This window comes from Neoarius graeffei, chromosome 20, assembly GCF_027579695.1.
Source record: "Neoarius graeffei isolate fNeoGra1 chromosome 20, fNeoGra1.pri, whole genome shotgun sequence".
Taxonomy (NCBI): domain Eukaryota; kingdom Metazoa; phylum Chordata; class Actinopteri; order Siluriformes; family Ariidae; genus Neoarius; species Neoarius graeffei.
The window spans coordinates 2,343,951-2,488,129 of NC_083588.1; the positions used below are offsets into that span (position 1 = coordinate 2,343,951).

General features: G+C 42.6%; 4 protein-coding genes across 6 annotated transcripts in view; 1 reads left to right on the forward strand and 3 right to left on the reverse strand.

Moving 5' to 3' along the window:
• The window catches only part of ciita (class II, major histocompatibility complex, transactivator), a 42,250-nt gene extending 11,758 nt beyond the window's left edge, over window positions 1-30,492 (reverse strand). The window contains exons 1-14 of one of the 2 annotated variants that reach the window (XM_060901089.1): window positions 30,110-30,492; window positions 15,947-15,988; window positions 15,783-15,845; window positions 15,643-15,681; window positions 15,360-15,440; window positions 15,172-15,225; window positions 14,924-15,055; window positions 14,732-14,824; window positions 14,584-14,640; window positions 4,811-4,930; window positions 4,620-4,685; window positions 2,843-4,523; window positions 2,040-2,219; window positions 1,517-1,582 (exon numbers count right to left, since the gene is read on the reverse strand). In XM_060901089.1, the coding sequence (XP_060757072.1) occupies window positions 1,517-1,582; window positions 2,040-2,219; window positions 2,843-4,523; window positions 4,620-4,685; window positions 4,811-4,930; window positions 14,584-14,640; window positions 14,732-14,824; window positions 14,924-15,055; window positions 15,172-15,225; window positions 15,360-15,440; window positions 15,643-15,681; window positions 15,783-15,845; window positions 15,947-15,988; window positions 30,110-30,374 (2,939 nt within the window). In that variant the 5' untranslated portion in view covers window positions 30,375-30,492. Of the gene's footprint in view, window positions 1-1,516; window positions 1,583-2,039; window positions 2,220-2,842; window positions 4,524-4,619; window positions 4,686-4,810; window positions 4,931-14,583; window positions 14,641-14,731; window positions 14,825-14,923; window positions 15,056-15,171; window positions 15,226-15,359; window positions 15,441-15,642; window positions 15,682-15,782; window positions 15,846-15,946; window positions 15,989-28,390; window positions 29,009-30,109 lie in introns of those variants that run through there. The other variant, XM_060901090.1, reaches the window with a different exon arrangement.
• Window positions 30,493-38,123: 7,631 nt separating this feature from the next.
• On the reverse strand, window positions 38,124-105,610 carry nubp1 (nucleotide binding protein 1 (MinD homolog, E. coli)). Its single transcript, XM_060901092.1, has 11 exons — window positions 105,562-105,610; window positions 104,891-104,995; window positions 104,578-104,711; window positions 91,317-91,385; window positions 84,430-84,462; window positions 84,179-84,269; window positions 76,627-76,781; window positions 76,370-76,480; window positions 62,134-62,236; window positions 59,351-59,434; window positions 38,124-38,293 (listed from the first exon to the last, which is right to left on the reverse strand). Exons 1-11 carry the CDS (start codon window positions 105,590-105,592, stop codon window positions 38,229-38,231), a joined length of 981 nt encoding a protein of 326 aa, XP_060757075.1. The 5' UTR covers window positions 105,593-105,610; the 3' UTR covers window positions 38,124-38,228.
• LOC132868256 (uncharacterized) lies at window positions 78,756-82,159 on the reverse strand. Its single transcript, XM_060901091.1, has 2 exons — window positions 80,165-82,159; window positions 78,756-78,814 (listed from the first exon to the last, which is right to left on the reverse strand). The coding sequence occupies exon 1, from the start codon at window positions 81,844-81,846 to the stop codon at window positions 80,782-80,784; it is 1,065 nt and encodes a 354-aa protein (XP_060757074.1). The 5' UTR covers window positions 81,847-82,159; the 3' UTR covers window positions 78,756-78,814; window positions 80,165-80,781.
• Window positions 105,611-108,344: 2,734 nt separating the features above from the next.
• On the forward strand, window positions 108,345-115,381 carry LOC132868258 (uncharacterized). 2 transcript variants are annotated; one of them, XR_009650814.1, is made up of 3 exons: window positions 108,345-108,583; window positions 109,007-114,831; window positions 115,253-115,381. XR_009650814.1 is itself a non-coding variant. In XM_060901093.1 (2 exons), the coding sequence occupies exon 2, from the start codon at window positions 109,533-109,535 to the stop codon at window positions 113,940-113,942; it is 4,410 nt and encodes a 1,469-aa protein (XP_060757076.1). In that variant the 5' UTR covers window positions 108,345-108,583; window positions 109,007-109,532; the 3' UTR covers window positions 113,943-115,138. The 2 variants fall into 2 exon arrangements, 1 of the variants encoding a protein (XP_060757076.1); XM_060901093.1 differs by lacking the exon at window positions 115,253-115,381 and having other exon boundaries at window positions 109,007-115,138.
• The last annotated feature ends 28,798 nt before the right edge of the window (window positions 115,382-144,179 follow it).

Below are 144,179 nucleotides of genomic sequence, written 5' to 3' on the forward strand. Positions count from 1 at the left end.
CAGACACCTATTTATTTTAATGTCGAATAACGTGATATGATCAAAGTGTCAATCCTAATAGACGATAAAAGACATCCTAAGAGATTTCACATCAATCCTGAAGAATCTCAAAGATGGAAAAGTCGGATGGAGGATTCAGGAAGAGTCCGACTCAAAACTCTCATCACACACTTTCACATCATCGTGTCAATGTCAAATGAAGTTCTCAACTCATTATCTCTAGCCGCTTTATCCTGTTCTACAGGGTCACAGGCGAGCTGGAGCCTATCCCAGCTGACTACGGGCAAAAGGCGGGGTACACCCTGGACAAGTCGCCAGGTCATCACAGGGCTGACACATAGACAACCATTCACACCTATGGTCAATTTAGAGTCGCCAGTTAACCTAACCTGCATGTCTTTGGACTGTGGGGGAAACCGGAGCACCCCCACGTGGACAACATGCAAACTCTGCACAGAAAGGCCCTCGCCGGCCACAGGGCTCGAACCCGGCCCTTCTTGCTGTGAGGCGACAGCACTAACCACTACACCACCATGCTGCCTGTCAAATGAAGTTAAATTTGAATAATACAAGTTTTTACGAGTAAAAATCTAAATGAATTTAAACAATTATTATTCTGACATTTTATTGTGGCCGCATCAGTAAAGAGATTGAATAACAAGCTGACTGCAGTAATTCCTCACGGGTCACATGACATGATGCGAGTTGTTTGTATGTGACAGTTTACTGGCCAGTGACAGTGTTAGCAAATACTCCACAATGCATATATCGTGGCGAAAATCATCATCTTTACAACTGCTTAGAATCGTTTTAAAGTGATGCATTCTGTACATTGTTGGTGAAAGAAAATCACAAGATGAGGACGAAGAACTTCCAAGCACAAATCAAGACAGGAAAAGTGGGAAATGTTCTGCAAGCACAGCGAGGAGGATTTCAAATGTTCATGTGTGTGCACAGGCAGTGTGTATCTGGAGCAGGTTTGTTAAAACAAGGCCGAGAAGCAAAACATGAAAACCTGAGCACATAAACCAAAAGAAACATTTGAAGGAAATGCGTTTTCATGATGCAAGTTAAGACTGCTGTAAATTCAGGAGGTACTTGTGCTGCCTTCAAGCGCAGTCAGAAATCTCATAATTGGCGAACACATATGAACGCTATCACAATGTCATCAATTTGCATTTTTCTACAGTTGCATTTTTCTGAGTTGGGGCGTTGGGGTACGTTCATCAGTCTGAAAGGAAAATAGGTTGACTTTATGGCCACACTTTAGCCAACTGGTGATTTCATTGTCTAAGTAAACATCAGATTCTACATCATAAGTTTTGGGGGCCTTTTTTAAAAAAGAATAAATATTCTTTACATTTCCAATCATCTGAAGAGATGGCGGAGGTTAATGGAGGATCTGCTGCCAAGTCTAATCCGAAACACAACAATCTTGTCCAAGATGGCAGACAAATATGATTTGAACAGGTTTTGGTTTGTAGAATGAAGTAAATTTTGTAGGTGTAGGACTCACTCGTACTCCAGCTTGTGAAGATGCCTCACCGCTGGGATGCCGTCCTCCAGAGCCGGCTCAGCCTCGCTGAAAACACAACAATGACAGTCACTACAACAGGCGACACAAATGTTTTATTCTCTGCTCACTGGATAATTGAGCATCGTGTGCCATTACTGTAAACGCAAATCTCAAGCAAAGAGCACAAAACCCATTTACTCCAATGGAAGATCAGAGGAAGTTGATGAATCAATCAATCAAATGTTTCGTGAGAAGTGTCAGTCAACAGGGTTTGTAACAGTAGCCTGGGACTAATTTTTCAAAGGGAAGAACTTGTAGTAAGGATGGTATATAGATATCACAGAATCTTCAAGAAAGTGGAAAGTAAGCAGAACTACATTTTACGTTTTTGAAGTTGGTTAAAAGTGGATGAGAGCTGCTTTGGTAAGACAGAGTATTCCTTTAAACAGTCCATCACTGTTCTTAGTGAGACTATCTACACATCTACGCAACACTCATCATTAAAGTGTTGTTGATGTCTCACCATAAGGGCAGCTTCTTCTCATTGTGGATTTGGACAAGAATGACCAGGTTCTCCACATGAGACACCCGAGACACCTTCAGTGGGTTTATAGTAAACTTTTCAATGGCAGTTTTCAAACTCAGTTTATCGTTGCTGTGATGCAGGTCCTCCCACAGGTGAATGGTGTCCATCGTAGGTGCCCTGTTGGGGCGGAAAAGGCAATAAAGAACACTTAAAAACCAAGCTATAGCTTTATGAACATGAATATTTCAAATATTTACAGAATATCTCAAATCATATAGACAGGATTTTGACAACAAGAATTAATATACGAATAAATTTCAGTGTCAAAATTTTATCCATCTTAATACATCTAGACTTGTCAGTATATCTTGCCGACCTTTACTTTAAACGATTTGCCAAATTAAGAATGCTGCTGGTGATTTAAAAAAAAAAATTGCAACTCGAAAATTAATACCTTGGTCATGAGTTAAAATGGGTGGTCTTAGATTGCTTAATATGCTCACTGGCGGTCGATTCACCGCCTTTGGGACCAAAGATGGCCGACAAACAAGTTCTGGAAGTGTCTGAAATTGTGGGAAAAAAATCTCGGAATCTTGTGATTGCTGACGAATCACCAATAGGAGCAATCCTGCATGATTGGACTTCTGCGAGAGAATGTACTGTATGAACTAAAGTACAGGATACGTGAACGTGCACAGAATTTGACCGAGATTTTATTGGCAACATCTTGTTCATCATAATGTGGAACAAACTTCTAATACTCTCAGAATGAAGTGAACTTAAAAACATGGATTTCTCACCGGAATGATGCCACACAGTCCAGCGCGACCAGGTCTTTGAGACCACTGAGTGGAACGCAGGTGTCCCTCAGGTCAATAGAAAAAGTCTGTTTGTGTCCTTTGGTATGGAAGAAAAGATGCCAAACAACATAGACGTCCACTGGAGAGAGCTGAGCTCCACAAAACGACAGATTGTCAGGAAGGTTTTTGACCAGAAGTTTGGCGAGTTTGACATTTCTGGTTTCGTACACACAGTGAAATAGTTCCAGTAACCTGCTGGGAATCAGCTTGTCTGGTTTCAGATTCTCCAGATGAGTTTCCACCGCTTTTCTTTTGGCCTGTAGGTCAGTACTGGTTTGGAAATACCTACAACAGTAGGATGTGTTTTTCTGAAACAGTAATCCCATTATGAACCGTTGTAGCATATCCTGCCATTCTCCTTGAGATTTCCTTTTCCGTTGGTGGAATGTGGTCTGAGCCAGCAGAGTTTTATCATTCAGCTCACTGGAATGTACCAAATGCAGGGCACTTAGAAGGTTCTGCACAAAAAGATTAACAAAATAAGTGACCTGGTTGTTGCCATGTTCTTCGCATTGTGTCTGTGTCATCAGAATCCCAGAGCTGAGTCCATAATCTACCAGCTTTTTGTTTTGATTTTGGTTTAAAAGGGAGTTTTGAGTCTTAAATCCATCCCATGCTACATTACACAACTGTACAATGTTCTGTTTGGATCCCTGAAGGTTATCATTCAGCTCTCGATGCTGGTTGAGCACTATTTGATATAAATCCGTAAGAGTAGATGGCAAAGGATCATCTTTTCTTTTTTGATGCTCTGACAAAAAGCACGTAAGGCGACACAGCAAAGGGTTCGAGCATAAGCTGAAAATGTATTTTTGGTTCTTGATTCTTCTTAGTGCATCAACTTTCTCTGAAACATCCCTGAAATAGTTTGAAACATACATTTCTATGTCCTTTGGAGAAAAGCAACTTAACTCCAAGATACTGTCTACTTTACGCAGCAGCTGATTCAAGACATCTTTGGGTCGGGTGGCGATCAAAAGAGTGCACCCTGACAGAATCTTTTTCTGGAACAAACCAGAAAATAGCTGCCTGATACTGTAGTTGCCATCTGTGGCTGAGGTAGCGGGGGATTGAAGAAGACCTTCAAGGTCTTTCATGTCATCGAAACTGTCAAAAACAATGAGAACGTTCTCTGGAAAGGAGAGAACGTGTTTGAAGACAGCCTCAGAATCTTCACACCGAGGAGACATGGATGAGTCAAATAGCAAACTCTTCAAACTGAAGCTAGCCTGAGTCAAATTGAGAACCTTGCAATTCAGCAAAAAGATGAACTGGAACTGCTGAAGGCCACCAGTGGACCAGTCCAAGGCCAAACGCTGGACAAATGTGCTTTTTCCCATGCCAGCTTTCCCAAGGATGGTAATCAGGTGCTTGTTATTAGATCCACAGTTTTGGAAAACATGGCTCCTGTGCATCATGGCTTTCTTTCGCTCTGAGTCACTGAGCACCACAAGTTCCTTCTCTAAACATTTGTTTGCATTCTTTCCAGTCCTGATTATAAGCTTCCTTTGCACCAGTGGTGTGTCTATGTAGTGAGACTCCATGATCATTCCTCCTTGCATCATGCTGCACATTTCTCCTAGGTGTGACTTCAAGTGCTCGATGAAGTCTTGAACATTCTCTGTGCAAGAAATACATTTTAGAGATAATTTATATGAGCTTGAAATGATCATTTGGACAAAGAAATAACCTAGTAACTTTCTTTATTTTGTCTTACTTGGTATTACTGGCATCTTCTTGATTTCCTGGGTTGCAGGAAGATACTCTTTGGAGGGCGATGTGTCTGTGATGCAACAAAATCAGGCAAAATAAAACAAAGGGTTCGAGAAAAACGGCCAATTAATGATCAGCCACTGAAATACTGATTACAGTATACCATATAAGCAAAGACAAGAAGAGTAAATCTACCTTTTGAGGGGGAGACAGGAGCAAGTTGGGATGGAGACTGACCCCTACTCATGCTGTCCGATAATGAGCTTACGGGATTAATGGACACACTGAGCTCCGAAGGAGCCACTGTACCATCGACTGAAAAAACAAAGGACACTTGATAGTTAATGCACATACAATAAGTACCATCATTGTTCTGAACATGTACTTTCTTTTGTCACTTCAATTGAACCAATCCCAAAGTCGCACAATATTTGCTCTGACCTTAATTACTGCATATTTCTTTTTTTTTGTCATATGTTTATTGAGCATCAACAATACAGATCTACAGATTGAAAACAGGGAAATAATTCCCTACATGAAACACAGAATGCTCATATTTTCAGTTTTGCATTTTTCAGAATCCCCCCCCCAAAAAAAAAGAAGAAGAAAAAACAAACAAAAAAAACACAGGACAAGAACACACCTCATCTCATCTCATCATCTCTAGCCGCTTTATCCTGTTCTACAGGGTCACAGGCAAGCTGGAGCCTATCCCAGCTGACTACAGGTGAAAGGCAGGGTACACCCTGGACAAGTCGCCAGGTCATCACAGGGCTGACACATAGACACAGACAACCATTCACACCTGCGGTCAATTTAGAGTCACCAGTTAACCTAACCTGCATGTCTTTGGACTGTGGGGGAAACCGGATGGAGCACCTGGAGGAAACCCACGTGGACACCATGCAAACTCTGCACAGAAAGGCCCTCGCCGGCCACAGGGCTCGAACCCGGACCTTTTTGCTGTGAGGTAACAGCGCTAACCATTACACCACCGTGCTCCCATGTCTCAACATGGTGTGATGAAATGATGGTATACAGTGGTGCTTGAAAGTTTGTGAACCCTTTCGAATTTTCTATATTTCTGCATAAATATGACCTAAAACATCATCAGATTTTCACACAAGTCCTAAAAGTAGATAAAGAGAACCCAGTTAAACAAATGAGACAAAAATATTATACTTGTTCATTTATTTACTGAGGAAAATGATCCAATATTACATATCTGTGAGTGGCAAAAGTATGTGAACCTTTGCTTTCAGTATCTGATGTGATCCCCCTGTGCAGCAATAACTGCAACTAAACATTTGCGGTAACTGTTGATCAGTCCTGCACACCGGCTTGGAGGAATTTTAGCCCATTCCTCCGTACAGAACAGCTTCAACTCTGGGATGTTGGTGGGTTTCCTCACATGAACTGCTCGCTTCAGGTCCTTCCACAACATTTCCATTGGATTAAGGGCAGGACTTTGACTTGGCCATTCCAAAACATGAACTTTATTCTTCTTTAACCATTCTTTGGTACAACGACTTGTGTGCTTAGGGTCGTTGTCTTGCTGCATGACCCACCTTCTCTTGAGATTTAGTTCACAGACAGGTGTCCTGACATTTTCCTTTAGAATTCGCTGGTATCATTCAGAATTCATTGTTCCATCAATGATGGCAAGCCGTCCTGGCCCAGATGCAGCAAAACAGGCCCAAACCATGATACTACCACCATCATGTTTCACAGATGGGATAAGGTTCTTATGCTGGAATGCAGTGTTTTCCTTTCTCCAAACATAATGCTTCTCATTTAAATCAAAAAGTTCTATTTTGGTCTCTTCCATCCACAAAACATTTTTCCAATAGCCTTCTGGCTTGTCCACATGATCATTAGCAAACTGCAGAGGAGCAGCAATGTTCTTTTTGGAGAGCAGTGGCTTTCTCCTTGCAACCCTGCCATGCACACCATTGTTGTTCAGTGTTCTTCTGATGGTGGACTCACGAACATTAGCATTAGCCAATGGGAGAAAGGCCTTCAGTTGCTTAGAAGTTACCCTGGGGTCCTTTGTGACCTCACTGACTATTACATGCCTTGCTCTTGGAGTGATCTTTGCTGGTCAATCACTCCTGGGGAGGGTAACAATGGTCTTGAATTTCCTCCATTTGTACACAATCTGTCTGACTGTGGATTGGTGGAGTCCAAACTCTTTAGAGATGGTTTTGTAAGCTTTTCCAGCCTAATGAGCATCAACAATAATTTTTCTGAGGTCCTCAGAAATCTCCTTTGTTCGTGCTATGATGCACTTCCACAAACATGTGTTGTGAAGATCAGACTTTGATAGATCCCTGTTCTTTAAATAAAACAGGGTGCCCACTCACACCTGATTGTCATCCCATTGATTGAAAACACCTGACTCTAATTTCACCTTCAAATTAATGGCTAATCCTAGAGGTTCACATACTTTTGCCACTCACAGATATGTAATATTGGATCATTTTCCTCAATAAATAAATGAACAAGTATAATATTTTTGTCTCATTTGTTTAACTGGGTTCTCTTTATCTACTTTTAGGACTCGTGTGAAAATCTGATGATGTTTTAGGTCATATTTATGCAGAAATATAGAAAATTCTAAAGGGTTCACAAACTTTCAAGCACCACTGTAATTCAATCATGAAACCAGCCATGACAGTTCATATGATGTCAGGTGAATGGTCAGAGATAGAAATATGCAGTAATTGGACTTCCGGTTGGTGAGCGGAATAGAGTAGTGGTGTTTTTCTAGGCTCCTGCCACACATTTTCTATTTTAACCACTGTTCACTCAAGAATTATCGCAACTAGTGACTGCGACATCCTGACTCTCTTTCTGTCAGATTTGAAAATAAGCTTGAATGGGGCTTGAACCCGGACCTTCTTGCTGTGAGGCGACAGCGCTAACCACTACACCACCATGCCACCCGCAAGAACACACAAACAAGGGAAATTAAAAAAAAAAAGTTGCAATGCTCAAGGACTCAGATATCCCGCTCCTCAGGTGTAATATTTAGTGAGTCTATAATGGACAGCAAGGGGTTCCAGGTTCTATCAAAGTTCCTCAGAGAGCCTCTGAGAGAAAGCCTTAGCCTCTCCAACTTGAAGCTGAACGGGACTTCCGTAACCCATCGGCTATACGATGGGGATAAGGTGTGTTTCCAGTTAAGCAAAAGTAAATGTCTGGCTAGTAGAGTACAGAAAGCCATACTGTGTTGTGCTTCAGCTGATAAAGTATTGGTGTGGAATACCAAAAAGGGCAGGGAGGGGATGGGGGTCAGCCGCAACATTGTCTTAAAGAGTTCTGCCAGCCAGCATGACATCCAAGCCAGGTAAACCGGGTAAGAAAAGACAAGAACAAGCTGCTGCTGCTAACCCCGCTATTGATAATGCTACCTTGGCTAGCATGCTAGCCGACCTAAGAGCGGACCTGTTGACTAAACCTGACTCTCTTTCTGTCAGATTTGAAAATAAGCTTGAACAGGGCTCAAACCCGGACCTTCTTGCTGTGAGGCGACAGCGCTAACCACTACACCACTGTGCCACCCACAAGAACACACAAACAAGGGAAATTTAAAAAAAAGTTGCAATGCTCAAGGACTCAGATATCTCGCTCCTCAGGTGTAATATTTAGTGAGTCTATAATGGACAGCAAGGGGTTCCAGGTTCTATCAAAGTTCCTCAGAGAGCCTCTGAGAGAAAGCCTTAGCCTCTCCAACTTGAAGCTGAACAGGACTTCCGTAACCCATCAGCTATACGATGGGGGTAAGGTGTGTTTCCAGTTAAGCAAAAGTAAATGTCTGGCCAGTAGAGTACAGAAAGCCATACTGTGTTGTGCTTCAGCTGATAAAGTATTGGTGTGTGGAATACCAAAAAGGGCAGGGAGGGGATGGGGGTCAGCCGCAACATTGTAGGCCATGTGAAGGGTATCAAATATTTTAGACCAAAAGTCTATCAGTTTTGGACATGACCAAAACATGTGCATGAGATCGGCCATGAGAAAAAACATGTGCATGAGATTCGTGTAGTACAGTAGATCCTTTGTATGAGTTTGCATTGGATTAGCCCATGTCAGGCACAGATAGAGGAATTCACTAACTCAAGAATGTTATCCCATTGGTCTGGTTCAAGATTTAGCCCTAGGTCTTGTTCCCAAAGTTTTTTTATTTGTTGTGGGAAGACTGAAGTAATGGAGTCCAAGGCACTAAAAATATGTGAAATATTCCCTCTCTGATTGGGGTTTATCATAAGAAGAGTATCTAACAAAGTCTGTGTGGGGAGATTTGGGAAGTCAGGATAATTTTTCTGGATAAAGTGTCTAATTTGAAAAAAAAACAGAAAAAGTGTGTGTGGGGGGGGGGGGGTAGCTTAAATCTGGTCGACAGGTCAGTAAAGGACATGAAAGTACCATTGTCATAAAGATCATTAATAGATGTTATGCCACTCTCAGACCAAAATTGAAAGGCAGAATCCATAGTTGATGGTTTAAAATTGTGGTTGTGCAACACTGGAGCATAAGTAGAGCAGTCTCGCAGGCCAAAATGCTTCCTGAATTGCAACCAGATTTTGAGCGACTGGTTGACTACTGGATTAATGCTTGCATCAGTGGTTGACACGGAGAGTCATTAGCTAGTAGATGTGAGTTGAATCTCCATGGTTTTAGAGGACGCCTGTAAGTAGGAAAATGTATGTCTAATGATGTGGGAGCATGGTCTGAAATTACAATGCTATGGTAATCGCATGCATGTATATTAGAGAGTAATCTGTTATATATAAAAAAAGTCTATTCTAGAGTAGGAATGATGGACATGTGGAAAAAAAAGAAAAGGTTTTTTTTATCTGGGAATTTAGACCTCCATGGGTCTAACAAACCCAGCTCTGTTGCAGTGGAAGTTAATAGTTTGGCTGAGTTTGTAAGGGAATATGGTCTAGAAGAGGATCTGTCTAAATCAGCATCTTGAACAAAATTGACCCCCCCCATAATTATGTGGTATGTTTCAATATTGGGAATGGAGTGAAAAACCTGGATATGAACTGTTCATCATCACAATTTGGTGCATAAACACTAACTAAGATAACTGGGGTATTGCACAGCCTCCGGGAGCGCTGGTGGCCAAGTGGTTAGAGGACTTGACCGCTAAGCGAATGGTCCCTGGTTCGAGCCTCAGCTCGACGGGGATCTGGGGCTCGCTCCCTGTCCACCCAGCAGTGAATGGGGACCTGGTGGAAACACTGGGGAAGTTAAAGGCGGCGAGGAAAGGAACTGGCCACCCTACCTCACTATGCCGATGGCCCAGGACAAGTGCACTCTCTAACAGGCACTCCCCCAGTGTACGAAAACATATATGGGACTCCCCTTTGCTTTGCACAGCCTCCCTGACACTATAACAAACCTACCAGATGAGTCAGCTACAACTTTTTCTGGCTCAAATGGAATGTGGCTTTGAATCAAAATTGCAGCTCCCCTAGCTCTAGCACTGAACTTCGAATTAGGGCTGCACGATTATGGAAAAAATGATAATCACGATTATCTTGATCAAAATTGTAATCGCGATTATTAATCACGATTATTCTTGATGTTAGGGAAATCACTTAAATTTTATTTCACTATATTCAAACAAACGATATGAACAGCTTTCAGTGCAGAATGAAATTTAAAAGAGAAATTCTGATTTCCAAATGACAAATAAATGAAATTTATCCAAGAAATTACCAAAGGATGAAGGAACTGAAAACTCAATTGTAATAATTACATAGCATTATACTGAGGCCTACAAGTTTTTAGCTCGAAAGACCAGCCTATCAACATGCTCTGGCTTTCAACATGAGTGAAGGCAGGTCACAACATTGCCTCCACTGCTAAATAGTCTGTTGTTCTGACATAGTTAGCTTTTCTCTCTCACCTCAATCTGTTACCTACTCTCACGCTATCCCCCCCTTGAAGAAGATACCGCTGCACTGAACCTCTGCGCACTTGACCAGTGTTGCCAGATACTGCTGACGTTTTCCAGCCCAAAATATGTTCAAAACCCGCCAAAATGCACTTAAAACTGCCCAATTAGGCAGGAAACTGCCCAATCTGGCAACACTGCACTTGGCTTGCTTGCTTATTTAGGCGGAGTAATGAAACCTTACATGCGTCGGTTCACCCCCTAATGGTTTGGCGGAGTACTGGTCAAAAAATGCTTGATCAGATATGCAGCAGAGCTCGCATTTTAAATGGAAATAAATCGCGATTTTCATTTAATTTAATCGTGGCAGCCAAAATCACAATTTTCGATTAAATTCGATTAATTGTGCATCCCTACTTCGAATGATACAAATGACTAAACCTGCCCCTTTTAATGCTCAAAATCTCATCACTACGCAGGTGTGTCTCCTGCATAAACACCACGTCTCCTCTCAGCCCCTGAATGTGAGATAAAATCTTATTTATTTTAGTAGCTTGGTTTGCCCCTTTTACGTTCCATGACATGAAACGGGGGCGTAGTGTTTAGCGCTGTCTCCTCACAGCAAGAAGGTCGAGGTTCAAGCCCCGTGGCCGGCGAGGGCCTTTCTGTGCAGAGTTTGCATGTTCTCCCTGTGTCCGCGTGGGTTTCCTCCGGGTGCTCCGGTTTCCCCCACAGTCCAAAGACATGCAGGTTAGGTTAACTGGTGACTCTAAATTGAGCGTAGGTGTGAATGTGAGTGTGAATGGTTGTCTGTGTCTATGTGTCAGCCCTGTGATGACCTGGCGACTTGTCCAGGGTGAACCCCGCCTTTCGCCCGTAGTCAGCTGGGATAGGCTCCAGCTTGCCTGTGACCCTGTAGAACAGGATAAAGTGGCTACAGATAATGAGATGAGATGAGATATGAAATGGATATTATTCACTGTTTTTTTACTTTCCATACAAGTGATGGATTATCTATGTAGTATAATATGCATAGTATGATGTATGAGTATGTAAGTATGATGTCATAGTATGATATAGCACAATATCTGAGAATTGAAAAACAAAGGAAAAAACCCCAAAACAAAACAAAAAACAACAACAAACACACACACAAAAAAAAACCCCCACAGGTAAGAACATATCCCCACTCCTCCCCACATGGTCCTACCATCCCCTGCCACCCCTGCACCCACAACCCTTGCACAAATGTGCCATATTCCCTTAACAAAATTCTCCTGGGGCTCCTATCCTCTCGTCTTCTGCCCTGCCACATATTGTCTAAGTATTAATAAAATAACCACAATCTGTATCAATACACTGCTGAACAGTAATACCCATCATTTCTATGCATGACGAACCTAGAGGGGCTCAACAGGCAAAACTTAAAATGACAACTAAACTGAATAGAGCAGTCTCGCAGAAAGAGAAGAAAAAAAAAACATCAGTGAGCCCATCTTTCCACGCCACAGAGGCTAACTTTAAGTATCCTATAGCACCAATGAACAATTAACAAGCTCAGTTAACAAAACAGCCTCATTTTTAGCAGCTGTGCCATTCAATGGCATGTGAGTAAAGTAAAGCAAAAAGAAATAGATAATAACATGCAATGATGTAATATACCGATGTAGGCTACAGCTCACAGTCCTTCCAGGACATAGGCAAGATTAGCAATAACTCTGTTTGTTACCCTGCATTCATTTTTGTCCATATCAATACCAAAGAAAAAGAAAAAAATAGTAACACGCAAGAAAAGATGAACCTATGACAGCCGGCCTTAACTTGAGTCAGTCATCCATCGGTGAGGTAGGTTTCTGGTACATGGCCAAAAACTGCTGAGCTGCTTTCACTGATGACAGTCGCTGTCTACCCCCATCGTCAGCCTTAATAAACAGCCGCGCCGGGTATAGCAGTGAGGGCTTGAGTTAGAGAGTGTAGAGCCGGTGCATTACCTCTTTGTACTCAGCACACTGGTCCAGCACTTCGGGGCAGTAATCTTCGTAAATGTAGATCAGCTACATCCTACTTTAACTCGCCTCATTTCTGACAGGCAGCACAAATTACAGTGTCCTTAGTTTGAAACTTATGAAAACAGATGATCACTGCTCTGGGCCTTTCTCCCTCAGCTGGTTTGGGTTTGAGTGCACGATGGGCTCTCTCTAGTTCCGGAGGAGAAGGTAGCATGTCTTTTCCCAGTACATCAACCAAGATTTTAGAAAAAAACATCATTGGCCCTGCACCCTCTATTGCTTCAGGCACTCCTATGAGACGCACATTGCACCGTCTACTTCTCCACTCTAGGTCTGTGAGCCTAGCTCTCAGCTTTGCATTATCTTCAGCCACAGAGATTACCTGTGTTTCTAGTAGCTGCAATTGGCTCAGCCCAGATTCCACATCACAAATACGTTGCTCATGGTTGTTCACCATGGACTGTATCACGTCTAACTTTGTATCAATGGCAGCAAGCTTATTTTCAAATCTGACAGAAAGAGAGTCAGGTTTAGTCAACAAGTCCGCTCTTAGGTTGGCTAGCATGCTAGCCAAGGTAGCATTATCGATAGCAGGGTTAGCAGCAGCAGCTTGCTCTTGTCTTTTCTTACCCGGTTTACCTGGCTTGGATGTCATGCTGGCTGGCAAAACTCTTTAAGACACTGTTTAGTATGTCGCAGTCACTAGCTGCGATAATTTTTGAGTGAACAGTGGTCAAAATAGAAAGTGTGTGGCAGGAGCCTAGAAAAACACCACTACTCTATTCCGCTCACCAACCGGAAGTCCAATTACTGCATATTTCTATCCCTGACCATTCACCTGACATCATATGAACTGTCATGGCTGGTTTCATGATTGAATTATACCATAATTTCATCACATCACACCATGTTGAGACATGGCAGCACGGTGGTGTAGTGGTTAGCGCTGTCGCCTCACAGCAAGAAGGTCCAGGTTCGAGCCCCGTGGTCGGCAAGGGCCTTTCTGTGTGGAGTTTGCATGTTCTCCGCGTGGGTTTCCTCCGGGTGCTCCGTCTGGTTTCCCCCACAGTCCAAAGACATGCAGGTTAGGTTAACTGGTGACTCTAAATTGACCGTAGGTGTGAATGGTTGTCTGTGTCTATGTGTCAGCCCTGTGATGACCTAGCGACTTGTCCAGGGTGTACCCCGCCTTTCGCCCGTAGTCAGCTGGGATAGGCTCCAGCTTGCCTGCGACCCTGTAGAACAGGATAAAGCGGCTACAGATAATGAGATGAGATGTTGAGACACTCATTTGAAGTGCGAGCACAAATCTTGAATCAAAGATAAGAAATATTGACAAAAGTCAGCAACCAGCACTAAAAGCCTTGGTTCACATCTAATTACAGTGATTGCAAAAGTTCTGGCTCCTGCTGCTCTAGCTCCCTTAGAAACTGTAATCTGGTCAAAAACCTTCCTGACAAAGTGGGAAGCCAACATTGATGGTCCTTGGAATACCAAGCTGAAGATATATTTTCTGTTACAGCTGAGGAACTTTGACCAGCTGCAAGAGCTGTTGGTCCAGTTCAATGAGATTCTGTCCTTAGCATCTTTCTGACAGTTTGGTTTGGCTCTGCCACTAATCATGAGTTCAACAGACTGCAACATGCTGTGGAGGAGAAAACTGCCCACGCACCAGGATTTGTTCCCTCTAGAGCCATGAAATGAATGGCAAATATTATAACTGACCCCTTGCTCCCTGGCCACCACATAAACTCCTTCTCTCTCGAATGCACTTCAGACTAGAGGGGCACCCGGAGAGCATAGACCTCCACCAAGGACAAGAGTCGATTCTTCTATGATAAGCACTGATGCATTTTCAATATTGATCATTTTTGCTTTAATGTACAAGGAATTAAAACACTGATAAACGTGAAATCTGATAATGTCTGATTCCTGTACAATGACTGATTATGACCCAAGAACACAAGCAGCCATTATTTAGACTGCCTACTGTGATATGAATTTTGTACTTCAAGATATCTGATTCTGGAAACATCACCTATTTTACTTACCAGGTGACAGAGGGGCAAACTGTGGTGCTGGCACTGGAGCGAGAGACTGTGGCGAAACTATGAGAACAAATGATAAAACGAGGGTTACTGCTTTGGCAAATAACAGTCTAAACTCACAGATGGTGAGATAATTAGACTTATGACTCACCCAACAAATAGGTGTGCCCAACGGGCAGAATGCTTTTTATCACTGGAGAAGAGATAGGATTGCATGTTTGTATGATCTGCATTGCTGGCACACCTAAAAGGGTTGGGTTAAAACACACACACACACAGTTAGGACATGGCTGACATCTCATCTGGAAAACATGACCAAAACAAGAGAGCTTGTTGCATTCACCAGATGGCATCAGAGAGGCGTTGGGGGCGATTGTTAAGGGGATGCGTACGACCGAGGACATGCTAGTGACATGGAAATCCCCTTCTTGCACAGACATGTTGACTTCAGGGGAGCTTTCAGAGCTCTTTGGGGCTAATGGAGGGATGAGACCCAAGGGAGTGAAGGGGATTACCAATTAACAAACAAAAGGTTTCGCTTTTGAAATGAGCGTGCATTCAGAAAATGTCTTTCTTTTATCCTGAGCTTACCGGTTTTATTGCGTTTTGGGCGAGGTGTTTTCCTTGATGCTCTTTCACTCACTCCTGAGGATCACACACACACACACACACACACACACCTCATGTGTTGGTAGTTTGCAAGAATAAAAAGAGTCACAAGAGTGAAAAAAGAGCAAATGAAGAGGAAGAGGAAATCAATTAATTTAAATAATGATCACCTTGACGCTTCCTGGTTCGCCTGGCAGAGAAATTCTTGTTCCAAACTTCACATCCCATTGTGCATTTATCTTCTGGTCCATCTGATTAAAGGCAGGAGGAAGCAGCAAAACCAAAAATAAACTCTTAGTGGTTTACATAAAAACAAACCAATTTATCATCATATACATCACCAGTGGATGAAAATTACATAGACATACATGGAAATTTAACTCATTTTTCGGCTTCTGGTGCATTTTAGCAGTCGGTTCAAATATTAGTGCCATAAAAACAGCCTGCACTCACCTTGGATATTGTCGAAGACCTCGTCTGAGTAATTGGAATCTGATGTGTTTAAAAAAAAGCATAAGTGCAATTTAAAAATTATTTCAACGAACTGAATTGTAGATGTTTGTCATTTGTGTGTATGGTGGAGTGGAACTGACCGAGAAATTCTTCAAATGCAAAATTTTCAAGCGGAGTGGAGACGATGAGGTCTAATAGCCGATCTGTTATTTATAAAGACAAACAAAAAATGTTTCATATACTGCACCTTTAATTATCTGCAAAAAATTCAGAAAACATATTTGAAACGATCACACATCCTTACCAGGGGTGGTTTCCCCAAGATCTACATTGATGTCTTCAGGTTCTGTGGGAGCACAAACTGGACTCAGTGACAGCAATGTGAGAGGAACAGCTTTAATTTCAGTTATGCTAAATTATATCGACTTATTTTTTTGTCATAAACTGAACAAATGTTGGCGAGTTAACAAAGGACCATACCAGCCGTTGTCATGTGCTTTCATTTAATCTTGCTGATAGGTTTGTTTATGGTAACTAATGCAGGAAATAATGTTAATGCAACAATTCACCATAAATATTAGCACAGCAGTGACATCATGGAAATATGATTAACCCTTTAAATGCTCAGGAGCCATTCATCAGGTCCTTTCAGGAAGCAATATACCCCCTAACCATCCAAAGTACCCCTTAATGAAGCAATGTACCCCCGAGTACGAATATTATTGCAACAGTGTTCCTGAATGTCCTCTTGCTTCCTCAAATAAGTCAGAGCACTGCAACAAATGTATTTAAACATGCATGAATGTCATGAATACATGCATTTATTCTCATCATTTATAATGCAGTAAATTATGATACAGGTTTTTTATTTAAAAAAGAACCCCTTGAAGATGCAATATACCCCCTAACTATTCAAGAAATCCATTTAACGCAGCAATGTGCCCTTTAACTATCCAAAGAACCCTTTACGCATACAGTGTGCTCCTTAACTCTCCAAAGTACCCCTGAAAGATTCCATATACCTCCTAACGATTCAAAATATCCCTTAAAGGCAGCAATGTGCCCTTTAACTATCCAAAATACCCCTTAAAGACACAATATACCCACTAACTATTCAAGGAAGCTCAATGCCCCTTAACAATCCAAAATACCCCTTTTTTTGCTCCGCCTACTCAAGCGAGTAGGACTCTTCTTTGCTTTGCTCCTGCTTTGCTCCTGCTTGATCTTTATTTTATTTTACTTTTTCACTTAATTTCCACTATTTCTTCATTTTATTTTTCACCTTTACAAGATAAGTTAGCTTTTAAAACAAAATGCCAGGGGGCAAAAAATTCAGGAGATCCTGCAGAAAATGCACAGAACTAGAACAGAGGATTTCTATCCTGGAATCAAAGATTGATGCCCTGCCAAAGATGGACGAACTAAGAGCGATACAGGCATGTGAGAAAATTAGGACACCCCATTAAATAATCAGCTTTTTATTTAGAAATGGTACACATACCAATATCCAGGCATGTTTTTATGTATTTTTCAAAAAGAAAGTGATTTGATTGCAATTTAACAACAAAAATGAACATTGTTTGACAAATCCAAAAAAAGAAAAAAAATAAAGTATGTATTTCAATGGAGGAAAAAGTTAGGACACCCTACCCCCTAGTAGCTAGTGTTGCCCCCTTTGGCTGATATAACTTCAACGAGACGCATTTTGTAGCCTTTTACCAGTCTCTGACATCGATCAGGAGAAAGTTTGGCCCACTCCTCAATGCAGAATTCTTTTAGCTGTGAGATGTTTGAGGGGTGTCTTGCATGTACAGCCCGTTTCAAGTCACCCCACAGCATTTCGATGGGATTAAGATCAGGGCTTTGACTTGGCCATTCCAGGACTCTCCACTTCTTCTTTTTTAGCCAGTCCTTGGTGGATTTGCTGGTATGCTTTGGGTCATTGTCTTGTTGCAGTATCCAGTTACGCTTCAGCTTTAATTTTTTGACAGATGGTTTCACATTTTCTTCAAGCACCCTCTGATACACAGTAGAATTCATGGTGGATTCTATGATGGTGAGTTGGCCAGGTCCTGCTGCAGCAAAGCATCCCCAAACCATGACACTGCCCCCTCCATGCTTTACAGTTGGTATGAGGTTCTTTTCTTGGAAGGCTGTATTTGGTTTACGCCAAACATGTCTTCTGTTCTGGTGTCCAAATAATTCAATTTTAGACTCATCTGTCCAAAGAACCTTATTCCAGAAGTCGTGGTCTTTGTCTATGTTCTCTCTGGCAAACTTCAGTCTGGCCTTGATGTTTTTTTTAGAGAGCAAAGGTTTCTTCCTTGCACACCTCCCATGCAAGTCACACTTGTGCAGTCTCTTTCTGATGGTAGAGTCGTGCACTTTCACATTGACAGTTGCCAGAACCTGCTGTAATTCCCTTGATGACACTTTAGGATTTTTCAGGACCTCTTTGACCATCTTGCGTTCTGCTCTTGGGGTAAACTTGCTCGGACGGCCAGATCTTGGCATGGTGGCAGTTGTTTTAAATGTCCTCCACTTGTAAATAATTTTGCGAATGGTGGAATGGCTAATGTTAAATGCTTTTGAAATCTTTTTGAATCCTTTACCAGAGTCGTAAGCGGCCACAATCTTCTTTCTGAGGGCATCAGGAAGCTCTTTAGACCTCACCATGGCGCTCACCTCAACATCCCAACTGTCAGGGCCACACCAAACTAAATTTGAGGTTTAAATAGGGCAAGGCTCCATTCAAATGCTGGGTAACGATGTACTAATCATGTGCACCTGACGTGATGCACCTGTTTGGGATTTTCAACATTTTAAGAGGGATAATATAGGGGGGTGTCCTAATTTATTCCTCACCAGAAATTGCATTATTTTTTAATTAAATTTTACAGAAAGTTTTAAAAAGGCTTTTCTTATTTTTTTATTGTTTAGTTATATTACTTGGATCCCTCATTTTAATTAAAATTTACATTAAATACCCATATGTCCAAATATATTTTAAAATACACAGGATTTCATGAGGTGTCCTAATTTTTTCACATGCCTGTATCTCATGAAAGGAGTACAGAAACAGTGGGTGAGAATGCAGAGATTGCACCCCGACAGGCCGATGGCATTGCAGATCGAGTGGATGAATTCATCGATCTAACAGAGCAAAATGTGAGTACAGAAAACTGGCACACGATGAGTGGCAGGCCCAAAAATAAAAACAGAAGAGTAATTACCTCAACACCAGTTCGTTCTGATACTATGCAACCCATGCTCCACAGCCATGCTATTAGAAATAGAGCCAGGTCTACAAACTACAATAGGATTTACAGTCCTATGGAAAATCCACAGCCCATAAGGCTTCAGAACAAATTTGAATGCCTCAGGGATGTGGAAGCAGAATTTTCAGGCGGACAAGCACATCATAGAAAGAGATCGCACCACAACCGAAGAGCTGTGGGAAGAGGCAAAAAACAGCTCGTAACATCACCTGATCCCACAACCCTTGTTCTTGGTGATTCCACTGTAAGGCATTTAAAGGACATGGGATGATTATTTGCTGCCTTCCAAATGCATCCATCTCTGACACCAAAGACAGCATTTTGAAACTCATGTCCGAGCATAAAACTATCAAACATATTGTTGTGCATGTGGGAGCAAATGATGTTTTCAGAGAACAGCTGTTTGTCCAAGATGATTTCAGAAAACTTTTTTCTGACCTCTATAAGACTGGAATACAATCTTTTATCAGTGGCCCACTCCCTGCAAGGGGAAGTTTTGCATTTACTAGACTCTTCAGTCTTAACACCTGGCTTGGAAAAACTTGTTTTTTATTTGGTATGAACTTCATAGACAATTTTAACCTTTTCTGGAATCGCAGAGACTTCTTCAAGCCAAATAGCACTGAACTCAGCCGGATTGGGACCAAAGTTTTAGCTGATCACTACAGCCTCTCTCTCCAGCATGCATTCTTTTCTCAGGCAACATTGAGCAGAACTGCTGATAAGTGCTCACAGACTGACCCAGTTACAGATATCAACAATACCTCTGCAAAGCCAAAACAACTACCCATGCAAGCACAGCAGTGATGCTTCAACAAGGACACACAGCCATCTGGGGCAGACTGCCAAGAACCATCTGGGGCAGACTGCCAAGGACATCAACAATCACATGGAGAATGTGAGCATGTTGTTAACAATGGGCAGCCACAGATATCTGCATCGCCCATCCAGATTGAGGATCTGACCAAAGACAATCATGCCAAGGCTGCATCATCCACATCTCGACCCCATGCAAGTATCACAGAGACTGTCAGGGAGACAGTCACCACAGAGACAGTCATGGAGACACTCACAAAGACCTCACCAAAGTCTCAATCTCAGTCTCGCTCTTCTGACTTTGTTGTACCATCTCCGTCTCTCCCCTGCATGGATTTCCCTAAAAGTATGCAGAGATTGCTGCCAATGGCTGCACTCTCTTTTTCCAGCCCAAATCATTCATGACAAGCAGTGTACCCAGTTCATCGAAAATCAACCAACAGACTGAATTGTGTTCGCCCAGGACTTTCAGCTGGCTACCAATCTTTTTCACCATCTAAAAAATACGACATCTCCAATCCTTCCCCCTCCCAACCTCAGGGAATATACAGAGAGTCTTGTATGATGTGCTGTGGGTCCCTGCATTGGGTGTAGTTTTGAAAACAAGCTGGGACCCAGTATGCCTATGCCATTCTCTTTTCTTGTGTTGATAAGAAATAGAAAACATAGAGCATATTTAACCCAGGGGATAAACCAGTCTCGTCTCCTTCCTATTACAAAACAACATCAGAGTGCCCAAGCGGATATTACTTCTAGACTTTCTGTAAAGCTAGCTCTTCTGAACGTTAGATCACTTTCAAACAAGTCATTTTTAATTAATGATCTTATTTGCAAACACAATCTTGATTTTTTGCTTCTAACTGAAACATGGCTGGATCAAGCAAAGAGTGCTACCACCCTTATTGAAGCAGCCCCCCCAAATTTTAATTTCATGAGTGCTACCCGACATGGGAAAGGTGGAGGGATCGCAAATATATTCAAAGCCTCTTTTCAGTGTAAACAGTCCTCACTTGGTGATTTTACATCCTTTGAATACTTATGTGCACTTGTTACATGCTCTCCTAACATATTGTTATTAACTATTTACAGGCCTCCGAGACATTCAGCCAAAGTTTTTCTGGAAGAGTTTGGTGACCTGGGGGGCACGGTGGTGTAGTGGTTAGCGCTGTCGCCTCACAGCAAGAAGGTCCGGGTTCGAGCCCCATGGCCGGCGAGGGCCTTTCTGTGTGGAGTTTGCATGTTCTCCCCGTGTCCGCGTGGGTTTCCTCCGGGTGCTCCGGTTTCCCCCACAGTCCAAAGACATGCAGGTTAGGTTGACTGGTGACTCTAAATTGACTGTAGGTGTGAATGGTTGTTTGTGTCTATGTGTCAGCCCTGTGATGACCTGGCGACTTGTCCAGGGTGAACCCCGCCTTTCGCCCGTAGTCAGCTGGGATAGGCTCCAGCTTGCCTGCGACCCTGTAGAAGGATAAAGCAGCTAGAGATAATGAGATGAGTTTGGTGAACTGTTGTCAGTCATTTGCTTAGAGTTTGACTGTCTTATTATATCTGGGGATTTTAACTTGCATGTAGATAATCCTGAAAACACTTATGCCAGAGAACTACTTGCACTTATTGACAACTTCAACCTAGTACAATATGTACAGGGGCCGACCCACTCTCGTGGTCATACCCTTGACCTCGTTATCACAAAGGGTCTTACTGTTTCTACTACTGTTGTTGACCTGGCCTTATCTGATCATTTCTGTGTTTTCTCTGATGTTTCTATGACCCCTCACATTCAGAACAGCTCAACGACTATGGGTAGGAGAGTCATAAACGACAACACATGTGTTCTCTTTGAGCAAGCTCTCTCACGGATCTCAACTAAAATGTCAGACTCTGTAGACGACTTACTGGAAATTTTTAATTTAAATATGACCCAAATTATGGATGATATTGCTCCATTCAAAATCAAAAGAGTCAATGACAAGCAGAAAGCACCATGGAAGCAATACCCAGCTGTTAAATTGCGAAAGAGAGAATGTAGGAAGACTGAAAGAAAATGGCGCAAATCTAAACTTCACATCCATTATCAAATCCATAAAGAGATGCTTTGTAAATATAATTATGAAATTGGTAAAGCAAGACAGTCTTTCTTCTCCAACATCATCAACAGGAATATGAACAATGCCCGTGTGCTATTTTCAACAGTAGAGAAGCTAACTAATCCCCCACCACAATTAGCACCTGAACTTCTCTCAGTTAATAAATGCAATGAGTTTGCATTCTTCTTCAAAGGTAAAATTGATAAAATACGGCACAATATTGCTCATAATATATCTCAGTTGCAAATAACTGAAAAGCTGCAATCACCAGTGACACAGACAGACAATTTCAACACAATGTCAGAATTTTGTTTGATTGATTACGAGACTCTTGAAAAAACTGTACAAAATCTCAGTTCCTCAACATCTGAATTGGACATTCTGCCCACCAACTTTTTTAAGTCTGTTCTTCACCTCATAATTACAGATGTGCTTCAGATCATACCGGTAAATACATCCCTAGAGACTGGCATTTTTCCTGTGTCCCTGAAAAAAGCCGTTGTAAAGCCCCTACTTAAAAAGAATAATCTGGATGCTTCAGTATTGAACAACTACAGGCCATTATCAAATCTACCATTCATCGGGAAAATCCTTGAAAAAATTGTCTTCAATCAATTAACTGCCTTCTTGATATCAAACAGCTGTTTTGATAACTTTCAGTCAGGATTTCGTGCCAATCATAGCACTGAAACAGCGCTGATTAAAGTTATAAATGACATACGCCTTAATACTGATGCAGGCAAAACATCGGTCCCGGTGTTACTGGACCTCAGTGCAGCTTTTGATACAGTTGATCACAATATACTGCTATATCGACTTGAACACCATGGGAAATTGTACCTCAACATCAATGTCCTTGACCTATGGTGTCACCCAGGGGTCGATCATTGGACCATTACTATTCAACCTTTATATGCTCCCACTTGGATAAATTATCAAGAACAACTCAATTTTGTATCACTGCTATGCAGATGACACCCAAATTTATTTTGCTCTATCACCTAATGATTATGCCCCCCTTGAATGTCTCTACCAGTGTATCGACCAAATCAACAACTGGATGTCACAAAGTTTTCTTCAGCTGAACACAGATAAAACAGAAGTAATTCTATTTGGGAAAAAAGATGAAAGACTCAGGATTACCACTATTCTTGACACAAAGGGGATTAAAACAAAAGATATGGTTAAAAATCTTGGTGTTTTCATTGACAGCGAGCTAAACTTTGACAGTCACATGAAAGCAATCACTAAATCAGCATTTTATCACCTAAAAAACATTTCCAAACTAGGAGGACTTATGTCAAAAAATGATCTGGAAAAACTTATACATGCCTTCATCTCTAGTAGGGTTGATTACTGCAATGGCCTTTTCACAGGCCTGCCAAAAAAGACCATCAAACGACTTCAGCTGGTTCAAAATGCAGCGGCTAGGGTTCTCACACAAACAAAAAGAACAGAGCACATTACTCCAATTCTAAGGTCCCTTCACTGGCTTCCAGTAAGCTACAGAATTGACTTTAAAGCATTGCTGCTGGTGTACAAATCTCTAAATGGTACAGGGCCCAATTACCTCTCTGATATGTTGCAGCGGCCTAACCCAATCAGATCTACCAGATCGCAGCAGCAAAATTTACTGTTAAAACCTGTTGTTAAAACAAAGTGTGGTGAAGCAGCTTTTAGCTACTATGCAGTGCAGCTATGGAACCAACTGCCACAGGACATCAAAAATGCTCCTGCTGTTGGCAGCTTCAAATCTAGATTAAAGACCAAGCTGTTTTCAGATGCTTTCTGCTAACTGATAAATATCATCTTTACATGTTTTAAACTCTTACAGTCTCTGCATGTTTTAAACTTTACTTAACTTTTATTCTAAATTTTATTCTGCTGTTTTTTACTGAAATTTTACTTCATTTTATTATTTTATTTTTACTATTGTTCAATTCTTCTTATTATTTTTTCTCTCTTCTTCCCCCTTTATTTTATGTAATTTTATTTTCTATTGTTTACAGTTTTGCTTTGACCTCTGTAAAGCACATTGAACTGCCACTGTGTATGAAATGCGCTATATAAATAAACTTGCCTTGCCTTAAAGACACAACATACCCATTAACTATCCAAGGAAGCACTTTAAGGAAGCTCGATGCCCCTTAACTATCCAAAATACCCCTTAAAAACATAACATACCCACTAACTATTCAAGGAAGCACTTTAAGGAAGCTCGATACCCCTTAACTATCCAAAATACCCCTTTAAAGGTATAATATACCCACTAACTCTTCAAAATATCCCGTAAAGGCAGCAATGCGCTCCTTAACTATCCAAAGAACCTCTAAAAGATTCAGCATACCCCCAACTATTCAAGTAACCCCTTTAAGAAAGTAATATAACCCTTAACTATCCAAAGTACCCCTTAAAAATGCAATATACACACTAACTATTCAAGATATCCATTAAAGGCAGCAATGCGACCCTTAACTATCCAAAATACCACTTAAAAGGTACAATATACCCACTAACTATTCAAGGAAGCTCAATGCCCCTTAACTATCCAAAATACCCCTTAAAGACACAATATACCCACTAACTATTCTAGGAAGCACTTTAAGGAAGCTCGATGCTCCTTAACTATCCAAAATACCCCTTAAAGACACAATATACCCACTAACTATTCAAGGAAGCACTTTAAGGAAGCTCGATGCCCCTTAACTATCCAAAATACCCCTTAAAGACACAATATACCCACTAACTATTCTAGGAAGCACTTTAAGGAAGCTCGATGCTCCTTAACTATCCAAAATACCCCTTAAAGACACAATATACCCACTAACTATTCAAGGAAGCACTTTAAGGAAGCTCGATGCCCCTTAACTATCTAAAACACCCCTTAAAGACACAATATACCCACTAACTATTCTCGGAAGCACTTTAAGGAAGCTCAATGCTCCTTAACTATCCAAAATACCCCTTAAAGACACAACATACCCACTAACTATTCAAGGAAGCTCGATGCTCCTTAACTATCCAAAATACCCCTTAAAGACACAATATACCCACTAACTATTCAAGGAAGCACTTTAAGGAAGCTCGATGCTCCTTAACTATCCAAAATACCCCTTAAAGACACAACATACCCACTAACTATTCAAGGAAGCACTTTAAGGAAGCTCGATGCCCCTTAACTATCTAAAACACCCCTTAAAGACGCAATATACCCACTAACTATTCAAGGAAGCTCGATGCCCCTTAACTATCCAAAATACCCCTTAAAGACACAATATACCCACTAACTATTCTAGGAAGCACTTTAAGGAAGCTCAATGCTCCTTAACTATCCAAAATACCCCTTAAAGACACAACATACCCACTAACTATTCAAGGAAGCACTTTAAGGAAGCTCGATGCCCCTTAACTATCTAAAACACCCCTTAAAGATGCAATATACCCACTAACTATTCAAGGAAGCTCGATGCCCCTTAACTATCCAAAATACCCCTTAAAGACACAATATACCCACTAACTATTCTAGGAAGCACTTTAAGGAAGCTCGATGCTCCTTAACTATCCAAAATACCCCTTAAAGACACAACATACCCACTAACTATTCTAGGAAGCACTTTAAGGAAGCTCGATGCTCCTTAACTATCCAAAATACCCCTTAAAGACACAACATACCCACTAATTATTCAAGGAAGCACTTTAAGGAAGCTCGATGCTCCTTAACTATCCAAAATACCCCTTAAAGACACAATATACCCACTAACTATTCTAGGAAGCACTTTAAGGAAGCTCGATGCTCCTTAACTATCCAAAATACCCCTTAAAGACACAACATACCCACTAACTATTCAAGGAAGCACTTTAAGGAAGCTCGATGCCCCTTAACTATCTAAAACACCCCTTAAAGATGCAATATACCCACTAACTATTCAAGGAAGCTCGATGCCCCTTAACTATCCAAAATACCCCTTAAAGACACAATATACCCACTAACTATTCTAGGAAGCACTTTAAGGAAGCTCGATGCTCCTTAACTATCCAAAATACCCCTTAAAGACACAATATACCCACTAACTATTCAAGGAAGCACTTTAAGGAAGCTCGATGCTCCTTAACTATCCAAAATACCCCTTAAAGACACAACATACCCACTAACTATTCAAGGAAGCACTTTAAGGAAGCTCGATGCCCCTTAACTATCTAAAACACCCCTTAAAGACGCAATATACCCACTAACTATTCAAGGAAGCTCGATGCCCCTTAACTATCCAAAATACCCCTTAAAGACACAATATACCCACTAACTATTCTAGGAAGCACTTTAAGGAAGCTCAATGCTCCTTAACTATCCAAAATACCCCTTAAAGACACAATATACCCACTAACTATTCAAGGAAGCACTTTAAGGAAGCTCGATGCCCCTTAACTATCTAAAACACCCCTTAAAGATGCAATATACCCACTAACTATTCAAGGAAGCTCGATGCCCCTTAACTATCCAAAATACCCCTTAAAGACACAATATACCCACTAACTATTCTAGGAAGCACTTTAAGGAAGCTCGATGCTCCTTAACTATCCAAAATACCCCTTAAAGACACAACATACCCACTAACTATTCTAGGAAGCACTTTAAGGAAGCTCGATGCTCCTTAACTATCCAAAATACCCCTTAAAGACACAACATACCCACTAATTATTCAAGGAAGCACTTTAAGGAAGCTCGATGCTCCTTAACTATCCAAAATACCCCTTAAAGACACAATATACCCACTAACTATTCTAGGAAGCACTTTAAGGAAGCTCGATGCTCCTTAACTATCCAAAATACCCCTTAAAGACACAACATACCCACTAACTATTCAAGGAAGCACTTTAAGGAAGCTCGATGCCCCTTAACTATCTAAAACACCCCTTAAAGATGCAATATACCCACTAACTATTCAAGGAAGCTCGATGCCCCTTAACTATCCAAAATACCCCTTAAAGACACAATATACCCACTAACTATTCTAGGAAGCACTTTAAGGAAGCTCGATGCTCCTTAACTATCCAAAATACCCCTTAAAGACACAATATACCCACTAACTATTCAAGGAAGCACTTTAAGGAAGCTCGATGCTCCTTAACTATCCAAAATACCCCTTAAAGACACAATATACCCACTAACTATTCTAGGAAGCACTTTAAGGAAGCTCGATGCTCCTTAACTATCCAAAATACCCCTTAAAGACACAATATGCCCACTAACTATTCAAGGAAGCACTTTAAGGAAGCTCGATGCCCCTTAACTATCTAAAACACCCCTTAAAGATGCAATATACCCACTAACTCTTCAAAATATCCCTTAAAGGCAGCAATGTGACCCTTACCTATCCAAAGTACCCCTGAAAGATGCAATATACACACTAACTATTCAAGATATCCATTAAAGGCAGCAATGCGACCCTTAACTAACCAAAGTACCCCTGAAAGATGCAATATACACACTAACTATTCAAGTTATCCATTAAAGGCAGCAATGCGACCCTTAACTATCCAAAATACCCCTTTAAAGACACAACATACACACTAACTATTCAAGGAAGTACTTTAAGGAAGCTCCATGCCCCTTAACTATCTAAAACGTTCCTTCAAGACACAATATGCCCACTAACTATTCAAGGAAGCACTTTAAGGAAGTGCCATGTACCTGTCCAAAACAAACCCTTCAGGAAACTACAAACCCAGCAATATGCCCCTTAACTATCCAAAGACCTCCTTCAAGCAGCAAAGTGCTTCATCATTATCCAAAGCAGCCCTAAAGTAAAAGCTTTTACAGTAAAAATCAGATGTACAATGGCAGTTCATAGTTTTACTGACTGAAGGAAATCTTTTTGTATTTTTGTAAAATTAAAGTCTTTGTAACACGACGCCACCACCATCATCATCGTCACAATCGCACCACTTTATTATCCTATCCTCCAGCTCTTCATCATGAATAGCACCACTGTGTTGTGATTGATGACCAGTACATTAAAGTGTCACTTCCTCTCCAGCGCAGTTTAACCCCGAATATATAATATACTATACTATAATATCATAAATAATAATGGGACAATTAAAATGACTTTCAAGCTGTGGGCATGTCGCTGACTGCGATCCAAGTCGCACCTGCGCAACGGACCAGAAAACGCATCAGAGTCACTGCACTGAGTGTTAAACACAATAAATGGCTGAGTTTATTTATTTATTTAAATTGTTTTGCAGTTCGGAAACCCAGGGACAAAGCGCACTGAACAGGTGCACAATCCGACAGAAAACACCCGACAGGAGATAAAATACCTCTTTATCCAAAACATGTGCAAAAAAGTATTCATTAAAGTCATTTTAATTGTCACATCACAGCAAAAGTGATTAAATGTCTGTCCAAATAAATGATAACATTGAAATAAATGCGCGTAAACATCTCCAAAGTTGCTGTATTTATTTATTTATTTATTTATTTATTTTTTAAATCCAGGTCTTTAACGCACAGAGGGTTAAATTATATCCTTCAGCTCTCTATTGCAGCTAAAAAGGACAGATTACCTGTGTCACAGCGCGGCTCCATTTTATACTGCAAAACCATCTTTTGAATTCATGATCATGTCAGGAGGTTTGGAGAGGGGAGCTGTTTCTCTGCCTGCGTCCTCAGATTGCACTGCAGTGTGGCGCTGTGTGGTGCGCAATTTGGACTCGCTTTGGTTTTACTTTCACATTTAGGCGTGTGGTGTGGTGCGGCGCATTGGCGCTCAGCATGGCTGCTTCTCAAGCCTTCATCACTTCATCACAGCAGAAAGAATGCGCACATGGATATCAGTCTCTCTCTATCTGTTCTGTCTGTCAGGATGTGCACCCCTGACCATCACACCCGTCCGTCCGAGCTGAACATCCCGTTCCAGATTTATTCCCTTTTCCTGCAACAATAAGTTCCACATTTCTCTTTTCTTCTGCCAAGTCTTTCCACGAGATTTTGGGGCGTGGCTGTGGGGATTTGTGTTCATTCAGTTGCAAGAACATCACTGAAATCATGTTGGGATGTTGAGGATGAGGAGGCTCCAGGTCCAGTTCATCCCAAAGGTGTGGAGTGGGTTTGAGTTCAGTCAGGGCTCTGTGCAGGACACTTTATGCACAGAGGCATCGTTCCAGTGAAGGGAAATTGCCTCTTCTTCTTCTTCTTCTTCTTCTTCTTCTTCCTCCTCCTTGTCCAGCAAGTCACCCTGCTGATCCACATGTCATATCAATAGTTTTACGCGGATGCCCTTCTTGCCACAACCTTGGGGAACAACTATTCACACCTATGGGCAATTTAGAGTAGCCAGTTAACCTCACTGCATGTCTTTGGACTGTGGGAGACAGCAGAGCACCCAGAGGAAACCCATGCAAACTCCACACAGAAAGGCCCCCATCGGCCACTGGGCTCGAACCCAGAACCTTCTTGTTGTGAGGCGACAGTGCTAACTACGACACCACCATGCTGCCATTCTCTGCAACTTGGTAGCAACAGTTTGGCTAAGAAACACTTACGGATATGATGGCCAAGTGTCCACATACTTTTGGCCATAGTGTTTATCTGTCCATCCACCCACACACATGTACACACACTTCTGCACTCTTCCTGAATACCATAACCATGATTTTCCAAAAATATTTTCCCAAGCCATTTTCGATTTTCGTGGCAGTGCCAGCTGAACCAGGCATTCAGCACAGCCTGACAAGCTCACAACACAAGTACATAAACACTGGAGCTGAAATTACACTTCCTGTTTGCTCACTTGGTCCTGTGCCCCAGGACATAATGATCAACTGTCCACCAGAGTCTGTTTTTTTTCCTCCCCATGGATACGTGCATTCCTGAGAGCCATACAATGAATCACAATGATCAAACGAACCAACAGAGTGTCACCAGAAATCATGAATTGAAAGCATCACTGATAATCAATGTTTACTTGAGTGCTGCAATTAAAACCTGCCAAGCAGGAATAGCCATGATCTTTGCCAGGGTTGGGTTTGCACCACCATAACACAGCCATGAATGGCAAATATTATGCAGTTTACTGGCAAAAGGAGAAAAAGAAACCCTGCCTCTTCTTGGCTGCAGTGCCACATTTCTCCCATCACTTTTTCCAGGAGTTATTTTGGTCCTTCAGCATTTCTCAGAAAGAAACAGGTTTCCCGCAGACATGTTCATTCTGAAGGCTTGAATAAATGCACAACACTATCAATTGAAAAAATAATTACAACAAAAGGTTTAGAGTAGGATCATACCATGGACATTTGACTCGTTCTCCATGAGCACTGAGGAGAGGATTACTTTGCCGGCTTCCCATTTCGCCCAAATTGGAAGAGCGAGTCTCCTGGCCAAGTCATCCACGTCCACATTGCTCAGGTTCTCCACAAAAAAGCTCTGGTAGTACTGAGCTGAGAAGATCTGAGCCTCCACAAGCTGGGTGAGAAGTGACGGAAGGAGGTTCGGGTTCACCTCCTGCAGAACCCTCCTCACCTTTGATAGAACCTCTTGGAAAGGCACCATGATTCCATGAGAACACCGGCCCTCTTCATAGGATTCCCATGAGGCATCCAGGACCTTCTCCAAAGAACCAGAGTGTTTGGTTGGACAAAGAGCTCAACAGCAACTCGCACCAAAGCATCGATGATCGCCACCCTGCAAAGCTCGGACAGTTTCACATGTGCTTTTCCCAAATCACAGAAACACGTAGATATGCTGAAGAGGACGGCTTGATCTCACTTCACTTTTTTTTCAGACTAGAAATCAGATGTAAGGGAGAAGAAGGAAGTTTGATTCCATCACAATGATGCAGTGTATAAAATTCATCAGAATGGTGAAGTGCTAATCCAGAACCAGTGAGTCAGACGCATTCGATCCACAAATCTGATCCGAGATCAGCACCGCATGGAGCTCAACTGAAGAAACAGAACTTTTCATAGAAATCGCAATCAAGGAAATGTTCCTGAGCAAAAATGCACTCATGAAGACTTCAGGTCAAGTTTGAAGACAAATTGAAAACAGTTTATTAATTATTCTTCACATTTTTACCCATGAATTGTAAAAATATAAAACTATGAAAAATAAAAACAATTACATGATATAAAGCTATTACAGACAGCAGTCTGATTCTTAGAGACTCTCACACTGACTTTTACTTTTATAAGAAATTTGTAAACTCATTTCAGACAGCTTTGGGTTTGTGGAAATCCCCAACCGACTTTTAATAAATGTGTCGTTTTCAGAAATGAATCAGCTCTATTCAGGAATCTGGCATTTATTTACAACTGTACACTCTTAGTGGATCCTTACAACTCAGTGTTTACCTTCCAATCCATGTTCTGGAAACGTTAAAAAAATCCAGTGAACCCTTAAAGAACCCTTGGAGAACCTTTTCCCCCCATGAGTGTGTGTATTAACTGGGTACACGTGTGGAAGAACAAAAAAAGTGCTTTAATCTCAGAAAGAGTTCTCATCCCAGCTGTTTGGAAGCAATAAGGAGTCGAAGTAGAATCTTTTGTACTTTCCACACACATGTCCAGTTAAAATACACATTCCTAAAAAAAAAGGTTCTCTGAGGGTTTCTTAAAGGTTTCCCAGATAAATAATGCTCCGTTGCTTCCAAGGGTTCTCAGGTTTATACTTGGTTTGGAACAGACAGAAAAACACCTTGTAGAACCTTTAAAGAACCTCTGAAGAACATATATTCACTCTGAAGAATGTAGAACCCTTCAAGTGAAGGTTTATCAGAAAAAGGTTACAAGTCAAAGCATTTCCTCCCCAAGGAGAAAACTGCCGAACACGACAAAGTGCTTTCCAATCCATGTACAAGCTGCTTCTTTTTTTTTTGAAGCTTGGAACCCTAAATTATCCAAGAAACCATGAAAGAACTTCTAGCAAGAAGCTTCAAAGAATGTTGAATCCTTCAACTGAGTTTTTATCAAAGAGGTTTGCAAATCAGAGCTTTTTGTGGAGCAAAAAAACTTTATTCATTCAATAAACACTTCAAGAACCCTTGGAGAACCTTTTGACTAAGTCTGTATGGACTGGATTAACTGGGAATGTGCGTCAGGGAACTCTTAAAGGTTCTATCTAGAATGCTATAATAATTTTTTTCCTTTCTGAAAATGTTCTGGAAACTAAGGATCGTGATTATCCAGTGAACATCTTAGAGAACATCTGAAGAATCTCTAATTATTACAAAGAGGCCTTGAAGAATGTAGATCCCAAGAACTATCCAAAAGGGCTTCAAGCAGAACCTTTTTTTGGATGCTAATATCCCTTAGATATACAATGAACCCTTAAAGAACCCTTGTTTCTAAGAGTGTATGTATTAACTGGGGAAGGGTGCAGTACAAATGCCACTCATTACTTTCTCCTTCGCACCTTGAATCTGTCAGGAGTTGAACACTGAGCTCTTGGTGGCTCCTGAACCCTGCTTAAGAGTTCGTATCTTTCGGAAAGGGTTCTAACTGGACCCTTTCTGAGAAACAAACATTCTTCCCATGTCAGAGCAACCAAAGGAACTTGAAGGGAGCGATATTTTCTCAGAGTGGAGCTTTTGAAGCTCTGTGTAGATGGCATGGCGACGTTCCTGCTTTTTAAATTCTTTATGGCAGTTCTCCTAAAAATTTTGAAAATGTCATGCATTCAAGCAATGAAGTAAAACTATACATGATTCTAAATTTTACAAAAGAAAAAAAGGTCAAATATGATCACAAAACAGCATCGTCCACAAAAAAACCAAACAAACAACAAAAAAAAACAAACCCAAAACCCAATCCAATGTTTTCCTTTGGGTCTCATCTCATCTCATCTCATTATCTCTAGCTGCTTTATCCTTCTACAGGGTCGCAGGCAAGCTGGAGCCTATCCCAGCTGACTACGGGCGAAAGGCGGGGTTCACCCTGGACAAGTCGCCAGGTCATCACAGGGCCGACACATAGACACAGACAACCATTCACACTCACATTCACACCTACGGTCAATTTAGAGTCACCAGTTAACCTAACCTGCATGTCTTTGGACTGTGGGGGAAACCGGAGCACCCGGAGGAAACCCACGCGGACACGGGGAGAACATGCAAACTCCACACAGAAAGGCCCTCGCCGGCCCCGGGGCTCGAACCCAGGACCTTCTTGCTGTGAGGCGACAGCGCTAACCACTACACCACCGTGCCGCCTCCTTTGGGTCTCAATTATTTAAATAATTTATGTTCTACTTTATAGAACAAATTGCATTAAAAAATACACACATTTCAACGATTCGACCATCATCACCGTGTTTACTTTGCGTTTCATAAGAACGTGTGCAATTCCACAATAATCCTGTTTTATTCAAGGGAAAACTGGGATATATTTTGTCCACCTGGGCTCCATTTTCCATCTTTTGGGTCCAAATTTTTACTCGAGACAAAATCATTTGAATCGGTTCAGTATTCTGATGTTTACAAAAGAAGTCATGCAGAATTTGAGAGTCTAATTCCAGAGTAAAGCCTGAATATTTCACCAATTATGACAATGTGAGCTGAGTGTCTGAAAACATGGAAAAGATCCTTTTGTAAACATGAGCAATTATCAGTGCCTGTGAGAATCGACTCCAGGCTGAGAACGTGGTGCTGCGTCAGAGACCAGAGGAAGAGAAACATCAAACAATGAGTGTATAAAGGTCATTTTCTCCACTTTCTTTCCATTTATGAAGATAAACACAGAGCAGTGGATCTCTGTCAGGATCCTCTCCATGTGATCAGACACTGATAGAAACAAACTCTTTTTGTTTTGTGGAGAAAACAAACTCTGAACTTTGATGTGAATGAATGCCCTGTCAGATTACATCATACAGCTGTTTTATGGTTGCCAAGTCAAGTCAAGTCAGGTTTATTTGTACAGGGAGTGCAGAATTATTAGGCAAATGAGTATGTTGACCACATTACCCTCTCTATGCATGTTGGCCTACTCCAAGCTGCATAGGCTTGAAAGCCTCCTACCAATTAAGCATACCAGGTGATGTGCATCTCTGTAATGAAAAGGGGTGTGGTCTAATGACATCAACACCCTCAGGTGTGCAAAATTATTAGGCAACTTCCTTTCCTTTGGCAAAATGGGTCAGAAGAGGGATTTGACGGACTCAGAAAAGTAAAAAATAGTGACATATATTGCAAAGGGATGGAGCACTCTTAAAATTGCCCAGCTTTTGAAGCGTGACCATCGAACAATCAAGCGCTTCATTCAAAATAGTCAACAGGGTCGCAAGAAGCGCGTTGAAAAAAAAAGGCGCAAACTAACTGCCCGTGAACTGAGGAAAGTCAAGCGTGAAGCTGCCAAGATGCCACTCGCCACCAGTTTTGCCATATTTCAGAGCTGCAACATCACTGGAGTGTCAAAAAGCACAAGGTGTGCAATACTCAGGGACACGGCCAAGGTAACAAAGGCTGAAAAACGACCACCACTGAACAAGACACACAAGATGAAACGTCAAGACTGGGCCAAGAAGTATCACAAGACTGATTTTTCTAAGGTCTTATGGACAGATGAAATGAGAGTGAGTCTTGATGGGCCAGATGGATGGGCACGTGGCTGGATCAGCAAAGGGCAGAGAGCTCCAGTCCGACTCAGACGCCAGCAAGGTGGAGGTGGGGTACTGGTATGGGCTGGTATCATCAAAGATGAGCTTGTGGGACCTTTTCGGGTTGAGGATGGTGTCAAGCTCAACTCCCAGTACTATTGTCAGTTTTTGGAAGACACCTTCTTCAAGCAGTGGTACAGGAAGAAGTCAGCATCCTTCAAGAAAAACATGATTTTCATGCAGGACAATGCTCCATCACACGCATCCAAGTACTCCACAGCATGGCTGGCCAGAAAGGGTCTAAAGGAAGAAAGATTAATGACGTGGCCTCCTTGTTCACCTGATCTGAACCCCATAGAAAACCTGTGGTCCCTCATCAAATGTGAGATCTACAAGGAGGGGAAACAGTACACATCTCTGAACAGTGTCTGGGAGGCTGTGGTTGCTGCTGCACGCAATGTTGATTGCAAACAGATCAAAACACTGACCGAATCCATGGATGGCAGGCTTTTGAGTGTCCTTGTAAAGAAAGGCGGCTATATTAGTCACGGATTTGGTTTTTTTTGTTGTTTTTGAATGCCAGCAATGTATATTAGTGAATGTTGAGTTGTTATATTGGTTTCCCTGGTGAAAATAAATGAGTGAAATGGGTATATGTTTGTTTTTTGTTAAGTTGCCTAATAATTATGCACAGTTATAGTCACCTGCACACACAGATATCCTCCTAAGATAGCTAAAACTAAGAAAGCCCTACTCCAACTTCCAAAAATACTCAGCTTTGATATTTATGAGTCTTTTGGGTTCATCAAGAACATAGTTGTTTTTCAATAATAAAACTAATCCTCAAAAATACAACTTGCCTAATAATTCTGCACTCCCTGTATAGCGCTTTTAACAATAAACATTGTTGCAAAGCAGCTTTACAGAATTTGAACGACTTAAAACATGAGCTACGGTAATTTTATCCCTAATCTATCCCCAATGATGCTTATGGCGACGGTGGCAAGGAAAAACTCCCTCAGACGACATGAGGAAGAAACTTCGAGAGGAACCAGACTCAAAAGGGAACCCATCCTCATTTGGGCAACAACAGACAGCATGACTATAACATTAACAGTTTTAACATGAAGTCAGTTTCGTTGATGTTATAAACTCTTCATTGATGGAAACTTGAGTGCAAAACTGTTCATGACAACTGCAGTCCTAAAGTTAGCAAGACAACTGTAGTCCTCAGCCATAAAAGCATTACTGTAAGAGTCCAGAGCGTCCTCCAGGTGTGACTTTCACCTGTCCACATGGGGCCGTCCTCCACAGGAGCGATGCGATGAGACTCCAACCAGACACAGGGCACCAGGACTGGTTGTGAGTTATCGTGTTCTAACTCGATACTGGACTGATTTCAATAGTTTTTCTCCTGAGTAAATATCCAAAAAGATGGGAAAATACAGCCCAGGTTAAAAAAATCCCAAAGTTTCCCTTTAAAAAAAATTCCAACAGGAAAAATTCCCCTTCATTCAATCCTCAGTTCATTTTAAATTCAGACAATAAAACAGTTTTGAAGTTTCTTCCTCACACTTCTTGCGTTTTCCTTGTTAGAAATTTCTGACGTTTTCTGACTTTTCTTTTTGTTTAAACTCCCCTGATGTTCCTGCGTTCAGCTTCATCGCTCTGTTTTAAAGGTCGTCCAGGAAAAGAGAATAAATTCGAATGTGATGTGGAGAAAAATGAGAGAAAGACAAAAATTAAAAACAAGTGCTTTTCAGAAACACTTATTAAAAACATCCAAGTCTGCAAATCAGTGACTTCAAATTCAAGTAAAATTATTCTCTAAATACTCGACCAACAAAAAGAGCGACATCTTATCTGTATGTGTCTAAAACTTCCATGATGACATTGTTAGAAAACAATATAAAGATTATTAAGCTTATTTCTAGACTTTGACCTTGAAACTCTCTCATTCTGTTGGTTCTGTTCGTTAAGTCAAAGTGTTTATTTTGAGAAAGAAGCTACATTAAGTCCTGGTGTCGAGAAACAGACTGAGCATGAGATGATAATGAAAGAAATCTGATGATATTCATGTTCACTTCTGCAGGAGGTGTTTTCACGGTTCATGGTGGCAGCTTTACAGAACTGCTGATCAGAGAAGAGAAAAAAATCAGGACAGAACGATGTTGGTTGAAATGTAGATGAGGTGTCAATCAGCTGTGTGTTTCAGTCCTGGATTAAACATACCGTCGTCGAGTTCCTCTTCTGATGCAGAAGTGCATGTCACCTGTTTTCCACCGGTGACCATGTCAACAAAAACACATCTTAGTGATAAACTGTACGCTTTGATTATTTTATTTACTTTCATTATTTACAGAGAGGGCGGCACGGTGGTGTAGTGGTTAGCGCTGTCGCCTCACAGCAAGAAGGTCCGGGTTCGAGCCCCGTGGCCGGCGAGGGCCTTTCTGTGCGGAGTTTGCATGTTCTCCCCGTGTCCGCGTGGGTTTCCTCCGGGTGCTCCGGTTTCCCCCACAGTCCAAAGACATGCAGGTTAGGTTAACTGGTGACTCTAAATTGAGCGTAGGTGTGAATGTGAGTGTGAATGGTTGTCTGTGTCTATGTGTCAGCCCTGTGATGACCTGGCGACTTGTCCAGGGTGAACCCCGCCTTTCGCCCGTAGTCAGCTGGGATAGGCTCCAGCTCGCCTGCGACCCTGTAGAACAGGATAAGCGGCTACAGATGATGGATCAATGGATGGATATTTACAGAGAGATACATGACCTCGGACAGCGATTCCAATTTTTTATTTATTCATGAACACGTCATACGTTTAATCCATTTAATATCCGTTGAACTGATCTCACTTGCTATAAATGTCTTGTGTTACCGAGAAACTGGAAGCGTAAACTCCTCTGGCTTGAAGATAGCAGAAAACTTGTTGGAAAAATGCTGACACTGGAGACTCCTTCCATAAAATAAATAAAGAAATAAAAAAAGCTCCCAGATCAATGATGATGCATTTTAACTGGTTTCTTATGTCTTAAACTATCTGTTCCTATAGAAACTGTAACGTATCAGAACGAACAAACAATCGACTCCTTCTGGCCAATCAGAATGGAGAACTCAAAAATGTTGGAATCTGAACCGGAATGTTTCACTGCACGCTTCCTGGAAGTTTGGAAAGAAGTTTGATTTCATTTAATTGCTCCGGAATTCCTTCTGGGAAAATTCTGAACCTCCACTGACTGAAATTTTGTCCTTCAAATGTTCATCGACCTTTGGAACTTCACTCGTGGTCATATCACGAAGAGTTCGATTTAAACCATTACTACAGCTTCATGTTTTGCGAAGCATTCAAGGGAACTGTGAATTGTTAATTTAACCCCTTGAAACTTGCATGGAGATGGATTTGGAAAAATTTCCCCCTGCATTAAAAAGAGAATCTGAATAAAAAAAATATTTCATTGAGTGTTTCGGGATCGCGATGCGGGTTCGAAACTCCACTGAGAAAGCGGGTACGGAACTCCACTCACCGCGACTTATAGAATGGAGACGCTGGGGCTGGAATTCCTCGAGAAAACGAACAGGAATTCTAAAAGGATTACTGAGAGGTGATCACGACTGGAAATCACTCGGGCGCTCCTGGAGATGTTCAGTTAAACCCAAACACTTGTTCAGCGTATTTGCAGAAAGAAGGTGGAAAGAAAAACCCTATGAAGGATGGAACACAGAAGAGAAGCATTTATTTAAAAAAAAAAAGAAGTGAATTTAATCCGATTCAGGAACTCTTCATCGTGACTGTGATTCTGGTTCTGCCACAGACGCTGATGTTCACTTGTTATCTGGATCTGGGGTTCCGTCTGACGAGAACCGGGAAGCACAATAACCTTTGATACCTGGAGAAACAAACAAACAAACCCACACAGAAATTTTAATTTGCATACAGAGCTGATTTAGTTTCTGTAATGAAGGAGTTAATTAATAAGCTCCAGCTCGATACACTTCCTCACAGCCGTCACTTCTGTTTTTTTTTCTGTTGGTCTTTTGTCTGATGAGACTCTAGCGTTAGAGAAAAACATCACTCCAAACATCTGTGTTTCCTTTTCACTGAGCTATGACACCACTTTGACATTTTTAACCAAAAATATATCATTAACAACCTGAAGCAATGAAAACCTTTTGGTACTCGTCGGCAGTCTTTTACAAAATGAAAAACTGCCAGTGTGTTGCTTTGAAATAAAACTAAAGTCACCATTTTAACCATTTAGTTTGAACATTTAGTATTTTCTCTGAAGCGTCCATGATATCGTGTGTTATTCTGTCCCAGGCATGACAACAGCAAATTCTTATTTCAGCTGAAAGTGAAGCATCCAGCCGGTTCCAAGGCGGTGCTTTGGTGGGGGGACAAGGTTTTAGCAAATTTTAAGGGCTTTCAAAACCTCTATTTTGAATAAAAATTTCAAATTTCATGCAATCAGATTTTAATAAAAGATTCTCACATACAGTACAAAAAAGTGACTCAGTTTTAGGCCGAATCCCATTTCACCCCTTGGACCAACCCCTTGGCCCTTCCCCTCCATTTTGCGCGTTCACGTGAAGGGGTAGGGGTATCCCAATCCCAGTTAACGCGGAGGGGTAGGGGAAGGGGTAGGGCTTCTGTACCCCTCCAAACGGAGATTTTCCTGGAGCAGACTCCAAACGAAGGGGTTTGAGTGATTTCCCACAATGCCATGCGGATTTCAGCGAGATTTCAGAGTGTTATTCCCAAAATGATTGAAATATTTCCATATTCAATCATTTTCCTCAAAATGTTTCTGAAAACACATTATCAAATGCATTTTTAAGTTTGTTTCAGATCGGTCAGATTCAAGCGATGCCCTTAACAGCAATAACTGAAGTCAAAGGACTGAAAAATTTGATTAAAATGCATCTTGGTTGAGAAAACTTCAGGTTGACATCCGACATCCAGCTGTGTTCATATCAGCAGTTCTAATTACAAGCCACTTGCCACAAACACAACACAAAAATGTAAAATATGAATTTCTATTTGCTCCGAGAGCAAGCTGGACACACCCACTTTTGTCTTTGTTATTGAAGTTTCTTTCTCGGTGCTGCCAGTACCGTTCGTCTTTCAATTACTTTCCTTTTCTGTTGCTGTCAGTGGGCTGTTTGAGCTCTCTTTTCTCCATTTAGTATGAGATCCATGTATCGAGGCCACTGATTGGTTCAGAGCTCGAAAGATAGTTTGGGTCAGCCAATCGCTGCACGTTTTGCAAAATTTATGTCTTTCAAGAGGTTTTCTGGTTACAGAAAGAAGCGATTTGCTCCGGATGTCCATCGGTTCACTTCTACGTTGAGAGGTACTTGGCAAAAATCAAACCTCACCCTAAAATTTTCTCCTCGGATTTGGACGATTTGGCTAACAAAACCACGGAAATCCGCAGATCCATGGAAAACTGTCACCCCTGCTATCCACATTCACTGGATATGAGCAACGGCGTGCTCTGATTGGCTACTCTAATCAGATACTAGGATATGAGCTCATATACCATGAGTTGAGAAAAATAAAATGGTGGCGCACGTTACTGAACCAACCGAGGACGAAATAAAAACTCTACTTGAAAACAAAACCCCCAAAATACAAAGCAACAAAATATGGAATAAAAGTATATGATAGTAAGAATGTATCTTTTGTATTTTTCAAGAATTATCATTATTATAGCATTTTTCACAAATTGCTCTTTTATATTCTAAGTGGAAATGATTTTGTTGAATGTTTTGCATCAAGTTTTTATTTATTGAATTTGCAAAAAATAAAAATGCCCTGTTTCTCAAAATCCAGTGAATGTGAACAAAAAAGTTATTCCACTCAATCTCGTCGTACACAGCTTATAGACAACTCAGTGCTACGCGGTTTGTCGGCTATCAGCTCATGTACAACTTGATTTTGGGGAATAAAATCATTAACACACTGAACTCAGGGACCGCACATCTCACTTTACCTCGCTCATTTGCACTATTCCGCACTACCTCATCTTAACAGCTGCTAGTTTGTTTATACTGCTTATTTCATGTTTACCTGCTATACCTCAGTGCCCTTGACTGGTTATTTGAACCAATTTGTGTGTGTGTATGTATATATGTGAGTGTTTAGTTTAGTCTATGTCTAGTTCATATCTCGAGTGTTTATACTGTTTATATTGTCTGTCTGAGTGTTTAGTCTGTGTGTAGTTCTTATCTAGTGTTTATACTGTTTATTTATACTGTTTATATTGTTTGAGTGTTTCATCTATGTCTAGTTCCTATCTAGAGTGTTGATACTGTTTATATTGTTTGTTTTTCAATTATTCTATTTTTATTTATTGCATTGCCTGTTTGCACCGTGGGTCAGAGAGGACTGATATTTCATCTGTGCTGTATGTTGAGCATGTATAGCATATTTGACAATAAAGTTGACTTGACTTGAATAACCGTTTATCAGCTTCTTAAAACGTTTGTCTTGGAAGGGAAAGGTTTCCACTCCACGCTCTCTTCTGAACCTTACAGATGAACCAAACACACCCCAGAAGAACTCTTTTAGTTTTGAGAGCGTTTCTTTGTTTTGTCCCAATTCTCTAGGAATCCCAACCATTATTCGAAACACAACAGGGGGTTTCCTTCTCACAAAAAGTTCCAAAAATAATCCGTAGCAACCACTTGAGGTGGACTGAGCATGTGCTTCCCTGAGAATATGAGAATAAAGTATAACTAGACCGGACAATTCCCCGGGGGAAATTGTGAGAGGATGCAGTGCGCGAAGCAATTCGGTCACGCATGTTTGCTGGCCATGAATGTGTGACCTGCAATGATGTTTCAATGCAATGATTGTGTGTGTGCTTGAGACAGCAGCCGTCATGAAGAAGAGCTATTCAAGACTATAACCAAAGTGACTACAGGCGGAAATTAGCATGTACTGCTATAACCTGGGACAGACATCTGTCCTTACCACAAGGATAATGTTTAATTTGTGCACTGTCCCTTTTAAAAATAAAATAAACTCTAAACTCTAAGAAGAGTGTTTGTAGTTTGTATGTACGAACAGAAGTGTTCCTAATAAAGTGGGCGGCTAAGGTGAAGTGTCATGCCGACCGAGGCTGTTTTTCTGTCACATTTATAATGGGTGTCAATGAGCAAAGACACACAAGGTCTTGAATTTTGTGCTGTGTTTTACTACGGAACAGGCCTCGAACAATGACAAATAACTCGACAACGGAAGCAGCTATTCACAAAATTCTTTCACAGTGAGCGCTAGAAGGGTCTCCTGAATAAAATGATGTATTTTTTTGTCTGTAGTCTTAAAAATAATGACACTAGAGCGATTTAAAAACGAGTGACTTTTCTCTCACGTTTATAATGGGTGTCAATGAGCTAAGACACACAAGGGCTGGAGTTTTCTACTGTTTTTTATGAAGGAGCAGGCCTCGAACAATGACAAATAACTCGACAACAGAAGCAGCTATTCACAAAATTCTTTCACAGTGAGCGCTAGAAGGGTCTCCTGAATAAAATGATGTATTTTTTTGTCTGTAGTCTTAAAAATAACGACACTAGAGCGATTTAAAAACGAGTGACTTTTCTCTCACGTTTATAATGGGTGTCAATGAGCTAAGACACACAAGGGCTGGAGTTTTCTACTGTTTTTTATGAAGGAGCAGGCCTCGAACAATGACAAATAACTCGACAACGGAAGCAGCTATTCACAAAATTCTTTCACAGTGAGCGCTAGAAGGGTCTCCTGAATAAAATGATGTATTTTTTTGTCTGTAGTCTTAAAAATAACGACACTAGAGCGATTTAAAAACGAGTGACTTTTCTCTCACGTTTATAATGGGTGTCAATGAGGGCTGTCAGCTGCCCTGTCCTCAGTTTGAGGCTTGTCATTCAAAAACCGTAAATCCTATCGTTTAGGTAGACACATTGTGTGAATCAGGACAAGTTTTCCTACTACTTTTGAGAAAATCATGTCTGTAGAGTGAAATTTGTGGCTGAAAACACAGTTTAAGCGAGAAAGTTTGAGCTTTATTTTCAACCTCTCTCCACTCTAAGTTAACGAGCTTCACTGGTGTGTAACGCAATAGACACCCATTCAAAAGCCGGATTTTCTCCCAGAACCCACATGGCGTTTGAGCCGGGACTGAACCGAAAGTGTAGAACCTAGCAGAAAAGTTGAATGCCAGATCCACAGAGGAGAAGTTTTCCTACGTTTTAGAGTTTGAATCACGTCTCTAGGTTAAAGCATGCCAGAGCAGCGGACGTTTGAAAAACGTTGAAAAAGAGCTTTTTTTTCAATTAATTCCATAGAAATGAATGGGGTTTTTTGGGGCGATTTTTTCGCGACTACGTCGCGAAAAAATCGTATTCTGTAGAGAAAAGTAATAGCATAGCGAGTCCGATCGAGCCGCACGTTTTGATATATTGTTTGTGTGCGACGTACGGTTATTGAGTTATTCGAAATCAAAATTTGCGTAGGAGGAAGAAGAAGAAGAAATACGTAGAAGAACAATAGTTGCAGTGCTTTGCACTGCAACCTATGGGCTCCCCTAGGGGAGCCCATAGGTTGCTGTGCTGCAGCACTGCATCCTAATTAGCTCTCGAGCACACAGGATTCGCCAATCTGACGTTTTGCAAACACTTTTCAAAAAGTCGAAAAACACTTTTCAATGTCATGGAGTGACTTGGTGTGAAAGACTGTTGTGAGAAAGCAGTGAATTTTATTACCCAGTACACTCCTCAAGCACGACCTTTATCCATGAAGTAATGATCGCTGCATTCGGGCAGGATTCTGTGTCTCTGATTAAAATGTCTCGGCTGAGCAGCTTGGACCGGGAGTCAGAGTTCAAGCTTCCCAAATTCCTGAGTAATAAACTGTTTAATGTTTGCCATTTTGTTCCTCACCTGAACACATCACACTGAGCACTTCAATGAAGAAGAAACTCGGCTGCTGACTGAATAAAAAAAAAAAAAAAAAACTCCATTCAAAAGAAGACTCTCGAGTTCTGGATTCTGATTGGTCAGAAAGTGTTGATTTATACAGGGGGCTGCAGAAGTAGGTATACAGGAAGGATTATTCCAGTATAATAATAGTGGTGCTCAGTTTCATTTAATACTAGAATTCATTTAGTTCATTAAAGACATTATTACTATTTTTACCTTGACAAAGAATTTCCCAACAGGTGGATTGGACGTCGGGGAGCCGTTGACTGGCCACCATGTTCACTGTATCTCGCCCCTATGGACTTCTTTTTCTGGGGATGTGTAAAAGACAGGGTTTTCGCACGCAAGCCACGTTCTGTTGATGCCATGATTCAAGTCATATGGGAGGCTTGCCAGGAAACTGATGCTGATAAAGATCTTTGTGCCAGAGTGTGCATGGGCGTCTACACTCGACAAGTGGAATGCGTGAATGCTGGGAGCAAACAGTTTGAACATTTGAGGGATTAATACGTGATTATTGATACGTTTGCATAATCAATAAAATAACGTTTTGTGTGAATGTTTTGTTTTTCATTACTGTATACCTACTTTTGCAGCCCCCTGTATAAATGCGCTTGTCGTTTCTATAGTAACGGCTCATTCACACTGACTTGTACAGCATCTCAGATATGAGCAGATTTGTAATCGTAGGCAAATTGCTGTGGTGGAAGAGGAATAAAACATTTCAGGAAAGTAATCAGCTTCAGGGTCGTAGATTATTTTACTAAAACAGCAGCTTTGACAGTTGTGCCGGCACAGATCAGGGAGAAGAGGAGTATTTGGAGCAGAGGTGGAATGTAACGAAGTATTTTTACTTCGTTACTGTACTTAAGTAGTTTTTCTCGTATTTGTACTTTACTTAAGTAAAAATAATAATGCATACTTTTACTCAATTACATTTTTGTGTCAATTATCTGTACTTTCTACTCCTTACATTTTGGAAACGGACGTCGTTACTCGTTACATTTGCATTAACCTTTTTGTCGAAAGGACTCTTTTGTCAAAATCGTGCATGAAAAAATGCTTTCCTGTTTTGTTGCGGCGATATTTGCGATTTCCAACCAATCAGGTAGGTACCTGATGATTCGGGATCCGCCCACTCAAAGCAGGCAAGCAGGTGGAAATCGTTCAATGATTCAGAATTATTCAACAATGGACGCGGAGACTGACGCTGAACGTGAGCGCGAACTTGAGCCTGAGCCTGGGCCCTCCTGCAGCAGTCCTTGGCCATATTTAGACAATTTGTTTGAATTTAAACACGCAAGGAATGATTCCTTCGTTTTCAAATGTATCCCATGACGGCCAAGGAACCACGAACTGATGGCTTTCCGAAATTCCCCATCAAATCTTAAGAAGCATCTGGAGGTAAGGGTATGCATTACGCTATGCTAGGTTAATGTTATGTACATGTCATGACATATAATATTGATATTTGTCGAAATACATGTCAACATACAGTAAGTAAGCATCAAAATCACAGCAGTGTAGATTCATCTTTAACGTAAGGGGATATGTTTTTTAGCTATACTAATGTAACGGGGGCCTAATATACAACAGGTTCAGAGGGTGCGGTCTAGTAGCCTAATATCCTAAAATTGCATTGTGATTTGAAAATGAATAATCTGTTTCAACTACAGTAAGTCATACAAACTTCTAGCTGAACCCCAAGCTCCATTTACATTTCCTCAGTGGTCTTTTTTTGTCAAACTGAAGGATTCCATTCACGTGAAGCCATTTGGAATCACCCGGCATGTCACGCTCGCTGTTTAAACACAGTTGCGTGCAAATGTATGTTATCTATCTCGTCTCCTTCACCTATCAACTAGACATACCTAAGGAGTGTGAAGAAATAATCCTACCGAGCCGACATGTGCTGCTAACCAAAGTATATGCATAACATTGCCTGGATTTGCTCCAGAATTAGCGTGCTAACTGACTGGCGTCAGCACTCCCAGTCTTCCCCTGGTATTCACGAATTCGCTTAATACTCTGCCATACAAATTCACTCGTACATGCCGCCGAAACCGTTTAATGCCTGTGGTGGTTATAAACATTTTCTGAGGGGCAGCTTGCATTTCCTCTCAAATAATCCTTTTACCAGGGGCGGCACGGTGGTGTAGTGGTTAGCGCTGTCGCCTCACAGCAAGAAGGTCTGGGTTCGAGCCCCGTGGCCGGCGAGGGCCTTTCTGTGTGGAGTTTGCATGTTCTCCCCGTGTCCGCGTGGGTTTCCTCCGGGTGCTCTGGTTTCCCCCACAGTCTAAAGACATGCAGGTTAGGTTAACTGGTGACTCTAAATTGAGCGTAGGTGTGAATGTGAGTGTGAATGGTTGTCTGTGTCTATGTGTCAGCCCTGTGATGACCTGGCGACTTGTCCAGGGTGAACCCCGCCTTTCGCCCGTAGTCAGCTGGGATAGGCTCCAGCTCGCCTGCGACCCTGTAGAACAGGATAAAGCGGCTACAGATAATGAGATGAGATGAGATAATGAGATAATCCTTTTACTGCATTAACACTTAAAAATGGCACAACAATACCATTGAGGATTTTGTGTCATGATCTAGCCAATTCGAGTGTAAAGCATAGACAAAAGAAACACGCTTGTGTTGGCAGTGTGTATAAGCAACGGGAGTGACACACAGGATTGGCGCCCTTATTCGAACTTGATAAATAATTGATGAAAACAATGTTGATATTAGTCTTGAATGTTACATTCATTTGTAATGTTAATTCTACACACGTCTTAGATCTCCAAACGACAGCCAAAAAGTTAGGCTACTTGAAATGTTGAACTACATATTGACATACAATGGTTAAGCGTCCAAATTGTTGGCCTGGTTTACACGTTGTAGAGAACTTTAGACCAACAAAATTTACACACCATCTGGACTTTGATCAGACATGTAGGCCTACTGTAGTGGGTGATTATAGATATAGATATAGTTTTGACCCTGCATCCTTGCAAATGTGTTAAATTTATATTCTTATATTACTATTAATGCTATGTTTTAGTAGTATCATATTACTGATCAGGGCCGGCTCTAGGTCTTTGGCTGCCCTAGGCGAGATTGAGTTTTGGCCCCCCCCAAGAAAAAAAAAAAAAACCCTCTTATAACATCTAAATAACACTTTAATCTAATCACTCTATTCTATTACTATTAAACAATGTACGGTGCATGGAGAATAAACAAGAAGTCATTTTTATCTTTTTCATTATTGTTTTTTTTTTTATCATTATTAACATAAAGTGTCACAAAGTAAAATGACCACACAAATTCAATACATATCTCCATATAATGGGCAAAAACTCTTCCGCACCCTGTTCAAAGTGTAGTGCATGGACAATAAACAGGAAATTATTTTTAGTTTCTTTTTTGCTATTAAAAGTTAAGTCATCTCTGAAGAATTAACAAATTAAATGAATAAAAAATTCTACATTTCTAAACTGTGCAAACTTAAGCACCCTGTTAGGACATCAATGGGCTGTATTTTCAAACAAAAGTGCTATTATGGGGACTTTGTTATTGAAGTCTATTGCTGTTTGCATCTAGTTAGCTAGGCAGACATTGATTCAGGCGTCTAAAATATTAATTTGCCACTATAATGGTTGATATGAGAGATTAGATCAGACTTACGACTTCGCTCTATTTGTTTCTTCCTGTAGCCTTCGTTTGCGCCCTTGCGCACCCGAGAGTTTGGATTTCTTCATTTAAGCACTTGTAGTCTGGGCTACTTTTTGCAGTGGATAGCCACTCTCATTCCCCGATGAACACTGCTCCCCCCGCCCCCCTTATAACCTATCATTGTGCATTTTTAGTAGGCATAAGGAAATCACCAACCACTACTGCGTAGGCTACACTTGTTTTTCAACCTTTTTGAACCAGGGCGCACCTTTTTCAATGAAAAAATCTCAAGGCACATCACCAATAGAAAATGTTGACTGAAACTAAAACGCTGTTGCCAATATTTACAATATACGGTCATTCTATAATTTTCCACGGCACACTAGTGTTCCGCGGTACTAGAGTTCGGCAGCACAGTGGTTGAAAACACTGTACGCCACTGATGCACTTGGTAACATCTCCATTCAATAACTCCATCCCTCCTTTTTGGTGGGGTTTTGGTCGCCCTTGGCGCCCCTGGGCACACTTTGCACTTAGGCTATTACATGGCCAAAACAGAGAATAGCCGCGGATGCGCACTTCTGCGCCCGAAGACACACTATAGACAGGGCGAACTACTGTTGAGCGCTTATTGTTTCATGATGAACAACCACCACCACACCCCACCCCGCTTTTTTTTGACAAATCGCACCCTGACTACATGCTTTGCTGTACAATTAAATTAGGCCAAGACATTATAATGCTGACTCGTTTTCAGAATAGTGGAAGTCATAATTTTTCTCCCCCCGTTTCTGCGCCCCTGGATGGACGCAGCGCCCTTAGCATTTGCCTATATTGCCTATGCCATGGGCCGACTCTGTTACTGATAATGTTACTGTCTTTTATAGAGAAAACACAGATCCCTTCTGAAAGACTACATGGAAGCAACTACAGCAAAAAGAAAGGGAACATCCTCTGGGATTGAAGGTACCATAAAACAGGAAACTGGAAGACACCAAAGCCTCACAGAAGTCCCTGGACCTTGCAGTTGTGAGCTTCGTGGTTCAGGGATTGCACTCATTTGGAATAGTGGAACAACCTGCTTTTATAAAATTACTGCAGAACACCCACTCCAACGTCATGTCACGTACAACAGTAGGTTCCCAAATAGAGAAACACACAAAAACAATGAAAGAGAACGTGAAGAACACCATGCAACATGTGGCATATATAGCCACAACAACCGACTGCTGGACAGCACACAGACAGAGTTTTCTCGGCATCACTGCCCACTGGATAGATCCAGAGAGTTTACAGAGACAGTCTGCTGCTCTGGCGTGCAGAAGGCTTAAAGGGTCTCACACATACGACACATTGGCCAGTGCTCTCAATGAGATACACACAGAATACAACATCAGAGAGAAAATTGTGAGGACCACTAAAGATAACGCCTCAAATTTTGTAAAGGCCTTCAGAGTTTTTGCATGTCAAAATGAAAATTCTGAGAGAGAGGGATGTGAATGATAGTGAGGAGGAGGATGACCCAGAAGAGGAGACCGAAACTGTTGAAGTTGAGGCTTTGTTGGAGGACGACGATGAATACTCTGAATATCAACTTCCAAAGCATCACCGCTGTGCCTGTCATCTTCTTAATTTGATTGCAACTGTCGATGCAAAAAAAGCGGAAACAAATGTTGCATACAAGAACGTATCTCGCTCAGCTTTTGCCAAGTCCTCTGGTCTGTGGAATAAGAGTGCCCGCTCAGTTACTGCTGCAGAGGTCATTGAAAAAGAGTGCAAACTGCAACTTGTCCGTCCAGTTGAGACCAGGCGGAACTCCCACTTCCTTGCTGTTGAGCGGCTACTGAGAATAGTGAGAGAAAGTTGGGAAGGAGCCATCAGAGCGGTAACCATTGCACTTAAAGTCCATGTAAGTATGACTCTAATCAGATACAGTTACACATATTGTTGGCTATGGATTGTATATACTGGCCTAGAATTGTAGTTCACTAATAATTTTAGCCTTTAGCAGCTGTATGTAGAATTAGAAACGCAAAATAGATGAATGTTTAATGACTTGTGTAACAACACTGCATACCTAGGTGTGTGACATTACACATTTTGCTTTCTAATATGCTTCGTCTAACGCTGTGTATTACAGGTTCAGCCCTGCAGAACTTGCTCCCTTGACAGAATATGCATCAGTCATGAACCCAGTCTCCAAGGCACTCAACATACTGCAGGGAGAGGTGGATATCCACATGGGATACATCGTACCAACTATAACCATCCTGACTGAGAAACTCGGCCGCCTCCAAGCATCTTGCAAGATCTGCCAGCCACTGATCTTTGCCCTTCAAGAAGGAATACAGCGGCAGTTTGGTGATATGCTCGCTGACCCTGAGCTCACTGCTGCTGCGATTTTACTTCCAAAGTTTCACAAATCATGGACAAGCAATGAGGACTTGCTGAAGTTGGGTAAGTAATTTAAATCATCAATTATCAGATATTTAACTTGTAAGGAGACCATGCTACGTACCTACCCTGAGCCTGCCATTTTATCAAAAAAAAAAGTTCCATTAAAATCTGCTTGTAATCTAGTACTCTCCATACGCAAGTGCTCAATGGTTCTTCTATTCTGTGTGTCGGTTCTTCTTGTGTAGGCATGGACTACATAAAGACTCACATGGAGAGCGACACAGCTTCAACCACAGCAAACCATTCGGGGTCAGAGGAGGACGACTACTTCTGCTTCGTGAAGGGAAACGTCCAAGAGACGACGCATCAACTGGATGCCTATCTGGCCAGCTCTGTTACGTCAACGGACATTCCCAAGTCAGTGCCCGCACTTTTGAAATTGTCCCTTAAACTGAACACACCCTTGCCCGCATCTGCAGCTTGCGAACGACTTTTCAGTACAGCAGGGCACATTCTCTGCGAAAAGAGGCAGGCTTGGTTCGAAGAATTTCGAAAACCAACTGTTGTTAAAATTAAACGAAGCATACTGGTAATTCACTGAGTAGAGAGCCAGCCTCTGGTCAGCTGGCACATTTTCCTTTCATGTCCAACACTTAAACATAGAAGCATGTTTTTTCTAGGTTTTTTTCTGAAAGTAGACACGAGCGTGACTGGTTAAGCCCAGAAATGTTGTTGTGAATGGCCTTCCTTTCTAATACAGTTCTTGATAATTGTATAAATGGTAAATGGTCTTACAGTTTTGATAAATGGTCAGGTTTTGATAACCCAGACTGTATATAGTCTTTACTTACTGAGTAGAGAACCAGCCCCTGGTCAGCAGTCATATGTTCATTTCATGTCCAACACTGCATTGAAGGATGTTTTTCTAGGTTGCTTTATTATTATTATTTTTAGTAACTACACGTCCAGGAATGTTGGTTTTGTGAATGGCCTTCCTTTCCAATACAGTTTTTGATGACTCAGCCTGTGTGTATGGTCTTTACTTTTCATACCATTGCACCTTACATAGACACAGACAGTTTCTCTACTTCAACATACATTAGGCTATTTATTATACCGTACATGCTGGATGTGGTAAATTTGTTGAACAGAGTGTTGTTGTGTTGAAAAATTAAAAGGCAAAGCACTCGTGATAAGTTGTGATTGGTTAGTGAGAAGTTGCTGTTTACTGCTCTTAACAGAGCAGTGTTGTGAATATGCTGGCAAGTGAATTATTTAAATTTAAAATGTAAAAAGTATGCATTGTATTGCCAATCGCACACAATATTGACACCAATCTTTTCAGTATAAACACTGTACATTGCTTGTGAGAAGTGATACTGGCAGGTGCATGCAATGGCGCAGCCCAGACACTGAGACAGACAACCCATTGCGCGAGTACTTGTACTTTAAAGTACATTTAAAAGGTAGTACTTAGTACTTTTACTTAAGTAAGATTTTTGATGTGCTACTTCTACTTTTACTCAAGTAGATATTTGGCTGGGTATTGGTACTTTTACTTAAGTACTAAGCATCAGTACTTCCTCCACCTCTGATTTGGAGATAATTGTCACCACAAAGAGAGAAAAAAAAAATTACACACAGATTTTAAATTTCACTGAAATACAAGGGGAAGTCAAAAAGTTCTAAGACAAACTGAAAAAAAAATCTTTATTTATGAAAATAACAAAGCTATTTCTCTACATGTCCTCCATTTAAGTCTAAACACTTCTGCAAGCGGTGTTTCCAGCGGAGAATTCCTTCTTTGTAGAATTCTGAGGGATGTCTTTCACACCTTTTGAAATTATAACATCTGTCTTAGAACTTTTTGACTTACCCTCGTACGGTCCTGTGCAAAAGCCCGAGGCACATGTAAAGAAATGCTGTCAACTAAAAATGGCTTGAAAAAATAATGAAATGAAATGTTTCAATATTTAAAAAATACTATAAACAGTAATCAGTGAGCCATAATAAATGAAACAAAGTCAGTATTTGGTGTGAGACGACCCTTTGTTTAAAAAAATAAAAAATTAAAAAAACTAGATAGAACTCGATGCCAACGGTGTTGATGGGGACGCCTCCGCCCGGTAGACTACACGCCTTATTAAGTTGTGATTTGGGGACGGACATTTGACCTCACAGTAATCTTGACCTGGTGAAACTACTTGTATCAGCCTTGGAGATATTGTGTTCAGAAGGTTTTCGGACAGACAATTGACCTCACAGTGACCTTGACCTTAGACCTTTTGATCTCATAATCTAATCAGTTTATCTTTGTCCCCAAATGCACAAATGGCGAAAGTTTTGAGATATCGCGTTCACAAGGTTGCGGGATGGACGGACGCATGCACGGACAGACGGACAACTCGAAAACATAATGCCTCCTGCACCTTACGGTGGTGGAGGCATAAATATCCGTCTCAGGTCCAGTGAGTGCAGTTTTATGCGGAAATGATCTGTAGGTTTTCCTGAGCATCTTACAGAACCAGCCACAGTTCTTCTAGACACTTTGTCACACTCGCTTCTTCGTTTTACACCAAAACTTTTGCACCAGTAGCCTTCATTATGTTTTCTTTTTTCGTCTGAAAAGTGCTCTCTTATGGAATACGCTGCTCAGATACAAACTTTTTTTTCTGTAACATTTAATTTTGTGCTGGAAAACAAACGTTTGGATTCTCAAATGTTTTGACTCGATAATGCAGAAGTCATAAAACAGAACTCTATAACAAAGTTTGTATTAAAACACAACAACTACAACAAAAAAGCCCCAAAACAAACCACAGTACTGAAGACTTTTGCACAGGACTGTGTATTTCATTTTCTGAACTGTACTGTAATAATAATAATAATAATAATAATAAGTAGTTCAATTTATATAGCGCCTTTCACAAACCCAAGGACGCTTTACACAAGAGTTTCCACCAAAAAAAAAAAACTAGGAAGAATAGTGTGAGGTTAAGAGAAAAGTTTTCAAGTTAGCGTTGAAGGAAGAGAGAGTGGAACAGTCACGAAGTGATTGTGGTAACGAGTTCCAAAGTTTAGGAGCAGCAACACTAAATGATCTGCCACCCATAGATGCCAGTTTAAAACTGTACAGATGAGCAGATTGTTTAATTCAGTATCAATGTGCCGAAACAATAAAGCTTGGCATTTTATTACTTGTTTATGGTCACCAAAACCTTCCAAGATAAAATGCCCGACAATAAAACACACTGTGTGTTATCAGTAAAATCATAATAAAATGGTTTTATTGATGAAATGAAATTCTTGGTAATGACTTTGCAGATGTGGGTTGAACAGACTGAATGTATGGTGAAGGACCGCTGACAATAAACACTCACAGAGAAGCACTGTGACGCTTCAAAGCGGATTCTTCATCACTTCTGCTGCTTTAGATTTAAAAAAAATAATAATAATAAACTTGTGTGAAAAAAATGGATGTAAACTCCAAAATCGAACAAAGATAATATCAAGTCACTTTTGTTTCACGTTCAAATAATTTCCTACCAGTCACATGATTTGCCAACAAGGACATCAAGTATAAAGCTCGCAGATCAGGTTACCGAAGCAGGAAAGGATGGTGCTTTCCAGCTTTCTGGCTCTCCAGCCAAATCATTTAATCAGCTCTGCTCCGAGACAGACTCCGAGACCAGAAAAGGGGCTTTTAAAACCACACTGACTCTTCTCCAGAACACCTACATGTGTGTGAAGCGTGACGGTCTGGAGTCTACCGGCCTATAAAAAGCTCCTGCAGATGCAAAGCCAGACAATTCAGAACTAGTATTAAAATTAGTAAGATATATTATTACTCAGCAGTTTGTTGTAGAAATAGCTGCCACAAAATAAAAGGAAGTCCCACAATGATCACATGGCTGGTAATTTCCCCAGATCAACGCCATGAAAACATTCTCCATCCACCACAAGCTTTATATCGCTGATAAGGACCAAGCCGACCCTCAGAGGTGGAGGGCTTTTTATTTCTGCTCATTTTTAATACCCAGGTTTAACAGACAACGAGTGTTTGAGAGAGAAACTTTTACGACGCACAAATCCGCTGCTGAAGGACGACAGTTTGGTGAAAAAGGTCTGGATGTGGTGTACAATCCGAAGAAATTAACACAACATTATGAAGTTATGAGACAGAGATATTTTGATTGTTAGAATAAATAAATTCACATCAAGGTAGTGTTTCGAGAAAATCTCAAATCTCAGTTTGGTCGAATCATAATAATTTTGATCATTGATAATCTTTGTAAATCTGCCATTTTTAAGATATTTTTCAATTATTAAATCAGCTCAGTTGAAAGCATGTCCTTCCGGATCAGTAAAATTCTTCTTTAAATGTTTCCACAGTGGCAGAAAAGGATCAAAAGCATCCCAAAATGTCTGATCCTGATTTAACGCTGAAAGTTTAATGCCACCATGTGACTTCAGCTGTTCTTGAGAGACGAGAAACTTCAGGAACCAAAGTTTAACGTTCACCAAAAAAGGAGAAAATCGCAAGACCATTCTGAGAGCTCGAACCCTGACGATCCAAACTCAGATCTCATCTGTGGCTGAAAAACAAAAGAGCAAAATTGGTGGGAAGGGCAATCTCATTCTCCTCAGTCAATCACAGAGATGCGAGCCAATCATAGGCGTCTGTGAGATCACGGATGCGGAAGAGGGCAGAGTGCATAAAGTTTCCTTCGAGCGTGTTACGCCGTGACCAAATTATGGAGAAAGGACTGGACTGGAAATCTTGGAAATGGAATTTTTCCCAGTAAATAATGTTAGTCTACAATGAGTTCATCTTCAGAAACCGAGTACGACTTGGACAATCAAATATTTATTCATTAAAAAAAAAAGTCCAGCCAAGGCAAAGTCTTGAGTACAGTTCAGAAGTGAAGGCGGACCAAGGGCTTGTTTAAGGCGGATGTGGGAAATAAGTGAGGGGGTTTATTCTCAGACAGAAATAATTCTTCCTGTGCCACTCAGAGCACAGGAAGAACAGACCTGCCCTCAACCACATGGTTTACAGTGGGGCTTGAAAGTTTGTGAACCCTTTAGAATTTTCTATATTTCTGCATCAATCTAACCTAAAACATCATCAGATTTTCACACAAGTCCTAAAAGAAGATAAAGAGAACCCAGTTAAACAAATGAGACAAAAATATTATACTTGGTCATTTATTTATTGAGGAAAATGATCCAATATTACATATCTGTGAGTGGCAAAAGTATGTGAACCTTTGCTTTCAGTATCTGGTGTGACCCCCTTGTGCAGAAATAACCGCAAATAAACGTTTGCGGTAACTGTTGATCAGTCCTGCACACCGGCTTGGAGGAATTTTAGCCCGTTCCTCCGTACAGAACAGCTTCAACTCTGGGATGTTGGTGGGTTTCCTCACATGAACTGCTCACTTCAGGTCCTTCCACAACATTTCCATTGGATTAAGGTCAGGACTTTGACTTGGCCATTCCAAAACATTCACTTTATTCTTCTTTAACCATTCTTTGGTAGAACGGCTTGTGTGCTTAGGGTCGTTGTCTTGCTGCATGACCCACCTTCTCTTGAGATTCAGTTCATGGACAGATGTCCTGACATTTTCCTTTAGAATTCGCTGGTATAATTCAGAATTCATTGTTCCATCAATGATGGCAAGCCGTCCTGGCTCAGATGCAGCAAAAGAGGCCCAAACCATGATACTACCACCACCATGTTTCACAGATGGGATAAGGTTCTTGTGCTGGAATGCAGTGTTTTCCTTTCTTCAAACATAACGCTTCTCATTTAAACCAAAAAGTTCTATTTTGGTCTCTTTCGTCCACAAAACATTTTTCCAATAGCCTTCTGGCTTGTCCACATGATCTTTAGCAAACTGCAGACGAGCAGCAATGTTCTTTTTGGAGAGCAGTGGCTTTCTCCTTGCAACCCTGCCATGCACACCATTGTTGTTCAGTGTTCTCCTGATGGTGGACTCATGAACGTTAACATTAGCCAATGTGAGAGAGGCCTTCAGTTGCTTAGAAGTTACCCTGGGGTCCTTTGTGACCTCGCTGACTGTTACACGCCTTGCTCTTGGAGTGATCTCTGTTGGTCGACCACTCCTGGGGAGGGTAACAATGGTCTTGAATTTCCTCCATTTGTACACAATCTGTCTGACTGTGGATTGGTGGAGTCCAAACTCTTTAGAGATGGTTTTGTAACCTTTTCCAGCCTGATGAGCACCAGCAACGCTTTTTTTTTTTTTGAAAACAACTTTATTGGGCAACTTACAAAAAATTACATCAATAAGAAATTAACATTTCCAAAAATATAAGCAATAATAAAGAAAAAAAAACAAAAACTAAAATTAAAATTAGCCCAAAAGGGTAAGCACGAACGGGAACAAGTCCCATGTTGGGTGCAACCCTTAGCCTTACAAAAGCAGTAAAATTATATAAAAATTCAATTAATATGTCTAAAACTAGTTACAACCTGTGGCAGGAACAAGTTGGCGCAAGCGTCCATGTACATGGCCAGTCCGGGTCAAAGAAAGTATCCAGGTGCTTAAACATTAATTTCTTGACACTTAAAGTGAAAGAGGCAGAGCTAGAAAAGGCAATGGAAGTATCCACTGCGCTGCAGACACGGTTCCATAATTTAACAATACAGTTAAAAAAAGATGCCTGGTAGGTACTTGTCTTACATAGTAGCGGCTTTAGATTAAAGGAATTACTGGCTCGTGTCCTCCCGTGAGATACAAAGGTGACAAAGTTACTTACGTCTAGATCAATCTCTTTGTACAAGCATTTAAAGAAAAATACAAGATCTTTAAGTTCACGGTCTAGTGCTAGTGGCAAGATGTTTAAAGCCACCAGCCTGTCCTTGTATGACATCTCACCTATCTTAACTTGGAGAATCCACCTAGTGGCGCGCCGCTGGACGCGCTCCACTTGTCCTTTCAAGGTGACTTTATCTGGTGACCATACTTGAGTTGCATAGCTCAGTTGAGATTTAACAAGGGACAAGTAGAGTGTGCGCCTGATCGCCCTATCTGTCAGCAGCGGGCAGGTCCGTATCAATAGGCCCAGCAGCTTATTTGCCTTTGCACAAATGGAATAAATATGAGAATTCCATGTTAGATCACTAGAGATGGTGACTCCGAGATCCTTTTCTTTGCGCACCTGTTCTAGCTGAGAGATACCCAGACGGTATTCATGTACCAGGTGGGATTTCTTGCGCGTAATACTAAGTGATTTGCATTTGGATGCATTAAAGCTGATGTTATTGCGTTTAGACCAATCCTGCATGTTCGTTAGAGTCGACTGTAAAGATAGACAGTCATCGGTGGATTTCACTAGCTTGTAAACTTTAGTGTCATCCGCGTAGAGAGCCACCTTAACTCCGTCAAGGACCTCCTCGGGGAGGTCGTTGATGAAGATCGTGAACAATAAAGGGCCAAGAAGGCTTCCTTGTGGCACACCGGAAGTGACAGGTGCCCACTCCGATGCTGCCCCATCAATGACGACTCTTTGTACCCTACCCTGCAGGTAGTCAGTAAGCCAAGCAAACAAATGACCAGAAACGCCGTATACCCTCAGCTTGGTGAGAAGGACAGAATGATCGACAGCGTCGAACGCTTTCGCAAAATCCAAATATATGACGTCCGTTTGAATGTTTTTATCCAGAGTCTACCCGATAGAATGCAGCACAGCCAGCAACTGCGTTACACATGAGCGTTTTTTCAAGAAACCGTGTTGGAGTGCCGTTATTAAAAGCTTCACGTGATCGTATAACCGTGAGCCAACACAGCGTTCCGAGATTTTGCCAATAATTGAAAGAAGTGAAATTGGCCGATAATTTTCAACATGTTCCTTTGAGTCCTTTTTGTGAACAGGTGTTATGTCGGCCGATTTCCATTCACGAGGAATCTTGCCCTTTGCCAGCGAATAGTTAAAAAGTGTGCATAAACTGGGCACAATTTGCTCGCTACACTCCTTTAACAGGCGCGCTGGAATGCCATCTGGACCTTGGGCTTTAGAGATGTCGAGTGCATTCAAGCATTCCTTGACTTCATCGATCGACACTTCAACTTCTGAAATTTCCATATCCATATTTTTTCTGAGGTCCTCAGAAATCTCCTTTGTTCGTGCCATGATACACTTCCACAAACATGTGTTGTGAAGATCAGACTTTGATAGATCCCTGTTCTTTAAATAAAACAGGGTGCCCACTCACACCTGATTGTCGTCCCATTGATTGAAAACACCTGACTCTAATTTCACCTTCAAATTAACTGCTAATCCTAGAGGTTCACATACTTTTGCCACTCACAGATATGTAATATTGGATCATTTTCCTCAATAAATAAATGACCAAGTATAATATTTTTGTCTCATTTGTTTAACTGGGTTCTCTTTATCTACTTTTAGGACTTGTGTGAAAATCTGATGATGTTTTAGGTCATATTTATGCAGAAATATAGAAAATTCTAAAGGGTTCACAAACTTTCAAGCACCACTGTACATGCACATCGGCTTCAGCAGGTGCTTCATCGCTTGGATGAAAAACATGAGCAAATCCTGAGACGTGACTGACAGGGAAGTGAAACAAGCGTGCTGTGTTTTGAGCTTGATCTCACTCTGATAACGACCTCTACGTTCTGACAGCTGATTTATCCAGATAACAAAAACACGCTGCTTTCAGACGTGGTGAGAAACGAAGACACCCATCCGGATTCCGGTTCTGTCTGGTGGATAATTCATTCAAAATACAAAACTAACATCCACATAAATTCAAATTCATTTCAAAATGGAAACCGAACTTGATATTTTCAAAGTTTTAAAAGACTCTTAGAGGGTGAACACAATTCATAATTAAAAATGTTGTGAATGTTTTTAAGTGCTGAGCTGAAACATGGAAAAAATATGTGGAATGAACTCATTCCGAAGACGACAGTAAAGTCACATGATCATATAAAAACACCGTCCACGCGGAAACAGCCAGCTTTTCACATTTAGAGCGTTTTTTTTGTTTTTTTCCCCTGAGCATTTCAGACACCGATACAAGATTATATCTAGAATCAAAAAAAATTTTGGCAAAAAAAAAGTCGTTTTACTTTTTCACTTCTGGGGAAAACGATTTGAATTCTCTCATGAGTCTTCCTGTATTCACCCAATGACATGCTCTCCAGAGGGTAGAACAGATATGCCCCACCTCCGGGGGTGTGTCTCGTTCTACTCGAGCAGCTCATTAATATTAAACATGGTTGGTCTGTGCGTTTCTGGCGTGTCATCCTGCACACTCTTCCCCTTTTCGAGCCAATCAAGCTGCGTCTCTCCACTTGACTTCAACTCAGAAAACGCACCACATCTGGACATCAAGGATATCATCCTGGTTCAAGTGGACGGGATGTTTTTGTCCCGACTCTTTTCTGGAGCATTATTCGGATCAACCAGTCCCAAAAATAAATCACGCCTCCTCACAGTCACAACACTGTCATAAATCTTCTGAGAAGGAGTTTTTCAGCCATGTTTTGTATTTTATTGATTTTTTTTCCGCCAACATTGTGCAGATGTGCAAGTAGAATTTGGTGCATAAAATATCCACCACTTACACAAGGTGTGATCTTTTGTGCTCACATTTTGTGCATGAAGTCTATTTAATTATTTCTTTTTTTTTTAAATAAATTAAAAAATAAATAAATAAATCGATTAGAATTCTCTCAACAGGACGAGATGACCAAACACTAAACCCTAATCCCGCTCTCCTCGCAAGGCACATAGGTGTTTTTGGCAACATTTTTAAACCCCACCCTCTTTTTCAGAATGTGTGTCCTGGAATGAACCCATGCAAAAAAAAAAAAAAACAACCACCCAAGAATCAGGAAGAAAGTGCGTGTGTGTGTGCTTTTCAATCTTACTCTGCACGATCGTCTGATAGACTTTGGCTGCTGGAGAATCTGGCACTTCATTCAGGAAAGACTTTCCCTCGTCACAGCTTCTCCCTGAGAATAAAAAAAAAAAAAAGGAGAATTACAATTAACAAAAGCGGAACCCGGTGTAAAAAGAGAGAACTAGAAACTGCTGGTGACAGGAGTTCTCCTCTAAATTCTGAGTAACATGAAAACTCAAAGTGATAACATTTCTATCCACTGTTTCCAAGAGTGTTCTGCTGAAGGATTTTATATATGTATAAAAAAATATATACGATGAGAGATGGATATTAACCCCTTCAATGCCCTTGGATGAGTCACGTATATCATGAAATCTTTTACTTTAGGACATACGCTACTCGTCATAAACACCTCCTTTTATGTTCCTGACATGGCACATTACTCTTACTTCACAGTGGCACATATGAATTACAGTCAATGCCTAAAACATTCTTCCGTCATAACGCACAGCGGTAAAAGATTTCATGACGTATGTGACTCGTCCAAGGGCACTGAAGGGGTTAATGGAAAAGTCCTGTTGGATTCTGTTAAACTGGTTTAGTCAAAGACTGAGACCAATATTCTCTTGTGTCATCACTGTAAGGAATAAAACATCTCCCGCAGTGCTATTATAGAAAAATAATCAACAAGGGAGTTGCGTCTTGAAGTGGAGTTGATTCTTTTCCACTCACAGCACGTCCTGGAGCATTTTATTGCTCTTACTCTCCAGCAATCTTCCAGTTGTTTCCATCATTATTTATTAAACAATGTCAAAGTGGACTTTTTAATCTATTTATACAGTGGTGCTTGAAAGTTTGTGAACCCTTTAGAATTTTCTATATTTCTGGATCAATATGACCTAAAACATCATCAGATTTTCACACAAGTCCTAAAAGTAGAAAAAGAGAATCCAGTTAAACAAATGAGACAGAAATATTACACTTGGTCATTTATTTATTGAGGAAAATGATCCAATATTACATATCTGTGAGTGGCAAAAGTATGTGAACCTTTGCTTTCAGTATCTGGTGTGACCCCCTTGTGCAGCAATAACTGCAACTAAACATTTGCGGTAACTGTTGATCAGTCCTGCACACCGGCTTGGAGGAATTTTAGCCCGTTCCTCCATACAGAACAGCTTCAACTCTGGGATGTTGGTGGGTTTCCTCACATGAACTGCTCACTTCAGGTCCTTCCACAACATTTCCATTGGATTAAGGGCAGGACTTTGACTTGGCCATTCCAAAACATTAACTTTATTCTTCTTTAACCATTCTTTGGTAGAACGACTTGTGTGCTTAGGGTCGTTGTCTTGCTGCATGACCCACCTTCTCTTGAGATTCAGTTCATGGACAGATGTCCTGACATTTTCCTTTAGAATTCGCTGGTATAATTCAGAATTCATTGTTCCATCAATGATGGCAAGCCGTCCTGGCCCAGATGCAGCAAAACAGGCCCAAACCATGATGCTACCACCACCATGTTTCACAGATGGGATAAGGTTCTTGTGCTGGAATGCAGCATTTTCCTTTCTCCAAACATAACGCTTCTCATTTAAACCAAAAAGTTCTATTTTGGTCTTATCCGTCCACAAAACATTTTTCCAATAGCCTTCTGGCTTGTCCATGTGATCTTTAGCAAACTGCAGACAAGCAGCAATGTTCTTTTTGGAGAGCAGTGGCTTTCTCCTTGCAACCCTGCCATGCACACCATTGTTGTTCAGTGTTCTCCTGATGGTGGACTCATGAACATTAACATTAGCCAATGTGAGAGAGGCCTTCAGTTGCTTAGAAGTTACCCTGGTGTCCTTTGTGACCTCGCCGACTATTACACGCCTTGCTCTTGGAGTGATCTTTGTTGTTCGACCACTCCTGGGGAGGGTAACAATGGTCTTGAATTTCCTCCATTTGTACCCAATCTGTCTGACTGTGGATTGATGGAGTCCAAACTCTTTAGAGATGGTTTTATAACCTTTTCCAGCCTGATGAGCATCAACAACGCTTTTTCTGAGGTCCTCAGAAATCTCCTTTGTTCATGCCATGATACACTTCCACGAACATGTGTTGTGAAGATCAGACTTTGATAGATCCCTGTTCTTTAAATAAAACAGGGTGCCCACTCACACCTGATTGTCATCCCATTGATTGAAAACACCTGACTCTAATTTCACCTTCACATTAACTGCTAATCCTAGAGGTTCACATACTTTTGCCACTCACAGATATGTAATATTGGATCATTTTCCTCAATAAATAAATGACCAAGTATAATATTTTTGTCTCATTTGTTTAACTGGGTTCTCTTTATCTACTTTTAGGACTTGTGTGAAAATCTGATGTTGTTTTAGGTCATATTTATACAGAAATATAGAAAATTCTAAAGGGTTCACAAACTTTCAAGCACCACTGTAGCTATGTTTAAAGTTTCAGAACGTCAAGTGAAAAAGCTCCTGCTCTCACCAGCCTTTTATAAAGTTAAATAAAAAATGCAGCTTCTTGTGTTTCAAGAAAAAAAAAAGATAACTCCTTCGATAAATGTTAACTCTAATGATAAATCCTGAAACAAAACCGTGACACGTGTGTGTTCATCTGGAGCGTCTTCTAAACAAGTCCCTGTGAAGGAGCTGCGATTATTTTAGAAACCATAACAAACACATTCACAGAAAGCTGTGACCTGTGGTTGCATTCCTGTCGGAAAGTTAATAAGTAATAAAATCAACCCCTTCTGACTAATCAGAATCCAAAATTGAGCAGCGCCGCGGCGTCGCGTACCTATCCGAGGGTCCAGAGGAACTCGGCCCAGCAGAGGCAGACTGAGCTCCTCGCACATCTGCTGAGCTCCTCCTGTGGTCGGAGGGAAAATCTGAGATGTGTTCTGTGGGAAGGAAATCAAAGAAGTTGTAATGAAATTATGGAAAGCATTTCAGATATGCAGGGGAAAGTCTGTTTAGGCCAAAGTTATTTCAACCTTAAAAAAAAAAAAAGAGGAAAGCGATTCAAGCGCAGAGGAAACAAGGAAGTGTTTGTAATGGGAAAACACCGCAAATGCCAAGATAAGTATTTCTCCACAGTGGTGTTTTTAAGTGGTGGACACGATGCAAATATTAACAAAGCAAACACCGACACCACAGTCCTCATGCAGGGAAAGTCCCACAGAAGCCACTGGTTTCTGACCTTGGGTAAAAAGCAAAAACAAGGTGAAATTTAACTGGATTAAACGCAATCTCTGTGGCGCGTCGTTCTCCTTCCTTGCGTTCGTCCCGCATGAGTGCAGGGTCAGCAGCTCGGCTCAGCTGTCTCCACATACTCCAATCAAAGACATCCTCTGGTTTTGCTTTAATGGATTTAGGTCCTCCTTTATTGTGTCAGCTCATCTCTTTTTGATGATATTTTCAGACAAGCGGAAAAGAAAAAAAAAAAAAAAAAACTTTCCTGCTTTTCCGTGACAGTGTTTGTTTATCGTTTGCATTTGAATAAAGCAGCCTGTTCTGTGTTACTCGGCGTTTACTGTGACGTGAGAAAATGAGATTTGTGAGAAAACGTGATGCAAAGCAGGCAGATTTTTTGAGAAGTTCATCAGAGGGAAAATAATCCGACTTCTTGTGCTGTGTCAATAGATTGTGTGTGTGTTTGTCGGTGAAGTTATTTGTCGCGTTTTTTTTTCTACAGAGACTCCAGAGTTAGTTGAGTTAGATTTGAAGAACACATTTTTATTCCATGGAAAAAGTGTCCTGTATGTGTAATAATGTACAGCCCTGAGAATATACGTGACTTCACCGTAGACGGAAGTAACACAGCTCTAATGCTGCAAAAACAGATGTAAAGTGTGATAGAGCTGCTGTGTGATTGTGTACAAAGAGATTTCACAAGAAATCATCTCTCTCTTTTTATAGACTGCTAAAAGATAAAGAAAAGAGACACACAGACAAACAAAGTACAAATGTTTAAAAAAAGTTTATTCAAAAAAGGAATATTTGTTATTAACTTTTTCTTTTTTTAAATAAAAGGATTATTTATTACTCTGTCCACACTAGGGATTTTGTACTGATACGATACTACTTTCGTACCACAACACCTGTCCACACTAGCAACTATACCGGTACTGTAGCGGTATAACTGTATCGGTACGAAACCCACAAATGTATGGGTTTCGTACCGGTACAGTATCGGTACTGTAGCGCTTCGCTGTAGTGTGGACAGATGAAGCGGCTCTGTATCGATACAAATATAATGCGCAAAGTCACACACCTCAATCGATGTCTTTGCTGAATAAAATAGTGAAGAACGGAGATTCGTTTTCTTTGTTTCTTTCTCAACTGCCTCGCACGTTTTATACGATTCAACTGAATAAATGACCACCAGAAATACAGACTGTACATTGGCAACAAAAAAAACACGCACGTTGTTTCATCCAGCATATTCTCGGAAGGAAGTTACTCAGTAACCACGGAAACATTTCGCGCACGCGCATTTCAACTACCGTGAAAGAAAATCGCAAACATTTCTCGCTAGTGTGGACAGATGCACTAAACTGTACCGGTATACTTTGTATCGATACACTTATACCACTTTCGTACCGGTATAAGTGTGAACACAGTGTTCGTTAACGGGCAGGTTTTTTTGTCTTCCCCTCCCCCATAGAGACTCCAGAGAGATTTAGTCAAAAGACAAATACTACATGTCTCTGGAGTCTCCATGGGGAACCCCCCCCAAAAAAACCAGGACGAATAACTTCACTGACACACACACACACACACACACACACACACACACACACACACACACACAGAATAATCCCTTTCCACAGGACAAGAAGTTGGAATATTTTCCCTCTGATGAACTTCTCAAAAAAATCTGCCTGCTTTGCATCATGTTTTCTCACAAATCTACGTTCAAGTAAACACCGAGTAACACAGAACAAGCCGTTTTATTCAAATGCAAGAGAAACAAACGCTGTCCATCACAAAACAAAAGCAGGAAAACTGATTTTTTTTTTCTGCTTGTCTGAAAATGATGTCACACCGATATCCAGATCGATCTCATCATAAACATGAACACAGATCAGAGTACCCTCAATCGCTGGATCAGATACAACAAAATATGTTCGATTTATTAATTCATCTGACTGAGGATCAAAACATCACATGCAACAAGCGGCCGTGCTCTTCGGGTCCTGTCGGAGTTGTTTTATTCCTGATTACGTTTACGTGCAAATATCCTGAGGATTTTCACTTGAAAAAGTTGTTGAAGGTAGGCATGCGACGATATATTGTGTGCAATGATAAATAAACCGTGATACAAATTTATGATTCAAATTGATGACGTAATAAATAAATGAACGGTGATTATTAACAGGCTGCGTAATATCCTAGTTTTTTCTGAGTGGTAACTGAATTGTTTCAGAATCAGAGGGTGTAATATTTAAATAACATTGTCTGGCTGTTTTTCGTGGTCTATCAGATATATTCCATTCAGCTCGCATGATACTGAACGAGTCAAAGACGAGTAGCTGAATGGAAAATATCTGATAGACCATGAAAAAAGCCAGCCAATATTATTATTATTATTATTATAATACATACACATTCCTTCCGGGTGCTCAACATGTCTCTATTTTTCAAAATTCTCTCAAAATCTTCTATATTTAACGAAGCAAACCTGGCGGCCATGTTTGTTTACAAATTGTCACAGTCACTCACCCACTAGTGTGGAAGTTTTACGTCTCCGACGTGTAACGTCATGCTGTCTTGACAACCATGCAATATCGTAAATCATGTTCAATGCTCATTCTCCATTGGGTGGAGTGACTTAATACATGTAGGATAAGCAATATGCTAACAATATTGCATGCTATCAAACCAAATGAATGAAACCCCCTAGAAGGGAATAGAACACGTTTTTATTCCATGGAAAAAGTGTCCTGTATGTGTAATAACGTACAGTTGTGAGAATATATGTGACTTCACCGCAGATGGAAGTAACACAGCTCTAATGCTGCAAAAACACATGCAAAAAAAAAAAACAGATGTGTGAAAGAAGTGCTGTGTGATTGTGTATAAATAGATTTCACAAGAAATCAGAACTCTCTCCCTCCCTTTTTACAGACTGCTGAAAGATAAAGAAAAAAAGAGATGCAGAGACACAAAGTACAAATGTTCAAAAAAGTTTATTCAAAAAAGGAAAATTTGTGATTAATTTTTTCTTTTTTTGAAATAAAAGGAATAATTTTAGTTAACAGGCGATTATATTTTACACCCAGCTTTACAAACGTGGGTAAATAATGATTGTTGGGTCTGAAGGAAATTAAATAATTTTTTTTTTATTTAATAAAATGAATATTTAATTTGATAAAGCAGAGGAAAACAAATGTTTCATTTTTGGGAATAACATTTTCTTCACTATTTTTAAAAAAAATAATCACAGGAATATACAATATCATGAATTGAACTGAATGGCGAATTTGGCAAATCATGATAAACCAAGGTGATGGATTAACGCTTGTCCAATTTTGGAAATTTATTCACTCAAATCAAGTCACAAACAATTCTAAGACTGCAAGATGTCCGGATAAACATCAACATGAAAATAAATGAAAAGTCGACTTGTAAATGAATATACTGTTCATGTGTTTTCCTGTGATTAAAGGTTTAAAAACGCAGACTGCGAGAATTTAATTGGAGCTCAAACATCATGATTTCACTTTAATTTTTAGATTTCAAAAAGTTCTTCTGATTCTCGAGTTAAAGCTTCTCGAAACTCGAGTCAGATTTGAAGAACAAAGTCTTGCTTACAAACTTTTAGTGCTGCTGAAGACAACTTTTTCTTGTGAATATGACCTTCAACGCTTTCTTAAGTATGACAAAAAAAGGAACAGATTCAAAGATTAGCATTATATGTGTGCGTGTGTAAGAGCTTGCCATTTAGAGAAGAGTTTAGTGTGTAGGCCGTGTAAAAATAAAAAGTAGTCAGACGCAGGATATGATCTCAGATATTCTGTAAAAACTCACACTGTGAACGCAAAGGCATTTTCACACTCACGCTCATAAAACATGATCTGTAAACAGGCCTCCGCTGGGGGCGGGGCTTATTATCAGCAGGTATTAATTTCACTTGGAACGCTTTCTTCCGATTGTGCAGGTTTGAAAAACAGGTGACAATCCATTTATTTGTATTTATCTTCCTTTGGTATCAACTAACACACACACACACACAAAACATGCTACACACACACACACACACACACACACACACACACACACACACCACGCTACACACGCACAACACGCTACACAAACGCGCACAACACTCTACACACACACACACACACACACACACACAACACGCTACACACGCACAACACACTACACAAACACGCGCACAACACTCTGCACACACACACACACACAACACGCTACACACACACACACACGCTATACACACACACACACACACACACACAACACGCTACACACGCACAACACGCTACACAAACACGCGCACAACACTCTACACACACACACACCACGCTACTCACACACACACACACACGCTACACACACCACACTACACACGCACACCACGCTACATACGCACAACACGCTACACACGCACAACACGCTACACACACCACGCTACACACGCACAACACGCTACACACACACCACGCTACACACGCACAACACGCTACACAAACACGCGCACAACACGCTACACACACACCACGCTACACACACACCACGCTACACACGCACAACACGCTACACACACACCACGCTACACACACACCACGCTACACACGCACAACACGCTACACAAACACGCGCACAACACTCTACACACACACAAAACACGCTACACACGCACAACACGCTACACAAACACGCGCACAACACTCTACACACACACAAAACACGCTACACACGCACAACACGCTACACAAACACGCGCACAACACTCTACACACACACAAAACACGCTACACACGCACAACACGCTACACAAACACGCGCACAACACTACACACACACAAAACACGCTACACACGCACAACACGCTACACAAACACGCGCACAACACTCTACACACACAAAACACGCTACACACGCACAACACGCTACACAAACACGCACACAACACTCTATACACACACAAACACACACAACACGCTATACACACACACACACACACACAAAACGCTACACACACACAACACGCTACACACACACACAAAACACGCTACACACACACACACCACGCTACACACACACACACACACACCACGCTACACACACACACACACACACCACGCTACACACACACACCACGCTACACACACACACCACGCTACACACACATGCTACACACACACACACAAAACACGCTACACACACACACACACACACACCACGCTACACACACATGCTACACACACACACAACACGCTACACACACACACACACACACACACACACACACAACACACGCACAACACTCTATACACACACACACACACACAAAACACGCTACACACACACAAAACACGCTACACACAAAACACACAAAACACGCTACACACACACACAAAACACGCTACACACACAAAAAACACGCTACACACACAAAAAAACACGCTACACACAAAAAACACGCTACACACACACAAAACACGCAACACACACACAAAACACGCTACACACACAAAACACGCTACACACACAAAAAAACACGCTACACACACACAAAACACGCTACACACACACAAAACACGCTACACACACACACAAAACACGCTACACACACACACACACACACACACAACACGCTACACACACACGCTACACACACACACACACGCTACACACACACACACGCTACACACACACACACACACACAACACGCTACACACACAAAACACGCTACACACACACACACACACACAACATGCTACACACACACACACACACACAACATGCTACACACACACACACACACACAACATGCTACACACACACACAACATGCTACACACACACACACAACATGCTACACACACACACAACATGCTACACACACACAACATGCTACACACACACACACAACACGCTACACACACACACACACACACAACACGCTACACACACACACACACACACACAACACGCCACACTCACACACACACAAAACACGCTACACACACACAAAACACGCTACACACACACAAAACACGCTACACACACACAAAACACGCTACACACACACAAAACACGCTACACACACACAAAACACGCTACACACACACAAAACACGCTACACACACACACACACACACACGCTACACACACACAAAACACGCTACACACACACAAAACACGCTACACACACACAAAACACGCTACACACACACACACACACACAACACGCTACACACATTTTAATTCTTTTATTTGGATCTTAACACAGGGCAAAAAAAATAAATAAATAAAAAGATCCAAACATTAGCTCGAAGTACGTCATAGAAATGAACAGGTCAGATCAAACATGAGAGCCAGGTGCAACTCATCATTAACAATTTATGGATAAACATGACACCTTCGTCTCTAGATGGACAAACTACCAACAATAGCAGAGATGGAGCAGAACTTTGCCAATCTTTTTGCATTTGGCTTACTTAGTCCACACAACTGTCGTCCTCTCACAACAGGTTTATGCCCATGTCCAAGACTCCCAAACACACGTACAATTACTTTGCATTGAAAACCCAAGTTTGTTATCCTGTCAACAAGTGGCTGATACTTCAGCCATTTAGAGTTAAAACAAATATCCATATATCAATCAAAACAACATCCTATTTCAATAACAGTTACAGTTTTAAAATTCACATCTATGACGGTGATATCTGGAGTATTTGGAATATTGTGAAAAATGTTATTGTTTGCAATGTTGTTATTTAACCAGTTCATTTGAACCACAGAGTGTTTGTATATTCGTGTTGTCCTTTCTAACAGATCTGTAATACATTGCGACACCAGGTCCACTAGTCTGTCATGCCTTGAAATGTAAAGGCCTTTGTAAAAGCAACATCCATTCAAGACATGTGCAGTGGTCTCATTTTCAAGAGTGGCAGGGTGAAGAATGCATTGCAGATTGTAGCTGGATGAGTACCAAGTAGCCAGATTGGATCTTGTAGGCAGGACCTGAATACGGGCCTTCACTGTAAATGTGAGGATGTCTTCGCCAAGAGAGTTGTTTGAAAATATGGAATGGGACAGGGAATGGTCAGCAAATGAGAAAGATGCCAATTTTCCCTGCAACCTTAGATTTTTCCAACACTGTGCACTTTGAGAGCGCTTCATTTTCATGATCGCCGCTCTCGCACCTTTCGTCGGCAGGTCATATTGCATATACCATTCACCTCATACATTACGCGGGGGTAGATGAGCAGGTCATTAATGATGATGTCTTTAAGTGCGACTGTTTCGCTGCCTGGTCTTGCCCACTTCATGTTAATCCCAGTCCGAAGGCAAAGATCATTTAAATCGAGCCAGTCAGACCGCACACCAAACCCCACCGCTTTGATATTAAATTTTCCATTATCTTTCAATTGAAAGCCGAGAAACTGCGATTCGCCTTCTTGCGCAAATGGGACTTTCCGCTTTTGGAGATGATTTATTAGTGAGGCACAAGCCAGCTCTCGGACTGTCGGGTCACTGTTGTTAAGCATGTTAAGTAAGTGTCCAATTCTGGTGGCGGTGTATACCCACTCAATATTAGGGACCCCAAACCACCCTCCTTTCGAGATTGAAATATGACTTCTCGGGTTGAGTGCGTGTTCAACCCTAACCACTTCCTCACCAGTTGTACAGTCTTATTATTTTAGTTCTATGAGTGATTTTTGTGGAATGTGGATCTTTGCAAATAAATGGTGAATTTTGGCCAAGGCCATTTCACCTATAGCCTGAATCTTCATTTCGGTAGGTAATGGACTACGGTCAATTAGATCCAGTCTGTTTATGTACTCATTAATGAGCTCCGAAAGTTGCGCATCCCAATTTCCTGCTATATTAAATTTATGGCCAAGATACACTACCGTTCAAAAGTTTGGGGTCACTTTGAAATATCCTTATTTTTGAAAGAAAAGCACTGTTCTTTTCAATGAAGATCACTTTAAACTAATCAGAAATCCACTCTATACATTGCTAATGTGGTAAATGACTATTCTAGCTGCAAATGTCTGGTTTTTGGTGCAATATCTCCATAGGTGTATAGAGGCCCATTTCCAGCAACTCTCACTCCAGTGTTCTAATGGTACAATGTGTTTGCTCATTGCCTCAGAAGGCTAATGGATGATTAGAAAACCCTTGTACAATCATGTTAGCACAGCTGAAAACAGTTGAGCTCTTTAGAGAAGCTATAAAACTGACCTTCCTTTGAGCAGATTGAGTTTCTGGAGCATCACATTTGTGGGGTCGATTAAATGCTCAAAATGGCCAGAAAAATGTCTTGACTATATTTTCTATTCATTTTACAACTTATGGTGGGAAATAAAAGTGTGACTTTTCATGGAAAACACAAAATTGTCTGGGTGACCCCAAACTTTTGAACGGTAGTGTATGTTTCATGACGTGAATAAACTTGTATAGGTCTCTGCTGAATTGTGAATAAAGGCAATTTATCGGATTTAGATGAATACCAGCGGCTTCCTCCATTACGTCTCTCATAGAAGACAGCGCATTTGTCCTGTCTCACTTTCAGTCTTGACCATTGCAGAAATGCATCTGTGCACTTGAGCATTAGATGGATAACGCTCTCAGTTCCCGATGTAATTTGTATGTCATCTGCATACCCCTGGACTGGGTTAGGGGAGCGCACTGTGCTACACACACACACCACGGGACACACACACACACACCACGCGACACACACACACCACGCTAAACACACACACACACACCACGCTACACACACACACACACACACACACACACACACACCACGCTACACACAGTTTTAAAGAAGATTGTGAGCCACGCAGGTTCGAATTCTATTTCAACGATAATATAAAAGTTCACGAACAAAGTGCAAGCTGAATTGAAAGGAAAATAAATTCAAGTGAATGTGATGATACTTTTATTTGCAAAAATATGAAATAAAAAAAATTAAAAAAACACGACTAAGAAGGATTTTTTTTTTGTCCTGTAAAATTTTACAATTTTAAAGATTCGGTATAAACTTTTACGATCAAATCAGCTGCTTCCAATCAAATTTCTAATTATTTATTTAAAAACATTCAAAAATGTTTTTTTTAATATAGTGTCCTTGTGATCGCTCTGAAAAGTGTTTTGTGAAAAAAACAAGATGGCCGCAACAGGTAGTTCAGGTACAGGTCGCTTAGGAATACTCCTTACTCTATTGATTTATTGTCTGCTTTTAAAGTTTGTAGATACTGGAACAACATTTGTTGATTCAGGACAGTATTCTAATCAATGTTTCTCTCAGGAACGGAGTAAACTCGGTAAATCTAATCACAAACATTTTGGCTATGGCAACCTCACGCTGCTGTCCACTTTAGTGTATCCTAGTTGGCAAGCGGTAGCCTCTGAACGTCATGGTAGGAAAACGATCAAAACCGCATCTAAACGCCAAAGCTTCGAGGCAGCTATAATTGCCATCTGCCTTCTGATGTCCGGGGATATACATCGGTGTCCCGGTCCATCTCCCACTCGTGAAATGAGAGACCAATATGGAATCCAGCAAAGCAGACGACTAACAGGCCTACCTGAAAACAACATCATGAGCACCGCGGTGATTCCTCAGGTAAGCTCGGTGGAGCGGGGTTCTTCCGTCGGGTTTGGTTGCATTTCAACTAACGCGGATATTTCTGCTGATTTAAAATCCATGGGAGATACGAAGACATTGGCCGAGGTCAAGATCGGAAGAGCAGACGGGATTGAATGTGCCTCTGAAGACTGGCTTCTAGAGTCGAGGTGCTCGTGGAGGGGAAACATAGAGGCCGACGCAGCAGCCATCCTTGGACAGACGGAGAATGAAACAACAACGCAGCGTTTGGAGGATATTGTTAATCATGGGGATGTGGTAACTGAAGTCCTACGGGCAACTAGGTCAAAACGACGAATAAATAAAGCCATAACTAAGCATCGTAAATGGAAAGTTTTTAACACCGTAAACAACTCTCGATTAATTTGGGACGTACGTAGTAAACCAAAAGGACTCTTAGGTGGTCACATAAATATAAGAAGTATTCTTTCTAAATGCGAACAAATACAACATGTTTTACAGGATTCAAATATGGATTTCCTCGCAATATCTGAAACTTGGTTAAAGGACAACTCACCACATGCGGCTATTAATGTGCCTGGTTTTAACATTTTTAGAAATGATCGTAAACATGGAAAAGGTGGAGGAGTTATGTGCTATGTAAAAGACACAATTAGATGTAATGTAATCAAAGATATAGCATGTGAACTTGAATGTTTGTGTTTAAATATTGTACTCTCGCCAGAAATGTCATTAACTCTAATTGTAATCTACCGTCCGCCCTCATCAAATGTTGGTTTCTATGAACAACTTAGAGACATGTTGCAGCAGTGTGACTTCAATAGAGAGGTGATTGTAATAGGAGATCTGAATGTGAATTGGGAAGATAAGTCTGCAAGAAAACAACTGAAACAAGTAACTGACAGTTTTAATCTAACACAAGTGATTAGTGGAGCAACTAGAATAACTAATTCCTCTAGTACACAAATTGATTTAATTTTTAGTAATAAATCTGAAAGAATAATTAAATCGTATAACATTATGACTGGACTCTCTGATCATAATCTGATCTTATTAGCTAGAAAAGTAAATGGAAGGATGGGGTCTGGTTCTGCACAGAGCATGGAGTATTGGAAGATACCAAATAATAAAAAGGAAGATTTTAAAAAAGCTGTGCAGAATATAAAATGGGATGAATTAATGAAATCAGATAATCTGGATTTTACTAGCCGGTATTTAGTGGATAAACTGCATAAACTAATTAAAGAGTTCTCACAAAAGACTAGAAATAAAAATAAAAGGGCTCCCCTCCCATGGCTAAATGAGAATATACTACAAATGATGAAAGAACGCGATCAGACCCTAAAAGCATCACTGAAGTCTAAATTGACAACTGACAGGCTTAAATTTACATCAATTAGGAATAAGGTGACAAAGGAACTTAGAAAAGCTAAGGCAAATTACTTTCTTGACATAATAGCAACTAATAAGGGAAATTCTAAAATTACATGGCAGCAATTAAAGAAACTATCTGGACAAAATGATGCTAGAAAACAGATCCAACTGATGATCAATGATACTCTTACAAATGAGGCAATAGATGTAGCTGAAGCATTAAATCATTATTTTGTAGATTCTGTAGCTTCTATTGCCAATAGTTTTTCCTTGCACCAGCAATATGATGCCAAGGAATCAAAGACAGGACGCAGTTTCAATTTTGAAAGAGTCTCTGAAGAACAAGTACTTAAAGTGATTGATTCACTTAAACCTAAATCCTCAAAAGATATCTATGAAATGGACTCTGCAATGATCAGGGAGTGTGCAGGCCCATTGATAAAACCAATCACTCATATCGTAAATATCTCTTTGACTCAAGGGAGCTTCCCCCAATATTGGAAGCCTGCAGTTGTTGTTCCCATCTTTAAGAATGATGACCCGCAGTTAGTTTCAAACTATAGACCAATAAGTATTCTCCCTGTTATGTCTAAAGTTATAGAAAAGTTAGTGGCAGACCAACTAGTGCGTTATCTAAATTCTAGCCAATGCCTACATCCGATGCAGCATGGGTTTAGGGCACACCACTCAACGGAAACAGCAACTGTCTATTTCATTGAAAGAGTTAAGTCTCTAATAGACAGTGGCGGGGTGGTTGGGACAATATTTCTGGATTTACGGAAAGCGTTCGATACGGTTGACCATAACATTCTTCAGTCAAAATTTGTTCAGTTTAATTTTTCTCAGTATACATCCAATTGGTTTAAATCATATCTTGTTAATCGTTCACAATGTGTTAAAATACAAAATCCTCCATTAAGGATCTTATAACAGGGGTACCCCAAGGTTCTATTCTGGGTCCAATTCTTTTTAGTCTGTATATAAATGATCTCCCATCTGTGTGCCAAGGTTGTGAGATTCTTATGTATGCAGACGATACTGTAATTTTTGTTAAAGGTAAGAATCATTCTGAGGTTGCAGCTCAGCTTACAAAAGTTATGATTAATGTTTCAAATTGGTTGAATAAATTGTCATCTACAACTTAATATTTCAAAAACTGTTGCCATGTTTTTTGCTAAAACAAAAAAATCTTACAATGAGCCTGACGTTTTTATCTCAGGGCAAAGAATTCAAATAGTTAATGAATATAAATATTTAGGTATCATCTTGGATAGTAACCTGACCTTCAAGCATCATGTTAAAAAGGTGAAAAGGATCATAAATTTCACACTTGCAAATTTTAGGCACCTTAGAAATTGTATGTCAACAGAGGCTGCAAAGATGTATATGTTTTCTCTTATAATATCACACATTAACTATTGTCTGCCAACATGGGGTACTGCAAACTCCATAACATTAAAGCCGATAATATCTCTATATAAACAAGCTGTCAAAATTCTAGATAAAAAACCAAGATCCTTTCATCACTGTATAATACTTAATAAATATAGGCTTCTGAGTTGGAATAATCTTGTTCTATTTAAAAATTGTTGTCTTGTATATAAAATCAGACAGAGCTTAGCCCCACCACCACTTTGCAGCCTCTTGCAATTTAGATCATCTGTAACCAGTGTTACTAGAGGGGCTGCTAGAGGTGATTGTGTAGTGCCTTTCAAGAAATCAACTTTTGGTCAGGCAGTTTTCACTTATAAAGCAGCTAGCGAATGGAATATAATCCCACAAAGTATAAGAGAGTCCAGTTCTTATAGTTTATTTAAATTTAGATTAAAGAAATGGCTGATAGACAATCAAGTTTGTCAGCATTAGTTTATGAGATGTTGTATTAGTATGAGTGAGTGTGTGTGTGTGTGTGTGTGTGTGGGTGCTGTGCGGGTGTGTGTAGGGGGATGGGGAGGAAGGGGGGAGGGTGTGTACTTCCGATGTGTGTGTGTGTGTGTGTGTGTGTGTGTGTGTGTGTGTGTGAGAGCCTCTGGTGCATATAGTTGTGTTGTGGAGATGTGTGTGTGTGTGTGTGTGTGTGTGTGTGTGTGTATGTGAGTACCTCAGGCTCCTCTATTGCGTGTGTGTGTGTGTTGTGTATCTCTGGTGTGTGAATGTGTGTGTGTGTGTGTGGGGGGGGTCTGTTTGTTGTAATTGTTTTATTTTTTTGCTTGCTCCTTTTGTAATTTATTCTTTTAATTGATAGGTAACTGCCATGCTCCTTCTGGCAGGGGGACTACCAATGGAAATTAGCCTTTTGGCTATAATTGGGTGCATTTACATTTTCTTTGTAAAATGTTAATTAATGTACAATGTCCCTCTATAACAAATAAAAGTTAAAATAAAAAAAAAATAAAATAAAAAAAATAAAATCTCCAGATGAAATGAGGGTATCACCCAGCCCTGACTGAATCCCAGATAATTCAAGGAATAAATTATCCTCAATCATAAATCAGCTCTTCTGTTGGACACAAAGGTTTGTGCACCCCGCTCAAATGACACCTGGCCAAATTTGTGAAGTATTTCCAAACAGAACATTTTTCTTCAGATGTTCATGCACAATTACTTTAGATTTGATGAACTCAGGGGGGATGACGACGACGGCGACACTTCTGGCATGTGCAAAAGTTTAGACACCCGACTAATTCAGTACCAAGTCACCCCCTTCGGGCGGGGGATTTAGTATCACAGCTTACAAACGTTTTTTGTTGCCATGTTGAAGGCATTTTCACCTGAGGGTGCCCAAACTTTTGCAACCAGCTGTAAATTCCAGCACCGGATTTTTTTTTTTTTTACTCGCCTTGCATTTGGGACACACGAAGCCGCTCATGTTCTCCACGACGCCGATGATGGGCAGCTTCACCTTCTGACAGAACCTGATCTCTTTCCGTACGTCCTGCAGAGACACTTCCTGTTTGGGGAAATGGAGAAATGGTCAGATTGCATTTTCCTTCACTTCCTCAAAAACTCAAGGGAATTTTGATATGCCCTGATTTTCACAAGGTGATGGAACTGGGTCAGTTTGAGGTGTGTGTGTGTGTGTGTGTATATACGTACCTGTGGTGTAGTTATAATAACAGCTCCATCGATTCCCGCTCCACTCAGGTACTGCACCACGGACAGGTGTTCATCAGAGGTTCCTGGGGGCGTGTCCATGATCAGGTAGTCCAGCTCACCCCAGTCGACATCTCTCAGGAACTGTTTTATCATGCCTACACACACACACACACACACACACACGCCAATGCACGATTTAGCAGCTATAACACTAGATGTTACAGAAGGAATAAACCACGGTGTGTTGTGCTGTTAGAGGAAATTAATCAATAATGATGTGGCACAGTGACACAGAGTCACATCTATCATTCTGAAGTTGATCATTTTCCACTGATATCACGTCATGAAGTGTTTTATTCCTCTTACACCACAGCAGTCCCATCAAACGTTTTATACATTTGTAATTACATTTCATTTCCAAGTTACATTCTGCCATCATTTATCATCAGACATCAACAGGGAAAACAAACAAACAAACAAACAAAACCCAGTAGTTAGTTTTTTTTCTTTTTTATCAGACATCTAATTTTTTAGGTTTGTTTACCTGACATGTTTCGACGTAAGACTGTCGTCTTCCTCAGAGTGTCACCGGATGTTATTGGTGACGCATCTTTTATCAGCTGATGTTTCCGAAGGCGTGGCCTTCCTGTCTGGATTGACAGGTCGGTCACGCCTTCTACTGTCAGTTCGTCCCCTGCAAGATGGCACTCCAGGTATGGGAGAGCATGTATGCTCCCTCATCTCGGTTGATGGTCCTCGGGCTTCGCTTACGGATCTCCATGGCCTCCCTGATCCAGCGCTGATGTTTGTTATCTTCTGTGCGGATGACTCTGGCATTCCCCCAGTCCATAACAATGATCTTCCCTTTTGCAATGATCTGTTATGGCTGACTTATAATTTTCCTGTTGTGCCTTTTCTTTTATTGTTCGGGTTTGTCTTGTAGCTGTCTCCTTTTCGCACTCTTTCTTATGTTCATTTTTTCTTGTGTTGCAACTCCTTCCTGTCTCCCCGATGTAAGTTTTATTGCATAATTGGCATGGAATCTCATATATGGTGTTGCATCTGTTGTCCGGATGTATTCTGTCTTTGGGATGAACCGGGATCTGACGGAGAGTTGTGTGTGGTTTGACAGGTGTGTTAATGTTGTATTTCCTCATTGCTTGCGTTCCGCGTTCAAAGAGCCATGAGGAAATACAACATTAACATACCTGTCAAACCACACACAACTCTCTGTCAGATCCTGGTTCATCCCAAAGACAGAATACATCCGGACAACAGATGCAACACCATATATGAGATTCCATGCCAATTATGCAATAAAACTTACATCGGGGAGACAGGAAGGAGTTGCAACACAAGAAAAAATGAACATAAGAAAGAGTGCGAAAAGGAGACAGCTACAAGACAAACCCGAACAATAAAAGAAAAGGCACAACAGGAAAATTATAAGTCAGCCATAACAGATCATTGCAAAAGGGAAGATCATTGTTATGGACTGGGGGAATGCCAGAGTCATCCGCACAGAAGATAATAAACATCAGCGCTGGATCAGGGAGGCCATGGAGATCCGTAAGCGAAGTCCGAGGACCATCAACCGAGATGAGGGAGCATACATGCTCTCCCATACCTGGAGTGCCATCTTGCAGGGGACGAACTGACAGTAGAAGGCGTGACCGACCTGTCAATCCAGACAGGAAGGCCACGCCTTCGGAAACATCAGCTAATAAAAGATGCGTCACCAATAACATCCGGTGACACTCTGAGGAAGACGACAGTCGTACGTCGAAACATGTCAGGTAAACAAACCTAAAAAATTAGATGTCTGATAAAAAAGAAAAAAAAAAAACTAACAAAACCCAGTAGCTTGTTCCTAAGAAATAGAAGAATAAAAACAAAATAAAATTGAGAGAGATAGAAAGCAAGCGCACAAGAGAGAGAGACAGATAGTGAGAGAGAGAGCATGCAAGAGAGAGACACAAAAAGAGAGAGCAAGAGAATGCAAGCGAGAGAGAGAGAGAGGGAAAGCGAGAGCACAAGAGAGAGACAGACATTGAGGGAGAGAGAGAGAGAGAGAGAAAGATAACATGCAAAAAAGAGAGAGAGAGATAATAATAGATAATAGATAAAGTATACTTTATTGTCCCCAAAGGGGAAATTCATCTTGGGCTCCAGTCACTGCATCACAGACCTACAGCAGCTCCCACACGACATAAAAACAACACAGAAATAGAACATACGAACATCTGCTTCACTGCATCGTACACACCCGACACAACACAGCTACAGCTCAGCAAAACAAACAGCACGGGGGGGGGGGGGGGGGGGGGTAAAAGTAAACAACAGCAGCAGTCAAGGCTACACTAAGTTAAGCACTGCAAATCCCTGATTCGGGATGCGAGTCGGGTCGTCCAGAACCTCCAGTGCCTCTCTGAGCACTGACTTTTCATACAGCGACTGCAGGTAGCACTGATCTTGATGGCCGACAATTTCCAAAGCTGTTTTAACCAAACGCCCAGCTTGGACTTTAACTGAACTGAAAGGCTGCCATACCAGGTTTGCGTACCGTATCGTATCACTCTCTCTAAAATCATCTGAAAAAATAAAAACAGGAGTTTACTGTTGACACCATACAGTCCAAGTCTTCTTGAGAAATACATCCTCTGTTGAAACCGAGCACAAAGACTTTCAACATGAATGTGCCAGGTGAGTGAGCAATCAATAAAAACACCCACATACTTATAGGAAGGAACCTGATGGATGGGTGTGTTGTATGTTGTGTATGAGCACTGGACTCGGCTCACAGACTGACCTTAGGTCAAATACCATTTCTCCCGTTTTATTAATATTAACAACAAGATGGTGAGGATCACACCAGTCTACAAACTGCTGAATTTCAGAATGGTAGGAGGCCACATCTTCATTGCCCCTTTTCCACCAAAGCAGTTCCAGGGCTGGTTCGGGGCCAGTGCTTAGTTTGGAACCGGGTTTTCTGTTTCCACTGACAAAGAACTGGCTCTGGGGCCAGAAAAACCGGTTCCAGGCTAGCACCAACTCTCTGCTGGGCCAGAGGAAAGAACCGCTTACGTCAGCGGAGGGGCGGAGTTGTTAAGACCAACAATAATAAGACCGCGGAAGATCGCCATTTTTAAGCGACGAGAAGCAGCAGCTGTACAAACGCGAAGTCATCCATTATTATTTTTGTTGTTGCTGCTTCTTCCGTGTTGTTTTTGCTTCGATATTTGTGCTAAGGTTTATGCAAAAGTAGCAACGTAACTGACGTATACAGCGACGTAATGATGTATACAGCGACGTAACTGACGTATACAACGACGTAATGACGTGGCTTCCCTTAGCACCGCGAGCTATGGAAAAGCAAACTGGTTCTCAGCTGGCTTGCAAGTTGAACGAGTTGTGAACCGGCACCGGCCCGAACCAGCCCTGGAACTGATTTGGTGGAAAAGAGGCATCTGTGTAGTAAACCAAGAATGGCGTTATCGTCAGAGAATTCAAGAATGCAGTTTTGTGGGTGTTTACTCACACACTCATTGGTATTAGTGAAAAGGACAGGCGAGCTCACACACCCCTTGTGGAGCCCGTGCTGATGGATTTGGGGTCCGAGACTGCTGTATGAACCCTCACACACTGCATCCTGTTAATTAAAAAAGAATAATACCATTTAACAATAAAAGAGCTCACACCCATCTTTTTCAGTGTCTCCAACAGTAGAAAGGGCTGAATGGTATGAAACGCCAAACTAAAATCTATAAAAGTAGACGTGCATAGGCCTTAGTGTCCTCATGGTGTTTTAGGACGATGTAGGTGATGCTACTTACAGCGTCATCCGTACTCTGACCCCGTTTGTAGGCAAACTGCCAGGGGACGAAATCCTGGTTTACCTCCGTTTTTAAAAGAGACACCATATATTTCTCGAAACGTTTCACTACAATGGATGTCAGTGCTACAGGCCTAAAATCACTGTTCCCTATGGGACAAGGCTTCTGAGGGACTGGAGTGGTGACGGTCTTTCTCCAAGGGGCTGGGACAGTGTGGGAGTCAAGTGATCGCTGAAAGAGAGGACACCGGACTGGGACAAGCTCCTCTGCACACGTTTTTAAAAGGCGGGCAGAGATTCCATCTGGACCCCGAACTTCCCTGTTACACAGCTGCTGGAACAGTGACTGGATCCTTAACCAGCGCAACCAGAGAAAGCGACAGGGAGAGAGAGAGAGAAAGCAAGAGCGCAAAACAGTGAGAGTGCAAGAGAGAGAGAGAGAAAACGAGAGCGCAAGAGAGAGAGAAAGAGAAAACGAGAGTGCGAGAGAGCGCAAGACAGTGAAAACGAGAGTGCGAGAGAGAGCGAGAGCGCAAGAGAGCGAAAATGAGAGTGCAAGAGAGAGAAAGTGAGAGCGCAAGAGAGAGAGAAAGCAAGAGTGCGAGAGAGAAAGAAAACGAGAGTGCAAAAGAGAGAAAGTGAGCGTGCAAGAGAGAGAGAAAACAAGAGTGCAAGAGAGAGCGAGAGAGAGAAAACGAGAGTGTAAGAGAGAGAGCACAAGAGAGACAAAATGAGGGTGCAGGAAAGAGAGAAAACGAGGGCGCACGAGAGAGAGGAAAATGACGGCGCACGAGAGAGAGAGAAAACAAGAGTGCAAGAGAGTGAGAAAATGAGAATGCAAGAGAGAAAACGAGAGTGCAAGAGTGAGAAAACGAGAGTGCAAGAGTAAGAAAACGAGAGTGCAAGAGTGAGAAAACAAGAGTGCAAGAGAGAGAAAACGAGAGTGCAAGAGAGAGAAAACGAGAGTGCAGGAGAGAGAAAACGAGAGTGCAAGAGTGAGAAAACGAGAGTGCAGGAGAGAGAAAACGAGAGTGCAAGAGTGAGAAAACGAGAGTGCAGGAGAGAGAAAACGAGAGTGCAAGAGTGAGAAAACGAGAGTGCAAGAGAGAGAAAACAAGAGTGCAAGAGAGAAAACGAGAGTGCAAAAGAGAAAACGAGGGCACGAGAGAGAAAACGAGCGCGCGAGAGAGAAAGAAAATGAGAGCGCAAGAGAGAGAAAGCGAGAGCATGAGAGAGAGAGAGAGACACAGCGCAAGAGAAAGCGAGAGCACAAGAGAGAGTGACAGATAATTGGGGGAGAGAGAGAGAGAGAGATAGTGAGGGAGAGAGAGAATGAGAGAGAGACTATAACCAAATAGAGAACTTGTTTCCTGAATGTTCCACAACATAAAACGTCACTAAAAACAGATTAAATAAAGTGATGCAACTCTTTCATCAAGAACAATGCAATAATTTGTGGTGTCTGTACAAGGGGAACAAAACACTTCAGGCCATGGTGTTATCGGAAACTCATCACCATGAGAATGCAGGGAGAGAGACTCGACTTCATGATGTCGCTCTGCTGTTTATTATTTTACTGTAACAGCACAGCACTGCACTACACCCCGGCAGCACGGCGGCGTAGTGGTTAGCGCTGTCGCCTCACAGCAAGAAGGTCCGGGTTCGAGCCCCGTGGCCGGCGAGGGCCTTTCTGTGTGGAGTTTGCATGTTCTCCCCGTGTCCGCGTGGGTTTCCTCCGGGTGCTCCGGTTTCCCCCACAGTCCAAAGACATGCAGGTTAGGTTAACTGGTGACTCTAAATTGAGCGTAGGTGTGAATGTGAGTGTGAATGGTTGTCTGTGTCTGTGTGTCAGCCCTGTGATGACCTGGCGACTTGTCCAGGGTGAACCCCGCCTCTCGCCCGTAGTCAGCTGGGATAGGATCCAGCTCGCCTGCGACCCTGTAGAACAGGATAAAGCGGCTACAGATAATGAGATGAGATGAGATGAGCACTACACCCTCGTGTTTAATTTCAGCGACGGTATCTAAAACACTGGCTCATATCAATACAATGATGCACCGTGTTGTGTTTTTTGTGAAATGAAGAATATTTTTAGTTTCGTACAACAGCAGCATGGAAAGGACGGGGGTTTCTCGTACTGAAAAGGAACCGTGTCACCCACAGCAGCACAGGTGCTGGGTGCAGATTGTGTACTATTGCCATTTTCATCCGTTTGGAGGAACTGAAACCGGTGCACTCGCTCAAAATACTGTTCAAAAACCCTGAAGCAGGAAGATGTACTCTTTCACGAGAGCCAATCGATCTTTAACACGGAAATAAAACCTGCTTCTGCTCAAACACGCTGTTTAAATGGCAATAAAATTAAAAGTTTCCTGTGGAGATCATGCTCCATGCTGTTTTACGTCACGTTTAAATGGTGGTGGTTAACTGGCAGAGCCACAAACTGCTGAGAGGAGACATGCTGAGGCACTTCCTGTTTATTAGCCATGAAACCCAGATGGCAGGTGACACACAGGAAGTCAGGTGCAGTTCGGAAAATCCGTCATGGTGTCGAGGAAATCTACCGAGGAGAGCTGATGAGACACGATGTTACTGCGTGAAGATCGATGTTGACATTTCAACATGGCAGGACGGAACCGTCACTCCAAACTCAACACCATGCCCAGACCAAGACCAAGGAAAATGACGGAGAGGGAGTTCAGGATAAACGCTATGGCAGATCTGGGCAGAAGATTGAGTCCTTCAGCAGACAGGTGAAAAGGGAGAAGAAGATAGATGATGATGAGGAGGAGGAAGATCAGAACATCAAAGACGTAGGAGCTCATCTGTCCTGCCATCAAAACAACCATGATGACCAAAACATCAAACAGAACTGAAATGTGATGATGTGCGAGAGGACCAACCTCCACGACAAACCGTTTACAACAGGAACATCAACAAACAAACAACCAAGTTTTGTTCCCGGAGGGAAAATCGACCCAAAACATTGATCAGAACTGGAATCGGATGAGAAATGAGAGGAGAGATACAATTCCAGTGAGAGGCCTGGAAAATTCGTTAATTTGGCCTAATTACAAACTCATCAGCAAAATATATGACAAAACAACGACCAAGTTTAGTGCAGAGTGATGAGTTCTTTCAAACAAAACAATCAGAACGGGAACCCGTGGAGAACTGACGGAGGAGACACGATTTAACTGAATTGTGGATGACGGACGCGACGCCATGGCAACAGCTCATCGGTCTCATGGACAGAGGAACTAATAAGGAGGAAGAAGAAAAAAAGAAGAAAAGAAAGATGAAGAGGAAGAAAGAAGACGATAAGGAGGAACAACAACAAGGAGAAGATGGAAGAGGAGAAAGAAAAGGAGGAAGAAGATGAATAATAAGAGGAAGAAAAACAAAAAAGGCAGATGAAGAGGAGGAAGATGAAAAGGAAAAAGAAAGGATAAAGAGGAGGAAGATGAAGAACAAGAAGAAAAGGAAGACATGACAAAGAGGAAGAGAAGGAGAAGAAGAAAAAGAAAAGGATGAAGAAGACAAAGAAGAAAAGGAAGTGAAAACTGATGAAGAAAATGAAGAAGTCAAGCAAAAAGAAGATGAAGAGGAAGGAGAAGAAGAAGAGGAATAAATGAAGTCTGGCTGAGGCGGTGCTGTAAAAGATGACAAAGTTCTGTTTTTTATTTCCCCAGAGGAAAGTCTCGTCTTGGCTCCGCCCACCGTTCTTCTTTGGTCCTCTCCAGATCACCGCGTCATCAGGACTGCTGAGCAGGAAGCCGATGGACATGACGGCCAAGTTATCTTCTACATACTGAGGAGAAACACACACACACACAAACACACACACACACACACACACACACAGTGTAACATTAACTCATGACAATCACACACAGTTCAATTTTTTAACATTTATTTAACTTTAGAGGATTACAGATTGACTATATAACATTAAAATCACAGATCCTCACCACAGGAGACCAGCCAGAGCCACTCTGATGAACCTGTGCCCACACACACACGTGCACACACACACACACACACACACACGGCTGGATCACAACCACACCAAACACACTGCAGCTACAACGAATAAAAACTGTAATCGAAGACACATCACTGTGGTGTCAGAGGAATACAACCCCGAGTCCAAAAAAGTTGGGACAAAGTACAAATTGTAAATAAAAACGGAATGCAATAATTTACAAATCTCAAAAACTGATATTGTATTCACAATAGAACATAACATATCAAATGTCAAAAGTGAGACATTTTGAAATTTCATGCCAAATATTGGCTCATTTGAAATTTCATGACAGCAACACATCTCAAAAAAGTTGGGACAGGGGCAATAAGAGGCTGGAAAAGTTAAAGGCACAAAAAAGGAACAGCTGGAGGACCAAATTGCAACTCATTAGGTCAATTGGCAATAGGTCATTAACATGACTGGGTTTAAAAAGAGCATCTTGGAGTGGCAGCGGCTCTCAGAAGTAAAGATGGGAAGAGGATCACCAATCCCCCTAATTCTGCGCCGACAAATAGTGGAGCAATATCAGAAAGGAGTTCGACAGTGTAAAATTGCAAAGAGTTTGAACATATCATCATCTACAGTGCATAATATCATCAAAAGATTCAGAGAATCTGGAAGAATCTCTGTGCGTAAGGGTCAAGGCCGGAAAACCATACTGGGTGCCCATGATCTTCGGGCCCTTAGACGGCACTGCATCACATACAGGCATGCTTCTGTATTGGAAATCACAAAATGGGCTCAGGAATATTTCCAGAGAACATTATCTGTGAACACAATTCACCGTGCCATCCGCCGTTGCCAGCTAAAACCCTATAGTTCAAAGAAGAAGCCGTATCTAAACATGATCCAGAAGCGCAGACGTCTTCTCTGGGCCAAGGCTCATTTAAAATGGACTGTGGCAAAGTGGAAAACTGTTCTGTGGTCAGACGAATCAAAATTTGAAGTTCTTTATGGAAATCAGGGACGCCGTGTCATTCGGACTAAAGAGGAGAAGGACGACCCAAGTTGTTATCAGTGCTCAGTTCAGAAGCCGGCATCTCTGATGGTATGGGGTTGCATTAGTGCGTGTGGCATGGGCAGCTTACACATCTGGAAAGACACCATCAATGCTGAAAGGTATATCCAGGTTCTAGAGCAACATATGCTCCCATCCAGACGACGTCTCTTTCAGGGAAGACCTTGCATTTTCCAACATGACAATGCCAAACCACATACTGCATCAATTACAGCATCATGGCTGCGTAGAAGAAGGGTCCGGGTACTGAACTGGCCAGCCTGCAGTCCAGATCTTTCACCCATAGAAAACGTTTGGCGCATCATAAAACGGAAGATACGACAAAAAGAGACCTAAGACAGTTGAGCAACTAGAATCCTACATTAGACAAGAATGGGTTAACATTCCTATCCCTAAACTTGAGCAACTTGTCTCCTCAGTCCCCAGACGTTTACAGACTGTTGTAAAGAGAAAAGGGGATGTCTCACAGTGGGAAACATGGCCTTGTCCCAACTTTTTTGAGATGTGTTGTTGTCATGAAATTTAAAATCACCTAATTTTTCTCTTTAAATGATACATTTTCTCAGTTTAAACATTTGATATGTCATCTATGTTCTATTCTGAATAAAATATGGAATTTTGAAACTTCCACATCATTGCATTCCGTTTTTATTTACAGTTTGTACTTTGTCCCAACTTTTTTGGAATGGGGGTTGTAAAACACTTCAGCACATGCTGTGACAGAAAATAAATCAACTTCAACAGCAGTGACTTTTCGTGCTTCATCACACCACACCACTGCTGATTGTTTTCCTGTAACAGCACCACACACAGTGGTTTATTCCTCACTTTACACGATGTATTCAGAGCAGAATTTATAAAAACACACAGGAAAAAGCAAAGACTCATCACAGCAACAGCAACATTTAATTACTGTAAAAAAAAAAAAAAAAAAAAAGTGTAAAAGCGCTTAAGATCAAGTGTGAGCAACACAAACAAGCCCTGGCAGAAAAAAGGAACTGTCTATAAAAAGTCATTAAACCATGACCTCAAAAAAAGAAGGTAAAAAAAAAAATAAATAAAAAATAAAAAATAAAAAATACACAAGAAAAAAATTTGCATTTCTAAAAATGACAAAGGCCCGTTCAAAACTGACTTCGCAGAGACGCGGCTTTAAAAAACACATTTCTATCATCGTGGATTTTAATGTTTGGGAGGAATCATGTTCTGGACGCATCGTTGAGCAACACAGAGAACAGAAAGTGGAATAGAAACTTCTGGAGAAAAGCCACGACGAATCAAGGGTCAAGGAGGAACAAACAATGTTTACTGTATGTTTGACAATTAAAAAAAAAAAAAAAAGATTGTTAAAACAATGGCAGTTGTTCCCGTCATGGGTGCGTCACTGTGCTCACTCAAAAAGAATCTGAGCTGCAACATGAACGTCTGCAGCTCCAGATCACTGACAATTTTTGTCCATTTTTGTGTGCTTTTGCTGAAATACTGTCTCAACCCTTTAAAACATGTTTCCCTGCAAACGTCAGGTATTTTTTTTGGGGGGGGGGGGGGGGGGAATGTGCAAAAAATAACAATGAACTGTACTGATTGCACTTTTTAACTGTTGATCGTTACTCCAAGTTCGTGCCTTTTCTCACTTACATTATCGCAGCTGTACAAACTCAAGAACAGAAACCGTTCTCTCTTTGTCCAGATTCTCGCTGCTATTACTGAAAACTGGGAATCTTTCCTTCCAAACCACAGCTCCAGAGTCCTGACACTGGAGACTCCTTCCACGCGTCTCCTGACGGAAAACATCGCCGATTGCCAACATGTATTCCTTTGTTAAACACCATGACGCCTATAAAATCTGTTTATTATTAATTTTAGAAGTACCCGTCCCTGTTAACGAGCTATTACTATAGAAACGATAATGTCATCTCAGAACGAGGGCGTTAATATAAAACTGTTGCTTATGTTATACGAAAATAACACACACCTTCTGACCAATCAGATCTGAGAATTCAACTGATCTGGAGTGTGTAAGCTTCGGAAAAAAAAAAAAATCAGATTTCTGAAAATAATTATTCTGGAATTTTACAGATTCTGACATTTTTTTTCCTTTGACAAAAAAAGGCAACAATATTCGAATTCATGTAACTCGAATGTTTCTACGCCGTCCATCAACACCAAACAACACGATGGCTCGATTCCGCTATCCCAACATTTTAGCTGTATTCAGCAGGTGGCGCTGTGATCAGTCCTCCACTTCCGGGTTGTTCCCAGCCAAAACAATACTCACTGTGACATTGGTTTGTATAATGTTTTGCTGAAATAAGATAGAATTAATAAATTGTATTGATGTTTAACTGGAATAGACGCTTATGAAATGTTGTCAAATGTACAAATACGCGAATTATCGCCCATGCCACATCCATTATCGTGCTTAAGTTAGGGCTTGTGGTCTGGGTAACCGCGTCTACTTCACACGGCCTGTCAGATATATTTGTGCTTATCGTGCTTATTGATGGGCCAGTTATTGTGAAATCATAATGATGTTTAATTTTTTTATATTAATTACATACTTGAATGATCAAACAAATATTTCCTCAAAAGAATGCATACAGAGCAAAAGAACGCATATTTAAAGGGGAACAGAGGGCAATATATAGAGTAAATATAACAATAAAACGCACATTAACGAACCTTATTCAAGACTTACAAAAGTTTTTTGTTCTAAGGTTGGAAAGTTATAGTGTTTTGAAAGTAGCTCGAGCAAACTATTTCCGCAGTTTGAACAGCCCGCCATGATATTAATGTTATCCAATCAGAATGCACGTTCATTTTCTCTGCGTAACACTCATGACGTATGTATGTGCCCAGTTGTGTTGGCTCATTGAGGTTGGGAATAGCACGTGTGAAATACCTGTTTCTGCCTCTTGCGACGATTTCGCAAGTCCACGGCTGGTGCCTATCTCATTGCAGCAAATAAATTCTGCTGGACTCGTGAGCAACTCCACGTTACATTTTCCGCACGAGCACCACGCCGTGTCACCTGCACGCAGACGCTCTGCCCCACGCTCGCCATGCCCATGGTCAGCATCAGTCTCATCCTCGCCGTCATCCGAGCTTTCTTCTCTTATTTCATCACCAGAGTCGAGAGTACCTCTCCTAGGTTCAAACTGGTACCCTTCTAAGCCATAGCCTGCTTGCAGTGTGTCTTGCGGGATCTCTTTGTATGATTCGACAGCTGTCGCTTTCACTTGATACGCCCGACGCCATGATTACACGCTTATCTCCTCTATTTCGGAGAGTTCCGCTAGTGCAGTGGGTAGCGCTGACGTCACGGTCTTTTAAAAATGGCGACTCTTGTGCGGTTTAGCGTATAAAGTATTATATTTACAATTACCAATATATTTCGTTGTTTTCTAGTATATAAATTTGATAGAATACTTAAGAATACGTTACTTTGTCACATCAGCAACTGTATATATTATATTTGGTACCCCTTTAAGAACGCATTTAAATTTTGATGAGTGCTGATTCTATATTGACATATAGTTCATATATTTGGGGATCAGAATTCTGGTAACAGAAATTAACACACATGGCTCCCTCGAGATTGCCTGCGGATTGTGGAGAATGTGGAGAGAATGCATGGACATGCAAGTTCAATTAGTTGAAACAATCACAGCATTCGGTAATGCACGAGTCCTCGTGAGTTTTCAAACATTTCAAATTGTCAATCCCCAAATATTTGAGAAGTTGATGTCAAAATGCCAGCATAACATCCTAACTCTGGTTCAAAGCCCAATTCCAAAAACTTACCCAATAATAATAATATCCCTCATATTCCTTGAAAACTTTCAATGTTTTGAGGATGTTTTGAGTTGGGAATGTAAATTATGAGCCTCTTCAGTAAGTACACTACCGTTCAAAAGTTTGGGGTCACTTTGAAATGTCCTTATTTTTGAAAGAAAAGCACTGTTCTTATCAATGAAGATCACTTTAAACTAATCAGAAATCCACTCTATACATTGCTAATGTGCTAAATGACTATTCTAGCTGCAAATGTGTGGTTTTTGGTGCAATATCTCCATAGGTGTATAGAGGCCCATTTCCAGCAACTCTCACTCCAGTGTTCTAATGGTACAATGTGTTTGCTCATTGCCTCAGAAGGCTAATGGATGATTAGAAAACCCTTGTACAATCATGTTAGCACAGCTGAAAACAGTTGAGCTCTTTAGAGAAGCTATAAAACTGACCTTCCTTTGAGCAGATTGAGTTTCTGGAGCATCACATTTGTGGGGTCGATTAAATGCTCAAAATGGCCAGAAAAATGTCTTGACTATATTTTCTATTCATTTTACAACTTATGGTGGTAAATAAAAGTGTGACTTTTCATGGAAAACACAAAATTGTCTGGGTGACCCCAAACTTTTGAACGGTAGTGTATATGTTAAAACACCAATGCGAACAGAAATGAAATTGGACGTGTCCATTTCCTGCAAATATCACTCTAATCAACTAATGTCAAGGAGTCCAGGGGTTACACTCACAGTAACAAGAATGATCAAATTGACAAATTTACGATTTAACAGACTATTTTCATCACGAAAAACACTTACTTGATGGCTCCGTATCTTTAAAATTTACAAGATGTTATTAAACTTAAAACAAACCACAATAAACCCTGAATAAACACTTTACTTTTGTTGGTTTGGGCTGTGCGGCGTCCACCGTTGTTGACATTGTTGAACGACCCAGTGACGCGCGCGCCACCTGTTGACTACTCCGCACATATCATAGCGGAACCGAGCCATTAGGTGACATTGGGCGTAGCCAACAACAACCCCCCCCATTCACTCTGTCTCTGTCCCTCTGAGTTACAGGTCAATGCTGAGGTCGAGATGCTGAACCTCTTCTGCTCCTCGGACCTGCCTGATCCATCCTGATGCCCGACTTCTAGCTGGAGTCTCATCGCATCGCTCCTGTGGAGGACGGCCCCATACGGACAGTCTAAAGTCGCACTTGGAGGACGCTCTGGACTCTTACAGTAATGATTTTATGGCTGAGGACTACAGTTAACTTGCTAACTTTCGGACTGCAGTTGTCATGAACAGTTTGACACTCAAGTTTCCATCAATGAAGAGTTTATAACTGCAACAAAACAGACTTCCTGTTAAACTGTAATGAACTTCCTGGTTTCAGAGTTATACTCTGCGACAATGTCTATTGTTAAAAGCGCTATACAAATAAAATTGACCAAAAAAAAAGCAGCGCAATTTTCTGCAAGATTGTTGTGACAAAATGACACACCCGAATCATGTGATTGAAGACCTTGGTGTGTTAAAGCGGGACATGACATCCAAGAAATGCACTCTGGGTTATTTTCAGTCAGAGCAACGTTAGAAATACTGAAATAGTGATGAAGTAGTTTTTATGTAAACAGATCATAAATCTCTGAACAGGACTGTTCACCGTCACACTGTCCTCCAGGATTGGCTCCAAAAAAAACCAACCCCGCTCTTTGGCTCTTGACATCACTTGGTGCTTTTTTTTAAAATAGTTTTCAGAGGATTACATGTCAAATATGAGCTTCCAGTGAAAAAAGCCCCATTAATATCACATCACAAACTGACCCTCTGTCTTTCACAGTGGAAAAAAAAAACAATCCTGAGATTTTCTTTTCATTCTTTTACGAAACAGTGCTGTTCCTCCAGGACTCAACCAACACTGGTCTTGTTTTATTTCACTCTTTTTTTCTTTAGATCTGAGCCTCTCTCTAACTCTCCCCAGGTTTGAATGCTGGTGACTGGAGCACCGTGTTGTCGTACCTGCTCTCCCTCCAGTCCCATTATTCTGGGTATCGATGGTCCACAGATGTCCACATCCAGCAGAGCCACCTGCAATTAAACATGAGAAACTGTTCATCTGAAAAGTAATTAAGCTTTAAAATACGGACACTTAAAAAAAAAAAAATACTGAAATGACCAACTTATTTTCGTAATAATAATAATAATAAAAAAAGTGAAAATAATTTCAGGGGGTTTTTTTGGCAGAAGGAACTGAGCTGGGACTCATCCGGAAATGTTTTCATCCATCTGACCCATGATGTGGCGTTTCCAGTGACATCATTGCTGCATTTTGTTTTCTCATTAACATGAGAGAAAATTGTGATTGTTTCTAGCACAAGTGAAAACAAGAAGTTATGAAAAACTGTAATCCCTGAAAAACATGCGTGGTGTAAAAGGAATAAAACACTTCCAAGCTGTGCTGCTGTGTATTTTCGTCTCACAACCTGCAGTCCTACCTACTCCTGTTCCTCTTTGCTCTGGTACTTTTGTCCCTCTGTTGTGTGGGTTTCTTTTGGCCACATGACAAAAGAATAGAAGAATGACTCATTGTTAATGACATCATGATTCATCCTGGTCAGCATCGCTGAAGAGGAAGGAATAAACAAATAACTGATTGAATACAGAAATAAAGTCATCCATGACTCTCAGGGGGTGCACATACTTCTGTCCACAGAACATTTATTTTTCTGGTGTCTGATCATGGCGCGTGTGTCAATGGCGCTCATAAACACTGCCATGTGACTGTTCTTTAAATGCTATTTCAGTGTTGCTGCTTGAACAGAAACCGTCTGCTCGCATCTCCGTCCTCTTTCACATCCTCTCAGCTCGACTCTCTCGTGTTACCGTGCGGCAAAATTAATCCCTTACATTTTTCACATCCAACAATTCTACTGCTTTTGATAAACCAAAGTAAACAGAGCTCTGTGATGCCTTTTTTCACACACACACAAATCATAAGGGATGTAAACATTCACACATGACCCTAAATGCGGGGACAGGAACTTCCTCATCATCACAAGATGTCATTTCACTGTATGCATTTAGCCACAGTGAGGTGTAAAACGCCTGCGAGCTGCACTTTCCGGTGTGTGATGTCGGGGGCGAGTGGGCTTCCCGGACGGTTTTTCTGATTTGTCACATCGGAAAGATCACAGCTCATTTGCATAAAAGGACAAAAGGCCACCTGTCGCTCATTAGTGCAGTCCATGGAAAGTTTCATCACTTCCTGTTTGAGTCTGAGGAAACTTCCTTTTTCCAGATTGTTTACAGCTGAATCAAGAATATTATTATTACTTCTTGGTCGTCCTGGTTTCACTGAAACACTTGACCTCCGCTCACACATCAGCTCTCCATTTTCCATCAGTCAGTCCTGCTCAGTAATTCTCCATCACCTGCTCGAGCTGCCCTCTCACCCTCAGAAAACTCAGCTTCCTGAAATAAATGACCGCTTCCAAATCAGATCACTCTACCACACTCTTGAACATGAACCGACTCTGAGCATCTCGTCCGAGTCACTGACTCTCGCTCCCGGGTCGATCTGTGAGGCAGAATCTCCTCAGCAGCACAGGACTTATATTTCTAGATCACTCATACTTCATCAATTCAGCTGTCTTCAGTCCAGACAAATCAAAACCCATCAATCATCATCATTGAAATGGACAAGGAAATTAAACACACACACACACACACACACACACACACGGGAGAAGAAGAAGAAGAAGAAGAAGAAGGAGGTAGGGATGTAACATGAGCAGAAATGATAGTCTTTAAATTGTTAATAAATAAACAAATCACAAGAAAAACAAGAACACAGGAGAAATCAGATAGAACAGCATTTGTTAAAGAAAACAAAGAAGAGGAGGAAATAAAATAAAAGAAATGCAGAGATGGGAGGAACGTTACGCAGCCCTGGACAGGAAGCAGGAGGACAGCGGAAGAAAAGGGATGAGTTCCAGGAAGAGGTTCAGGAAAAAAGAATCTGTGGTGGGTTTCCCAAGAGCCTCTTAACATGAAGTGCGTCTTAACTTCATTGTCTTGTTCGCGCTACCGTTTAACGATGATCTTTGGACTGCGATGCTTTTGGGAAATTCAGGCCTGTTCAATCGATCATTAATAATAATAATAATAATAAAAAAAAGTTTGTTTTATTTCTTTCTATTTCACCCTCCAGGCCACTCTGTTGTCCTTTGTGTGCGTTTTTATTTTTTACTTTGTTTCGACGCAGAAGAAAGACCAAGTGGACGACAACCTGCCAGAAACATCAGCGTCCCGGCTGAGAAACGAGGCCACACGATACTGGGGGCTCAACAAACTGCCCTCATTTACTTGATCTCCAGCTGTTCTGATCCACTCGCCCTTTCCAGCTGTGGTGAAAGCTGCTGAGCTCACGGCTCAACCTGTCTCTCCACACAGACGTACAGTACGGTACATCACTCCATCAGACTGCAGCAGCAATCCTCCCTGTTCAGACCCTCATTTCTCAACCTGCTGGGGACTTTGGAGCGTTTTGACGAAACGAGCTTCGAGAAGGCGCTTTTTCGAGCCTCATTTTCCCCATTTTACTCTCAAAGCTGAGAATTCAGGATCTGCCTGGATTGGCCAGACTTCAGATGTTTCCATCGCTGGCCACAATGCGCCTCCATTCCATACGAGATGACGCCCTTCTCATCCATGTTGTCCCGAGATTGTTGTTCAGCTCATCTTTCCATCGTTTTGGAGGTCGCCCGTGTGGTCTTTTCCAATTCCTTGGATACCACTCGACAATTGCGTGAGTCCATCGGTTGTCTTTAAGTCTGGCGACATGGCCTGCCCAGTTGAGCTTCTGTCTCCGGTATTCTGCGATCACGTCGTTCACTCCACTTCTCTCTTGTATCACCTCGTTTCTGATGTGCTCCCTCAGTGAGATTCCCAGCATCCACCTTTCCATGGCCCTTTGGGTTGTACTCAGTCTTTGCTCCTCTTTGCGTGTGGTGGCCCAAGTCTCGCTTCTGTATAGCATCGCGGGTAAGACTGTACTGTTAAACAGTTTCACACGTGTGAGCTTGGAAATTCTTGCTGTCAGCACTTCTTTGATGGAGGTGACCGCCTTCCATCCTGCTCGGATCCTTCGGGAGATTTCTGTACCCTGATCGCGTTTCATGTTTACTGTTTGTCCCAAGTATGTATACTCTTCCACCTCTTCTATTTCATTGCTTCCCACAATCACTCTTCCACGTGCTACACTGTCAGACCGCATGCACTTGGTCTTGGTGCGGCTCATCTTGAGGCCAATGGCTGTACTATGTTTGTCCAGCTCGTTCAGCATATTCTGAAGTTGACCTGTGGTGGATGCAGTGAGAGCGATGTCATCTGCGAATCTGAGGCATGTCAGTATCTCTCCGTTGCTGTTTATACCTCCATCCTACTTAACCTTTCGGATGATGGATTCGAGACACGCGATGAAGAGTTTTGGAGAGATGGTGTCCCCTTGTTTGACACCTTTTCCAGCGGTCTCAAAAGTAGCCGGTCACCGGCGGCAAATCGCCGGCTATGGCTTGTTATGCCGCCGGCTACTGTCAGTCGAGTCACAAAATGTAATATTAAATATTTCTGACAGCAAAAAAAGTTGTGAACGTAAATTACATCCACTATGTCATGTATGTCCGTTGCCGCGTCAACTGTGTTTACATCCTCGACATGAGTGCAGCCATTACTGCCGCCTGTATTGCCAGATTGTGTTTATATCCTCGACATGAGTGCAGCCATTACTGCCGCCTGTGTTGCCAGATTGTGTGTTTTCCCTCCCAATTTGGGCGGTTTTAAGTGCATTTTGGCGGGTTTTGAACATATTTTTGTAAAACGTCATGTGAGACATGTGACATGTCATGTGACACGTGAGATTCTGTTCAAATTGTTTTTTTCTTCTATGAAGCCTGAGCCATTTATTTTATTAGTTTATAATTATTGTTTAATTTAGTCTTCAGGAGAGACTGCCTGCACACAGTACTAGTATTAATAGTTTTTTTTCTTACATGAAAGCTGAGGCTTTTATATTATATTTTAAGGTAACTTCATGTTGTGCTGTGAGGTTCTATGCACTTTAACTTTTGAACCAACAGGTGCATTTGGATAAGTAAAGCCTATTTTTCTGCATTTTTGTAGTCCTGGTAATCTTTTATATTGGTAAAGTTGTTTATAGGACCATTTCTCAGTGTCTGTTTTTTTAATCAATAGTTTTTCAGTAATGCTGCGTTCATGTGCTATAGGAATTATGGTAAATACCAAACGCCGACATGGAAAGCACATATGAACGCCCCCTCTTGTGGTATTTTCCACTGGGCAACTCGTAGAAAATTTTGATACACGAGTTGCCGAGATGAGATGAACTTTAACCTTTTCAACATGACGGCGAGCGGTACAAGACACTTGAATGCTAAGCATTGTACGCTACTAAAGTTTTTTTTACTAGTACTAGTGGGTAGTTTTTGGTGTCTATGCAATGTTGCATCATTAACAAGTGTAATATAATACGTTAGAAATCCGTTTCCTTTAAAAATGTGTTATGGTTTGTTTTTACCTATCCAGAGCAGACGCTATTGCTAACGATAGCTAACTAACTATTGCTAACTTGAATCTGGTCCACCATCTTTAATTTGTCAACAACAACAAAAGCATGTGAACACAACACACTGGTAAATACCACTTCCCAACTGGAAAATATCATCTTCCCATAGCACATGAACGCAGCAGAATAACTTAATATTTAACATATCACTCAATTTTAAACAACCCCCGCGCCTCCCCCATAGTCTCCAAAATTTCTGTGGGAAACACTGGCGTGCGTAACAACGCTAATCAAGCTTAAGCTAGACGACCCGCCTCAAATACCCGTCCCGGGTAAATGTTATCCCAATTTTAGATGGCCTGTTCCAAACCATCCCGCCCCATGAAAAATTCGTACTTGCATAGCTCTCTCTCTATCTATATCCCTGCACGCTTTGCATGCATTATGTCTGCCGCTGGCAGACATTTTACCATTTTGCACCCTGCTGTAAATTATTTGTACCCTGCTATTCTCCCAAACTTTGAAGCCCCTGCTTTTCCAACTGGGACTGTCACGGGCGATGATAGTACTTCGATATCTGTTGTAGATCCAGAGTTGGCTTCTTTCAGCACATTTATGTACTGAGGCTCGACTCTTTGCGTGTAGAGATTTCAGCACTGCATTTATCTCAACGCTATCAAAGGCTTTTTCATAATCCACAAAAGCGAATTCAGGATCCGAATGATGATTTTATCTGAAACAATCAATCTGTGTGTATTTGGTTTTGTGGAAATAAAATGGAGAACAGATATGAAGTGATCAGACAGTACGGGGATTCACACGGCGAGGGAGGGGGGAATGGAGCATTTCGAAACTGTGTTTTGAAAAGACAGAGAGCAAACACTTCTGCTCCAGCTCACACACGCCCCCCTGTGGAGCCTCGGCTCATTCCGTCAGCATGGTGTGAAATCCAACTGAGACGAGGAAACAAGAATCACTTCTCAAATTAATTACAAATCAGCAACAACACTCACAAAAATCTTGAAATCACTCACAGATTATGTTTTTTTTAAAATATCTGAAGGCTGTAATGAAAGATGGATTCAAGCGACAGGACGAAACGTGAACTGATTTATAAACTAATTTATATTTACGACACACTACGTTGGCCTATGATTATGCAATTATAAAATCATCACAATGTTTTTGCTCATGATGTTCAAACCAAATTCAGTGAAATACATCAGATTTTTATATCATGTAAAGCCCGCAGTGATCCGATCCCTGGGATGAGGATCAGACTGAGAACAGCGAAAAAAGATCGACCCAAATATTGGCTCAGATATCAGAGGAAAAGATGATGGATCTGACAGCTGTGGTTTTTTATTGGATTTTTATTTAAAAACACACAGACTTTTAAACCGTCAAAGAAAGAAATCAGGCAGGTTTCAGTTTTAGAAATGAACTCAGTTTCAGTATCGTATTGGAAGAGAAAGTGTGGTATCGTACCATCTCTAATCAGAACATGATTTATGTGAATATTTGAAAAGAGCTGAATATCTTTATCCGTATAAACTTTGCTCTAAAACACAGTCTTCATCACACTTCCTGCGTGCGTGTGTGTTATAACGTGTTCATAAAGCATTATACACATCATCGTCATTTATGAAGTAGATGTACTTTTTAAACAAATGTTTTTATTACGGTATCTGCTGTCATACAGCACACTATATCACCAGTGTGAAAGAGATTCAGCCCGAGAGCGCGTTATGTTTAATCGTAGACACATTTACAGAAATCATGATGGCACGGTGGTGTAGTGGTTAGGCCAAAAAAAATATTACCTTTGTTTTGGGTTTCCCGACCGACCCATTGAAATGGAGCCGACTGTGCATGTCTAAATGCCAAAATATGAAAAAAAAAAAATTTCTGTTTCAGGTTTCCCGACCGACCCTGAAATTAGCTGGCAAATCTAACTATTTTATCAGATTTTCTAAAACATATACACGTTGACAAAAACGAAATGCTTATCAAACATTTCACCAAATTTAGACTGGAATATCGCCGGCGCCATATTGAGGCTGTTCCAGCGCACCAACCAATCAGCGTCCACGTTACATACGGGACGGGAAGTAGAGGTCTGCGCGGGTCGGATTTTTCAGTCCCGCTCCCGCCTGCATTGTGCAGTCCCACTCCCGCCCGCGCCCGCCCGCAAAGAATTATGATTTTCAGTCCCGCTCCCGCCCTCGCCCACAAAAAAATTATGATTTTCAGTCCCGCTCCCGCCCGCAAATCCCGCATGATGCAGACAGTCGCGTTATTTCTCAGGAAAGTTCTTGTCTTGACACAGCGTGATGGTGCCCCTCCCCCTACTTTGAGTGGATTTCAGCATAAATATCTACAGCTCACGTTGTTATTATTTACCTTGTTTCGGAATTCAGCATGTACTGTCTCTAATAATAATAATTAGTGCTACTAAAATATTTAATCGTGAATCACACATTTTTATCATATGAGAAACCATTGTAATTCTCTGATCAGCATAAAAAAGTGAATGGGCTTGCTTTGTATCAATGGTGTTGTTCGTTGTTTTTTTTTATTGCAAAGCAGAGCTAATAAGAGAAGTGAATTGATTTACTGCTCGAGTTAGTCTACAACTTTAGTCAGAGAGACATGTTACACGCTATCTCAGAAATCCTTCCTGTAATATGCAAATTTGTCCGCCTCTGATTGGACAGCCAAATTTGCATATTACAGGAAGGATTTCTGGGATAGCATTGAGTCAAGCCTACCGTCACTGTGTAACCTGTCTCTCTGATTAAAGTTGTAGACTAACGCAAGCTGTAAATCACTTCACTCATGGTTTTCTTGCTAGCTGGGTGTGAACTGTGAGTCATTAGAGTGATCAAAGGATTTCCTGTTAGGGTGATCAATGGCAAATTTAAGATGCCATTCCTCTGGCAATCTAACTCTCTCTGCAAATTTAGGTATCTTAAAATGTTTTTATTAATGCCAAATAAAATATCCAGCACAAATTATATATGATAGACATAAGTTAATAATTTATACATTTTATTTCAAACACATTTTTAGTTAGCGGCACTGCAGCTTATCACCGCTCCCGCCCGTGCCACATATGTGCACTCCCGCTCCCGCCCGTGCCACATATGTGCACTCCCGCTCCCACCCGCGCGCGCATATGTGCACTTCCGGTCCCGCCCGCGCCCGCAATGAGCTTTCAAAATTTGTCCCGCGCCGCACTGCTTTGCGGCGGGTCCCGCGGGACTCCCGCGGGAGTGTAGGGCTCTAACGGGAAGTTGCTGTTGCTAGCGCAAGAAGATGGACGCCATGATGGATGCCGAGAATGTTGTTGTCAATATTTTACAAGATTCTTGCAAACACGGAGGAGGATTGAACATATTTCATGTTTTGGATCCCCGTAAAACATTTGAAGATATTGAATCTGACTTTGCATGTTTGTCAACAACAAATCTGGAGATATCGATGTCAGAATCAGCTAAAGGGCCATGGACAACTTTGGATAACACTGACCAAATGTACAGACAGCCACTCAAAAATGTGTTCGGTGTTTTCAAGAATCTAAAAGTTTTGAAGTTGAAATGTATACAAAATGATTCTGAAGCAGCTGCTGAACCCCCAAACAAGAGAGCACGAACCAATGCATTTGATATCATGATGAAAGCTACATCCCATCGTGCCAATTATTCTCTGCCCAGCAAAAAAGTTGCCAGGTAAGGTGGTCTATTGATGCCAACATATATTATTTTTGGACAGAAAAAATCTGCAATTTATCAGAGTTAATTCAGGACTGTGACAGCATCAAAACTCAGTTAAATCTTTTCATGACATGGTTCATTGCTTGTTTAGATATCCTGAACCTCCAAGGCTTTAAAAAAAAGTTTTTCGCACTGGTACCTGTGATATTAAAGTAGAATGTCACGGAATATAAGTTTGTGTATTTAAAATAATTTTTACTAATATTTACAAATGTGTGTGTTGTGATAGTGAAATAATTTAATATTGATGGGTAAAAAAAATTTTCTAAAACCCAACCCTATTTTATCATCTCTCAAAAAAATCCCTACCTACCGAGCCAAACTCAAAACAGCATGAAACCCTAAACAAAGTATTAATTTTTTTTGGCCTTAGCGCTGTTGCCTCACAGCAAGAAGGTCCGGGTTCGAGCCCCGGGGCCGGCGAGGGCCTTTCTGTGTGGAGTTTGCATGTTCTCCCCGTGTCCGCGTGGGTTTCCTCCGGGTGCTCCGGTTTCCCCCACAGTCCAAAGACATGCAGGTTAGGTTAACTGGTGACTCTAAGGCCCTGTCCACACGGCAACGGATTCAGGTGACTCCGATACAATTGTTTATCGTTTAGGCCTGGCGTCCACACGGCACCGGCATTTTGGGTGCCCAAAACGCAATCTTTTTGAGAACGGGTTCCAGAGTGGAAAAATCTGGCAACGTTGCCGTTGCGAAGTCGTCTGGATGAGTAGAACGGATTTGTTTACGATGACGTCACAACCACATGACTGAGTGCTTCACGCCGGGTAGAAGTGTAACGAACTCGATGCGAGTTGTCAACAAATCCTATAACTTGGTTCATGAAACGCGCTTACAAAATATTTTCACTGTGAATATTTATTGTGTAATGGTGCAAAGTGAGAGAGAGAGAGAGAGAGAGAGAGAGAGAGAGAGAGAGAGACTCTGCCCTTAGGGCAGAGTCAATCCCGCCAGCAAAAATAGGGAAAAAAAAGGAGCGATCTCACCTCTTCAGATGTTGATTTAAGTCCAACAATACATTCCTCAAAAAGGGCGTAGAAGAGCAAATTAATCCATCAACGTGTAGCATTCAATTTATTCCGGACCATTAAAGACGCCGCCTTCCGTGTAGAATCATACGTCATCCTCGCCGCCATATTGGATAGGTCAAAGCGGAGAATAAAGGTTCATGTGCTGCGTTTAACTGTACCAACAGGTTTACCGTCCAAACGAGATCACATGGGATTACCTTTCACAGGTGAGATTGGAAAAATACTTTTCATTGTATTTGGTCATTATAATGTAATTTTACGAACAGATTTTTCTGACTTTGTGGCCAATATGAAGTCTCGCGCATAATAGTTTATGTGCATGCGTCCTTACTTCTTCTATTGTTCTGGTGTCTCCGAAGGGACCGTCTTACAGCGCCCCTAGAGGTGTGGCATGTGTATTGCATCGTTTTCAGCAAGCGTTGCGTTGCCATATGGACCTGATATTTTACTGATCGTTGCCCATTTGGACGCGATATTTTTTAAAATAACATCTCGTTGCCGTTGTCATGTGGATGTAGCCTAAATTGACCGTAGGTGTGAATGTGAGTGTGAATGGTTGTCTGTGTCTATGTGCCAGCCCTGTGATGACCTGGCGACTTGTCCAGGGTGTACCCCGCCTTTCGCCCGTAGTCAGCTGGGAGAGGATCCAGCTTGCCTGCGACCCTGTAGAACAGGATAAAGCGGCTACAGATAATGGATGGATTTCCTGATGACGTCTCTGGAGGAGCTTATTTGTGAAAGGGGAAAAAAAAATCCACACAGTGGAGTCACAATGCAGTGTACAACATACACAGTCCAGTACAAAATGTGTCTGAGGCACATGTAAATAAAGAAATGCTGTCGACCAAAAATAGCTTAAAAATAATGAAATGAAATGTTTCAACATAAAAAAAATACTATAAACAGTAATCAGTGAGCCATAATAAATGAAACAAAGTCAAGATTTGGTGTGAGACGACCCTTTGCGATTTAAAAAAAAAAATCTGTCTCAGGTCCAGTGAGTGCAGTTTTATGCGGAAATGATCTGTAGGTTTTCCTGAGCATCTTACAGAACCAGCCGCGGTTCTTCTGGACACTTTGACCGTCACACTCACTTCTTCATTTTACACCAAAACTTTTGCACCAGCAGCCTTCATTATGTTTTCTTTTTTCATCTGAAAAGTGCTCTCTTATGGAATATGCTGCTCAGATACAAACTTTTTTTTTCTGTCACGTTTAATTTTGTGCTGGAAAACGAACGTTTGGAACTCAGGGGCCTAAGACTGTTGGACAGTACTGTATATATAAAACATGAGACTGTATCATAATACAACTACTACTAATGCCTAAAGAACAGATTGTAACGTGGTATGGATGTGAGCTTGAGAGAAAGTGTTTCTCTCAAATGGCTAGAAAAGTCAAGAGGAAAGTTTTGTGGAATGTTTTCGTTCCACAGGCGTGTTTGAGAGTCAGAGATAAGAAATGACTGTGTGTGTGTGTGTGTGTGTGTGTGTGTGTGTGTGTGTGTGTCTCAAGGCCAACAGAATATAAGCAGGAAGTGTGAATAAAACACAATGTTTCTCACAGGATGCTTCTAATCATGTTTAATTTCCCAAAGAGAGCTCGAACAGAAAAACCCCACACAAACAGAACAGAGCAAGAGGAGCGGTACACACTCCAGAGAGATGAAGGTGGAAAATATATCGTTATGAATCATCACCCTGGAGGCAAGACTGAACACACACACACGGAATTGTGATGTATTATTGCAGCGACATCTGACTTTTCAATTCAATTCATCACTGCAGTAAACGTTTTTCAACTTCCTGTCATTTTATGCAGACACAAATCGTGTTTTATTCTTTTGTCTCAATGGTTTTTTTAAATACACTCTAACTCCCTCTTTCAGTGTCATTTTAAAAGATAAATATTCATCCCTTTCTCTACCTCTCTCTCTCTCGTCTTGATTTTTTCATCCCCCCCAAAAAACAGATGTTCTGCAGCAGAATCAAACTCACTGAGATTCCACACAACAGACAAACCCAGTGTGCGCCAGTAGAGGGCTCGAATCACTCAGCCTGAACTTTCACTCACAGCTTTGCATTTCTTCAACTCGTTTCACACTCACACTGCAGCTTAAAGCAGATACGCAGAACCTTTATTTTTAAATACATTTCTGAGTGGATAGTATCTCCATCCTTGACTCTTGTACGCTGCATAAATGGGAATTTAAAAAATATATATTTGAGAGTTAAACTCGACCGCAAAGTTGTGATTGGCGCTGCCCCGCTGAGCGAGCCAGCCCTGAGTGCGTGACGTCACAGCGGGAACCGGTTTCAAGGCCGAGGCCTTTTACAGCTATAGACCAAAGTTATATAAATAAAAATTTATGCTGAAAGTAAGAAACACCGTTACTGACTTGCTCAGCTAAGACTGATTTGAATTCACTGATTGTAGGTTGACTCTCATTAAAACAGGATGGGTGTTAAAACTGATGCAACATACATGTACATGCATGCATTTTCACTGATAAAACGTAAAAGGCTCATTAAATAATCAGATGAACTGAGACAATCACATTCTGAAGCAAATTAAATAAATCTTATCCCGCTAACTTAAACACACAATACAAGTTACATGGATTAATCTAAATGCAGGGAAACGAGTTGTTTTTATTGTTTTATATCCGAATGAGACTCGGAGCTTACCCGTCTGTGTTCTCGCTTCTTGAAGGCCGATCTTGTGGCCGATTGTTTTGAAACAATCTGACCTTCAGTTGTTCCTTCAGTTCTCCGTTCATTCACTTCTTCCACGTAAGGGCAAGATGGCAGCAATATCCAGTTTAGAAATAAGACGGCTGGTCCACTCATTCTCCATTTTCTCCATACTAAGTACTCCGCCATTACTGCTCGGCTCAGGCAATTATGAAAACCCGGGATGGAACGGAACGTCACCGGTTTTAGCAACAGCTGCAGGGAGGTCACTGCCCGAGTGATAATATGTCAAACCCCGTCCCGGGTTTTAGCAACAACCCATGACTCACTCCGGGTCGACTGGTGCAACGGAACTTACTTTCCTTTTAAAAAATAAATAAAATAAATGCTTTCCTTTTCTTGTAGTTTTATTTAATTGTTGAGACTGCACCCTCTTTCAATACAGGCTTATAGCCAACGCTCCTCAACAGATCAGAGGTCTTGTACGAGTCTTCAGTAAAATGTGCAGAGCAGAGGAGAGACCACTTCATAGCCGCCCAATGTGCCCGTGAACTTCTCGCAAAACGCGTCCAAATCTTTGCAGTTTGAACATTCTTGGGACCATGAATGCAACATAAATCCATCTTCTGTTGTGTTGCTGGCACATCTACGTGGCATGGTGATAAATTAGCTCAAAATGGAGGATCGGAGTTGCCATCAGCACTGTGTTTTAGTACAGCGGAAATGGCGATGAGACCGATAGACTTCCCGCTGTGACGTTACGGATGTCAAGGTCATTCCCTCAGACCGCTACCTATATAAATCACTTTAATCGTAAAAATTACTATATTAGATTTATTGTTAGCGCTTTAAACTATTCCTGTGCCATTCTTGAGGTCTCAAGGCATTTATAAACGAAAGTGAGACCATGGTTCTGCACATATGCTTTAAACTACTTCCAGGAGCATTCATAAATTTCACAAAACCTCACTCCAGGACAGGACTTTCATCTCACTGATCAACTTCAATGTGTGGGAATTTTTCGTTCCCATTCTTCTGTGTTATACTTCATGATCTTCATCTTAAGAATCAGAACTCAGTAAATTTTTCATTACTGATGATCTGATGAAATACTTTTGCTTGATTATTTGCTGAAAGTGTGATGACTTCTTGCATGTATGTGTCTTTGACCTTGTGTTGATTATATGAACCCACCTCTGTGGATTCATCACTCGCCAGGGCGTGAGCCAAGTGTGCACTAAACGTGCTTTTCCCGACGCCTCCTTTACCAGAAAGAACGACGATCTTGTGCTTCACGTTGGACATCTTCAGCTTGATCTCCTCGACGGCTAAATAAAAAACACAAAAGAAGAAGAAATGGTATTCGAACAAGTCAAGAAATTTTTGACATTCCAAACATCAGATCACAAGAGTGGAAGATGCAAAGTTCTGACAATGACGCTCAATACACAAAGACTTAAAACTCTGTGAAAAAAAGATGAGTGATGATGAGGAATTGAAAAGGTACCAGGATCTGGAGCTTTGGGAGCACCAGAGGAACATATGGCCTGGTTTGGACATCCTTGACATGCTGATGATTTGCCAGCTTGCTCACTGCTGGTTCCTGGACAATCTGAAGAATAAATAAACAATTAAAAAAAACACAGAAACTCACAAAATGAACACAATTTTAACTCGAGTAAAATTTCACAACACCTCAACAACAACAAATAATAATCATTCCAGGGGATTGAATCTATCTGGCTAATTTTAGAGGCTGGATTTAAAAACCTGAACCCTTATGTAGCTTAAAAACTATTAAAAGGTTTCAGTTTCAGTTCAACGTCATGAAAAAGTTCAAGTAAAATACAACACAGTGCTTCACTGTCGTCTGAATTTCTGCCCTTATCCAAAATCTCCCATTATTGGACACAAAGTGCACTTGATACCCTGTACAACCCATTACTTTGCACCCTATGTAGTGCCCTTATATAGGGAGTCGGGAACAAATTGAAACACAACCTCCCCTAAAAGAACAGCGATAACACACACGAGTGTAATAAAGTTCCTGACAGTCATTTTATCATATTTTTAATAAATGGTGAACAAACTGTAAAATAAGGATCATTGGTACTGTAATTTTACTTCAATTAAAAGACAAAAATTGGGAATTTAAACACTTTATTCGATATAACTCACGCTGAGGAGCATCCTTTGGAATATCCGCCATATTGTTATCAAACTTCCAGACACAGTGTGCAGAATAAGACGCTCCGACTGGAAACTTTGTGCGACGAACAAAAGGTTCCGCTTCAGAGATATTACATAAAATATCATACATAAAATATGAAATAAGAATATCCAAAGATTTTTAAAAATCCAAGAAAGCATGAATATTCATAAGACATTTGAGGATCCACGAAAAATAATCTTTCTTCTTTTGGCTGCTCCCGATTAGGGGTCGCCACAGCGGATCTTTCGTCTCCATTGCTCCCTGTCTTCTGCATCCTTCTCCACCACACCTGCCACTTTCCTGTCCTCTCTCACCACATCCATGTATCTCCTCTTTGGCCTTCCTCGTTTTCGTTTGCCTGGCAGCTCCATCCTCAACATTCTCCTTCCAACATGCTCTGCATCTCTTCTCAGGATGTGCCCGTACCATCTCAGTCTCATCTGTCTTAGCTTCATTCCCAAGCTCTCCACATGTGCTGTCCCTCTGATGTGCTCGTTCCTTATCCTGTCCAACCTTCTCACTCCCATCGCAAACCTTAACATCCTCAACTCCGCCACCTCCAACTTTGCCTCCTGTCTCTTCGTTAAGGGTACGGTCTCCAGTCCATACATCACAGCTGGTCTCACTACTGTCTTATACATCTTACCTTTCACTTTTGCTGGGACTTTCCTATCACAAATGACTCCTGAAATCATTCTCCAACTGCTCCACCCTGCCTGCACTCTCTTTCTCACCTCACTATCACAGCCCCCATTTTCCTGCACAGGTGACCCCAGGTACTTGAATTCACCAACTTTCTTTATGTCTACTCCTTGCATCTTCACTACACTCTCATCCCCATTCTCATTGATGCACAGGTATTTTGTTTTGCTACTGCTCACCTTCATTCCTCTTAGTTCCAATGCTTCCCTCCATCTCTCTAAACCCAACTCAACCTCCTTTCTACTTTCACCACATATCACAATATCATCCACAAACATCATGTTCCATGGTGACTCTTGCCTCACTTCGTCCGTCAATCTATCCATCACTACGGCAAACAAGAAAGGACTCAAAGTGGATCCTTGATGGAGTCCCACCTTCATGCCAACCAACAAGTACCAACAAACCAAATATTCTCATCTCATTAACTCTAGCCACTTTATCCTATTCTACAGGGTCACAGGCAAGCTGGATCCTATCCCAGCTGACTACGGGTGAAAGGCGGGGTACACCCTGGACAAGTCGCCAGGTCATCACAGAGCTGACACATAGACACAGACAACCATTCACACTCACATTCACACCTACAGTCAATTTAGAGTCACCAGTTAACCTAACCTGCATGTCTTTGGACTGTGGGGGAAACCGGAGCACCCGGAGGAAACCCACACGGACACTTGGAGAACATGCAAACTCCACACAGAAAGGCCCTCGCCGGCCACGGGGCTCGAACCCGGACCTTCTTGCTGTGAGGCGACAGCGCTAACCACTACACCACCGTGCTGCCCCAAATTTGAAAATATCCAGAAAATTAAGAATGTCCATAAAACATGTGAATAGCCAAGAAGACAGGAATATCCATGCCTTAATTTTATAGAAAACAGATTTTTTTATTCTTTTACTTCTGACCTGCAGCATAAATGACTCTTGAAAAATCTGTTTGAATGCCAACCAACAAGTGCCAACAAACCAAATATTATTATTATTTTTTTAAAAATTGATTAATAAGAAAAAAATTCAGGAAAATTTTATTTTGAACAAATGACCGCAAATGTAGGCACAGTCGACCAGCTATGGAAATTATGCTTTTTTTTTTGCTTGAGAATAAATCTCATCTCATCTCATTATCTCTAGCCGCTTTATCCTTCTACAGGGTCGCAGGCAAGCTGGAGCCTATCCCAGCTGACTATGGGCGAAAGGCGGGGTACACCCTGGACAAGTCGCCAGGTCATCACAGGGCTGACACACAGACAACCATTCACACTCACATTCACACCTACGGTCAATTTAGAGTCACCAGTTAACCTAACCTGCATGTCTTTGGACTGTGGGGGAAACCGGAGCACCCGGAGGAAACCCACGCGGACACGGGGAGAACATGCAAACTCCACACAGAAAGGCCCTCGCCGGCCATGGGGCTCGAACCCGGACCTTCTTGCTGTGAGGCGACAGCGCTAACCACTACACCACCGTGCCGCCCCCTAATAAATCTTTATAACACAATTTTAAAAGCAGTAAAATCAGTCAGTATTTAAAGTGATGTTCAGGAGGCAAAATAGAAACCACTGCAGTTTTTTCCAGTTATATAATTTTGGACAAAAATAAAAAATCATGAAAAATGCATCTTTTACATTTCTTTCTTTCTTTCTTTCCTTCTTTTTTCAAAAACATCATAGCACAAAATCAAACTTAAAAAAAAAGTTTCTTACACAAGTGGAAGTTTTTTTGGGAAACATTCCGAGATTTCAGTCTGCGTATGTGGTCCAAAAAGTACAGAAAAAAAAGTTTTCAAATATCCCAAATAAAATCTCTCATCCATTTATTTTACTTTATTTGCCATTTTGCTTGTATCACAGAGTGTTGGTTCTGCAGTCAGATTAGATTAGATTAGATTAGATTAGATAGAACTTTATTGATCCCAGTGGTGTAGTGGAGATTTTTAAAGTGGGGGTACGCGATTTGTGACGTCATCGATTTGATATTGTTGCGGCGACCTGCCACAAGGAGTGCCTGAACGCAGGCTCACATGATTGACAGCTGCCTCCGCCACTTCCTGCTACGCTGAATCGCTGCGCTACCAGCGCGCGCACGCTGCGCTGAACAGGCAGCCAATCACAACGCTAGTTAGCAGGGCAGCCAATAGCAGGGCAGCGGTCGTTCTAGAACGCTAGGCAGAATTGACATTCAGTTTGTAACGAAGCAGCAGCGCAGCAGTTGCAAAGAGAACTTCGCTACTAACACAAACTTTACAGCACATCAGGGAAAAAAGGACAAAAAAGGCTACCGGTAAACCCACTGAACTTTTTTATATGCAAACGCTGCGCTCGCAGTAATCCGTGGGCATGAGAAATGTTTGTTCCTTACCTGTGATTGGTTTAATGTGATTGGTTTAAACTTCCTTTCTCAGTGGCGTGTAGTAAAAGATCTTCAGTTAAAGTGAACAAACTGCCTGTGAAAGGGCTAATGGTTAAAATGGTTCTTAGTTTAAAACTGTTTTTCTGTTCATTTATATTTGTTCAGCAACATATTACCTGAATTATTAAAAATGGTTAAAATATACCTAATTTACCTTATACATAAATATTTATATATTGTTGCCTAATTAACTTGGGTTTTGTTATAGAAAAACAAGCATTTATTCATACATGCTTTGTTATAGAAAAACAAGCATTTATTCATACATTTATTTTATGTTTGTATGTTTTAAAGGTTTTTCACCTTCTAACTTCGGCTTCAAGCTCCAAGCTTCTAGCTTCTACTTCTGATTCTACCTCCGATTCTACTTCTGATTCTAACGTCAGTTCCACTGAAAACCAATAAAATACAAGAAGAGTGGAATCCTGTGTCCAAGTCCTTCCCTTTCAAGTGTGGGAAACCCTGATGCTCACATACACTTGACAGTGAAAAACCGATGCACCAGTGGAAACTGACGACTGCCAGACAACTGCCAGTGAATCACCGCTGCACCAGTGCATCAAACCGAAACCAGTGACCAAGAAGCAAGACTCCACTCGTGCCACAACCCAACAGAGAGGGAAGACACTTCACCTGGGGGCCTGGAGGATAAAGCTTGAAGTCATCTGGAAAAAAGAAACGAAATGGCGAAGTCATTAGAAGAACTGAAAACAGAGCGAACCACAGCCAAAAGACTTTTCTCCCGTCTTGCTAACTGCATTGCGAGAACACACTCAGAGATGACTGTGGAGGAGCTAAAGCAAAACTTCACCAGGCTTACATGGCAGAAGCAGCCGCAGCCGCTGTAGAGGACCTGGGCGCCGAGAAGAAAGCCGACCTGGAGAAGATAGAGGCATACTGTAAGCAGAGGACTAAAGAAGCAAAGCTCCTAATTCAACAAACACTCTGGGAATCGTATGGGGAGAAAGAGCTGCCCCTTGCCCTATACATCGCTGAAGCTGACTGCAAGAGCGTCTCCTCTGCCCAGCTCAACGTGACTCTGGAGGCATACGAGTTCATGCTGAAGCACTTTGAGATGTTGGTGCTGAAGGCAAAAGAAGCGCACCGTGACTGGAACCGCTGGGCTCCCGCTGCAGAACAAAGAGACTTTGATCACCGCATGACAGAGCTCGAAGTGCAACTTCCCCAGCTGGTGTCGCGCAAGGCCACCTTCATCAAAGCTGCAAAGATCAAGACAGAATCTGAAGAGCCCACTGTCCACCGTACAGCTCCAGTGCCAGCAATAAAGCTGAAAGCCACAGCCCTTCCAAAGTTTGCTGGCAACCAGCGAAGTTACTACAGGTGGAAGAAGGAGTGGGAAGCTCTACAGAAGCAGGGTGAACCGACAGGGTCTAGAGAGGTCAAGAAATTCCAGCTGCTCGACAGCATTGATGAAAAGGTGGCCGAAAACCTACACCTGTCGACCTACAGCTCCTCAAACGAAATCTTCAGAGTCCTGGATAACCGGTTTGGGAACCAAGCCAACATTGCTCTCGAGATCATTGAAGATCTACAAGCAACTCCTGCAGTCAAAGCCGGCCAGCCAAGAAGAGTCATCGAGCTCATCCAAACAGTGGAAAAAGCTCTCTACGACTTAAATGAACTGGACAATGCCGAGGCCATAAAGAACCCCATTGTGACCAAATCCATTGAGGGCAAGCTTCCAGAAACTTTAAAGAAAGACTGGCTCACCTATGCTGCTGATGTGAGTAACGCTGTGGACCATCACAACCGCTTTGACAAGCTGCTGGCTTACCTAAAATCACAGGAAGCCATATATGAGCAACTTGACCAACTGAAAGATGGCGTTGAACCTGCCAAGGACAAGACCAAGTTCCTGAAGCAAGCCAGAACAAAAGCAACCAACAGTCCGGCAGTGTCATCCAACGGTGACGCAGCAGGCTGCATCGTCTGTGGTGACCCAAAGCACAGAAGAAAACTGTACTTCTGCAGAAAGTTTAGAACTGACCTAAAGCCATCGGAGAAGAGGGATGCAGCACAACAACTCGGTGCCTGCAAAAGATGCCTCGAAGTCCACACTGGTGAAAGCTGCAAGAAAACCACTTACCTGTGCGGGAATCCAGAATGCAAAGACCAACACCACTTCCTCCTCTGTCCAGTTACCAGACCCCAGTCCCAAAGAACACCCAAGTTCAGTCCAGTGAGGGCTGAGGGCAGAAGACTCACTGAAACCCAGGAGCAGTTCCTCTCCAAACTCACACCAGAGCTGGCACAACAGTGTCGAGATGCCTTCTGCAACATAGCGTCCAGGGCATTCAACTCCAGTGCTGCTGAGAGAGGTCTTCTAGATGAACACTGCCTCACCGAGTACCCAGTCATCCTAATGCTCCTCAATGTCACTGCTAATGACGGACAGAGTGTCGGGACCCTCATCGACCTGGCATCAGACACAAACTACATAACGCACAAAGCTGCAAGCAAGTTGAACCTGAGAAGTGAAGACGTTACACTGGTGGTTCATGGCGTTGGAGGGATGAAGGTGTCTGTTGCAACCAAGCGCTACCTGCTTAAGATACGTGTCAGCACCCCAAGAGGGACACTCAAAGCACACCAACTCATCTGCTATGGACTTGACAAAATAGCGGAAGTCCACAGACATGTCCCGGCGAAAAAACTGCAGAGAATCTTCTCAGACATCTCCCTGGAAGATCTGGCAAGACCAAAGGAGATCCAACTCCTCATCAGCCACAAAGAAGGGCAGCTGGTACCCCAGAAGGTTCGTTCCGTCGGTGACCTGGTGCTCTGGGATGGCCCGCTTGGCAAAACCATTGGAGGCACACACCCGGACCTCTTTGAAGAAGTCACTTTAACGGCCCACACCTCCAAGACTCACTTTGCAAGATCCATGCGCACTGCAGCTGTCAGATACACTGAACTCACCTGCAAAGTCCCAGTTTCCCGCCAGTCTCCCAGACATCCCAGCTCCCAGTCCAACACAGCCACTAGCAACAGAGACTTCCTGAAGTGGTGGAAATGGGAAAGCATTGGAGCAGCTTGCGAACCGAGATGTGGAGGATGTCGCTGCGGGAACTGTCAGCCTGGTGGGAAAGAAATGACACTGGCCGAAGAAAGGGAAATGGAGATGGTGAGGGACGGCTTGACTTATGTGGCCGGAGACCACCACAGCCCTGAACCACACTGGCACGCCAAGTACCCATGGAAAGAAGACCCAGCATCTCTTCCCAACAACAAGAAAGCAGTTGAAGCCACGTTCCGCAGAACTGAGAGGCAGCTGGCGAAGGAACCGGAGTGGAAAGTGGCCTACGCCTCACAAGTCCACGAAATGGTGAGCCGCAGAGCTGCAGTGAAGCTGTCCAAAGAGGTTCTGCAGAGCTGGACCGGGCCAGTGTGGTATATAAGTCACCTGATAGCCCCAAATCCACATTCAGTCTCCACCCCAGTGAGACTAGTATGGAACAGCAGCCAGAAGTACAGTGGCCTCAGCCTAAACGACATCCTGATCAAAGGCCCTGACGTCCTGAACCCGATCAGAGGTGTCCTGCTGAGGTTCCGCGCTGGTGTCTTCGCAGCTTTAGGGGACATCCGCAAAATGTACAACTCTGTCTGGCTTGAAGAAAGAGAAGTCCACCTGCACAGATTTCTGTGGCGTGACACAGAAGATGCAGAGATCGAAGAATTCGCCATAACAAGAGTCAACATTGGAGACAAACCTGCTGGTTGCATAGCCCAAGTTGCCATGCGAGAGACCGCCAGCCTGCCTTCATTCAACCACTTCAAAGAGGAGAGACGTGTCCTCGAAGAGGATGCCTATGTCGATGACATATTGACTTCCCACAACAACCTCGACCACCTGAAACGCCTTACATCCAACATTGAGCAGATCCTTCAAGCAGGAGGGTTCTTCATGAAGCCCTGGATCTACTCGGATCAAAGTGGGAGGAGCGAGTCGAGAGGTGAGAAGATCGAGTCAAACACCATGATCCTGCCAAACCAACTCACCGAAGAGGATAACAAAGCCCTGGGCCTCGGCTACACCGTCGACGATGACAAGTTACATGTCATGGTTGCAGTGAACTTCTCCAAGAAGAAGAAGAAAATGCGCCTCGGCCAGGACCTGTTGAAAGAACAAGTGAGAGAACAAACCCCCCTTGACCATAAAGGTAACCCTGTGAAAGCAGAAATGTGCGGAGCAGTCTTTGCAGCACGGCTGAAGAATTACTTCCAAAAGCACTGCCGAATCGAGGTCAAGAGGTGGTATCATCTAGTCGACAGCCAGACCATCTTGGGTGCCATACAGCATGAAAGTTATGGATACCAAACCTTCTACGCAAACAGAGTTGGTGAGATCCAGAGCAGCACTGACATCCGAGATTGGTGGTGGATTCCAAGTGCCGAGAACATTGCAGATATTATCACCCGAAGGGCCAGTCCTGATGACCTAATCGAGAAATCCAAGTGGCAGTCAGGTCCGCAGTTCCTTCAGCTTCCTGAGAGTGAGTGGCCAAAAAAGTCAGCGAAAGATGTTGCTGCACAGGCAAGAGACGTCGTCACAAAAATGCAGAAGAAAACATTCACTGCTGTACTCACCCGAAGTCAGCTGAAGACACAAAGCCCAATTGCAGTCCAGTGCAGTCCAACAGGAGCAGCAGTCCAAAATCTATTGGACGAAAAGCGCTTCAGCAGTCTAAGACGGCTGGTCGGGACGGTTGCACGGATTTGGAGGGCGGCTAAGAAGTTCTTGCGTGCCAAGAGGGGAGATGAAGCAAAGTGGGAGGCAATACCTTCATCTGGCGTCATCACTGTCAGCGAAAGGAAAAACGTGTTCCTGAAACTATGTCTGGCAGCGCAAGAAGGTGTGAACTTCCCAAATACAACTACTGACAGGCTTGTTGTATACAAAGACCAAGTAACTGGGATCCTGATGTGTGGAGGGCGGATACAGGCCTTCAAAGAGGACCATAATGCTGTTCCCCTGCTACCATACCAAGCCTGGGCCTCCACTCTCCTGGCCCATGAAGCACACAGTGAGGGACATGACGGAGTGGCAGGAACTCTGCTGCGGATGCGAAAGAGAGCCTGGGTGATCAGAGGAAGAATTCTGGCCCAAAAAGTTGTCGACAACTGCATCATCTGCAAGAAGGAAAGAGCTCTGCAAAGCCTTGGTGGTGGAGGAGGCCTTACCTTCAGTGAGTTCCTGAAAAGTGCTTAAGCTAGCTGCTAACCTTGCCAACGAAAGGCCAATCGATGCCAGAGTTCAGAGCCGTGAGGACCGCATCAACTACGTAACCCCAAACACACTGTTGCTTGGCCGAGCCACACAAACTGGAGACTTCAAAACAGTAGACTACACCACCTACTCCTTCAAGAGACTGCGAGAAATGCAAACACAAGTTAGCCACTTCTGGAGGTCCTGGAGCCAACTTGCAGGTCCGAACCTGTTCATCCGCAGCAAGTGGCACACTGCAAAAAGGAATGTTGCCGTCGGAGACATAGTGTGGCTCTGCGACCAAAACGCACTGAGGGGGCAATTCAAGCTTGCAAGAGTGGTCAGCGTGAGTGCAGACTCCAAAAGCATTGTCCGGGATGTTCATGTGAAAGTCCCCCTAGGTGGACGTGCTCGAGTGAAGACTCCAAAGCCAACCGAAAAGTCCTGGGACCCACAGGGTACCACACTGCATCGGGATGTGCGACGCCTCATTGTCCTCCTCCCAGTGGAGGAACAAGTCAGCAGAGACCAGCTCGCCTGATGGGTGCGATCTTCCCGTGTCGCGCCACACCAAGATCGAGTGGGAGGTGTTGCGGCGACCTGCCACAAGGAGTGCCTGAACGCAAGCTCACATGATTGACAGCTGCCTCCGCCACTTCCTGCTACGCTGAATCGCTGCGCTACCAGCGCGCGCACGCTGCGCTGAACAGGCAGCCAATCACAACGCTAGTTAGCAGGGCAGCCAATAGCAGGGCAGCGGTCGTTCTAGAACGCTAGGCAGAATTGACATTCAGTTTGTAACGAAGCAGCAGCGCAGCAGTTGCAAAGAGAACTTCGCTACTAACACAAACTTTACAGCACATCAGGGAAAAAAGGACAAAAAAGGCTACCGGTAAACCCACTGAACTTTTTTATATGCAAACGCTGCGCTCGCAGTAATCCGTGGGCATGAGAAATGTTTGTTCCTTACCTGTGATTGGTTTAATGTGATTGGTTTAAACTTCCTTTCTCAGTGGCGTGTAGTAAAAGATCTTCAGTTAAAGTGAACAAACTGCCTGTGAAAGGGCTAATGGTTAAAATGGTTCTTAGTTTAAAACTGTTTTTCTGTTCATTTATATTTGTTCAGCAACATATTACCTGAATTATTAAAAATGGTTAAAATATACCTAATTTACCTTATACATAAATATTTATATATTGTTGCCTAATTAACTTGGGTTTTGTTATAGAAAAACAAGCATTTATTCATACATGCTTTGTTATAGAAAAACAAGCATTTATTCATACATTTATTTTGTTTGTATGTTTTAAAGGTTTTTCACCTTCTAACTTCGGCTTCAAGCTCCAAGCTTCTAGCTTCTACTTCTGATTCTACCTCCGATTCTACTTCTGATTCTAACGTCAGTTCCACTGAAAACCAATAAAATACAAGAAGAGTGGAATCCTGTGTCCAAGTCCTTCCCTTTCAAGTGTGGGAAACCCTGATGCTCACATACACTTGACAGATATCATGTCAGAAGCGGTAGCCTTTGTTTGGTCTGAATGATCTGTATAAATGTTACGTTCTTTTAACAACACAAGAGGGCACAAGAAGACACTTTTTTTTCAGACATTTTTATGTGTGCAATTTTCATTCGTGTTTGTCAGTACAGCCCAACTGTTATGGCGAAAAGCCGCGGTTTATTTTGTCTCCAATAAATATGCCGAAATGGCTAAAGAGGAACAAATTCGCCTTCTCCTTCCGAATGCATCGTCGTAGACAGCACCACTCTGCTGCTGGAACTCAACATAAACCTTGCATAGGTTTAACATGGACTATCAGGCGTGAAGCCAAAATATTGGAAATTATGATACGCAAACAGGGCGGCATGGTGGTGTAGTGGTTAGCACTGTCGTCTCACAGCAAGAAGGTCCTGGGTTCGAGCCCCGGGGCCGGCGAGGGCCTTTCTGTGCGGAGTTTGCATGTTGTCCGCGTGGGTTTCCTCCGGGTGCTCCGGTTTCCCCCACAGTCCAAAGACATGCAGGTTAGGTTAACTGGTGACTCTAAATTGAGCGTAGGTGTGAATGTGAGTGTGAATGGTTGTCTGTGTCTATGTGTCAGCCCTGTGATGACCTGGCGACTTGTCCAGGGTGAACCCCGCCTTTCGCCCGTAGTCAGCTGGGATAGGATCCTGCGATCCTGTAGAAGGATAAAGTGGCTACAGATAATGAGATGAGATACACAAACACCTTTGTTCATGTTCATTTGAGCCGAGCTGCATTCGGAATTCGATATTTTTACTAGCCTACTTACTGCCGTGGCAACAGCTACAGCCAGTGTTGCCAGATATTGCTAACGTTTTCCACCCCAAAATATGTTCAAAACCAGCCAAAAAGCACCTAAACCTGCCCAATCTGGCAACACTGGCTACAGCATGTGTCCAGAAGTTCAAAAAAAGTCATGTCACTCACTCACATCACATACAAACCAGCAATGGGCTGAAATTTATTATAAAAGGCACCAATCGAATAAATCAAGCATTTAGTCTGGCGCGATTGAGGCACCTGCGGATACAAAATACATGACATGCAGCCATTGGGTTAAGCCCTACCATGCACTCCTTCTTAAAGACTTGAGTATTTCTTTAAATTTATTGTCATTTCACATTTTTGGATGTACAACAAAACACTAAACAGGAAGGCTACAAAGATTATGAATTTCAAATCATATATATAATACAGTATGTGGTGAAATTATCCGCGTAAGGATGACCAGGCAGGCGATTATATCAGTTCTGTTGCCCTCTCGGTGCTGCTACCATGAACGCCCGGAAATCACACACAGAGAGAGAGAGAGAGAGAGAGAGACCCTACTGTTATTATTAGGCTATTCAAAATCATAGGCCTATACTGAGCAAAAATCGCATTAGAACTTCAAAGATCATAAAGCATTAAACCGACAGATCGTGCTGCCTCGAAAGTGAAAAAATAAAATCCGTATAACTTACATTTGACGTTGGCTGTCAAGAGCGTATAAACTCAGGCCATTGAATGACAGGTTTTTTTTTTTTTTTTGAATCTCACCTCGGGAGAAGTGGGTGGACGGCGCACCCCCGCGTACCACGCCCACTACACCCCTGATTGATCCCTTTGGGAGGGTTCCCTCAGGAAAATTAAAATTCCAGCAGCATCATTACAGGATAAACAGAGAATAGAAAATAGAGAAAACTTCTAGATAAATTAAGTATTTACATATACAAATATTTAAAAAAATATATATGAAAAAAGTCCAGCAGGAGAGGTATTGCACATTATATTGTACATTGTCCGGTATTGCTTATTGTTAGGCTAGGCTACTGCTCCTTCCCGTCCTCTGTCCTCCTGTTACCCCTCCTCGCCCCCAGAGAGGAGTTGTACAGTCTGATGGCGTGAGGGATAAAGGAGTTTTTGAGTCTGTTCGTCCTGCACTTGGGAAGGAGCATTCTGTCACTGAACAGGCTCCTCTGGTTGCTGATGACGGTGTGCAGAGGGTGACTGGCATCGTTCATGATGTTCAATAGTTTGTCCATAGACCTCTTCTCTGCCACCGTCACCAGAGAGTCCAGCTTCATGCCGACCACAGAGCCGGCCCGCCTGATCAGTTTGTCCAGCCTGGATGTGTCCTTCTTGGATGTGCTGCCCCCCCAGCACACCACAGTGTAAAACAGGACACTGGCGACTGATAGAACATCCACAGGAGTTTCCTGCAGATGTTAAAGGACCACAGCCTCCTCAGGAAGTATAGCCTGCTCTGTCCCTTCCTGTATAAGTGGTTGGTGTTGCAAGTCCAGTCCAGCTTGCTGTCCAGCCACAGCCCGAGGTACTTGTAGGAATCCACAGCCTCCACCTCGACTCCCTCGATCAGAACTGATCGTGACCTTGGTCTGGACCTACAAAAGTCAATGACCAGCTCCTTGGTCTTCGAGGTGTTGAGCTGCAGATGGTTCCTGTTGCACCAAACGGCAAAGTCCCTCACCAGGCTCCTATACTCCTCCTCTCTGTCGTCCCTGATACACCCCACGATGGCTGTGTCATCGGCGAACTTCTGAATGTGACACAGCGCCGAGTTGTAGCAGAAGTCCGCGGTGTACAGGGTGAAGAGAAGAGGGGCCAGCACCGTGCCCTGGGGTGCTCCGGTGCCGCTAATCACAGTGTCAGACCTGATGTCCTTCAGCCTGACGTACTGCGGCCTGTCGGTGAGGTAGCTGGAGATCCAGGTGACCAGGCAGGGGTCCACTCGCATCTTGTTCAGTTTGTCCTGAAGCATAAGGGGCTGGATGGTGTTGAAGGCACTCGAGAAGTCCAAGAAGAGGATCCTCACTGTGCCATTTCCCTGATCCAGATGCTAGTGGGCTCAGTGTAGGAGGTAGAGGATGGTGTCTTCCACACCGACACCTGCCTGGTACACAAACTGCAGACAGTCCTGGGCATGTTGCACCTGGGGTCTGAGGAGGCTGAGGAAGAGCCACTCCAGTCAGGAGTGTGTCTGAGCTCTCATGGAAATCATTTGTGCTGGAGGTGTGTGAAAGCTCTCTCTTTTTTTCTCTCTCTCTCTTTTTTAATGTGTGTAAAATGTAATTTGATCCTTCTTTTGTTTGCATTACATTTACTGGAACCCTCACTAACAGGAAGTTTTGCTGCTCTCAGGAGGCCCAGATAAATCAGCAGCTCCTTTATGTCTCCCTCAGGTGAGTGCAGGAGGTCAGAAAGTCACCGTATTAATGACGCACAACTGGAGCAGCTGGACTTTAGTGTGGATTTTTGTATGAAACATCTGAGCATTAGTCAAGAAAAAAGAAATGCTTCGGGATTTAACCTTTAGATTGAAAATGGATTCCTGGATGATGACAGTAAAACACGCTTTGAGCAGACACAGTGCGAGTGTCCCTGACCTGCAGGGGGCGACACAGGAGCCACAGCTTCACGACACAGTCATTCAGTTCGTTACTCAGTTCACAGAACTGGACTGTCCAAATACTTATGGACATGACTGTAAGTCCTGATAAATGAGCTGTTACTATAGAAATGATAATGTGTGTGTGAGCTAAGGAACAATGTGTGAGGTGAAGGACTGAGTGTGTGAGGTGAGGAATAAGTGTATAAGGTAAGGGACTGAGTGTGTGAGGTGAGGAATAAGTGTATTAGGTAAGGGACTGAGTGTGTGAGGTGTGGAACCAAGTGCGTGAGTGAGGAATTACAGTTTCTCAAATGCTAAAACACATTTCACAAACGTTTCCTCTATGTTCCTCAATGTCTAAACACAACACCCTTTTCTAAAGCTACATAAACACAACCACACCTTCTCACTTCAAAACTAAAACTTTCACACCAAAAGAGCAGCTCGAAGCTTTCAAAAATGTAAACACTATACACATCATTACACACTACAGCAAAACAATTGAAAACACAATGCTCAATTTGTGAGAAGGTTCTTTGTTTCATAACTGCCAATGCATATTTTTTGAAACTTTACAGTAACGGATCTTAGATCTCTGTAGAGGATTAGGCATTTAGATTTGTGAGTTTCATATGAAGAGTATAAATCTATAGAAAATACTGCATGTACACTACTGTAACACAACTCAATGCAAAAACAGAATCTATTGCACACAACAGTACTCTTGAAAACATGTTCAGGGTGTGAAGTTTTTTATTTACTTTATTCACACCACACACACACACACACACACCACAATCACTGTGCGGCATCATGTCGCTGAGCTGCATTGGGCCACATCACCTCATCCACATCGCAGGCTATATTCTCTCTTGCCAGGCACCGCGGGAAAAACGCCCTGGAATGGCGCATCCATCCTTGGAAGGCCTCCACTGGGATGTCACCACAGGCCAGCTCCATTGCCCTTAGGAGGTTCTCTCTAGTGTATGGTTGTCGGTCATAAACCTTCCATCTCCACGATGAGAAGAACTCCTCTATAGGGTTCAGGAAAGGGGAGTAGGGTGGCAGACAAATGTTTAAAAACTGGTTACTGTTGGTGGTGAACCACTCTCTGATTTGGTTTGTTCTGTGGAAGCAGACATTGTCCCAAATGATCACATAAATGGGATGTGCGGGCCCAGGATGGTGTTGTTGGCGGTCCAGGAGGATGTCTCTTAGCTCCTCTAGGAAGGTGAGGAGACGTTGGGTGTTGTAAGACCCAAGGACAGCATGCCGGTGGACAAGCCCCTCCGAACCCATGGCCGCACAAAGAGTAGTATTACCCCCCGCTGGCCAGGAACCTCAGTGATGGCTCTTTGGCCAATGATGTTACGGCCTCTTTGCCTTCGTTTCTGCAGGTTGAAGCCAGCCTCATCCAGGAAGAGGTACTCATGAGGTCTGGCCATCGCGTCCAACTGTAATATCCTCTGTGAAAATGTGAAAGTGCACAGGTGTTCAGAACAACAGTCAATCAGGTAGCACAGTATTGTCCAGAAGTAATGTAGGCCACTGAGCAACACAGTATGTCCACTAACTGTACTGTGAAGATGGATGTATATTTACTTGCACATACTTGTAACGTAGGTCTTTGTGTCGCGCAGAGTTGCGCTCAAAGGGAACCCTACAGACCTGTTTCATCCGCATCTTTTGGCGCCGGAGAACTCGGTCTATTGTGGCCAAGCTGACATCAATGCTCTCAAAGTTGACATTATCGGCAATGACTTTGTCTCTGATCTCCCGGAGTCTGATGAGGTTGTTCTCATGAACCATATCCACAATGAGGGTTTCTTGTGCCGCTGTAAATATGGCAACCCTCCCACCTCTATGTGGCATTCTTTCAACTCTAAAGAAAGAAACATGTGTTTTCAATTGACATGTTTTACAATAACAATTGATTTGAAACCAATAGACTACTTTCACAGGCTTGTAAAACTGTATTGTGACAAAGAAAGCAATAGAGTACAATACCTGTTGTGTTGTCTGAATGCCCTGATAATGGTGGCCACGGTGAACCTACTCAGGTTTGGACGGACTCTTAGTCCTGCTTCAGCCATTGTCATGCCATGGACAATGACATGGTCAATGACTGTTGCTCGCATCTCGTCCGTAATGATGGTGCGAGGTTGTCTTGCTCTCCCTCCTGGACCTTGTCCTCTCCCTCCTGGACCTTGTCCTCTCCCTTGTTGGCCTCCTCCTCTTCCTCGTTGGCCTGCACCTCTTCCTCCTCTGATTTGAACTCCACTTCCTCGTTGGCCTGCTCCTCTTCTTCCATGGCCAGCTCTTCTCCCTCCATGGTCAGCTCCTCTCCCTCCTCTGACTCGAATTCCTCTTCCCCTGACTCTGCCTTCATCCATTGTGTTTGTTTGGAATCTTCAGCAAACTGTGCACTCTGAACTTGCTTTTATACATGTGGTCACAGCATTAGCAACAAGTGTCTTCAATTTTGAGTCGTTGTGTGTAATTAATGACGCCAGGTGTGTTCATTGTGTTCAAATAATGTTGACTGTGGCAAGCATTTTGCATCACATGAGCTTTCATTTGAGAATATGAGCAGAGTTCTTTTGCAACTTGTGTTTTAGCAAGTAAAAATGTGTTTAGATTTATGAGAACAGAGGATTGTGTTTTGTGAATTGTGTCTTCATGTGAAATGTGTTTATGATATTGGCAAATGATGGCTAGATTTAGTAAATGTGTTTAGACAACTGGTCATTTGGTTTAGAGGATTGGCTTTTGTGTTTTAGCATTTGAGAAAAACTGTAATGTATGAGGTGAGGAATATGTGTGAGAGGTGTGGAACCGAGTGCGTGAGGTGAAGAACCGAGTGTGTGAGGTGAGGAATAAGTGTATAAGGTAAGGGACTGAGTGTGTGAGGTGAGGAATAAGTGTATAAGGTAAGGGACTGAGTGTGTGAGGTGTGGAACCGAGTGCGTGAGTGAGGAATTAATGTATGAGGTGAGGAATATGTGTGAGAGGTGTGGAACCGAGTGTGTGAGGTGAAGAACCAAGTGTGTGAGGTGAGGAATAAGTGTATGAGGCGAGGAACCGAGTGTGTGAGGTGAGGAATAAGTGTATAAGGTAAGGGACTGAGTGTGTGAGGTGAGGAATAAGTGTATTAGGTAAGGGACTGAGTGTGTGAGGTGTGGAACCGAGTGCGTGAGTGAGGAATTAATGTATGAGGTGAGGAATATGTGTGAGAGGTGTGGAACCGAGTGTGTGAGGTGAAGAACCGAGTGTGTGAGGTGAGGAATAAGTGTATGAGGCGAGGAACCGAGTGTGTGAGGTGAGGAATAAGTGTATAAGGTAAGGGACTGAGTGTGTGAGGTGAGGAATAAGTGTATAAGGTAAGGGACTGAGTGTGTGAGGTGAGGAATAAGTGTATGAGGCGAGGAACCGAGTGTGTGAGGTGAGGAATAAGTGTATAAGGTAAGGGACTGAGTGTGTGAGGTGAGGAATAAGTGTATAAGGTAAGGGACTGAGTGTGTGAGGTGAGGAATAAGTGTATTAGGTAAGGGACTGAGTGTGTGAGGTGTGGAACCGAGTGTGTGAGTGAGGGATTAATGTATGAGGTGAGGAATATGTGTGAGAGGTGTGGAACCGAGTGCGTGAGGTGAAGAACCGAGTGTGTGAGGTGAGGAATAAGTGTATAAGGTAAGGGACTGAGTGTGTGAGGTGTGGAACCGAGTGTGTGAGTGAGGAATTAATGTATGAGGTGAGGAATATGTGTGAGGTGTGAATGAGGTGTGGAACCGAGTGCGTGAGGTGAAGAACCGAGTGTGTGAGGTGAGGAATAAGTGTATGAGGTGAAGAACCGAGTGTGTGAGGTGAGGAATAAGTGTATGAGGTGTGGAACTGAGTGTGTGGGTGAGGAATTGCAGTTTTTTTCAATTGCTTACACACAAAACCTTTATATATTACACTATTTCTAAACTCTGTCACTCAAACTTCACAACTCCACCTCAAATCAGCAAAACCATAAACTAATTCTCAGCCTTGACACAGTTTTCAATTTAGCTATTCACTTTCTGCAAATCAATACACACAATTCTCTACCTCTCATCTCATTATCTCTAGCCGCTTTATCCTGTTCTACAGGGTCGCAGGCAAGCTGGAGCCTATCCCAGCTGACTACGGGCGAAAGGCGGGGTACACCCCGGACAAGTCGCCAGGTCATCACAGGGCTGACACATAGACACAGACAACCATTCACACTCACATTCACACCTACGCTCAATTTAGAGTCACCAGTTAACCTAACCTGCATGTCTTTGGACTGTGGGGGAAACCGGAGCACCCGGAGGAAACCCACACGGACAAGGGGAGAACATGCAAACTCCACACAGAAAGGCCCTCGCCGGCCCCGGGGTTCGAACCCAGGACCTTCTTGCTGTGAGGCGACAGCGCTAACCACTACACCACCGTGCCGCCCAATTCTCTACCTAACACACAAAAATCTAACAGGAAGTAACTTGAGTTCCTATTTCAAACACAACCAATCAAAATGCCACACTTATTCCTCAGTGCCTCAGACTATGTCCTCATATGTGCAAACAATAATTGCTTTAATGAACACCAACCAATCACTGCCTGTCATAGGCCTATAAACAGGGTAAAGGTCAAGTTATCAGTCTTGAACAATGGATAACAACAATGCAGAGAGAGCCAGGGGAGCCAGAGGAAGGCACAGAGGACGACGAGGAGTTCGGGTTCGTGGAGGACGCTTTGGAAAGGGAGCAGGAAGAGGACGAGTTGAAGGAGGAAGGGACAAAGAACCAAGAAGAATAGTCTCTGATGAGATTAGGGCTACTCTGATTGATCACGTGATCAATCATGGGTTGACCATGAGAGAGGCTGGACTCAGAGTCCAGCCCAACTTGAGTCGATTTACAGTGGCGGCCATAATTCGAACTTTTCGAAATGAGAACAGGTATGCAACAATCAACAGTACTGTAATGCACATGCACATGTAATAGCCATTCCTGCATAGCTGTAAAATACATGTATACTATTGTAGCTCCAAGCATCCATTTTACTGCACTACACTGTATGAATGGTCACAGGGCAGTACAACCTTGACTTTATACAGCACTCTTACAGTACTACTGTATTTCTGAATTTTCTAGAGTGGAAAGACAACAGCATCATGGAGGACAAGGTCGTATATTTTCACAAGAGCAGGAGACCGCAATTGTGAATATGGTTTTGGCAAATAATGCCATCAGAATCTGTGAGATTCAAAATCATATTTTGGAAGCCATCACCATATTCAACAATATTGATGCTGTTAGTCTATCTACGATACATCGGGTCCTCCAGAGGAATCAGTTACGGATGAAGCAGCTGTACAGGGTCCCATTTGAAAGGAACTGTGACAGAGTCAAGAACCTGCGGCGTGACTATGTGGAGGTACAGTATGTACATAACACTGCCAGTACATCAGACTTTCACCTGCTGAGACAGACTATTGTATTGTGCGTATCCTAATCTATTCTTTTGTCCAATACAGAGAATTTTGGAGATGGATGCCCACCCCATCCTCCATGAATACATTTATGTGGATGAGGTGGGATTCAACCTCACAAAGTCAAGACGGAGGGGGAGAAACATTATTGGACAGAAGGCACTTGTCAATGTCCCAGGCCAACGTGGAGGAAATGTCACCATGTGTGCCACCATAACGCAGAATGGTGTCCTGCACCACCATGCAACACTTGGCCCCTATAACACTGGTCATATCCTAACATTTCTGGACAATATTCATGGTATTCTTGCTCCAAAGAAAGAGAATCCAGAACAGGCAAGATTTGTGGTTATATGGGATAATGTCAGTTTTCATCGCTCCCAGCTGGTCCAAAATTGGTTTGTCAACCATCCCCATTTTTCTGTTGTCAACCTGCCTCCATATTCACCATTTCTTAACCCGATCGAAGAATTCTCCTCAACATGGTGTTGGAAAGTGTATGATCATCGTCCCTATGCCCGCCTTACACTTCTCCAGGCAATGGAGGAAGCATGTGGTGACATTGATGCTGCTTCTATCCAAGGTTGGATACGCCACACAAGACGATTCTTTCCTCGATGTTTGGCAAGAGAAAATATAGCATGCGATGTTGATGAAATATTGTGGCCAGCCCCAGCCCGGAGGAGAGATTCATCCTAAATACACACCCAACTTGCTCTCCCCATCAACACACACACACACACACACACACACACACACACACACACACACACACACTTTTTCATAAATGTCTATTTTTTGGTTGCTGTATCACCATATGTGGTGGTTGGTGCACTTTGCTTTCTTTTTTTCTTATATGCTGTACAATACTGCGTTCACAACAGCAACCGATTTATTCAGAAAATGTAATATTTTTGATTCCAATATTGCTTGTGTTGACTTCTATTTGCATAATACTGTATTTTCATTCTTGTATGGCAATATATAAAAAAACATAAAAACAAAAGAGCTTTAGATTTAGAGCAACAGTGTGTAAATGATATACATACTTATGTGATACTGTGGGAAATGGGTTTATGATGTGAGACAAATGCTTGCTTTTGAGGTGTGTTTAGAATATTCTGAATACTGCATTTCATTTCGCAGGAGATAGGGTGCTTTTTGCATTTCGTGTGAGCAATAGTTGGATTTGTGTGTAAAGTTTTGAGAAAAAGACACAGCTTTGAAAATGTGTGTAAGCAGTTGAAAATAACTGTAATGTATGAGGTGAGGAATATGTGTGAGAGGTGTGGAACCAAGTGTGTGAGGTGAAGAACCGAGTGTGTGAGGTGAGGAATTAATGCATGAAGTGAGGAATATGTGTGTGAGGTGTGAAAACGTGTGTGAGTTATAGAACCGAGTGTGTGAGGTGTGGAACCGAGTGTGTGAGGTGAGGAATGTGTATGAGGTGAGGAACCGAGTGTGTGAGGTGAGGAATGTGTATGAGGTGAGGAACTGAGTGTGTGAGGTGAGGAATATGTGTATGAGGTGAGGAACCGAGTGTGTGAGGTGAGGAACCGAGTGTGTGAAGTGTAGAACTGAGTGTGTGAAGTGAATTCAAATTAATAGTGTGCCAGTGTGTGAGAATTCAACAGTGCTTTGGTATAAAATGGCACTTAACACCATCATATTAAATAAATACCATCAGACCCATAATTTCAATACAAACCTTTTTCACTTGACAGAGAGAAGAGAAACCAGAGAAAACACACACACACACACACACACACACACCATCTAGGTATCAGTGTTTCCTAAAATAGCTGACAGTGAGAAATGAATGTCACTATATCGGCCACTCAGGTCAGAGAACAGGACCGGTGTGTGTGTGTGTGTGTGTGTATGTATGTGTGTATGTGTGTGTGTGTTGGGAGTCCTTTTGTATACAAAGTGAAGGGAGTGTGTGTTTGCATTTTATGACTATTATGCGGCTGCGGAAATCACAGAGGAGGTATGTATAATGGGGAACAGCTGTATTATGGGGGTTTGGACGGGGCGGGGCTACATGCCAGTGAGAATGAAAGCAGATTGGGCGGGGCTACATGAATATAAAGCGTTGAGAAAAATGGAATGTGTTGCATTCAATTAAACTTCAAGATCAACTTTCTGTCATGGAGGAGTTTGTTTGTTTACAGACTCGCAAACTTTCCCGTTCACTTCCACTGATATGTTCTCGATATATCTCATCTCATCTCATTATCTGTAGCCGCTTTATCCTGTTCTACAGGGTCGCAGGCGAGCTGGATCCTATCCCAGCTGACTACGGGCGAAAGGCGGGGTTCACCCTGGACAAGTCGCCAGGTCATCACAGGGCTGACACATAGACACAGACAACCATTCACACTCACATTCACACCTACGCTCAATTTAGAGTCACCAGTTAACCTAACCTGCATGTCTTTGGACTGTGGGGGAAACCGGAGCACCCGGAGGAAACCCACGCGGACACGGGGAGAACATGCAAACTCCACACAGAAAGGCCCTCGCTGGCCACGGGGCTCGAACCCGGACCTTCTTGCTGTGAGGCGACAGCGCTAACCACTACACCACTGTGCCACCCATGTTCTCGATATATGGAAAAGAAAACGTCCCACAAAAAGCTGACACTCGTCTGGGATCGTATTTGGGGGGGGGAGATGACTCCATCTTTAATAGATCCACGTAACTTCTAGTTTTGGTCTGACTCAGCACAACAGAAGTCTGGGTTTATTGCATCATCAAAGAAAATTGAGGATAAAATATTCATCAACTCATGTTTATTATTCAGGAATATGTTCCATTTGAGTGTGTGAGAGGTGAGGAACCGTGTGTGAGAGGTGAGGAGCCGCGTGTGTGAGGTGAGGAGCCGGGTGTGAGGTGAGGAACCAAGTATGTGAGGTGAGGAACCGAGTGTGTTCAGTGAGGAACCAATTATGTGAGTTGAGGAAGTGTGTGTGAGGTGAAGAACCATGTGTGAGAGGTAAGGAACCATGTGTGAGTTGAGGAACCATGTGTGTGAGTTGAGCAACTGTGCGTGAGGTAAGGAACTGTGTGTGTGGTGAGGAACGAATTATGTGAGGCAAGGAACCATGTGTGAGTTGAGGAACTGTGTGTGCTAGTTGAGGAACTGTGTGTGAGGTGAGGAACCATGTGTGAGAGGTAAAGAACTATGTGTGAGGTGAAGAACCGAGTGTGTGAGTTGAGGAACCGAGTGTGTGAGTTGAGGAACCATGTGTGTGAGGTGAGGAACCAATTATGTGAGTCAAGGAACCATGTGTGTGAGGTGAGGGACCATGTGTGTGAGGTAAGGAACCATGTGTGTGAGGTGAAGAACCGTGTGTGTGAGTTGAGGAACTGTGTGTGTGAGGTAAGGAACCATGTGTGTGAGGTAAGGAACCATGTGTGTGAGGTGAAGGACCATGTGTGTGAGTTGAGGAACCGTGTGTCTGAGGTAAGGAACCATGTGTGTAAGGTAAGGAACCATGTGTGTGATTTGAGGAACTGCGTGTGAGTTGAGGAACCGTGTGTGTGAGGTAAGGAACCATGTGTGTGAGTTGAGGAACTGCGTGTGAGTTGAGGAACAGTGTGTGTGAGGTAAGGAACCATGTGTGTGATTTGAGGAACTGTGTGTGAGTTGAGGAACAGTGTGTGTGAGGTAAGGAACCATGTGTGTGATTTGAGGAACTGCGTGTGAGTTGAGGAACAGTGTGTGTGAGGTAAGGAACCATGTGTGTGAGTTGAGGAACTGCATGTGAGTTGAGGAACAGTGTGTGTGAGGTAAGGAACCATGTGTGAGAGGTGAAGAACCGAGTGTGTGAGTGAATATCCTCATTTTCACAGCTGTCATTTGAAGTTGATGATACTGAAGGCTTTACTGACTCACTGACCCACGATGACTCGATGCTGAGATAAAAATAACGAGTGTCTCTTTGGTGTTCAAACAAAGTTCCACTGAAAAAGAAAGAGAGGGTCGTTCTCTTTCAGAGAGAGAACGACAGAAGACACTGATCTTCTGCCTCAAGTGAGAGTCACACCGCAGTTCTCAGCATTTCAACTGTTTGTTTAAAAAATTTCTCGCTGTTAAAAAAAGCACACTGTTGTCGTGATCATTGTTCTTGTTTCCATAGTAACAGCTCATCACAAGGATCTGTATAGCAGACGCTCCACATGAACAAACGTTTTTAAAGATTGTTGTTAACATCACAAGCTGTATTTTTTTAATCTTATTAACTTCAAGAGAGGGCGGCACGGTGGTGTAGTGGTTAGCGCTGTCGCCTCACAGCAAGAAGGTCCGGGTTCGAGCCCCGTGGCCGGCGAGGGCCTTTCTGTGTGGAGTTTGCATGTTCTCCCCGTGTCCGCGTGGGTTTCCTCCGGGTGCTCCGGTTTCCCCCACAGTCCAAAGACATGCAGGTTAGGTTAACTGGTGACTCTAAATTGAGCGTAGGTGTGAATGTGAGTGTGAATGGTTGTCTGTGTCTATGTGTCAGCCCTGTGATGACCTGGCGACTTGTCCAGGGTGAACCCCGCCTTTCGCCCGTAGTCAGCTGGGATAGGATCCAGCTTGCCTACGACCCTGTAGAACAGGATAAAGCGGCTAGAGATAATGAGATGAGATGAGAAAGTTGACACTGAGAATATGATTGGCTGGAGGAATCTCCTAACACCTAATCATATGGATGTGTTGCTTCAGCCTCATTTGCATAAACATCAAACAACATTTCGAATACTGATTTTTATTGTAACCAGAAATGCAAAAAAAAAAAAAAATCGCAGCTTTGTGTTGGTAAAAACAGTGTCAGACGATCTACCATTGTTATTGCCTTTTTGTGGGCGTGGCTTTGGGGAGAACTCAGAAAGCACACTGAAACTCTGACTCCACCTTCAAACAACATTTTTTCCCTGTTCACAAATTTCACAAATCCTGACACGCTCATGGACAAGAATGTCCAGTTTGGGGAAAAAAAGCAAGGGACTTTCCAGACGTCCTCAAATTTTGCACGATTGAGTAAACAGCTGGAGATGATCGTGATCTGCTCCAGATGTGAATCATGTTGTCGTAAAAAAGCACTTCGGAAACAATGAGATGATTCGGTCAGGATTCTGGTCACGTTAATGACGTTCGATAGGTGAGCCAAAATAACAATCCCTGAGAATATTTCATTTTCATTCAGTGGAAAAAACCAACACCATGCTGTCCCAAATGTTTGGTTAATGTTGTTACGAGAACATCAGACAAACATTTGAGGGCCCAGGATTTGTGCTGAGAAGACATCCTGATGGTCGGTGTTTTCCATCAGAAACAACATTCAGGTGTTTAGATGAATGGAAAGAAAAACATTATTAAATAAAGTACAAACTTTTTCACAACATTTTTGCGATGTTTATTTATAATTCCTTGTCATTTGCATATTAGCATCCAGTTCCACTTTGATACTTGCCATTCATCTTTCATGGTGACATTCACTCTTTTGTTTTTCCAAGGCCCCGCCCTCTGGGTGCGGTTTTCCCTCCAGGCCATAAAGCAGTGCGACTGAGCTGTACACAATGACACACAGAATATGGGTGGGGTTCCTCACTCTGGCTTCTCAATTAAATGCTCTGTGAGTTGGAGAAGATGACGAATTTAATGACTCAGTCAAACACCAAACCAGCAGCGCTCTGTGGATCAGTGGGAAATTTTCTCATTCCAGTTCCGTCCATCCATCTATTTATTCAACTGTCCTTTCATCTATTTATTCTCTTGCTTTTTCCATCCATTTATCGAGTTAGTAATACACTGAGTGATTGATATATTGATCCATCCCTTCCTCCATCCATCCACTTAGTCACCAGTTCCATCCATCTGTTCATCCTCTTGCCAGTTCCATCCATCCTGCCATTGAGTCATCCTTTTGTGAGCTCCATCCATCCATCCATCCATCCATCCATCCATCCAGTTCCTTGTGGTTTGGTCCACTTAATCCAGAACCATAAGGGTTTACAGTTATATCCATCCCTCCATCCTTCCATCCATCTAGTTGCCAAGTCCATCCAACAATCCATCCATCTGCCAGTTTCATCTATTCATCTAGTTACCAGTTCCTGCTAGCCATACAGGGAGCTATCCATTAATCCATGCATCAATCTATCTGTTCATCTATTCCTTCATTTAGTTACCAGTTATAGCCATCACTCTATCCATTTAATTCATCTAGTTACCAGGTCCATCCATCCATCCATCCATCCATCCATCCATCCATCCATCCATCCATCCATCCAGTTTGCCAGTTCCTTGTGGTTCAGTACACTCTTTAATCTAGAACCCTAAAGGCTTTCCAACTTGTCTGTCTGAGGGATCCATCCATCCATCTAGCTACCAAAAACATCCATCCATCCATCCATCCATCCATCCATCCATCCATCCATCCAGTTCGCCAGTTCCTTGCGGTTTGGTTCACTTCATCAAGAATCATAAAGGTTTACAGTTATATCCATCCCTCCATCCATCTTGTTGCCAAGTCCATCCAGCAATCCATCCATCTGCCAGTTTCATCTATTCATCTAGTTACCAGGTCCATCCATCCATCCATCCATCCAGTTTGCCAGTTCCTTATGGTTCAGTACACTCTTTAATCTAGAGCCCTAAAGGCTTTCCAACTTGTCTGTTTGAGGGATCCATTCATCTATCTAGCTACCAAAGACCTCCATCCATCCATCCATCCATCCATCCATCCATCCATCCATCCATCCATCCATCCATCTGCCAGTTCTATTCATAGAGATTTATATGATGTTCTTTGAGGATTAATAATACTGTGTAAGTCAAATGAACCTCATACTGTTCATTTCTTCCGCCCATACCAAGACTTATTTTTGTGATCCTTTCAATTCCTCTCCTCTCACCACATGGATATAATGAAATAGGTGTGTCTCTGTCCTTATGTAACCCTCATGTCCCTCAGCTGGCTGAGGTCTCGCACGTTTCGTCACTCACTGCTGGCCAAACTGCTCGTACTGCATACTATATTTTGACCACCGTACATAGAAACATCCAGGAATGTAGTTTGACTCAGAGGGAAAGGAAGTGGGCTTGTTATTTTTGGTACATTTTGACTGGGATAAACGTCAGTCCAGAAACAGGAACCCGGCCACACATGCATTTCCTGTCGATACGCCGGCAGAGTACGGCGTGAGGACAGGACACACTGGGTGTGATAGTGCGCCCATCAGTGAGTGACAGTGACAGCACACAGCGCGGCCACTTTGGACTGGCAGCTCTTGAGGTAGAACTGCAGCTGTATAAACACACACACACACACACACACACACACACACACACACACACACAGCTGCATCACATCCAGGTCAATGACAAAGAAAAAGAAGCAAGCAAAGACAGCAGAGCAGCAAGGTGACACATGGTCAGAAGTTGTTGATTAATTTTCTATCACAGCAGCTCTGACAATATTAATGATTATAATCCGCCGTTGTTTCATTCTCAGGGACTCATACGGTGGTCAGTGCATGAATAAAAAACACGTGTGATCATTAATCTGGTGAAGTTTTACATCTTGAAGGAGATTTGTGACCGTAAGGAGTTTCTTTAATGTTTATTTTGTGACTTCTGACATCTTCAGGACAGAGCAGTTTACGCTTTGTGGGTTCTTGATAACACGGCAAGCCGTATTTCATTCCTCATTAAATGTAGCTGTAATTGGACAAATGGGGCAAAAGTGTACAGGTTTCGATAACAGTTCGACTATCCGTGGTGGTTTCTGGCACTGAGACCACACAGTTCACTGTGGCTCTTTACACACTGTGGGTTCGGCCTGATTGCAGAAGAACACCATCAGCTCACTACGTTGCTGTTGGTTTAAGAGGTGGAGCTCGGCAGGCGTGAAAGCAGCAGGATCCGGACACGAGTGGACTTTGTACAGCATCCTGCACTTTTTATTTATTTATTTTCACTCCAGTCTGTGATTTTTCTTTTTGAAATTACAAGAGCTTTGAGAGATGTTTCAACAAAATACACCCCAGAGTGTGCAGGCAATCAGACATGAAGCACAGTGTGTGTGAGTCATCTGGATTTGATGAAAAAATTAACTGAAGAATGAAGCTCATGCAGATTTATTGGTGGCATTCGTGACAAATAAAAACTTTAATTACTTCTTCACCGTCTCTATTTATTTAATTCACCTCTGCACAATGAACTGTAGACCCTCCTGTGGAGTAAATTCGTGGATGTGGTACAAACCTAACTTTGGTGTCATGTGGTGCAAAGAGTTGATCACATTTCATTTTGTTTCAATCTTGTTTGTATTTGAATGAAATCCAAATGAAAGATTGAACATCTGATATCTGAACCGTACTTGTCGATATGTTTTATTTTTGTTCCATAGGGAAAAAAAGAAACAAATAATAAAAATCATCTTCTTCTTCTGGCTGCTCCCGATTAGGGGTCGCCACAGCGGATCTTTCGTCTCCATTGCTCCCTGTCTTCCGCATCCTTCTCTATCACACCTTCCACTTTCATGTCCTCTCTCACCACATCCATGTATCTCCTCTTTGGCCTTCCTCGTTTTCGTTTGCCTGGCAGCTCCATCCTCAACATTCTCCTTCCAACATGCTCTGCATCTCTTCTCAGGATGTGCCCATACCATTTCAGTCTCATCTGTCTTAGCTTCATTCCCAAGCTCTCCACATGTGCTGTCCCTCTGATGTGCTCGTTCCTTTTCCTGTCCAACCTCATCACTTTCATCGCAAACCTTAACATCCTCAACTCCGCCACCTCCAACTTTGCCTCCTGTCTCTTTGTTAAGGCTACGGTCTCCAATCCATACATCACAGCTGGTCTCACTACTGTCTTATACATCTTACCTTTCACTTCTGCTGGGACTTTCCTATCACACATGACTCCCGAACTCCTTCTCCAACTGCTCCACCCTGCCTGCGCTCTCTTTCTCACCTCACTATCGCAGCCCCCATTTTCCTGCACAGTTGACCCCAGGTACCTGAATTCACCAACTTTCTTTATGTCTACTCCTTGCATCTTCACTACACTCTCATCCCCATTCTCATTGATGCGCATGTATTCTGTCGCTCAAATAATACAACAAACAAACAAATAATAAAAATAATAATCACAAACAAATAATAAAAATAATAATCACAAATTACAACTGTTTTTGAGCGCGAATCTGTCATGATGAAATCAGCGTGTTGTTATGAAATTAAAAACAGACTGAAACATGACAGTGATGAGGATGATGAAATACACTCACTGGTCACTTTATTAGGAACACCCCATCCGCCTGCAGCTGTTTGATGCAGTTCTCTAATCAGCCGATCCCTTGATGCATAAAATCACGCAGATACAACTCAAGAGCTTCAGTTAATGTTCACAATGTTCAAACATCAGAATGGGAAAAATTGTGATCCCACATTTTGTGTGACTTTCTTTCACTGTGACACGGGTGTTGGTTTGAGCCAGATAGACTGCTGGTTTGAATATTTCAGAAACTGCTGATCTCCTGGGGTTCTCACACACAAACAACAGTCTCTAGAGTTTATACAGAATGGTGCCTCATCTCGTCTCGTCTCGTCTTCTTCCGCTTATCCAGGGCCGGGTTGCGGAGGCAGCAGTCTGAGCATGGAAGCCCAAACTTCCCTTTCCCCAGACACCTCGGCCAGCTCCTCGGGAAGAACACAGAGGCGTTCCCAGGCCAGCTGAGAGACATAGTCCCTCCAGTGTGTCCTGGGTCTTCCCCGGGGCCTCCTCCCGGGGGGACATGCCTGGACCAGGGAGGCGTCCAGGAGGCATCCGAAAGAGATGCCCGAGCCACCTCAGCTGATTCCTCTCGATGTGGAGGAGCAGCGGCTCTACTCCGAGCTCCTCCCGAGTGACTGTGCTTCTCACCCTATCTCTAAGGGAGCGCCCAGCCACCCTGCGAAGGAAACTCATTTCGGCTGCTTGTATCCGCGATCTTGTTCTTTCGGTCATTACCCAAAGCTCATGACCATAGGTGAGAGTCGGAACATAGATCGACCAGTAAATCGAGAGCTTCTCCTTTTGGCTCAGCTCCTTCTTCACCACGATGGACCGGTAAAGTGACCGCATCACCAATCCACCTGTCAATCTCACGCTCTATCCTTCCCTCACTCGTGAACAAGATCCCGAGATACTTAAACTCCTCCACTTGAGGCAGGACTTCTTCACCAACCTGGAGAGGGCAAGCTACCCTTTTCCGGTCGAGAACCATGGCCTCGGACTTGGAGGTGCTGATTCTCATCCCAGCCGCTTCACACTTGACTGCAAACCGCCCCAGTGCATGCTGAAGGTCCTGGTTTGAAGAAGCCAACAGGACAACATCATCTGCAAAAAGCAGAGATGAAATCCTGTGGTTCCCAAACAGGATTCCTTCTGGCCCCTGGCTGCACCTAGAAATTCTGTCCATAAAGGTTATGAACAGAACCGGTGACAAAAGGCAGCCCTGCCGGAGTCCAACATGCACTGGGAACAGGTCTGACTTACTGCCGGCAATGCGAACCAGACTCCTGCTTTGTTCGTACAGGGACCGGACAGCCCTTAGCAAAGAGCCCCGAACCCCATACTCCCGAAGCACCCCCCACAGAATACCATGAGGGACACGGTTGAATGCCTTCTCCAGATCCACAAAGCACATGTGGACTGGTTGGGCAAACTCCCATGAACCCTCGAGCACCCTCTGAAGGGTATAGAGCTGGTCCAGTGTTCCGCGACCAGGACAAAAACCACATTGTTCCTCCTGGATCCGAGGTTCGACTACTGGCCGAATTCTCCTCTCCAGTACCCTGGAGTAAACTTTCCCTGGGAGGCTGAGAAGTGTGATTCCCCTATAATTGGAGCACACTCTCCGGTCCCCTTTCTTAAAAAGAGGGACCACCACCCCAGTCTGCCACTCCAGAGGCACTGTCCTCGACCGCCACGCAATGTTGCAGAGGCATGTCAGCCAAGACAGCCCCACAACATCCAGAGACTTGAGATACTCGGGGCAGATCTCATCCACCCCCTGTGCCTTGCCACCGAGGAGCTTGCTAACCACCTCAGTGACTTCGGCTTGGGTAATGGACGAGTCCACCTCTGAGTCATCAGCCTCTGCTTCCTCAATGGACGACGTGACGGTGGGATTGAGGAGATCCTCGAAGTATTCCTTCCACTGCCTGACAATGTCCCCAGTCGAGGTCAACAGCTCCCCACCCGCACTGTAAACAGTGTTGGCAGAGTATTGCTTCCCCCTCCTGAGGCGCTGGACGGTTTGCCAGAATTTCTTTGAGGCCGACCGATAGTCCTCCTCCATGGCCTCATCGAACTCCTCCCAGTTCTGAGTTTTTGCCTCCGCAACTGCTCGAGCTGTGGCATGCCTGGCCTGCCAATACCCGTCAGCTGCCTCAGGAGTCCCGGAGGCCAACATGGCCTGATAGGACTCCTTCTTCAGCTTGACGGCATCCCTTACTTCCGGTGTCCACCACCGGGTTCGGGGATTGCCACCACGACAGGCACCGGAGACCTTGTGGCCACAGCTCCAAACAGCTGCGTCGACAATGGAGGCAGAGAACATGGTCCACTCAGACTCAATGTCCCCTACCTCCCTCAGAAGCTGGGAGAAGCTCTCCTGGAGGTGGGAGTTAAAGACCTTCCCGACAGAGTGCTTGGCCAGACGTTCCCAGCAGACCCTCACCATACGTTTGGGCCTGTCAGGTCTGTCCAGCTTCCTCCTCCGCCAGCGAATCCAACTCACCACCGGGTGGTGATCAGTTGACAGCTCAACCCCTCTCTTCACCCAAGTGTCCAAGACATAGGGCCAGAGATCCGATGAAACGACAACAAAGTCGATCATCGACCTCCGACCTAAGGTGTCCTGGTGCCACATGCACTTAAGGACACCTCTATGCTCGAACATGGTGTTCGTTATGGACAAACCGTGACTAGCACAGAAGTCCAATCACAAAACACCACTCGGGTTCAGATCGGGGAGGCTGTTCCTCCCAATCACGCCCCTCCAGGTATCACTGTCGTCGCCCACGTGAGCATTGAAGTCCCCCAGTAGAACAATGGAGTCCCCAGTCTGAGCACCTCTCAGTACCCCTCCCAGGGACTCCAAGAAGGCCGGATACTCTATACTGCTATTCAGCCCGTAGGCACAAACAACAGCAAGACCCCTCTCCCCGATCTGAAGGCGCAGAAAGGCGACCCTCTTGTTCACTGGGGTAAACTCCAACACATGGCAGCTGAGCTGGGGAGCTATAAGCAAGCCCACACCAGCCTGCCGCCGTTCACCATGGGCGACTCCAGAGAAGTGGAGAGTCCAGCCCCTCTCGAGGAGCTGGGTTCCGGAGCCCAAGCTGTGCATGGAGGTGAGCCCGACTATCTCTAGCCGGTACCTCTCAACCTCCCACACAAGCTCAGGCTCTTTCCCCCCCAGCAAAGTGACATTCCATGTCCCAACAGCTAGCCGCTGTGTTCAGGGATCAGGTCATCGAGGCCCCTGCCTTCAACTGCCGCCCAATCCACACTGCACCAATCCCCTACGGCTACCTCTGTGGGTTTTGAACCCACAGTAGGTCGGGCCCACATCACCGCTTTGGACTGCGCCCGGCTGGGCCTCGCCCGGCCACCAAGTGCTCGCATATGAGCCCTAACCCCGGGCGTGGCTCCAGGGTGGGGCCCCAGCTGCGCCATACTGGGTGACGTCACGGTCCTTGATCGATTGTTATCCATAAGTAGTTTTGGTGAACTACTCTTCGTCTGGCCTGTCACCTAGGACCTGTCTGCCTTGGGAGACTCTAACAGGGGTGTAATGCCCCCGACAACATAGCTCCTAGGATCATTCAAGCACACAAACCCCTCCACCACAATAAGGTGGCAGTTCTAGGAGGGGCCAAAAACAAAAAAACAAACACTGAGTGAGTGACAGTTCTGTGGGTGGAAACAAAACAAACGCCTTGTTGATAAGAGAGGTCAGAGGAAAATGGACAAATCTGAGGTGGTTCGAACTTTTTTATACCAGGAAGGATATAGTAGCTCATATAATCACTCTTTACAACCGTGGTGAGCAGAAAATCATCTCAGCATGAAACAGCAGAACAGAAGAACACACTGGGTTCCACGTCCACAGCCAAGAACAGGGAGCTTAGAATCAAGAACACACTCCTATTAAAGTGGCCGATGAGTGTAGTTTGTAATAATGAATTTAGTATTGCTTACTTATTGACTAATTTAGATATTTATTGTTGTATGTATTTATTAATTGATTGATTTAATTTTGACTAAATGGCATTCTGCACTTTTCTCTTTTCATTTTTTTCCCTTAAAAACCCCCAAACACTTAATCATAAAAATAATTCTCAACTCCAAAGACAGACGGTGTGAAGTAGAGACAGGTCACAGGCTGAAATATAAACGTGGCAGCAAATAAAATGCCCAGTATGGTGCCAGTATTCTATCAGCCCCACCCCTTTGATAACAAGAGCCGATTTCTTGTTAGTAAAAACATAACAAGAAATGTCGTGATGTCCTTTTGCTGTCTCAGCTGTCAGATGGAAATCAAGGCTCCTGTGTATCACTTTTTGCTCCGTTGTGACTTTACATGAAGGAGACGATCTGACTGTAAGAGGAGTGAAGAGCCGAGCCAGCCATTAACTCAACCCTCCGCAACACCATCTGCATCAAGTGACTTTAAACAAATAGAACAAAGTTGAAAGGTCAATTATCTGGAAAACTTCTCTGGAAAACAAAGAGCTGTTCTGTGTGGGATCAAAGAGGAACATCGCTGAGAACTTGAATCAAACCTGTATTGTTTGCTTTTCCTCAGAATAATAAGTTGAATATAAACTCTGAATGCTGACTCCGCCCTCTCCTCCCGCTCCATGATCATTTGTGTCATTGATTTTATTTTCCGCTGCGTGTTTATAGCTACAATTCTTCCTGTGCTGCTGATTTTCCAAATCCTGTGAAGTGAATGTTTTAAATCATTCCAGTTGTTTTATCGCATTCCACCTTTGTAAGTCATTAGTTACTTTCCATTACATTAATTACAGTACAGGCATTTAGTAGACAATCTTATCTAGAGCAACATCCAACACACCCAGAGTAGCCTGGGGGGCAGTTGGGGGTTTGGTGCCTTGCTCAAGGGCACTTCAGCCATTCCTGTGAGTCCAGGGAATTGAACTGGTGACCTTTTGGTCCCAAAGCTGCTTCTCTAGCCATTAGGCTATGGCATCCCCAGTTAATAATGTTAATAATGATTCGACATTTAAGTGGCCTAAACTCGCCAAATTTTATTACATGAGTCTCAGAGTTTACGTGTGAAATCAAGAAAACGGGTTACGTTCAATTTAACAGAAAAAACCCCCCAAGAAGCTGCCACACGTTGCTCGGCGATTTAGTTGCTGGTTGTACGACTGCATGACTCACATTGATGACATCATCAAACCGCTGTTCGTGGGCAGAACTTCCTGAGCTTTCTGTCTCACTGTCTCAGCTGGAGATCCCTGTCTCTGAGACTTTCACACTGGTGTATCATGAAAAATATTCACACTCAGGAAACTTTGACCCCCATCTGACCTTTAGGGTTAACGTGCCTCTGCTAGAACCTGCCACCTGGTGCAGTCTCGTAACCTTCGACCTATTTATTCACTGAGGAAAAAGATCACCTGGTGGTCTGCTGTCCACTGAAATAAAGTTCCACCAGGTTCACGTCGTTTCCTATTCTTTGGCAGAAATAACTTCCTGTTTCCTTTTTTTTCCAGCATATCTGCTTATATCTTCCTTTAGAACACTACGAACCCTGAAAGAACCAATGAAGAATACGTCTTCGACATTTGAGAACGCTTTCTGGTCTGTCTGTAGAACCCGACAACACACTGTTTCTTTAAGATTCCAAGTCGAACCCGTTTAGGAAGCTATGAACATCTTAGAGGCCTTTTGTTGTTTTTCTGGAGGAACCCTTAAAAGTTCTGTGTGGAACCAGACAACAGTGTTTCGATATTTCAAAGCGCTCCAAATCACATGATTTTCGGAGGCGAAGAACCATTGAAGAACCCATTTATTAAGAGTGTATCAGAACACGTATCAGAACCCATTTATTAAGAGTGTATCAGAACACTTTGTCGTGTTCTACATAGAACCCTAAATGGCTCCTCCAGTGGAGCAACCAAAGAGCACATCGGGCTTCTCATTTTTCCAGTGGTTCTCTCAGGACTCCTTGGAAAATTAAAGGTTCTTAGCTTCCAAAGAAAACTGTTCTTCAAGGATTAAACACTGAGTGAGGTGTGTGATTTGCAGCTGCACTGCGATCAGAGCTGCTGTTTTAGAAAATTCATCAACACCTTCTGACCAGTCAGCCTCCACAACTCAACAGCTTGATAGAATGGTTTTTATTTTTCTCTGCAGAACTTTGCTTCTCGTGCTGAATGATGAAAGACGAGGTGAGTCAGGTTCGCATTTTGTTTTGCATTACACAAAAATGCGTTCAGAGCTGAAACCATCGTGTCAGGAAATCAAACTATGCGTGTCATTTCCTCCTGTCTGAGTGCAGATTAAGGCCAACTGAGGCAAAGTTACAGCCTGATATTAAATTCTGTGGAAAAATGGGTTTAAATTTAATTTTCTTTGTGACATGAAACATCTGATACTTAATTTGATTTAAAGTAAATCTCATTAATGACAGTTAAATAGTTCAGTAGTTCAGTGCTACAAAACTCAGTCATGAAGGCGTAGCTTCTGTGCTTCTCAGTTCAAGGTAACGGTGTGGCCTCTTTGACTCTCAGTATGAATATGGAGGTGTGGCCTTTGTGTATCAGTAACAGTAAAGCAGGCGTGGCCTCTGTGCCTCTCAGTCTAAGTTAAGGGTGTGGCCTCTGTGCATCAGTAGCAGGAAAGAAGGTGTGGCCCTTGTGCATCAGGAATAGTAAAGAAAGCATGGCCTTTGTGCCTCTCAGTCTAAGTTAAGAGGTGTGGCCTCTGTGGATCAGTAGCAGTAAAGAAGCCGTGGCTTTTGTGCGTAAGTAGCAGGAAAGAAGGAGTGGCTTTTGTGCATCAGAAGCAGTAAAGGAGGCGTGTCCTCTCTGATTTTTAAGAGGTGTGGCCTCTGTGCATCAATAGCAGGAAAGAAGGCATGGCCTTTGTGCATCAGGAGTAGTAAAGTAGGTGTGACCTTTGTGCCTCTCAGTCTTCTTTAAGAGGTGTGGCCTCTGTGCATCAGTAGCAGGAAAGAAGGTGTGGCCATTGTGCATCAGGAGTAGGAAAGAAGGTGTGCATCAAAAGCAGTCAAGGAGGCGTGTCCTCTCTGATTTTAAGAGGTGTGGCCTCTGTGCCTCAGTCGCAGTAAAGGAGGCATGGCCTTTGTGCATCAGTTACAGGAAAGAAGGTGTGGCTTTTGTGCCTCTCAGTTTAAGCTCAGGGTGTGGCCTCTGTGCATCAGTTGCAGTAAACCAGGTGTGACTGCTGTGCTTCATGAGCAGTAAAGGAGGCGTGGCCTCTTCACCTCAGTTATAGCATTAAAGAGGTGTGGCCTCTGTGCTTCCATTGCTGTAAAGGAGGCAGGGTCTCTGTGCCTCTCAGTGTAACTCTAGAGATGTAAATAGGCGTGGCCTTGATGCTTCCAATTTAAGAAGAAGGACCTCTGTGCCTCAGTAGCAGCAAAGAGGGTGTGGCCTCTGTGCTTCAGTCGCAGTAAAGTAGGAGGGGTCTCTATGACTCTCAGTCTAATTTAAAGGTGAGGCGTCTGTGTCTACCAGTCAGAATGACAGGAGGTGAGGCCTCTATTAGTCAATGTTCAAGGGAAGGGCGTGGCCTCAGCCAGTCCAGTTGAAGGAGGCGGGAACTCTTTGCCTGTTTTTTATGTTTCAAAATGTGGGAATTTTACAGACCTGTGTTGATTTTTCAGGCTCATTAGAGAGAAAGCTGGTGAACTCACACTGTTCTGGAAAGCACCTTCTCTCGCCCCCTCCCGGAAACTCAGGGAGCCAAAAACCAGTGAGTACAGGATAAGGGTTGATTATCTCTCACTGACTGCAGACATTATGTCCATATTACACACACTATATACGACAGTAAAGTCACACAGCGTCCATTTCCATGTGACAGCGAGACGTGTTTACAGATTCTCCACACGAGAACGTTCTTGTGATGAACTGGACGCAGTAGAGTGGAAAGTTTCGGAACACATCTGTGGCTTTTCAACAATTTCCTCAGTGAGTAAATCGACTGGCCTGGGCTTCCTGTCGTTCCAGTCTGAAACAGGAAAAGGCCTTACCCTTCTTCATCCGTCCTCCTTTAGCGTGGAAAAACACAAACAAACCGGCACGCTGAAACACCCGGGAGAATTGAAGAATGAGGGAAGAAAAATATGTGGGGAGATTGTGGCTTTTTAATGCATTTCACTGCATGAATGGATTGGATTCGTTAACTTTTTTTGGTCACGCCCCCAGTGACGTCTTTTTTTACTTTTACTAAGAAAGCTTTGTCCAAACTTCCAGGCTAAAGTTATTGAGCTAAAATAAGGTCTTGACATCTTATCCCGCAAAATGCACAGTATTCATAAGAACTGATCGAAAAAGATGCAGTAAAAATTGAGTTATATATATACACTTAGAATGAAACTCAGGGTGTCAAAACTTTTGAGTGGTAGTATATATCAGCTATAAAGGATTAGCAGTGGGTCAGAGCAGTGGATCGTGATCTCTAATGCTGTAGTGGGTTAAAAAATGAATCCATCAGCACTCGTCCTGTGAGAGTCCGTCACTCCAGGCTACAAAATTCCTGCAATTCAATTCCCTTACGATGTATTTTTGGGCTTTTTATTCTCGGTAAAGCTGCATTTTAATGCTTTATTAGAAATATTATGAACAATAAATAAACTATAAAACAAAACTGACCAATTAAGTTTTGTAACTGACACGAAAATCGAACAATCAAATGTACACGGAGTTTTAATGTCCTTTAAATTCATCTCATCTCATTATCTCTAGCCGCTTTATCCTTCTACAGGGTCGCAGGCGAGCTGGATCCTATCCCAGCTGACTACGGGCGAAAGGCGGGGTTCACCCTGGACAAGTCGCCAGGTCATCACAGGGCTGACACATAGACACAGACAACCATTCACACTCACATTCACACCTACGCTCAATTTAGAGTCACCAGTTAACCTAACCTGCATGTCTTTGGACTGTGGGGGAAACCGGAGCACCCGGAGGAAACCCACGCGGACACGGGGAGAACATGCAAACTCCACACAGAAAGGCCCTCGCCGGCCCCGGGGCTCGAACCCAGGACCTTCTTGCTGTGAGGCGACAGCGCTAACCACAACACCACCGTGCCGCCCTGTCCTTTAAATTGACTAGAAAAAAGCGATATTACAAACATGAATACGTTGACTGGATTTAAGGGCTCTGCGTTGTCATGGTAACATTGACGATACCACGTAACGTGCATAGCTGTCCGTTCATGTTATCTATCGCTCACTGAACATTCTCCTTCCTCAGGCTGATTTGCTTGAACAAGTTGCCAAATTTACTTTGGCAGCCGTTCAGGTACCTGCAGGAAAGTGGGAAACACTTGTGCTTGGCGCGAGCATCGGCAGGAAAGCGGAGACGGAAACGTACTCGCCAACTCGACTGATTCACGTGGTAGTCTACCGCTTTTAGTTCTAAAAAATACCACATTACAAAATAATCAGAGAACCCTGTTGGATTTGCTCTTCTGATCTCACTTCAGCTGTTTTCAGCACACGGGGAGACAAGTCCACAGCATCAGAGAGTTGTATTAAATAAAGCCGAGAGCCGACGGAACGGCGCGACAACGATGATGATGTTGAATATAAATTGTATCGCTCGATTATATCGCACCATTCCAATAGTTCTTGTTATGGTTCTTGTCAATCAGCAATGTTGTTACATGTTACAACAAATTGTGCCAGTATTTGCAAAAATCAAAGGCACTCTGGTGATCGCGAACAATGAAAACTCAGAAGAAAAAAAGATTCATAATGACAAGTTCGAGGCGACTTGGTTGTCAGATCATCCAGTATCAAAGCATCGAGGCGAGGTGAGGAACATGGATATTTTTGAAGTTTGTTGGTCCGATTTCTCCAACAACTTTCTTCGAATCTGGCCCTCAGAGCCCACGGAGCCCCCGAGAATGGCGTGACTGCGTCACACAGTCTGATCTACTGTTTTTCATTCCCTGGGTTTTGGGAAGTTTGTGTATACAGTGACGTAATGACGCGGCTCTGTGGCGGCTCTCGCCTGTAGAAAAACAAAGCTGAACCGGCACTTGGATCAGGCCAGAACCAGCACCGAGTTCATGTTAGTGGAAAAGGAGAAGATGAGGGAAAGTTTTCCTTTTCACTGTTGTCCATGTTGAAGGGTCTGTTAGAGCCGTTTCAGCACCTCCCTCGCTCTTTCTCTCTCCCTATCTCTGTCTGTCTCTCTTTCCCGATCTCTCTCTCTGTCTCTCTCTCCCTATCTCCCTCTCTCTCTCCCTCTGTATGTTGGTCTCTCTCTCTCTGTCTCTCCCTATCTCTCCCTCTGTATGTCTATCTGTATCTCTCTCTGTCTGTCTCTGTCTTTCCCTATCTCTCTCTCTGTCTCTCCCTATCTCTGTCTTTCCCTATCTCTCTGTCTCTCCCTCTGTATGTCTGTCTGTCTGTCTCTCTCGCTCTTTCCCTATCTCTCTCTGTCTTTCTGTCTCTCCCTATCTCTCTCTCCCTTTGTATGTCTGTCACTGTCTCTCCTTATCTCTCCCTCTGTATGTCTATCTGTATCTCTCTCTGTCTGTTTGTCTTTCCCTATC

Excerpts from the sequence above, each read along its gene's own strand:
- nubp1 (XM_060901092.1), bottom strand. The coding sequence starts at position 105,592 with ATGGCGGATATTCCAAAGGATGCTCCTCAGC. Across the intron at positions 76,481-76,626 it reads TTATTATAACTACACCACAG|GAAGTGTCTCTGCAGGACGT; the intron begins GTACGTATATAC and ends TTCCCCAAACAG. Across the intron at positions 62,237-76,369 it reads TCGTGTGTCCCAAATGCAAG|AACACATCTCAGATTTTCCC; the intron begins GCGAGTAAAAAA and ends TCCTTCCCACAG.
- LOC132868256 (XM_060901091.1), bottom strand. The coding sequence starts at position 81,846 with ATGTTGTGGAACATTCAGGAAACAAGTTCTCTATTTGGTTATAGTCTC.
- LOC132868258 (XM_060901093.1), top strand. The coding sequence starts at position 109,533 with ATGGCAGAAGCAGCCGCAGCCGCTGTAGAGGACCTGGGCGCCGAGAAG.